The sequence below is a fragment of the Sabethes cyaneus genome, chromosome 3, assembly GCF_943734655.1.
Source record: "Sabethes cyaneus chromosome 3, idSabCyanKW18_F2, whole genome shotgun sequence".
Lineage (NCBI taxonomy): Eukaryota > Metazoa > Arthropoda > Insecta > Diptera > Culicidae > Sabethes > Sabethes cyaneus.
Window position 1 is genome coordinate 195,422,766 of NC_071355.1, and position 121,896 is coordinate 195,544,661.

The 121,896-nt window shown below is 39.4% G+C and overlaps 2 protein-coding genes across 3 annotated transcripts; one reads left to right on the forward strand and one right to left on the reverse strand.

Annotated features, from left to right (window-relative positions):
* The first annotated feature begins 28,198 nt into the window (after nucleotides 1-28,198).
* LOC128743243 (uncharacterized) lies at nucleotides 28,199-29,386 on the forward strand. Its single transcript, XM_053839787.1, has 2 exons — nucleotides 28,199-28,637; nucleotides 28,695-29,386. Exons 1-2 carry the CDS (start codon nucleotides 28,247-28,249, stop codon nucleotides 29,135-29,137), a joined length of 834 nt encoding a protein of 277 aa, XP_053695762.1. The 5' UTR covers nucleotides 28,199-28,246; the 3' UTR covers nucleotides 29,138-29,386.
* Nucleotides 29,387-29,421: 35 nt separating this feature from the next.
* Nucleotides 29,422-115,773, reverse strand: LOC128742030 (dendritic arbor reduction protein 1-like). Of its 2 annotated transcripts, XM_053838209.1 has the most exons (5): nucleotides 115,668-115,773; nucleotides 99,226-99,310; nucleotides 44,372-44,874; nucleotides 42,939-43,700; nucleotides 29,422-37,229 (listed from the first exon to the last, which is right to left on the reverse strand). In XM_053838209.1, exons 1-5 carry the CDS (start codon nucleotides 115,686-115,688, stop codon nucleotides 37,155-37,157), a joined length of 1,446 nt encoding a protein of 481 aa, XP_053694184.1. In that variant the 5' UTR covers nucleotides 115,689-115,773; the 3' UTR covers nucleotides 29,422-37,154. The 2 variants fall into 2 exon arrangements, with proteins under 2 accessions (XP_053694184.1, XP_053694185.1); XM_053838210.1 differs by lacking the exons at nucleotides 99,226-99,310; nucleotides 115,668-115,773 and adding an exon at nucleotides 44,967-45,091.
* Between the last annotated feature and the right edge of the window lie 6,123 nt (nucleotides 115,774-121,896).

Below are 121,896 nucleotides of genomic sequence, written 5' to 3' on the forward strand. Positions count from 1 at the left end.
AATCACTACCTAACGACGGTTAAAATGCGCCAAAAATTCTCCATTGTGAACAACATTCTGTATCGACAACAACCACGGTTAAATCTCGCGCGGCTGAAGCAGCCAGACGTCATTCACTCGAAGCTGTGCTACCGGAAGAGGGCGAGTTGGACGAAGCCCATCTCGAGGACTGTTGGGACATCTTAAAAACCGCCATAAGCAGTGTAGCGAAAACCTCCATCGGGTACGCGGAACGGAATCAGCGGATCGACTGGTTTGATAATGAATGAAGGAGGGTAACGGATGAAGAAAACGCTGCGCAGATGGTTAAGACACGTAATGCCACACGTCTGCATCGTTCTCAAGAAACGCGAAAGTACTACCAGAAATTGAGCAGATCTCGCAAAGGCTATGTAACGCGAGCCAAAATGTATCGGCATAAGAATAGCTCTTTGATGAACACCTGAATGACGCCCAATTGGAGGACTTGCAAGTGCCCGAAGTTTTCGAAAGATGTGTGCTAAGAATAATCTTCTGCGGCGTATAGGAGAACGGAGCATAGAGGCGGAGGATGAACCATGAGCTCGCACAGCACTGTGGTGAACCCAATATTCAAAAGGTGGCTAAAGCTGGACGTATACGATGGGCAGTGCTTGTCGCTAGCATGCCTGAGCCAGGCTACTACGCTGCAAAAATGGTATATGCTTCAAATCGGGTAGGAACAAGACGACCAAGGGTGAGCGGGCGAGCAAGATGGTTAGACCAAGTTGAGCGAGATCTGTACACGGTGTAAGGAATTGGAGACCGGTGGCCTACAACCAAGTGAATTTTGTTCATTAGTCTAAGTCATATGACGGCAAGCCATTTAAGGGAGAAGAAGACGGAATGGAAAATAAGTCAAATAAACCATTGGTTACCTAAGCATCTTAGTAGAGTACCTGAAAAGATGAGAAAAGGAAATATATATTAATGTTACCGTGTAATCCTATCACCTCAAGGGGGAGAAATAGTATTAATTTTCACTACATTCACAGAACCTACAATAGATTATTGTATATTTTTGTTTTTGATTTGTTGCATTTTATATACAAACCGAAAGAACAACCATGGGGAACCTCACTTTTACCATATGAGCTCCCCATGCCGAGAATAAAAAATAATTTTAAATAAGTTTTTTTAAGTTTACAATTTTTACTGGACTATTATGAAGGCCAGTTCAAAACATGGTGGTACTGAAAACTCTTCCAAGAGAAATAATGATTCCTAAATAATTTATAATAATTCAGATTAGTGCAGGCCGTTGGATAAACTGACGCGGCTGATCAAAGCTATTCTAGAGCGAGTGATGTGCTACGTGCGCGTTTTGAGGACACTCTCGAGTCCTGTCGAATCGCGCAGAGGGGTGCGGCAAGGAGATGGACGGTCCTGTATGTTATTCAATATCGCTATTGAAGGTGTGATACGGCGTGCGGGCATCGAAACGAGAGGAACGATCTTCAGCAAGAGTAGCCAACTCTTAGCCTTCGCAGACGACCTCAACATCATTACTAGAAACCTTGGGATGGCAGAGGCAATCTACGCAAGACTAAACACGGAAGCTTGGAGGACAGGGTTACAAATCAATGCGTCGAAAACCAAATATATGGTAGGAAGAGGCCCCAGAGAAAGCAACGATTGCCTCCCACGGCAGTGACTATTGATGATGATGAACTGGAAGTGGTTGATGAGTTCGAATATTTGGGGATCTCTGGTCACCGCCGACAATAATACGTGTAAGGAGATCCAACGATGCATTCAAACTGGAAATCGAGCCTACTTTTCCCTCCGCAAGATGATTCGATCTGGCAGCATGCGCAGCCGCACAAAGCTGACGATGTACAAAACGCTAATCAGACCGGTAGTCCTCTACGGACTTGTTGCAGTAACTTTGCTTACGGAGGACATAAACTAGCCGTTTTTGAACGAAAGGTGTTACGGACTATTTTTGGCGGACTACAAACGGAAAGCGGAGAGTCGCGGAGGCATATGAATCACGAGCAACAGGCACTGCTTGGAGAGATTCACATCGTACAGCTGGCGAAAGTTGGGAGACTACGGTTGGCCAGCCACGTCGCAAGGATGCCGGACGACTGTGCAGTGAAATCCGTTCTCTTCAAGAACCCCACCGGCACCAGAAATGGAGGGACCCAACGTGCTGGATGGCTCGACCAGGTTGAAGCCGACTTGCTTGTGTCGAGATGCGCAACGAATTGGCGATGAGTAGCCCAGGACCGAGTACAATGGGGAGGAATTCTTGATACGGCAAGAGCCACCCCGGCTCTCGGCTGCTAAACAACAAGCAAGCCGTCCCATTGCAGTATTATAGTCAAAAAATAAGTTGTCTTTCATCATGCACAATTGAAGGAAATAAAAATTATATTATCAGTATTGTATGGTACATTTTTGGTAGATAAATTTAATCAATAGCGTTGTTTGACTTTTGATCAATGCAGAGCACTACAGATGGCCAGAAACTGAACTTTGACTTTCCGTTATTTCAACAAGATCGTATCATCGCATATCATGAAGGATATGTTATAAAAAACTAACCTGCAGTAAAGTCGTTTTTGATAAATGATTTGATTTGAATGATTTTGGGATGACTTTTATATAGTGATAAAGCAAAGTTTTAGCGCCATATTCCGACGGAATTTGATCTTCTGTATTTTTGCAATCAACTGGTCAGCAAACTGTTTCGAGCATAGGACGACAGGCTCTAAAGGCCAGTGTAGTACCTTTGAGGCCAATTGGGAGTTCCTTTCTATTTAGTTACATAAACTGGAGATTACCATGAATTGATGATAATCATGAATTGCGATTGAAATATAGAAATTTGTAACATAACAAAGAGCGCTATTTTCGCTAGGTATTGATGATGATGATGATGATTATGATGATGGTCCCACCTCATACCCCTACAACGGTTTGAGCGAGACGATTTATCTATTAAGATATTTATGTAATAACAATGTAGCCAGGTGCAAAAGCAAATAACGAACTGGCTTCTAATACAGACATATCAAACTTCCAAGTGAATATCAGCATTTTCATAAAATGTCCAAGGCTCGTCCAAAACGTTTCCAACTCGAAAATTATCTGGACTTGATTAGGAAGGCTATTTTCGCTAGGTATTGTAGGTAAGCTAATGACTCGAAGAATAGCTTTTATTTGGACACCAACAATAAAATTATCTTAAAATTTTACCGCACATTCGAAAGGTGTTTGCTGAAGCGTTCAGTGCCATCATTTACTAATCGCTCTGTTATTGTTAATCGAATTTCTCCTCCAACATAATGACTTCATTCTTATACGACAATCAACATTTGGATCACTTTTTCCAAGGTGTAACAATGCAACTAATAAAACATTCCAAACGATTTCTATTCATGCCCATTTTTTCCTCCTTAAATGGCCAATCAAACGCTTCCAGCTGATTAACGACACAATTAACTGTCAACATTTGTTACACTTTTTCAGAAACTAGCTCCATCCGGCGCCGGCCGTCGCTACCCCGTTCGGGCTCCTTATTATTAACACCAACCGACCGTGTGCTGCTCGACCAATTTTTGTGATAGCCTAATGAAATAACGAAGCGAGGCGATAGTTTCCTTTTGTACAAATTGTTTAATTACTTTGGTTCTTCAGCAAAAAAGGAGGAAAATTTATAGTTTTACACACGTAGTCGCTCGTAAAAACGGAACTGGAGCAACGGCGTCTGTTGGTTGCGCGTTCGTTTACGAGTATTTAATGAGTATGCTTGACGAAAAGGGTTCCCGTTGGCAGATAGTGAGCTCAATGGCGGCACCCTTTTTCCGCGGCTCATATGCCGCTGCTGGCTGGGCGGGTTGAGATAATAATCATCGAACATTGTGTGACCAATGGTGAGAAAAATATGTTGATCGTAACTATTTTATAGTCTGGTATTTCTACCTTTGGACGGGGCAAACGCATTAAAATTGGTTAATCGGCATCCACACAAACCAGGTGATTATTTGTGTAGCCTTTGAAGATCATCCGAATGCTTTCCAGCAGGCTAAAACAACATCAAATAACAATATTCAAAGGTTGCAGCATCCTTGCCATTGTCACGAGCGAGGATACGCATTGGAAAGGCGAATGTTCGTTTTATGTTTTCTCGATTACACCTCCTGCTAAGCTGGCTAATGTGTGCCTCATCAGCACCGCATATCAGTCCACAAAGGCTGTGTCCTCTTTTTTCCTGCTAAATTTCTGATCAGTGGCCGCTTCTACGGCAGCATCGTCAGGCATCCCGTTGAGTGGCCATACATTCGATTTGCTTTTCAAAGGATATTGTCTGAATGTTGTCACACCTTCTGAAGCCAAAGCTGGTTGCACAAAACTCAGAAAATGCGCTGTGTTCAATAGTCGAATTTCTGCAGAAACAGTGTCAAGTACAAGGTGTCTGGCGACGGAGGTCACATGTCAGCAAATTTGGTTTCTATTCACCGGAAACAGAACCCGACAACGACGACGTGCCGAGGGTGCGCTTTTGTTCTATTGACATCTCATTCGAATAGGGTTTCCACTGGCCGACCGGTGCGGAATAGGAATCACGTGGTGAATTTGTTTATTTTTAATTTATTTGAAGTTAGGCTTTCTGTTTTATGTTGATCGTTTGAATGTTGTCCCGCTAAGGGTACCGGTAGGCTTCTAAATATTTGCGATAATGATTGTGTAGCGTTCGCCGAACAAAACGATAGTTTGATTTGTTATTTACCGACAATATTTGCCGCTTTTCTGCCAACCGAGCGACGGACGGCAGCTACAATGGATGGGCTGAACAAACAAATAGACACTGAGCAGAGGGCAGATGCATATTTTCGAAATTGGCTCCGTGGTGTGTTTCATACAAACACAATATCAAACTAGTTTGAGATGTATAATATAAGAATTGCTTTTTACAAGCTTGTACATACGGTTACACATTTGGAATAGAACTTCAATGCAAACCCGAGTGAAAATGTAACGAATTTCAAAATTGTACTCAATATATGTAAGACAAAAAGTTTTCTTTAAAACTCCGAAACATGATAATGGTTTTTCTTGGAAAAATCCTAAAATGTTGAACCGGGTAACGAATGAACAATGCCACTAACAGTAGGCTCCCATATAAATTTATGTCACTTGTTTGAGATCCTTATTATATGTTATAAATTTCTTTAATAGTATTCTAACATTCATCAAACTGAAAAATCAAACATGCCCCGGTTAAACTTGACCAGAATGATAATATTTTCTCACACAATAAATTCGACAGATATCGACGGCCAGCATTGACTTAGTAACGAGCTGCGTTTTATTGATTAGACAGTTATAACCAATTTATGACAGCAATTGCCTGCACAGTTAATATATACAAACTTAGTGTTTGGCCCCTGCCAGTCTACCAAAACCCATGCTTACCGGTGTACCATTGCAGTGGAAAGCACGAAATATTTTCCCACCACCACAAACTACTGCAGATGCCCAGCCGCAGGTTCCGTGCGAGTATTCGGGTGCCATAAACTAATTTTCGAAGTAACAAATTTACAAGCCACTAATTTATCTCGCTATAGGCTTCTCGTATTTCTCTTACACCGTTCTCTCTGCCAGCTGAACGGCTGTGATACATCTTATGCTCGATGAAATGGTTTTGCCTCAAACATGTGGATTTTATGTATGTTTGAGCTCACTCACTTCCAGGAATAAGCTGCGAACCAACTAAACATATCAGTGCGGTCGGCACGCGGATAGGGTAGACAAACTGGCACCATCCAGTCAACCGCCGCTGTTGATTGAGGCCATCCCCCATACTAATTGAGCCGTGCGACGACACGATCGTCAAATTATTCCGCGACGAAAATATCGAATTGCTCAGCGGAAGTTGATATTTGTCTTCATCAGGATCTCATCAAAATATTCGAATTTTGTATGTATATATTTGCTTCCGATTGGATCTGCCCAACGAAAAAGTCACAACGTATGTTCTCGTATGTTTATTTGTTTAAAATCGGGACAATCTCAAAGCTGCTGCTTTCGAATGTGATGGATTCGTCACTGCACTGAGGAGTGAGAGGATTCAGGCCCGTTGGTCGTGCAGACAGCTGTAAAAGCGTGATTCTAACGGAAACGATTTACAAACCGATACTTCATCACTTATCAATCTGTCAACACAATGTTTCTTTGATGTTTTAATGCGAGATGAACTGTCAATGTGGAAGGAAAATAGTGCACCACCTCTAATGCAATAAACTGTTACCGTGACCGCACATAATTGCGATTGCGATCACCAGATCAAAGTTGTAAACTCGCAAAATGCATGCTAACGAAGCTGCAATTTGCATTTTATGATTTTTCGCAACATGATAATATGGTAGGATTGTTGAAATCTTTCGATGCTTCCGTAGTGCCTGCATCATAATAGCCCAGCATTTTTCGATGGGCCTTAGTTCCGGTGCGTTGGGGAGATTCATGTCCTTGGGTACGAACGTGACCCCGTTGACTTCGACATGTGGACATCCTTTGAATAAAGACACAAAGCTTGATTCGGCCAGAAGATCGTAGGGCCCTCATGTTGCTTCAACAGAGGAAGCAGCCGCTTCTGTAGACACTCCTTGAGGTAGATCTGCCCGTTTACAGTCCCGGTAGTCAAGAATGGCGCATGCCGTTTGCCACATGAGCAGATAGCTTGCCAAATCATGTATTTCTTGGCAAACTTTGAAAGTTTGATGAGACAATGAGGGTTCGTCTGCATCTGGGTGTACAGTTTCCGGGCCCGTGACTTGCCGTATTTTAGCGTCGTCATGATTTGGAGCCTTCTGCACTTTGTACCTATGCAGTTCCTCCTGTTCCTTGGCTTTCTGAACGAAAGACTTGGACAGATTCAACTTTTTGGCCACATCCCTGACCGAAGCATTGGGATTCTCCTTAAACGCTTCCAAGACACGCTTGTGCTCAGAGTATCGTAGTAACGTTTAACCACACGACTCACAGTTGAATGCACGATTCCGAGTTGTTTTCCGATGTCCCGAGACTGATTGTGCTTACTACCCAAAGCCGGCGCCCATGCCGGTACATTATATCTTAGCACCGATATGGCAATGCTGGCCATCAGACGTCTCTTACTGCTGCTAGGTTCATAGCCATTCAGCACAATCTTGGACAGCGCAGTAACCGCTATTGACCCCTTACCACAAGCAAAATACAGCCTATTGTCTGCCATTACATCCAGACACTTCACATTTCGTTTAGAGACAATCATTTGTCCTCCTACAATAATGCTGACCTCTAGGGCCGCCTTGCGGTTGCTGATCATAAGCACTTCCGACTTGTTGTGTGCTTATCGTAGATTGACACCAGCCATTCATCCCTCCATTATGCTTATAGCGTCCACCTTTTCGAGAAACTCGTCTACCACTGTTAAGTTGATATCATCGGCGAAGTCTGTGATCTCGACCCCAGTGGGCAACTCGAGCCTGAGCCCATAGCGTTGGACCGAGAATCGAGCCCTGTGGGACACCCGCTGGCACTTTGTATTTCTTCGCCCCATCAACCGTATCGTACACTAACGTCCGGTGCTCGAATTAGCTTGTAAGTAACCTGCATAGGTGGTCCGGTATCCTGATCCTATGCAGAACTAGTGCAATAGCACCCTACAATCTGGAGCAACTTATGCTACCTGAAGTCGTTACTGAGTACTCGCAAAGCCAGAGTGTTAACGGAGCCATTAACAACGCAGCAGAAGATGCCATTAGGTTCGCTGAAGGGAGTCGACCTAATGATTGGTTCGCCGAGGAATGCCAGACGATGTTAGATGAGAAGAATACAGCACGGGGGCCCGTCGAAACGCAGAACGATATAGACAAAACGATGACAGGAAACCCAGTTTTCCGGGTTAAGAAGGAAGTGTCCGGAAAGTCCGGAAAGCTGATGCTGAAAGGATTTAATAATGGGCGGAATTTATTGAATGCACCCCGTATTCTGCCACTATTCCGAAAAATGGTATTCGCCACGAATCCGACTGGTACCAAACGCAGAAGTACGCAGCGAGCTATAGCTATCTATCTATAGATAGTCAGATAAACGCAGCAAGACGTAGAAAATGTGATACACTTGAGAAACTAGAGACGGGAAGCCATGGACCGAGAATGTCGGCGGAACATTGTTAGGCAAGTGAAAACTTTAGGGACATCGCATTTTCTCTAGACGAAAATTGCGGAAGGTGTGTGTGTGTGTGTGTGTGTGTGTGTGTGTGTGTGTGTGTGTGTGTGTGTGTGTGTGTGTGTGTGTGTGTGTGTGTGTGTGTGTGTGTGTGTGTGTGTGTGTGTGTGTGTGTGTGTGTGTGTGTGTGTGTGTGTGTGTGTGTGTGTGTGTGTGTGTGTGTGTGTGTGTGTGTGTGTGTGTGTGTGTGTGTGTGTGTGTGTGTGTGTGTGTGTGTGTGTGTGTGTGTGTGTGTGTGTGTGTGTGTGTGTGTGTGTGTGTGTGTGTGTGTGTGTGTGTGTGTGTGTGTGTGTGTGTGTGTGTGTGTGTGTGTGTGTGTGTGTGTGTGTGTGTGTGTGTGTGTGTGTGTGTGTGTGTGTGTGTGTGTGTGTGTGTGTGTGTGTGTGTGTGTGTATGTGTGTGTGTGACAGAGAGAGAGGGAGAGAGAGAGAGATCAAACTGCATGGGCTCCCCGGTAAGAATTAGCGGACGGACGTCGTAACACAAGCGTAACTCTTGCTTGCGTCTGTCCGACGCCGCACCACAAATTCTTACTGGGTCTTCATAGAAAAGAAGCTATTAGGCCGGGGCAAAAAATTGCAGGATATATAATTTTTTGTATAAAATAATCGTCTGAGGGCTCTATAGCCTAAAGAATTCAAAAAGTGAGTTAACGCTTCTGGCTCGAAACAGAACTGGAAATTCAAACAATGGAATTTCCAACAATCAGCAAAAAAAATTGCTTCGATTTTCTTTTTCTTTGCGTAGGTTTTTGTATGGAAAATAATAATGTATATATGAAAAGTAAGAATAGATTTGGTTTTCAAATTTAAAATGCATTTAAAAAAATCTCTTCTCCAATCACCAATGGTTTGTTCGCATCCCACCCAAACTATGTAGGGTATTGTCGTTATCGTCGGGCCACTGTTATGATCGGGCCGTCACGATTTTACAGTTTTAGTAACTCATGATATCTATGATACAACCATTGTAAAACTTCTTACTGTGATAGCTAACTTTTTACAATATTGTGAGTTTCAATCGTGTATTCAGAACACCCATACTGAATTTAGTGACTAAATCTAGACTTCTAGATTCATGAAATGCAATTATCGAGATAAATTTTGAAAATGTATGAAGTGTGTTGTGCTGCACACGAAGACTGTAGAAAAATCCCCTCCAGTAAGGTGTTTGGGAAGGCTAAGGTGAAATAATACAAAAGCGCTATTTGTAAAGGTCGGGCCACTTGAGTAGTCATGGTTGGGCCTCCATAATTTTAAGCGAAGAAGCGAAATAATCGCTAGAGAATGTCAGTCACGTAAAATGTGATGAAATAAAGCAAAATTAATACGATAAAAACCTAGATTTTTGTTGTTTTCTTCATTGTTGTTGTACACTTCGGAAAAGATCGCCAAAATTTCGCAAAAATGCAATTAAAAATAGGATATTTGCACCTGTTTGAGCTGTTTTTTACGGAATTCATTCTTTTCATGTCTCTATATAGAATTTCAATAGGTATGCCTTAGGTTTTCTGCGGTGGCCCAACCTGTACAACATGATCCGACTGTGACAACATTTTTTGTCTTCACGTAAATGCCTATAACTTTTTTATTTTTCAAGCAATCAGTTCAAAACCTTCCAAAAATATACCTTATTCTTAGGCCTTTGCAACGATGTATTTAGATTACCAAAATTCCTTTTGAAACGAAAGTTATGGGCGAATTCCAAAACGTGACGACACTCCCCTTCAAACATATTTGGAATGACTTCCTTTGCCCTAATTTGCCCCCATTTAATTAAAAAAATGCCTATCCTAGGCAAAATAAGCCGACATAACATACTTGTAATACGGCTCATGCAGGCTTGGAATACTGGGTGGAGGTAAAAATAGGAAATATTTTTATATAGATACTACCTGGCCCGACAAACTTCGTATTGCCACAAATTTAACTGTGTTGTACATAAATCGTGAATCTCGTATGACCTCGAGTTTTGTTTCTGAGGAGTTCATGGGTGGTTTAATATACATATATTTTCCCCACAGTAAAATAGAAAACAACTCCCCCCATTGCTTAGCCTGATAAAATAAAGCGGAGAGCATTTAAATATTCGTCATGATTGTATAACATTTCGCCGAATATCAATTTGCGGAACACCATTTCAGGGAAAATGTGTTCGTGAAAAGTACCATTTCGCAGGGGTTATCCTCTCCTTGCTCGCTGTTGCTCGTTCGAACCCAACTGAAAGAAAGTAATAGAGGTCAGTAGACTTAGGAAAATAAATAAACCTAGATAGAGGTGATTCTCTGCGCGGTGACTGTCCCATCGAAATGGCCAGGCCTGGTCGCGGCCTGCGGCCGTCTCGTCCTACATCATCTAGTGTTACTATAGGTAGTTTTTGGTGGTATTGTTGTTGACCAATGTTTTTTGGAAGAGTCTAAAATTTCGCGAGTTCGATTAGTTTTTGAGTAATGCAAAAAATTCTGTTTTATTTGTATGAGAGTCCTTATCCCCCTACTACAGGGGTGTGGGATGTCAAACCATCAAAAATAAATTCATGCCTCCAAAATATCTCGCATGCCAAATTTGATACCATTTACTTGATTAGTTCTCGAGTTATGAGGAAATTTATGTTTCATTTGCGTAGGAGCCTCCTCTGTTAACGGACGGAGGGGTCTCCGTACACCATAGACCACAATTGCACATTGGTTCCATTTGCTTGATTAGTTCTTGAAATATGAGGAAATATGTATTTCATTGGTATGGAAGCAAATTCTCTTAAAGTGGGGAGGGGTCATAATTCGCCATAGAAAAAATTCTTGTCTACGAAAACCCCCACATGCCAAATTTGGTTCCATTTTCTTGATTAGTTCTCGAGTTACGAGGAAATTTGTATCTGTACAGGAACCCCCCTCCTAAATAGGATAGGGTTCCTTAGTCACCGTAGAAAAAAATTCCTATCTCCAAAAATTCTCACATGCCGAATTTAGTTCAATTTGCTTGATTGGGTCTTGAGATATTAGGAAATTTGTATATCATATATAAGGGAGCCCCCTCTCTTACAGGGGGAGGGGTCATAATTAGCTATAGAAAAAATACCTACCTCCTAAAACCCCCACATGCCAAATTTGCTTCCATTTGCTTGATTACTTCTCGAGTTATGAAAAAAATTGTATTTGATTTGAATAGGAATCCCTATAGGGCGGAGGGGTCATAGTTCACCATAGAAAAAACTTCCTCATGCCAAATTTGGTTCCAGTTGCTTGATTACTTCTCGAGTTATGCTCGAGCTATGCAGAAATTTGTGTTTCATTTGTATGTGAGCCCCCCCCCTATTAGTGGGGAGTGGGGTCTCTGACCATCATTAGAACCTTCCCCGGCCCCAAAAATCCCTATATGCAAATTTCCACGCCGATTGGTTAAGTAGTTTTCAATTCTTTAAGGAACATACGGACAGACAGGCAGACGAAAAGCCTAAGCCCCCCCCCCCCCCCTCTAGGAGGCATTTACTCCCCCCTAGAAAAATTAGGCTGGATTTTTAAATTTAAGAAAAAACTATAGTTAAATGACTACATAATAAAAACTTGAGAGTAATTTTAATATGCATCACAACTTAAAGTTCCCATGCATCAATATACATTTAATTTTAATATGCCAAGGAAATAAAATGGTTGAAAAAATGCCGGGGGCTATAGCCCCCCTAGAAATGAGCGCTAGTTCCGCCAATGGGTATAACTACCAGTAGTAGACACTTTTAGTGCTCGAGTTGACTTCTTCTAAGGATTATTTTAAAGTGGCATTACAGAATATCCAACCAACAGCACTTAGAAAATCAGTAATATTCGATTAAGCTAACAAAAATATCAACTTATGTTGCAAATCACTGTATTTTCCATATTTTCCGAAAATAGATTGGAATGTCCATTTTCCTTTGATGGACTCCTTGGGGTTTACAAATGGTGTCACTCTTGTGTGTTTCTTATGGAGAGGGTCCACAAATGGTGCGATTTTTTGCGTTGGTAACCTCGTTTGTTGAAAATGTCAAAATTACGACTTTAGTAAACGAATGCAACTAAAATGTTATAAACTAAAATGTGTGTTATGTTTAGTTCTTCCTTTTCCTTGTTACTTATCTTCAGAAATAACAAGTACAAACTAGCACACGCTAAAATTGTACCCGATGGTCCACTATTGGTAGATATACCCTACTAATCAATCTCATGCAAAAACTCAACCGTATTTGAAACTCATTCGTTCCCTATACAGAACAGCTGACGTAAAATTAAAAGGCTCGTTTTTTACAATTCACCACACATTTGGTGTGCATTGAAAATGTTTTCGTTTCGAAAACAACTCCGACAAAGTACCAATAAAAACAATTAGCGCCAAACTTGTGCGCTAAACCGCCAGACTACGTGCTTTCCCTTTATCAGATTGGTTCAATGTTTGCGAAACACAATGCACAAAGGCACCAGCTTCCGAAGGCTGTTCGGAAATCGATTTTTCCCTTTTTTGCCATCGCCGTTTTGCAAAATCCATTGCCTCGAAAACCGGACCGAAATAGTCCTTTGTCAATTGTTTCTCACTAAACAAGCAAAAAAAAAATCTGCCCACAAATTAAATGTGCATTCCGATTGTTTCGCATTGTGATTTGTTCAATGGAAAAACGAACGCCCAGGAGGAATAGCGGTTCAAATAAAAAAAGAAATACGCGGGAAATTTCCGATTCGCGAGGCTGAAAATTGGGTGTATTGTGTACGTGAACTTCCAGCTGCGCGAACACTGTAACGTACAACCTACTGGCGCGTTTTCTCCCCTTGCCAGTCTAATGGACTGCAACTTCGTTAGAATGGCCTTTTTCGCTTCGGTGCCCCCAGGGCACGACGGGATAATGTGCGGTTGAAACGGATCTGGTTGGCCAGAATGTGTGCAATCCCGCCGCAGGTTGGCTCGCCACAGTGCACGAATGCGGACTCACAGCGGAGCGCCGGATTCCGGCGGTGCGGAATCGATTATTCAGTGGAACCGATTGGTGAAAATCCTCCCGGACCTAGGAACGATCCGTGCGTCCTTCGGACCGATGATCATCGTAAAACCATCGAAATCAGGGACACTTGCGGAGCACTGCGTAGACCAACCGAACGAAAATGCATCATAACGTGCAGATTTCCATTCCATTCAGGCCAAATGTTATGCTTCGAAGGAAATTGTCGTCACATTATGGGAGCTATAATGTTTTTATAAGTTTACAATGAAAACAAACCATTAACAGAGTGCCATACGATGCCCGGTGTATACTGGAAAGACCTTGGCTTCTGGAAAGACCTTGGCTTTCGACATGTTCCTTTTTGCTGCGTTGCTTTCGACTTGGATTTTTCCATGCAAAATGTACGGTCGATGACCATAAAGCCATTTTTCTACTAGCCGAAGCAAAAAGGACCAAGTTTCACGCCAAGCACACTACCGCTTTTGGTCGATTGTTTTTTTCGTTAGCAGGTCCTTTGGCACAAACTATCAAACGGCCTTCAAAGAAACTTCGGGGAATTTCGGGCTCCTACAGAGTGGAGATAAACCAAAATAAACCGTAATTTCATAAAATTGGTTTGTTCTGCAACATTTGGAACGTTGAAGTAAATGACGTTTGGCTAAACGTACTAATGTGTTAATGGTTGGGTTTATGGATTTATGTGTTTATTAATTTAAAGTGTTTTTGGATTCCAGCGAAAACAAGCAGTAAAGTTGAGAATGAGCGTTGTGTAGTTTTGAATAATCAAAAGCTTTGAGATATGATAAAAACCAATGTATTTTAAAGGACATTTTTATTTGTAGCATAAATGTACATATTTTCTTTGTTGCTCATGCGGCAAATGCAACCTAATATATCAGAGACGCATACAAGATTCCACATCCAGCAAACAAGCGTAGGTACCGGAAAATATCTGTAACAAAAAAGTTCCAATAGAGTAAGCAGCATTCCTTACATGTGTAACTTGTCAACATGAAAGCCATTAATCCAGGCTTAACGCCGCTAAATTTTCTCTCTCCTTATACGTACCGCGATCCATACAGATTTCTCCACACTGCCTGCTGCTGTTGCCTGCACAATGCTGACAGTCCTACTGGATTCAGAAGCTAAAATTTACGATGTTTGAAAACGGCTCGTTAAACTATTGAACCAACAGCTTCCCCAAATATTTCTCTGAGCCACGCACTAATCCTCCTTTCACCGGTGGTGTGGATTGTAGCGAGAAAAAATATGTCGACCCTATACAACAGCAGCTACGGTTAGTACCGGCCTCATATTTATGTTTATGTGTTCGGTTTATGTTTTCACTTGGTTGAAGAAAAAAATTCCGATTTAGTGAGTGAGCCTGCGGGAAATGAATAGTGCCGCTGCACTGCTAAGCCACAAAGCGGGATGTACTTGACTGATCCTTGTCATAATTAGTCATGTGACAAGTTGCTGACAGGGTGCGCAGTGTATAGGATCGCCGACAACGGAAGCAAACAGAACATACTTAGGTAGGTAATTGGTTGATGATTATAATGTATCGCGGTAGCATTTAAATTTTACATTTGCTTACTAGATCGCCTTCATTTGGTTGCCAAGGAAATTCGTCCTAGCTAAGCTAGCCTTGTGACAATTCTGTACCTGTGTCACATTTTCTCTATGTATTTAGGTGTAAGTATCTTCAGTTGACCGATCACTATGGACACACATTTATTTACTGTGTGGAAGCACAGCTGAAGAACACACCCCACGAGGAGATTTTCATTCTCCTCCGGAATCCTTTGCTTCACGTGGCGTTGCCAGCCAAAGAAAAGGTCAAACACCACGTTGTTCGTCACGGTTGCTAATTAATTTATAGCACCCGTATTCGAACTGCATACGGTGACAAGTTTAGTTCCAGGCTAAAAGTGACCCACTACTGTTAGGAGGTTGTAAATTATCTGAAAAGGTTCTCCGAACAAGAATGTGGAACGATGTGGCAAACAAAGCAGATTATCGCCATGAATGCTAGCTAAAAGCAGCTTAATGGTTCATGATTACGACAATAGGTAGTCCTTATGGAGGATTATCATCCAGATTGATTTTGACATATGAATCATGCCATATGATGGCATTCCCTACCGATCATAATTTGGAATGCGTTCAAATTGCTTGAAAGTGCAATTGGGTCGCGCTGAGGAAAGTTGAATATTCAGCCAAATTCTGGCAGGAAACAGGAAACAATAACAGGGTAGCAAAGTATATCACACAACTCGAGCTGGCCGAAGTATCGTAGTCGTCATTTTCCCCCCAGTTTGCTCAACACTCGACTCAACACGGTAATTGCTTCAATTGAACGGAAAACACGATCCCGCGTGGATTTATTTTTGCAATGGTACACAGTTTTGCGCTTTTTCTAGCCAAAGCTGCAAACGAAATTTCCTCCTGCTGCTGCTGCTGCTGCTGCTGGGGATTCGCCGCTGATAAAGAGGGTGATTGTGGTGGTGTTTGCCGATCCGCCCACCCAGCCTACCAGCTTTTCACTGACTTACCCTGGCGGTGATTGTTTAGAGTTGGTACTTTTGCCTGGAAAAATATTTATTATTTCAACTCGACATTGTTGCCGTACAGGACAGAACAACTTACGGGGACCATTGGGAGTGAGGGTGAAGGATGCAATCGGAAACAGCTTGTAAACGGCACCGGCAGGCGTTTGATTATCTGGGAAATGTCACGATTGTGATTACCCGTAGGTTTTCCTGAAACAGAGGAAGATTGTTTTCCGACAGGTGGAAAACGAGTTGGGGACAATTTTCTGTGAAATAATGGCAAGTTTGCTGAGAATTCTTTTTCGCTTTACATTTGTACATATCACAATTTATTAATGCTCAATGGTAATAGTTTTAATTACTGGTAATAAGACGCTTGAAGCATTTATTTTGATATGTTCATTTATTTCTTATCAAGTTATGAGTGAAACTTTGCTATCTGTTACAAGCAGGGATAGCACAATCACTTTGACCCAATTCACATTCATTTGACAGTACCATCTCAGCCAAGCAGAATTTAAAAAGGTTGTGTATGGAACGATTGAAGATCTAGTTATTGTCTACAACTTTTCTGAACAAAGTTGGGCTGTATCTTTTGTATTTACGGTGCTACAATGCTAGTAGCTCATTAGTAGCCAAGTGAACGTTCACTTAACTACTAATGAGTTACTAGCATTGTAGCACTGTAACTACCAAATATACAACAAAACTTTATTCAGCAAAATTATAGATAATAACTAGTTCTACAAATGTCTTATATATAATTTTGTCAAATTTTGCTTGGCTGAGTCAGTATTGTCAAATGAATGTGAAATAGGTCAAAGTGATCGTGCCATCCCTAGTTACAAACACCTGCCATGGCCTGATCATGAGAAAAATTTTACCAAAAGATCACAATAGATCTTAGGAGGCTATTTGAAGACTAGGATACTTGTGACACCATTCGCCAATGCAATGGACCCTTTTATGTAAGTCAAGTCGAGTAACTCGATTCAACTCGATCATTGTCGAGTGTCGAGTACGGCGAGAACGGTTTCTGTAAGTCCTGTTGAGAACGTCCTGTTAAGAACGTCCCGTTGAGAACTTGACCCTTCTTTATCGACAGACTTCGCAGCCGGCTATTAGAGTGCAGGACCATTACGGTGCCACGATTTTACTGAATCTATAGGATAGGACATCACAAACATTTTCCTTAGAAAAATTTTGTCCAAAATATTTCAATCAAAACATGTCGAACCATCTGTACAACGAGTCGCTATTGATCTTGGGAAAATAGAGAAAAAGTTGGCGAAATGTTAATCACTAATTATCATGACCGATACAAAAAATAAACAAAAATGCACTAGAATCACAAGTGAACCAAGTGATCAAATGAAAATTACAAATTTATAACTTTCAAACAAGTTATCACTTGCATATTATGTCTGTTCGTCAACGGTGACGCCCGATAATGTGCATGATACCTCGTTCAGATTAAGCGAGTTTATTTTTAATCTTCTGAATATTTGCCAACTTTATTCCTTTTCACGTACGCACAAGTTATGCACCCTAGGAATTTGTTGCTTTGATTGGAAGAAATATATATGTTTTGAAAATGTATCATATATGCCTGAATTCTCAGCGTTCAGAGTGTAGTACATAGATAGAAAATCTGCTCGATAGTTCCGTCTAAAACAGGTGGCTCTAACCTAACTATTAATGCAATCCTCATCAAAGCAAAGCAAAGGTGCTAAATTCCGTTATCGAAACTCGACCTTCTGTTTTTTTATACGACAGACTTCGCAGCCAGCTGTTAGAGTGCAGAACAATTGCAAGGCCAGTTGCTACGATGCTATTGACTCTAACTGCCTCTCCCAGTACAGGACAATTGCGAGGCTAGTGCTACGATTCTATTGGCTCTTACAACATCTCTCACTCGAGATTCGAACTTTCGAACTTTTGTTTGAAAAAAAAATTCTGTTTATAAAAATATATTCGCCTTTTTATAAACAGAATCCCGCTTTAGGGCCCAAAAACTGCTTCCGAAATTGGGCTCTCCGACGAAGAGTTAATGACTGCTAATTTCCCGTTAAGGGGAAATAAGCAGTCATTAACTTTTAGTCGAGAAGCTCAATTTCGGGAGCAGTTTTTGGGCCCAGAACAGGGGTTCTGTTTTTAAAAATGTATTCACTGCATTCTTCTTGCCAATCTGAATACAGTGAATATATTTTCATGAACAGAATTTTTGTTTCAAACGTAAAAACTGCTTTTGAAATTTACAGAATCAATGACAACTCATTTCTCCGATAGTATAAATATGCAATCTGGCCTAACTTTATTTCAAAAATGTTGTGTTTAAATTTCATACGGAATGAATATAAAATTACGCTCTATATAAAATTGTCACTAATTAAAATTATTACGAAAACTAAAATAGATCTTAATAGTCATTGGTTATAGAATGACAATTTTATAAAAATCAAAGCTTTGCTTTACTTTGCTTTTTATAAAATTTTAATTCTATAACCAATCACTATCAAGATCAATTTTAGTTTTCTTAGATAAGGCCATTACAAATATTTTATAAAGTTTTTGTCCTTCCGGTGTTGCGCCACTGAAGGGGGGGGGGGCGAAAAAAACAAAGTAAATTTTTTAATCGAGCGAAGAACAAAAGGTTTTAAGCATTTTTATTTAAAGTTTAAGCGTGAAAACCAAATCTATTCTTGCTTTTATATAGGGGAATGTCGTTGTGGTTGGGCCGCCTTTTGCCATTCGCCCATAACTTCCGTTTCAAAAAGAATTTTTAAAATCTAAGTAGATCGTTCGAAAGGTCTAAGAATAAGTTATATTTCTGGAAAATCTTGAACTGATTGCTTGAAAAATAATAAAGTTACAGGCATTTACGAGAAGACAAAAAATGTGGTCATATTCGGGCCACGTTGTACAGGTTAGGCCACCGCTATTAATCCAAGAAATACGTATTGAAATTCTATGTAGAGACATCAAAAAATGAATTTCGTGAGCAACGGCCCATATAAATATAAATATCATATTTTTAATAACATCTTTGCGAAATTTTTGGTGATCTTGTAAAATCAATATTACTACAATCGCGTTTTTCGATTGACGTTCTCTAGCGAATATTGCGCTTCTGTGCTTAAAATTATGGCGCCCTAACCATGACTACACAAGTGGCCCGACCTTTACAATAAGCGCTTTTGTAGCATTTACCCCCTTACCCTACTCAAACACCTAACTGGACGGGATTTTTCAATAGCCTTCGAATAGAGCACAACACACTTAATAAATTTTCAATATTTATTACCCTACGTTATTATTTTCCATGCAAAAATCTACAAAAATAAGACAAAAACGAAAGAAAATTTCTTGGGTGATTTTCCGAAATTCCATGGTTTGGATTTCCATTTCTGATTCGTGCTCGAAGCGTTAACTCAACTCATACACTCTTTTTTCGAGTTTTCAGGCTGTAGAGCCCACGGACCATTCGTTTTATAAAAAAAATTAACTCATAGGGTAAATGATTTTGAAATGGACCCAGTCGAATTCTGATCTTGAATGGACCTATTTTTAAATAAGAATGTTAGGATATAATTATCAAGTCTTTGTACTGTATTTAGCTTTAATGTTTATCTTTAATCATTTCTGAACGTAAATATATTAAAATTAAATTAAAATTATAGCCAAAACCACTTTATTGCCGCTTATTTAAAAGTAGCTGTTTTTCAGCGTTTTGGCAGTCACCATAGAGTATTTTCAAACTGTTACTACCCGGAACCCTTCTGGTTTGAAATAAAACAATACTCTTAAAATGATGCTAAAATATGTGTAATTTCAATTTAGGTATTTAAAAGTTCAGTAAAACCAGTAAAATCTTCAAATTCCTTAAAAATGTTAACCCCCTTTTTTGATCTTGAATGGACCTAGTATTGATTTTAGAATGGACCTAGTTTTGCGCTCCGAGACATCACTGGTGGTAGCTATCATTGCCTACCACTAACGAACTCGTCGTTGTATATTCATTGAAACTGCTTGTTGTCACTATAGTATCTCCGTTTATAATTAATCTATAAGCACGGGATATTGAAAGTAGGCTTGATTTATAGCCTAAATAAAAACTTAATTATATTGATAAAACTAACTATCACTCATCCTTTTTCGTAGTTGCTTCATAGTGTTTGTACATTGTAGCCTCTAGTTTTGAAACTGGAAAGTCTTCCTAATTAGTTAGCTAACATATGCCATTTTATGCTTAAAACAATATAAACTTAATTTATTCTCAGTATTATAAAAAAATTTTAACCATCATTGATTAAAAGATAAGATGGATCAAAAGATAAGAGGGATACTAACTGCCTTCTGTTAAGGGGGCATAGTACCTTTTCAATTTTTTAAAACATAAATTTTTTTATTGATTATTTCGAAAGATTAACATTTTGACCATATGTGTTTGAAGTCATTTGCATGAATTCCAAATATTGACAAAGTTACAGCTATTTGTACCGCGCATGTCTGGAGTGATTAAACAACGAGTAAAAACTTCAACGTCGTTTTTCTCGAAACCAGGTTTTGAAAGTCGGTACCATAAATATCTCAAGAACGGCTCAAGCAATTCTTATGATTCTTTTTTTGTTTGAAAGCCAACAAAATTATCTAGTGTTTGACCCATCCTTTTCTTGATATTGCAATTTTTGATTTTTTTAGAAATGTTTAAAGTCAATTTTTTCGCTTAAAAACCATACTTTTATGTTTCAATGTCCACCATTTTGTTATGTGTTCGAATTCTAAAAAAGGATGGTAAGGTAAAAATGGTTGGAATCAAAAATTTTTTCATGGACAAATAACGTCCTGTATTTTCCATAGAAATACAGCAAAAAGTTTTGCTGTAAGTTTAAGTTTTGACAAAACTCAGATGAGAAATAGTTTAAACACGTTAATCAAGCATATACCAAAGCTTCAAAACACCTTTAGCGCGCTGACCGAAAACCCTAAGGCCAATAAAATTCAACCGGATCTTTTAATCGAGCAAAAAACATGGGTTTGAAGCATTTTTATTTAAAGTTTAAGCGTGAAAACCAAATCTGTTCTTGCTTTTAATATATACGTTATTATTTTCCATGCAAAAATCTACGAAAAGAAGACAAAAACGAGAGAATTCGGACGATTTTCGGAAACTCCGAATTCGAATTTCCATTTCTGTTTCGTGCTAGAAGTGTTAAGTATTTTTCACTCACTCACTCACATTTTACACTCACACACTCTCACTTCACTCACATTTTACACTCATTTTTCGAGTTTTTCAGGCTGTAGAGCCCACGGACAATTGATTTTATACTCATATCCTCCAAATTGTTTTTAGCCCCCCGATTTTTCAAGCCAATTTCCAAAGGGGGGGGGGGGGTGACAAAAACTTAAAAAATATTTTGCAAAGGCCTTATATTCCGCCGATAAGTAAGCAGGTTGACTTCACATCACCTTTTGGTCGATTGACAGATAGATTAAAAATCAGTTTAGTAAAATATTCAAAATCATGAAACCGGACTAATCCGTGGTCGTATCTTATACACAACCCCTCTGATTTTATTCTTGGGGGATGTAAAGTTTTCTTTAAGCACCTCTCCCTCTGACTTGTGACAAAATTAATACCTCCTTGTCCACCGAAATTGAGTGACTCTGAGATCTAAAATATTCATTTTTGAAACTTCCTATTTTCTATCTGGTACAGTTCTTCATCGACTATCATTTAAAATTAAAACCTACTATCTAAGCTTACCTTTAAACCTAGTAGAATTACCAAGTCTAATTTTTTCAAGCACCATTTACAGTATGATTTCGAATTTGACAACAAATGCGTGTCGCATATGTTGCCAAAATCGAAACCGTGGCAAAATCTAGATCATTTTTCAACTGAAAAAATTGCATATAAATGTGTCAAAAATTGAATAATTACCACTAATTAACGAATTTTTCACGATTGCAACGGTTTTATATTCAAAATGTTCGACAGGGGCTGTCGCAAACCTTTAGATGCTTTGCAGTAAGACGTAGTCCTACGTCAGTAAAAAGTCTGACCTTTCGAAATATGTAGTCACTAAATAAAAACACGAACCCCACTGTACTTGATAAACTACGTTTAATACAAGTTATATTACATATTTTTAATGAATGGTTTAAATTTTTGAAACTAATAGGCGACATAATTTTTTTATGACGTGGAAATCGTTTCAACCATATCTGAACAACAGGTAATAATAAATTCCCAATATACAAATGTCACACACAGATACATACACAACGCATATCAAGTCACTGAAACATTGTTCAATTGTTGGGCTGACATAAAAACAAGACCCTCGGTGACTGTGACCGATTTCAAATTTTTCAACCGACTTTCATACCTTTCTAACAGAGTATAAGAAAGGTAAAAGCTGTTCAACCTTGTGTCCTATTAATAAATAACAGTAGTATAGTTGTACTATTAAAAAAAAATTCTTTGTTATTATTTTGTTCATTTACATGGAAGAAACTATGACAATCCTAATTTAGGTCCATTTCAAAATCAAAAATAGGTCCAATTCAAGATCATGTTGGGTCCATTCAAGATCAAAAAAAGGCTTTGGCAAAAAACGATATATTTAATAAAAGTTTCATCAATTATACATTTTTAAAGTACTGATAATGTAGAAAAAAGGTGGTACTTTCCAACAAATAGTAACATCACCACATATTATTTATAAATGACGAGTAAATTGAGCAGGAGTGCGAGTGGTGGTATTAAAAAGCGCTAAATAGGTCCATTCAAGATCAATTACCCTATCCTACAAATTATTTTTTTGCCCCCCGATTTTCAAACCAATTTCCAAGGTGACAAAAACTTTAAAAATAATTTGCAATGGCCTAATTGTACATCCCATAACAAACCATGAATTTATTCTTTACAATCAATCGCCAAACCGCCGCACAGTGGGACAGGTTCAAAAATAGGCGGACATCAGCTTTTGCGGAGAAACTATTAAGTTTTTCGCATTAGTGTCTTCGCAAAAGTTTCTTGGTTTTTAATTTATTTTTTTGTTAGATAAAAAAAATTCACATTAAGGGGGTGAATCAATAAATAGAAAAATTAACTTTTTTATTTTAGGTCCAAAATAAACAGTGCCTAAGGAAAAGTGGTAGAGGACATTATTTCAAGAGTATTTGGCGAAGGAAGGAAGTTTCTATCCCTTAAGGGAAAAAAGATATTGAGCTACACAATAACAAACCCCCTTAATATCAGTTTTCCTAATTTTACTTGCTTATTTCCGTTTCTACATCGTTTTGATGTTCAGTAAAATTTAAGATATAGTAAAAATACATCTTTTTGCTGAAGAGAGTGAGGCTCTAACCTTATGGGATTTTAAGCTGTTACAGTTTTTAGACAATTTTCTAGTCAATTTTAAGATGATTTATTTAAAAAAGGCGCAAGTATGCGCAGCCAATCTCAGCGACTTTATGTGTTGCAATGTAGTGGCTTTCATTTTATGTATATGTCACGGTGGATCACGGTGGAACATTCGAGCAAACTGCGACTAAAAATATCACGTTTAACGCCTGAAAAATTACATAAAATAACATAATCGATCAATACAAATGGTATAAACCCGTTTAAAATAAAAATAAATTTAATAATAAATGATTTAACAATTCAATGATCTTATATTTCTAAATAACTGTTCATTTCTTCATCGTTAGCTTCGGAGGAGTCAAGAGTACCGTTTCCCGCTGAGTCATTATACGGATGGTACAAAATGCCAGCTAGTATGCACCGAATTCTTATCCATGGTGCAGATATTATCCAAGCATCAGTGCTCCCTATCGGTACCTTGTCAGAAGAACCGCAAGAATGCCGGAATAAGGACGACAAAATGTTTCGGGAAAATCGAGCGCGAAAATGTTCAAGGTGCATATTAGTCATCATATATGTTGTGTTTTGTTCCTAATTGCATAAGCTTATGTTCACAGAGTATCTACAAATCAAGATATATTTAACCGTTTAATGCTATCATCTGATCCGATAATTTCATCAGTGGGTAAGAACACAAAACGGAAGAAAATGCCATTCAGTGAAGCAGCACTGAAGTTATTGCGTGAACCAGATTTTGCGGGAAACGGTACTCTTGACTCCTCCGAAGCTAACGATGAAGAAATGAACAGTTATTTAGAAATATAAGATCATTGAATTGTTAAATCATTTATTATTAAATTTATTTTTATTTTAAACGGGTTTATACCATTTGTATTGATCGATTATGTTATTTTATGTAATTTTTCAGGCGTTAAACGTGATATTTTTAGTCGCAGTTTGCTCGAATGTTCCACCGTGATCCACCGTGACATATACATAAAATGAAAGCCACTACATTGCAACACATAAAGTCGCTGAGATTGGCTGCGCATACTTGCGCCTTTTTTAAATAAATCATCTTAAAATTGACTAGAAAATTGTCTAAAAACTGTAACAGCTTAAAATCCCATAAGGTTAGAGCCTCACTCTCTTCAGCAAAAAGATGTATTTTTACTATATCTTAAATTTTACTGAACATCAAAACGATGTAGAAACGGAAATAAGCAAGTAAAATTAGGAAAACTGATATTAAGGGGGTTTGTTATTGTGTAGCTCAATATCTTTTTTCCCTTAAGGGATAGAAACTTCCTTCCTTCACCAAATACTCTCGAAATAATGTCCTCTACCACTTTTCCTTAGGCACTGTTTATTTTGGACCTAAAATAAAAAAGTTAATTTTTCTATTTATTGATTCACCCCCTTAATGTAAATTTTTTTTATCTAACAAAAAAATAAATTAAAAACCAAGAAACTTTTGCGAAGACACTAATGCGAAAAACTTAATAGTTTCTCCGCAAAAGCTGATGTCCGCCTATTTTTGACGCCGTCCCACTGTGCGCCGCTGCAATTCAATCACATTTTCATCCTTTCCTAGTTGCATGTAATCAACTTTCTTGCAAGATTTATCTAATCTTCAAACCAGTAAGTACATAGCGTAAGCATCGCACCCATAAAACTTCATATTTCGTTCTTCTTTGATAGCGCGATGTTTGCACGCCCTAACAGAAACAGATCGCTTGCGTGATAGAAAGGTTCGAAACCAAGATAAAATGGGAACTCGCTTCATTACTTCCCATTGTACTATTCTACGTCAACCATGCATTCGTGCCCGAGACACAGACCTTCACACCTTGCTTCACACTGTTTCATCGTGACTTCTTTGCAAGATTTGACCAACCCCCGAACACTCTACAAACATCGCAAGCATAAAACTTGGTACGTATGTCGTGATGTCGTTCCTGTTTCTCCACGATGAATTTAGTCAACAGTTCACATACGGAAAATCGAGGAAAGGCTCGTGTGAAAGGTTTAAAACCAGGCTAAAATGAAAACTCGTTTCATGGGCCATGGCTTACCGTTGTTGATGGTCATCATGGTTATTGAACAGGAAGATTTTTCAATTATTCACCTTAAGGCAGGTAGCGCCATTTATTAGAGATTAAAAATGACAAACAACCCCCGCAAATCATTAACTAATAAATATCTACACATCGATTATCGATGCCATCGGGAGAAGATTCACGGATTCAACAGTTTCAACACATTCTATGTTTGCGTTCGATGTTGTCAGCCCAACTGCTCGAAAAAAACTGTGTTCCGAGTAAAGCAAAACTTCATCGAGTAGAAACTTTGAATGGAATTGTTTAAGGTGAAACTAGCAGTCATCGATTCTGCCAATTTCAGAAGCAGTTTTTTTTTTGTTTGAAACAAAAATTCTGTTTATAAAAATATATTCGTTGTGTTCAGATTGGTAAGAAGAATGCAGTATTTACATTTTTACAAACAGAACCCCACTGGGCCCAAAAACTGCTTCCGAAATTGCGCTCTCCGACGAAAAGTCAATGATTGCTAATTTCCCGTTAAGGATAAACAAACCTACTTGCTGAACCGGCGTGAGACACGAACCACAACCCATTTCTAATGGTTCGTAAATTAGCTAAAGTGATTTTTAACATTTTAGCTTTTAAATTTTGATCAAATAAAATCACAATATTTCAATTTTTAGCCAGATACCACATGGACAGTTTAGTGGGTGGTAGGGGGTATGGAAATATCCACGCTTGTCCACGGAAAGGAAGGAGAAGAAAATATCCACATGAACAAGTTACACTGAAGTCGCATTTTACGCGGTTTTTTACGCGACTATTTTTACGCAAATTTCGGAATTTACGCGGTTTTTTACGCGAATTTCGGAATTTACGCGTTATTTTACGCGATTTTCGGAATTAACGCGTTTTTTTACGCGCATTTCGGAATTTACGCGTTTTTTCGCAATTTTCGGAATTTACGCGGGTGTGCTCAAAACGTCTATTTTTTCGCGTAGTGTTAAAATCCACAAAGTTTTTTTTACGCGAAATTTCGGGTTTTTTTTGTCTCTTTTACGCGAATTTTGGAATTTACGCGGTTTTTTTACGCGAATTTCGGAATTGACGCGGTTTTTTACACGAATTTTGGAATTTACACGGTTTTTTACGCGGTTTTGATTTACGCGGGACGTATCCTTCGCGTAAAAAGCGACTTGAGTGTATTTGTAATACAAAAAATAAAAATTTACAGCATAAAACCCTGCAAGCAAAATGTGCAGGACGATAGTTTTTAAAGGATTTTCTTCTAAGTGTCATGTCAGTTCGTCAGTGTTTTAGCTATGCCTGTTCAACTAGTGATATCAGCATGAATCATTTTTAAGCTCATAGGGTAACCAACCTATTTTGGACCCCATCAGGAGCTGTACATAATTTGGACACTTCCATTTGATTTTGCTGTAAGTGTCCAAATTATGTATAGCTGCTGATGGGGTCCAAAATACGTTGGTTACCCTATAATGTTTCATTTTCATCTCCTGAGGTACAAGTTAATTTAAACATGTACACCAAGAATTACCAGAGAATATATTTTTTGTTGGAAGGATTAGGCCTGTGTTAATAGCGCTTTCCAGTTACGTGTGTCTTGGTGCTTGAAAATGAGGCAAATTTATGCGAACAATTGACAATTTGAAGAATTAAAAAAAAATCATGTAGGGTATGTTACTGCTTCGTCGTAATTGCCCATTTCAAACTATCCAACACAAATTATTAAAACTATCAGTATTTTTATGGCACACAATGCAAAACTAGTTAGTCCCTAATATTTTAGTTTGTTGTCTATCATACGCGATCAATCAAAGTGAGCTGAGATCTATTTAAATGCTTTTTATCATTAAAGAAGTCCTACCAGCCAAATTTCCTACGTTTTTTCGTGTGACGAAGAAGAAAATATCAACTGCTCATTTTAATTTCCGTCATTCATAAATGAAAACAACTCACGCGAGGCATTGTCAGCCAGGAAAACTTGCCTGACCTGCAGAAATTTTGCAGAATAACATTTGTTATGCCGTCCTACACAAATACATGCGCGTTAGCTTAGTAAAAATTGTTGTGATTTTTAGTTCGGACGATGAAAAATTTTGATGGACGGATTTTAAAACGGTACGACGAATTTAAGAAATAAAGTCGGTTGCGTAATTTCAATAATACCTATGCATTAATAATTGCTTTTCAGTGATTTCTAAGTTCACGGATCGGAAGGTAAATGTGTTTTAGTCAAATCAGCACAAGAACTTTTGGAGTATTAATTAAATCCATCCAACAAATGATGAAAATGAGAATGGCTTTACTTACTACGACGGGAATTAGAAATAAATCCTATATAAACAAATGAAATTCTTTCCCCACATCAGTATTCCAAAATGCTGCATTTTAATCAACGATGGCCGACATCAGTTCAGAAAGCCCGATTTATTTTTATAAGAACACCATCTATATCCAATATACGGCATGTCAACGGGTAGTAGAGAAGCAAGAGCCCAGAGCTCCTGCTTATACAGACGTCTTCCAAATCGGTTTATTCACTGGTTTTCCCTCAATTCTTTATTTGTCCCTATTTTTAATCCTAATGATTTTACATTCTTGACCAACAATGTACTCGAACCCCAGAAACATTCAACTTGCAACTTGCACTTTTCCTCTTGGAGACTATTATCGATGAGATGTTTTTCGTTCGTTTGTAATACCAAAAATCAAGATAAAATTGACTGAAATTAGTCAAGCTTGTATGTCCAAAACCCACTAGGAAATTGCCAATTTAATGTTAAGTGCGCGGAATTGGGACAGCTCACGGTAATTCCTGTGCTGTGCAGCCGATGAGATGAGAACAGCGGGCCACGGGGGAGATAACCTCTATTCGTCGAACTGTGTTTATTGCTCGCAGCATCATCTTCTAGCTCTCTCCGATCGCCAGTAAGAATATAATAAGCATTAGCTATGATCTTCGATGAGTCAGTTATTATTCAACCGTCGTCGGAGCTAAGTGACTATAGATTTGCGGAACGAGAGGACTAACAATCAAAGTGATAACAATGAAACTACCAGATTCGACAGTAAATCTTTTTCTAATCAGTCTATTGTTGATTTTGTGCGTTGACTTTTCACAAGCTGGCCGGCACAGCAAACGCAAAAGCAGGCGTTATAACGACGTGCATATCGAAATCTATCATCCGAAGGGCTTGATGGTGTGGTATCCGGCAAAACCGGGAGTTGTCCTGTTTGGAATAGAAATCAACCTTAACTCAGAGTCGTTGACATCCTGCGATGTTTGCTTGAACACCACGGAGAATTCGTACGGGAAATTCATTCTACGAGACGATGATGCTATCGTTCGTGGAGGAGATCATCTGGAGTACAAAGTAATCAAACAGAAAACCAACGGAGAAGCGTATGTTTCCAAAAGGGATGAATTTTTTGTTTCCGGTAGGTTGAATGCTTATGGATTAGGTTTAAAAAATCAATACAATTATTGTTTTCCAGAGAGCCGTATCATACCTCAACCGGTTGGATGCCCTCGAAGCAGCGAACCAAACAAACCTGACAATAATATTACCATGCTACAGCAGAAAGTTACGGTTCTGGAGCGCGTAGTATCAGACGTGTTTCAACATTGCAACAACATTACGCGTTCCAGCAAGAACTTGTATCTGAATTTGCGTCCGATGGATACCCGGTTGGATACGAAAGGACTCTTTAACTACACCCTCAGCATGCTGAAGGATATGATGCCAAGTGTTGACTGGGATACCGTCCTCATCCATGCTTTCTTCTACGACAATGGCATCGCTTTTGAGGTTAAAACATTCGTCGATAAGCTGATAGTGCTGGAGATATCGAAAGATTTTACACAAATTCTAATCAGCGATCTGGATGATCTGGATGGGGCGACCACGGATAACGAAATCGAATTGTACGACTCTTGAGAGTAGGAGGCGGTCGCGTAAGGCCTCGTTTGAATGTTTGAAGTTTTATATGTTTTATGACCTAATGTTCGAAGTTTTCAATTGAAAAATATAACTATAGTAGGCAGACACGCGCTAAAAATAAAAACTGTTTTTCTAAGTTTTCAAAACAAACCTGAACCATTTCCCCATCGGATGACCAGTTTAACAGAGCTAGATATTATTCAAGCAAAGTGACTACTAAGGTGAAAAAACAGCCCAGCAGGGTTAGGGAATAAAAATCAATTCATACTTTGTGGCATCGTTTTTTTATTTTTCACTTGGATTAATCCTTTATAATTTATTTCTTGTTTTGTATCTAATTAATAATACAACATAAGTAAAGAAAAAAGGTTACTTATCATCGCTATGCTCGTTTAAATGGTTGTTTGTTTCATTTGTATTTTTTTCTTTCTTTTCCAAGATGATTTTTCCAGTTGTCGCGCGTTTGTTGCTTTTACTTTTATCGATATCTGGCTTCACTTTCACCATCCTTTTTTTAGATCCATCAATTCACCATTCAATGGTTGTTTTTTGTTTTGTTTTCAATCCTTTTGTATAATGTTTATTAAAGGTTTTTTTGTCTGCTTCGTTCTTCCAATAATGATTACCTAATTCTTACTGAGACAACATCTACAAATTTGTATGTACTTGTTTTGTTTATGTGTATTTGCGCGAGCCTAAATTTTAGTCTCGTTCGGTTCATTCATCCGCAAAGTGAATCGGAATGAGTAGTTGTATTGAAAATGTTTTTTTCTTTGTTGTGTTTTTTTATCATTTATTCGGGGTTTCTACTAATACAATATATATAGTTTGTTTCGTGTTTATTATAGCAGTCAATACTACAAGCAATCATAATTTGCTTGTTCAGTTTACGCTTCAATCCTTCCTTTCTCGTTTTTTTTTCTCTTTCGATTTGATCATCCACTGCCGATGCTTCTAATGAGTATCGAAACTGTTGTTTGTTATTTCACGATAAAAATCATGATTAGTGAAAAATATACATGCATTCGTCGTTCGACTAGTGATCGATTCTTAGGTGTTTAAAAAACATTTAGTCTTTTATTCCATCTTTCGCTTCTTGGCCTACTTAAGTCAAATGCAAAACATAATCTGGGTTTTTTTCTATTCAATTTCATATGATGGTCAGCTTGCCGGCAGGTTTCATGTAAAAGAAGCAACAAGGACCCAAGCAAACTGAAAATAATATTAGATAATCACAGGGTACCCTCAATCCGTTCTCAAATAATATCACAGCCCCTCAAAGTTTTGTCTGGGAGGGTGGACAGCGGGCGGTCCTACCCTAGCATACGACACTTTGAAATAACGGATATGGGGGGTGGGATAATTGCCTGCCATGCATGCATATGCGGGAGGTCTGAATTAAATCACAATTTTTATTTATTTGAGAAAACAAAAACACGATTATATGTGTGGAGTTTCACACGAAAATGATATTATTCATCTGCATTTGCTTGCACCTACCGTCTGATCACAGACTGCACACAGACACTACGTGATGAACGAGGAGTCTTAAATCGTCCCGCTCGATAATAAATTTTGTTGTCGATAAACGTCGTTTGTATCTTCAAATACGGCTGTGTAATATTCGTTTTTGATGTCAAATGTGAGATTTTTTAACAAACTTTTCGGCGGTATGGTATTTGTTTATGGCACGCGTTGTTTACAGCAGTTTTGGTCTAGTAAATGACTATTATATTGCCTAGGTATTGCTTGGAATGACGGCACATATCACAAACTAACATTTACCCCATCATCCGCAAAGGGTGCGCTAAACCTGTTCGTCGAGATTTGACTGAATGCCCAGTGTTGAGATCTGTATAGTGACTTCTACGGTGTTAGGATTTGAACCCTGGTCCTCGACGTGAGAGGCGTGAATGCTAACCACTACACCGGGACTTACCCCTCAGGACATCCTTTCCGTATACGCTTACTTAAGATTCCGAAATTGATTTCCGAGTTTTTCCAAAGATCAAAAGGTTTCGTTTACATTTCGCAGTTACACCTTTTTGAAAAGTATACGTTAAGTACATCTACGAAATATGGTATAGCAATAGCACATCTTTCACTTGGCAGATAGCATTGTTTTACTGTCTCTCGCATTTTTTCAGAGTTGCCAGTCATCTTGAAAGAATCTTTTTGGTTATGTAGTATATTTATCAGGCCTATGACAGGAAGCCATGTTTTAGTGACTAGAATCACAGCTCGCTCCCCACACGCTTTACACGAAGCTGAAACTAATACATATTCACTTAACCTAAGCTGGTGCGTACGCTTCATGGACACTCCCTTATCCGAGGCAAGGTTTGTTGTGGGCTCGAAACGAGGCGGGCTCAAAATTTGTGTCACAAACAAACCCTGCGCATTCATATAGGGATGCATTTTGACAATGAGTTTCGCTCAGCCCTGCTTCGCCTTGTTTTGTTTTTTTATTTATCGTTTATTTATCGATGGATCGTCGTTTTCTTACCACGTGCGCGACTGTATCCCAAGTTAGGAGCGGCGTACAACAGCGACTGATCCGAAGCGGGCGGCTGATCCATAAAACGCTGTGTCTCGCTAGCTAGGACTCTAGTTAAACCGCCACGCGCGTATGTTCTGGCAAGAGAGCTGCAGAAGACGAAGGTCGAGGTTGCAGCCAAGAAGCGCGATGACCGAAGACGGGGTTCTATTGCGGGAACGACATACAAGTATCATATCTATTACAGTGGCGGCAATAAAACAGAACATGGAGTTGGAAAACGAATAAGGCGTGTCATTAGATGGAGGCCCGTCAATGACCATCTAAGCGTGTTGAGGAAGAGTTCTATGAGCTTCTCGAAAAGACATATGGAGAGTGCCCAGGGCATGACATAAAGATAGTCATCGGGGATATAAATGCACGGGTCGGTCGCTAAGAGTTCTTTCAACTTGCTGCTGGTAGAGAAAGCCTCCGCTTTAACACAAACGACAATAGCCTGAGGCTAATCAAGTTCGCTGCAGCCAGAGGAAATGCACCTAACTGCAGTATCTATTTTGCTCGATTGGACATTCCGAAGCATCCCTGAAAACAATGAAGATGCCTGTTTTTTTTTGCACGTCGGAGACGTGCCGTCCTTCCAGGGACCGAACGTCGATTTGGATCACTATCTCGCAGTAAGCAAGCTTCGCGCCCGGTTGTCCAACGTATTCAAATCGAGACCAGCGAGGAAGATACGACAGAACATTCGGTGGTTATCAACGGAAGAAATTACTGCAAAGTACTCTCGGAAAAGTGATGAGCGGATCGGCGAACAAGCTGAAGGGAATCTTAACGGGCAGTGGAGGCACACCCACGATGCGATTAGTAGTACAGCGCGAGAAATGATGGGTACTACTGCCACTGACGAACTGACGTGACACGGGCGTTTCATTTTTGACTCACAAGATCTTGCAAGCAAACGACCACTTGCAATGAGTGGTTTGACGCAGAGTGCCAACGAGTAACTAGCGATAAGAATCGCGCCAGAGCTCATCTTGGCTGCAATTGTGCTACCCTATAGCAGAGATGCTTGAGCCGCCGAAAAGAGACCTTACCGTCGTAAGAAACACCAAAATTGGGAACGCATTCTTTCGGAGGAGAAGAAACATTCTAAAAAAGATGAATGGTATGTGCAACATCAAGAAGGGAAATCCTTAAAATCAGAGGTGGCAAGGCGTTGGAAACAACATTTCGATGCACTGTTGAATGGTGAACAAGATGGAGCTGTCAAATGCTGTAGCAGGATAATGATTACGGATAATAGTCAAGTTGTGGATCCACCAACTTTGGACGAGGTTAATAAAGCAGCTAGAGAGCTGAAAAACGGCAAAGCAGCTGTAAAGAACGGTTCCCTGCTGCGCTTAATAAAATCGGTAGCGAATTCCTGTATTGTGCAAGCCAACAGATTACAATAAAGGTACGGACTGAAAAGGAAATACCTAAGAACTGCTTGGAAGGTCTTATATGACCTAATTAGAATAAGGGCCATCAGCTCGATTGCAACAACTATTGGGGAATTACTCGCTTCACTCTGTATGCAAAATTCTCTGCTGCATCTGGTTTCATAAACTAAGACCCATGCAGGAAACCTTTGTTGGCGAATAGCAGAACCGTTTTCGAAAGGGACGCTTCAGTTTTCTAACAAAACTGATTAGGCAGACACGTGCTATCCTTGGCGGTTCAAAATCAAGCATCAGAATAGCGGGTTGGTTAACGTATTAATGCGTGACGCATGGTTTGAAACAAGGCGACAGACTGGTGAATTTGCTGTTCAAAATTGCATTGAAAAGTGTTATTCGAAGGGCAGACGTACAGAGAAGCGGTACCCTCATCACGGAATCTCACATGCTCCTAGGGTTTATGGACGACATCGATATCATCGGTGTTAACCGTAGAGCTATGAAAGAGACGTCAACGCATCTTAATGAGAAAATGGCGAGGACATTCTACCAAAACAAAGTGTATTGTGGCTGGTTGAGAGCGTGGTTGCCCTTCAGGTATTGGAATTGCGGTGGCGATAGATGCAGATACTTTTGAATTGGTCGACGAATTTGTCTAACTTGGTAGGTAGGTTAGTGACATGTGACAATGATATGAATCGTGAAGTAAAATGGCGGATAGCGGCTGCCAATAGGGTCATCTTTGGATTGCGTAGCCAGCTAAGGTCCCGTGGCCTGCATTTCCGTACGAAAATCGCGATCTATAAGATGCTACTTCGCCCAGTGGTGCTCTACGGTCATGAAGCGCAAACGTTGACAGAGAGAAACCGACGAACTCTTGGCGTTTTTTAACGTAAGATCCTGCGATCAATTCCAGGCGGCATATCAGAAAAATGAGTGTGGCGCAAGCGCAGATGTGGATATTGTGAAGCGACTAAAACACGACAGGCTGCAGTGGGCTGGCCACGTAGTAAGAATGCTGGATGAGCGACCAGCAAAAACACAAAATTCTGCAAAGAAGCCGACAGAGGTCCACGTTTTCGAAGCAGGCCACGTGCCCGTTGGCACTATTGACGAGGAAGCTAGAACGGGCGGATGTTAGGAGCGATTGAAGAATGGCAGCCAACGACCGATAAGGCTGGCAACGGATCCTAAATTCAGTATTAATTCGATAACCGGATTGTCGTCGAGAAAGTAAAGTAAAGTAAAGTAAGTAAAGTGAAAGTGAGGGCAGAAGATCTGTGATCATTTCAGTTTGATTGTTGATCATTCCTGGTAAATCAAGAAGTAACATGGCTGATAGAGTGCAATGTTTATCATTCGGTAAAAATATAGAAAAACAATCCCGGACCGTAATCAAACGTCCAGCCATCGGATTCCACATGAAACTAACTTTCTATTAACGAGAAAAGATCGATTTTATCCCAACGAAATCCGGTTATATTGATTTTTACATCGAGAAAACTAGTGTAAAACGCTTTTAATCTGGCCAAAACTGTTAGAAACATACAATTGCCATAAACAAACACCACTCGATGCGAATGTTTAACAAAATATCTTTCTTTTGACTTTAGAAAACTGAATCTAGCTAAGCGGCATTTGGATTTGAGATACTTATAGCGAATTTGTTTATTCAACCAGGGCAATTAGATTAGACTTTTTTCCCCTAAAAGATCCCCTTTATGTCATGCGTTGACAGTATTGCTATAAAGTTTTGAGTTCAAAACAGCTGGTGAGGAATATTTTACCGTGCCATTCTTGAGACACGGAAAATTGCTTTGCGCTGTGTCTGTGTGGTCTGCGGTTTGATTGTTTGAATATAACTAAGAGTGGTAGCTGTAATGGAGTCCTGTATGACTTTCAATAAGTTATGCTGCTACGGTCAGTAATCAAAATTGGATTCGTTTTTTTTTTATTCTACGTAGTTGACCGAAGTTCACTGGATTCATGCAGTTCGTTCAATCAATAATAATAATTGTTATTTTTGCTTTTTGTTTTAATATGCTACGATCCGCGTGTTTCGCCGTATTTTATGGATTCGGTAAAATATTGTAATCAATAATTATGTGTTGTTTCGCCGGTTACGCGCTATTTTCGCATTCAGATATTTAAAATTTCTGATATTCTTCGAAGTTAAATCGAGTAGATACTATTTGTTTCGTGTAATTATTTTTCTTCTATATTGTTATCTACAGACATCATCGGGTTTAAATGCTTCTGTCATTGATTAGATTTCCGAAGTGTGGACGTTTAAGTGTGAGAGAAATAAAATCTGTCGACTTACGAGTGGCAGGCGTTGAGCATTAACCAGGTGAAATATTTCCCTTTTGTAGATGTTGTATCTGACAATGCAGATTTATTTTATACGGCAGTATTCTTTGTTGTTTATTGAACGTATGCTTGTTTAACAGTGGCAGAATTTAACTTTTCTTATCGTGTCCATGTATACTGCTTAAGCTATGTCCGTCTCGATTGTGGACATTTTATATTCGGAAACTCTTGACCTGTTCTTGAAGAGTAAAGTGTGTTCTCTTGTTGCAAGTCCACGAATCAATTCAATAATCATAAAAGGTAAAATGATTCTAGAATCAAATAATATAATCAATTATTTTTAAGTGAAACTAATAACAACCAATTTGTTGAAATTTTATTTTCCTACGATACTGTGGATTAAAATCGACAGTGGACAACATTGCTTCTTTCTACTGCATTTGCAATTTCTAGGTGTATCCAAGAATTTCTCGGAACCGAACAAATGATATATTCTCTATGAAAGTCAAATCTCTTTATGGCCGCACTTGTAATGGTAATAAAGATTTAACGATACCAACTGATTCGTTATCCAGATCACACACTTTACCATTCAAATCTGCGACAAGTTAAATGAACATCAAATGGTATAACGCAACCGTGGCTTGAAACAGACGACGTATGTACCTGTCTTAAAAACAAACAAATTTTAGTTTTTAGCCAGGTTTTTCCAATCAACTTCAAACGCATATAGGCCTCCGCACGTGTCTCGTTGTTACTGCTCGAAAATGTACTCCCCCGTCCGACGACCGTCGCGTCCGGCGTCGGAACCGGAATTGAGCGTGTTGGTTGCCAGTTATTGTGTACTCGCGAAAATGGTCACAGTTTTATAAACTGCCAGTTGTGGCTTGTGGGTTGTCCTAGAATCTCACGGTTTGTTGTATAATAGTAGATAGTACGAAACAAACAAAAACACACTCACGACGACCGAGCAGGATTCTCCTATAATGCATACGTAACATCCACAATTCAAATTGCAACATTTTCTATGTATTTGCTTTGCACTTCGTCAGTTCCGAAGGCTGTTTTGACTAATTCTATTGTAAATTGCTGGTTCCTATTAAGACGCAAAGATTAAACTTAAAAAAAACGCTACTAAATATTAAAATCACAAAATCGCTTTGAAAGGTATGCATTTCAATAGGTTAATATAAAAAGATATGAATAAAACGTTTGTAAATTCTTATATACCGATAACAAAATCCAGCTTACATTCACAAAATTGCAACCTTCTTCGTATTGACTCTCTTTTCGCTAGCACAGATTTTTTTCAGTGAGATTTTCAATTTAATCATCTTTCTTCTCGTGGTATTGTTAAATAAATCAAGCTCAAAAGTGCACTGAATTTTATTCAGTGTCGCGAATAGCATTATTCTAGGCTTTGCATCTCTTTCCTCTCCTATTCAAATATCGCACTGGTGCGTGTGTGTGGTGGTTGCCCTGATGTAAAACAGTTCCCCAAAGCTAAAAGTAGGGTATAATAGTGTGCACTATTTCTTCAAATTGCAAGAGCTGTCCGAAGTAAACTGTCCGTACAGCGCAGTACAGTAACAAGCGCCGAAAAAAGTTTCCTCCTCGGAAGATACGGGCGATAGCGGTCTTCAAAACAATCCAATTCCGGTCGCAGCTGGAGCAGCAGCATGGTCACTCGTCGTGGACGGATGCCACCCCTGTTCGCGTCGCTGTTACTGCCGTTCATGGACAACCACCGTTCGCCGCTAACTCATCATCACCAGCAGAATACGGACAGTTCGCCCGAATGCTCGTTACTGTGTCTCCACGTGGTCACTGATCGTGCCTTCAGCTGTAACGAAAAAGGGGAAGAGATGTTTTAAAATGCTGGCAAAATTATCATTAGATTCTACTGTCAGTGCGCAATTTATTTGTACAATTTCTAACAAATATTACACACCAACTGGTATTGTCATTCAAAAATCCCCTTTCACTCTCAATGCCCTAGATCCTTGACGTGTAACAGTTTTGAGACCGAAAAACACTGTACAAAGTTTTAACAATGATGTTGCTGCTGGACGCAAATGATCTTGATGTTGTTCGGCATCGCTTTTTAATAATTCACCCAGGCAATAGTTCTGATGCTCGGGATGCAGATATGGTAACTTTGTGTTCCTGTTCGATAATCATGGGTAACTGAAGTAACCTTATGTGTACGTCGAAGTGGGAAGAGCGAATACCCAAACGCCACATAGTGTAACCCGCAACACTTTATCGTTCAAGGCGAAGAAATACCTGGCCAAAATGGATATTTTCGTCGTGGCCTGCTGTATCTGATCAGTAGACCTCTAAAAGATGCAGCTTAAGGTGCTCGTACGACCCTTTTTGCCTGCGAAACACGAGTCGGGGTTATACAGGATGACGAAAACGAAACCTGCTTGACGCTGGACAGTAGCCAATGGCAAGGGATCGGGTATTTTACACCCACAACCAATAAATTAGGCGATGATGTCAAATATCTCCCACACCAAGCTCCCGAAGAAGGTCTTATGACTGCCGACCAACGAGAAAGGAATGTCCAAGCAACGGAGAGATACACAGTACAAAGTGCTTGCCGAAAGTTGTCGTCATCATCAAGAAATATCACTCGAAGGAGGATGTGATCTTTCAACCGGAGCTGCCCTCGGCATATTATGCCAAGACTGGAGGAAATGGACGAAGATAAACGTTGTACCGAAGGCCGACAACCCGCCCACACTCTCCCTGCTGCGACCGAAAGTAAATTTTGGACGAAACTCAAACGGAGGTTCTACCCCAATAACATAATAGCCAAATGAAGAAGCAGTTCATCGTCAAGGCTACAGAAGGGCTAAAAAACATGCTGGCATCCATCTATTTATCTAGAAAGTTAAATGAACGTAGGGTAAAAGGAAAATTTGTTACGTTGAATTGTGTTGTGTACTTTTTTCATCGCCAAAATGCCAGCTGTTCCCCACGTGACATCAACATCATCTGCCCAAGCAGAAATTTAACATTATTTGCGTTCCCGTAGTGGTTTTCATAACCAATTTCAAAAAAACGTTAATAAAACTATGAGCTCCACTAAAACCTTCTGATGACTACTATAAAACTTCCTTTTGACCACAGGCCCACTCTTCAGAAGGTTTTTATAGCCTCTTGAAGAGTCAAGCCAGAAGCTCAAGTAGGTTTATTACGCTCTGCTAAAAGCAGCAATAAAACCGATTATGATTATCGCTGCTTGATGGCAACCGCCATAATCTAATGAAGGCTCGAGCTAAATCACCCAGACAGCTTCATTAACTCGAAAATATATAGGCGTGAGCAGAAAAGTTAAAATCAGATCGTCCTGATCGATTTGATTTGCAGCGACCATAATAAAATATCCGAAAGGATATATAATAAATTGTGTCAGCAGTTTCCCTAGTTGTGCAGCATATGCGCATTAAATTTTATCGTGCATGTTGGCATAATAAGCGGCCAAAATTTACGGACCATCAAAATTTTGCAATTTTCGAAAACCAGTTTAAAGAAAATAAATAAATTCAATTAGTCAATCTTAGTTTCTACCGAAATCATTCTAGCAGCATTCTGGCATAAAAACCGACTGATAACTTCTTTTCTGCAACTCACAGTTTGCTTGTTGTTTGGCGACCAAAATGAATGCTAGAAACGGCAGTATGGCCTCACTTAAAAAATGATTTTGGTGCTGAATTTTCATATTCTTCATAATAGCCGCAAGAAATCTGTTTAGCTAGGGTGTTCCTATAGGTATTAATAGCACCATAGAACTAACCGTTTTATTGCGATTTGACAAACAACCACAATAAGATCAACTTTGATTGGTGATCCATATTGTATTACTACACCCCACTTATACAACGTTTATAAGCCTCCAACCAGTTTTATCGTAATAATATAAGCAACTATAATAATTTTGCTTAATATACAGTTTTATTGTGATTTTATAACTAGCTATGGAAGTTATAACTATGAAAGTTTTTGACTTGTATCGGCGTGATTTTCACCAAGGGTAGCCAATTCCTAGGTTTTGCAAATAACTTTGATATCATGGCCAAGAGCTTTGTGATAGCGGGGGTAATCTACACCAGACTAAAAGTGGAATCTAGGAAGATTGGGATAAAAATAAATGCGTTGAAGACCAAATGCATGAAAGGAAGAGACTTAAAGGAAACAAACGCGCGCCTTTCTCGGATGGTAACCATTGCGGGCGACCACCTTAAAGTGGTAGATGAGTTCGTGTATTTGCTAGTGACCGCGAACAACAAGACTAGTAACGAGATACAGCGGTGCATTCAACTGGGAAATCGGGCCTGTTTTGCTCTTCGCAAAACGGTACGATCAAGAAGCATACGCTGTACGAAGCAGACAATGTACGAAACCCTTATTAGACCAGTAGTTCTTTATGGACTTGAAGATGGTACGCTGCTCCCGGAGGACATACGCACCTTTGCCGTGTTCGAGTGGAAAGTGCTGTGGACGATATTTGGCGGAATATAAACTGAAAGCGGTGACCGATGGAGGCGTATGAACGACACTGCGACGAAAATAATTCTTAACAACCCCACCAGCATCAGGAACATAGAGGTCAACGTGCAGAATGACTCGACCAGGACGAAAGCGATTTGCAACTTCTGCGATGCCTAGGAAATTGCACAAGCATTATATATTCACACTCCGGTAAATGCTTCAGAAATATTGAGAGTACAGTTGATTTCGAGGTAGCGGACGATGCAGTCGAATGCGAAGAGATGCCAGATAATGAAAGAATACGGAGCACGAAGTACGGAAGCTGCGGAGCCGATTTTTGTGAAAACATGGCTTTTGTTACCGAAAAGTTTATCCTTGTTTAATCTTGGATTTTGATAGATTGGAACAAGTGAATCAATCAAGCAGAGCTAATTTACATGATGCGGATGCTGCTATAGCTTTATAGCAATTTTTATCATGATCGTCACGATCGAATAAGTATCTACCTGTTTGGGTCTTGTAAACTGCGAAATTAACCGATTTCAGTGAAGTGATGTTAAATGGATGCCAAAATTGACACTCCAAACGATGTATTTAATGCTTGAATGAATCAAATGCTCCGCAAATGATGGATATTCAGTTCAAGCCTAGATAAAAAAAAGTCTTGATGCTGATATAAAGCGTTATTATTTGGCAGATGTCTTACATTATTGACAATTTTAATCGCAATTGTTTGATGGTAGGGTAGATGCTCCATTAGTCGCGCCACTAAGCACAATATAACTTCATTTTTCTTATTTATTGAGGTATATGCGACAATTAATGCTTATGGGATATAAATTTATCAAATACAAGGTATTTGTCACAAGGCAAGACAATTGCTTTCGTTGTACGAGAAGCTTTATAAATAAAAAATGAATTTTCCGATTCAATTATATTGTACCAACAGTTGCGCTAATATTTCCTTAACTAAGTTTGGTGTTCCTTTAATTGTGTGATTCCATATACATTGCTAGGTTACTAAGTGAAAAAACATCGTAGCAAAACTATAGAAATGAGCGCCTATAGTTGTGCGCTCCAACTGCGCGTATAGTTGCGTTAGATTTTGGAAAATTGGCATTTGAGCAAATAATGCTTCAATTTTAAATGGTGTAGTGTAACTGCCAATACTTCTAAGAACCTGTTTTATATAATGAACGTAATTGCTTTATTTAAAATGCTACGGTGACGAAAACATGCATTAATAATGAATAGTAGCGCAACTATTGATACTACCACAAATATTGGATCAACTACCCTATCACCACAATATGTAACATATAATCCCAGTAAAAAAGAAAAGAATTTCTTGAGCGTTGTTCCTATTCCTTTATGTTACTTCAAGTAATCTACATTATTTTGCAAATTAAATGAGCGCCGTTTTGTCAGCATTTAAGAAGAAAGGAATCGTCATCGATTCTGTAAATTTCAAAATTAAATTTTTTATTTGAAATATATTTTTGTTCATGAAAATATATACCCCCTGTTTAGATTAGCAAGAAGAATGTACTGAATACATTTCCTTAAACAGAACTTTTGTTTTGGGCCCAAAAACTGCATCTGAAATTCGAAAAGTTAATGACTGCTCATTTCCCTTTAAGCATGTTAAGCTGCTTATTTGTAATAAACAACAAAGCTTCCAATTGAAATTTTCTTTCCACTGTGCACTGTTGTAATGCTAAGTTCTCCGTATTGGGGAGAATTGTATTCATTGAGAGCGAATTAATATTACACAATTCCATCTTTTGGCTTCGAAAATATTTTCTGCTTTCCATTCCAGACAACCGATAAGTTGAAGGTGGCACCAATGGCAACAAGCTCAGTAAACACATCATAACAAGCGTGTTCCACGTTTTACACAAATGAACATCACACCATCTTAGTAGGTGTCTAGACTGATATGCGATTACATTATAGTTTGATAGCAAAAATAATCGCCTGTGAAGCTGTGAAGCAAAAGTTTATGCCACAAATAAAATGCAAAATTCGTTCACCTTTCACGCTATACTATTGCATGATGTTAGATGGACACAAAAATTATTGATGAAAGTTATGTTTTAGACATAAAATAGTAGGTCAACAAAACTGCACTCCGTGCGGTCATTATACTGTTATGAGATTTCGAGCAGTACGCTGCTAGGTAAATCTCGAAAATAACGAGACAAGCTATGAAAACATAATATTTTAAAAGGTGAAAGCCATTTGGTTCGCATTTGGTCATTTGGTTAGTTCGAGAAATGAAAAAACCTGTGGTGAAGCACTCCAGCGCAACAAATTTTCAACATCTTTCATTACCATTAAAATAAATAACTGTAAATGATGAAACTGATCCAAATAGTTCTCGAAAAACGTTGTAAGTACCCAATAAAAAAATATAATTTAGGTTGTGGATACTTTTTACTACAGCACTAAATAATTACTACACCAATATATACATAGAAAGTTTATTTTTACAACACGATACAACCTAAATCACTGAGGAATTTCGCAATATCGTGCAAAAAGCAAAATCATTGGCCACAATTGACAATCGCAAATTGGACTATTCCAAAGGTCATCATAAAAACAATATATAGTGTAAATCACTGATCAATTTTCTGGTCTGATAATAAATATTTGCTACTAAAGACATCATCTATCCATGCCTAACTAATCGATTTAAAGATTGCAAATGCATATCCTCTTTGGAAACAAAAATTGAAAAAACAACGAACTGCTAAATAATAAGATAATTTACTCATCAGCAAGTTAATATGGCACTGGATATAATAAAATTAAGTATCAATTAAATTGGTTCGGTATTACGTAATTCTAACAAAAAACGCTCTTCTTTTCGTATCAGAAACGGTAAAAGAATCAAATTACAAAATTAGAAAATTTATTAGAATACAATTGGAAATGCTAACATAGTGGTAAGTATCAAACTTAACAAATAAAAATAAACATATCACATGGCGGCACACTTCCGCCCAAACCGACTGTTCGGGATGGCGTCGAAGCTGTAGATACTTACTTGCTGCATTTTGTCGAAATCTAAACATGGCCTGTGTGGCCGCTGTAGCCGCTGCTGCTGATGGCGCGGCTGCCTTCGCCGCGGAGAAACCGCACAATGAAACACTTTCGCTGGAGGACTAACAGATCGGCTAATTTCCATATTGTTGCTTGCTACCGCGGCGGTGCCGGCCATCGTCCCGCCGGGCGGGTCCTGGCCCTGCCCGAAGGCCATTCCTAGTGTGCCAGCCGCGGTTACCACGGTAGAGGCACCACTGCCATTACTGCCGCTGGCCGTGGAAGCATTTGTTGTACTTAACAGTGCTAGATTATTACTATTCTGCGCTGGTTGTTGTTGTTGATGATGATGCTGTTGATGATGATTATGATGCTGCGGCTGATGGCCAGTACCGTAGTTGACGGTCGCGGGACTATCACAGGGGGGTAAGCCTCCGACGCCTCCACCGTAGATTGTTGACCCACCAGCAGCTCCTCCCCCCAGGGACGAAAGTGAAGACGTCGTCGACGAGATCGACGAGGACGATGATATTCTAATGTGCTCCAGGCCACGACCGCTGTCCGTCAGGATGAGTGGCGTGGTCGAACGCTGGATAATATGGCCACGGTGTGGTTTTAAAGCTTCTAGTGGTGGTGATGTGCGAAAGTTCACCGGAGCCGACATCAGCGGCTGCTGGTGGTGTTGGTGATGATGATGATGATGATGATGATGTTGATGATGGTGATGCTGTTGTTGGTGCTGCTGATGCTCTAACAGATGACGTACCTGGAAAATAGGAAAAAAACATTATTTAATTTTTAACTTTTCCTCCTTTATCAATTAGTAAATTAAAAGCAGGTGACAGCAAATTTTTTGATACAGTGAAGAATCTGTGCGACATTAGCTAACACTTTGTACAAAATAATTCCTGCGACAGCATATTTAGATTGTGATCTGAGAATTTAAAATACTGAAAATTAAGGGCTCTGTTTGATATTTGCTGATTTGTCGGGTTGTCTAATTTTCGAAACTAATATCTAATTAAGGTGAAATTAGTCGTCATCGATTCTGTTTTTTTGTTTGAAACAAAAATTTGGCTCATAAAAATATGTTCGCTGTGTCCAGCTCCAGATTGGCAAGAAGAATGCAGTGAATACATTTCTATAAACAGGAACCCGCTTTTGGACCCGAAAACTGCTTCCGAAATTGGGCTCTTCGACGAAAAGTTAATGATGGCTAGTTTCCCGTTAAGGCCGGTTACAAAATCAGGAAATTATTGGCAAAAAATGCATCACAATCAGATCATCAGAATATCACTCAAGCTATTCCTCCTGAGGATCTCACTATCTATAAAAGCACATTATAGTACAAAGATATTGCATCGAGTTCACAACTGAAGTTTAAAACTTCCGTATCAAACTTGCAGCATTCACCCTCCAAAGCGACAGCGCACTCACCTCATCATCCGAGCTGTGCGCCAGCGAACGTTTGCGCTTCTCGAGCAAATTGTTTGAACTACACCGTTTGGACATGACTGCCCCCAGCTGGTTCGGTGTAACCGCCAAGGGCCTCAGCAGTCCGACCGTCGGTGACGTCGGTGACGTTAAGCACAGCTCGTCGGTACAATCATCGATCCCGTCGCTGCCATCGGTTTCCACCGCAAGCGCCCGGTGCTGCCGGCTGGTGATCCTCGCAATGGTTCCGATTTGATTAACACTTTCACTGCTGCCGGCACTGATACCACTGGCACAGTCGGCGCCACCTCCACCGCCATCACCACCACCGTCGCCGTCGGTTTCGCTGCCCACCTCCAGCACGCCACCGTTGATCACTTCCAGTTCCTCCTCGGAGCTGTTCTGATCGTACAGCAGCAAATGTGAAGCGGGGCCCAAAAATGCTGGCGACTCCGACGAACACGCCGTGTCGGTCGGTGAAGCTGTGTCCTGACGGGAACTGAGACCTGAAACAAGCAAGCAAAAAAATTGATATCAATTAGTAAATCGGTTCGAACTGGTGCACTTAAAATTAAAATAAAAACCGGCAGAAACGTACGCGATTCCGGTGGGGTAGAGAGTGATAGCGTAAGAAACGACAGCGAGACGCTATTTTGCAGCAAACAGTCGCACATCTTGTGGCCGGTACACGGATTTTACGACCGCTGTTTATTATTATTATTTTAAATTTTTGGCGAATGTGTGTTTGCACAGCTGATGCAATTCACGTCGACGCAAATTGGCCCTTGCGCGGAGGAGCGTCAACTGGCCGCGAACGTTTAGACCGACTGTCGCCCCAAGGAACATATAATTCCTCTTTTATAGCTTCTAACCGTTTCGATGTGCTAGTGAACACGCCTCGGCCGCCTCTATCAGCCCACAGTCAAAAAGCCGGCTAAGCATGTGTTTTGCCTCTGATTAAAACGGTGTCGGTCGGACCGTCGCGTCGCGTCGTCCGTCGGTTGTTTGGTGTGCGCACGCTCTCGTACTATAGCGTAGCTTAGGAAATGGTTTAGTGGTGATACTTACCGGCCACCGGAGCGATTCAAGTGTTAGTTCGAACGTGACTTTGGAAAGATGTGTTTAGTTTCAGATCTCGAAGTGATAAATAGCTACATGAACCATTAACAAATAGGCTACGCAGATGTGCTTTGTTTCAGCAGAACACTGTGGAGCTGAATATTATCGGAATGATTAAATTGATTCCACTGCAAATCATTCCAAATCGAATTTTATTGAAATCAAAAATGTGAACTGTCTATATAAAATAAATGATAATTGAGCCGCGATCTCATTGTGAAACTCCATTGCATTGTCCCAGACTATTTGATTGGCAGTTTTTTCACTTCTAAAGTATAAACCCATTCTGAGGTAATAACTTGTAACGTGAAGAATGCAGAGTTTCTAAATAACACTAATTGACTAGATATGAAAATAAGCAGGCAGAATTTCAATTCTCAGTTGAATTGCTAAATACAAGTCACCACTTTACTGCCACTTTTTCAGTTATTAATCAAAGCACCTTATTGATTTTTTTACTTCACGTATCTACGTAATGGCCTATAGAGAGTACCTTTGGTTCTTTTGTTACTGAGAGGGTTTATAGCGCACCGAAAAAAATTGAAAATGTTTCTGATTGAGGGCTTTTACATGGTAAGCGGCAAGCCATTAAGATTACGTAATGTAATCACAGAGGGGGTGCTGTATGGACCACTTTTCTAGGTTTGATATATATTTTTGAAATGACCTACTTGGGAAATGGCGGACTTCGAATTTTAATATAGAACTGCGTTTTTGTTAACTATATTGGAGTAAACTTTTAAAACACGAAAAATAAAAAACAATAAAAATTTATCGAGTCACTATTGAAATAATCATGAATACCTACAAGAATAAACGAATTTGCCAGTCCCATGCAAGCACGCTTCTGTTTTCCCGGCCCGGTTCGACAATCTTATACATCAGCGATTTCGTTTATTTCGACTCCAGAAATTAAAAAAAAAAATGATAGAATCTAAACGTCTCAACCGGTTAGGAATTATTGATTTCGATAAAACCTAGACCAACTTGATGCCCTAAGAGTAAATAATTTTGCAATTTTGTGTAACATTATCTTATCTTCGATCGATTTTATTACGAAAACATTGCACCTGGACAAACTGGATGTCCTGAAAGGAAAACATTCAAAAAAGGGCGCTGATTGAAGTTTTGCTCAAATTGTTGGTTAAATCAAGGTGAGTTAAAATAGGTGATCTACCCAGGTAACCAATAAGCATTTCCAATGCAATTGAAATGCAAGCCAATAAGCATTTAAGTTGCCTTAAATGCTAATTAAATACTATTTTGGTAAAATATGCGGCTACTTTACTGCTAACCCTCTTCTAGTGCTGACAAGAAGAATTTAAATAGAATTGTGGATGCCAATTAGGGCTGTCGGTATTGGGCGCTTTTGGTGAAAACCGGTATTTCGGTATTGGCGTAGAAAATACCGGTAATACCGGTAAAATACCGGTATTGGCAGATTATTCGAAATCAATAGAAATGTCGATGTATTTCAGTAAATCGTTTTATTTTCAAACTTTAGCTTCAGTATTGTTGCTTATCAAAGTAGAATTTAAGCAGATATAATACTTTAAGCGATTTATTTCTTTTACTAGTACGAATTTTATTACCAACGCTACCAACAATTGAAAAAACTTCCACTTTCAGCGATGTCTGACGAACGGCTCTAAGCGCATCAGGAATTTTTCTTTCATTTCTTCAAATTTATAGTATGGGAAACTGCTCTTAATTATTTACAAATATCTTGTATTGTAGTTTACAGCATAATTAATGCTCCTACAGTTTCTCAACGAATTTTTCCTCCATCCCCAAACCGGACCTCTTGCATAGCGTCATCCTCTTCTTAATCCTTCACAGATATCTTCTCTTCTCTGTTATCATTCCCACTATTCGAAGATAGTGGGATGCAGATTTCATATCCTTGTTTAATCAATGTATCACTCGAAAGATTTGAAAAATATTCCAAATTCTTTCCTAGCAGATCCTTTAATGGCAAGAATGCTCAAAAAGCGCAAAGATCCCCGTATTCTGATCAGGGCCCGGTATTGTCGAAACAAATATATGAAGCTGACTTTCTCTTACCTTCGCTTCACACAAGAAGCGACTTGTTTCATTTGTTGAACAGGACGTTTCAAGCAAACTTCAGCTGAAGCTAGTGACTGTGTCTAATGACGATAATTGACAGTCAGGCGCGATTTGTCGATGTTGAGTAGGTTAATCATAATATGCGTTAAATGGTAGGAATCTTACTTAAAATCAATTCAATTGCATTCAAAGTTGCAGACCTTCTTCTAAATATTTAGTAGAGAAATACAAATGAAACTTTAAAACCGGTCGTCATGATGAAGTAAAAATCGTTTCAATGACGCTGATTGAAGCCAATTTTGAAACGAAGCGGCCGGCGCTGCTTTAGTTGAAACTGAAGTTTCATTACTTCATAGTTGAATAACAATTTACTATTGTCAGTGACGTTTCTGGGCCCTGATCTTGTTTCCTAAATTCGTTATTTGAGAGCTTCGAATAATTTTATGGCTTTTAAATATCAAGTTGTTCAAACATAAATTGAAACGCGACGTCTGGCTCATACAATGAAACATTTTTACAGCAAAGATGCTCTCCTGTGCATTAAACGGGTTCAAGAGCTATAATTATTTGACCCATCATTTCACTCTCTGCATTGTTAGTAGTCGAATAATCTCGTCTGCATTAACACCAAATTGTTTTTCTAAGAGTTTTATAATCTTCTATCAAATTTAGTTCAGATTAGAAAATACCGGAAATACCGGTTTTTTACCTTTCCAAAACCGGTATTTCGGTATCCAAAAATTGGCCGGTATTACCGGTTTCGGTACTACCGGTTAGACAGCCCTAATGCCAATTTACAACAGTTATGCAGTCAAAAGGTTAATAAACGGCAGCCTGCCGTATAAAACGCCAGGGATGCTAATAAACGATTGATTTACTGCTTATACTAATGCTTATTGGTTACCTGGGTAGTTTACACAGTTTGTAGAACAGAAGTGCGCGTAACGATTGGTTAGGAACCATCGACGTTGCTTATACATTCAACAGTTTCCACTTTGAAAATTTCGGTGATCGTCAAGGGTAACCCAGTGGGGGTGAAAAACAAATTTAAATATCAGAAAACCTCGCTTGACTAATCTCGGGTTAAATCATAGTTAATTTGAAGGAAATTAATACTTTTTTAAAGCAAATCAGTTCAAGATGCATTTCAAATTTTCCCTAAATTATTGAAGAACGCAAGCTTTCGTCATTTGCCTTTTTTCTTTCTTTTCCCGTAATTCATCCGTAATTTTTCGCGATTTGCTGTCGTCTTCTTACCGCTTTTGGTATTTTTTTTTTGTTTTTATGGGGATGGCGTCATCATTCGTAATTTTTGTTTGCCATTTTTTGTTGCTGTTTTGCTATCTTTTTATATTCATTGCCTTTTCTGCATATAATTATAGTCTTTTCGTTGTTTGGTTTTTACAGTTTGTTTTTCTTTCGTAGTCTTTTCACTGCATTCTTTCGTCGTCTATTGATCATCTTATCGTTAACTATTCGTCATATTATCGTTGCCTTCTCGCCATCTTTCTGTCATGTATCTCTTTGTAGGTTCTTCTTTGTAGTCGTCATCTATTTGTCGTGCTTTTGTTGTCTTTTTATGGTCTTTTTACTATCTGTTCACTGTATTGTCGACGTTTTTTAACGTCTGTTTTTGACATATTTTGCGGTTTTTTTTGGCGGTTTCTTGCCGTTTTTTGTTGCTGTTGTAGCGTCTTTAGATCGATCTTTATTTTACCACATTTTCTTCGTCTTCTTTGTCATCTTTTCATCATCTTTCGTCTCTTTTTTGTCAAAGACGTTTGTTGTTTTTCTTGGCCTTCGTCACTCTTCCGTCGCGCGTGTTGTTTGTCGCAGTTTTGCGTCTTTTCATCGTAGTTTCGTCATCTTTTTATTACTGTTCTAACATCTTTATCAGATTTGTGTCATTTTCGTTGTCTTTTCTATATGGCATAAATATCCAGTAGTCTTCAATTATTGTGTAAAAAAGAACATATGGGTCATTCCATATGTTCAAGTGAACAAAAGAATCGGGAAAATTAAATTCGACCATCAGCGATTTCAACCAAATTTGGCATAGTTGTTTATTCCGACCGCACAACCAATTTCCCAACGTTTCCCATTTTTCGGGTTCAAATATCTCTGAAACAGTTGGATGTGAATACATGTCAATATACTTTTTCTATGAGATTTTGGTTGCGGAATCGAATGATGTTATCAGTTTTTATCTAATTTGTCAACATCATACATTTGTTTTAGAATTTAAAACGAAAAATGCAAATTTCTCAAAACACCCTCAATTTTATTTTCAAATAAATATGCTTAAAATGTGCACCAGAAAATTCGACATAAGAATCACTTAACTAGAAAAAACAATATTGGTAGTATTGGAGATATAGCGTTTTGAATATCTGGCGCAAAAATCCGTAGAAAAAGTATATTGGCATGTCTTCTCATCAAACTATTTCAGAGATATTTGAACCCGAAAAATGACTTTTTTTGAAAATCAGTAAAAAACGAAGTAACGCCACTGCTAGGGTGATTGATTCAATCGGCATAAAACTTTGGGAAATTGGTTATGGGGTCGGAATGAACAATTATGCCAATTTTTGTTGAAATCGCTGATGGTCGAATCCAACCGGTCTGTACATTTGAGATGGAATGACCCATATAGAGCATCAATACATATAGAACAAGGATTCCAACTACTTGCTTATGAAGAACAACTTTATTCGCTTGATTATGAAGTTCTTCCGCACTACAGAAATCATATTAGAAACTGTTAAAATATGCAAAAAAATGAATAAATTTTGCCGTACTCCAACCAGGAAAATATTAGTATTACCGCCATCCGGGGTGAGATTGTGCCACGGGGGTGAGATTGGGCCAAAAACCACAAATGTTTATTTGTGAAATTTTTTTATATCTATAGAAACTGGTGACCTAAATTCAAAATGATGATGAAAATAACATATTTATTCATAACTTAGAATTGAACACAGATAATATTAGCAAACTATTTAGCCTAAACAGGGTTTCAAAGTTCGCGATCAAAAATACTCGGAAATAACGCTTGTAAAAAATGTCCCCCATAAACCAACCCAAACAAGAAATCGCATCAACTTGCTATTTTGAAGGTATATAAACTAATCATTTACAATGTATTGAAAGGTTATTATGCGTTGGATAAGTTTTGATTACGAAAATAATATTTTTCGAAACTTTGTACTTTTCGAGCTACACGGGGGTGAGATTGTGCCAAGCCATAATGATCGATCCAATTTGTGGATTTCACATACACAACAAAAATACGTCAGTATACACCAGTACACTCACATTCTTTACTATTGAGCACAATATTTTGACAGATTAGATTGCATTATCCATTTTGGAGCATAGGTCTGCTAAATAAATTAAACTAATTTTTACTTTTTCTCTGGAAATTTCAGATGCTCAGATAAACACTCTAATATAAGACGAATATATTACACCGTGTATAAACTGCCAGTTTTAAGGAGGGGGAGGGGGGGTGGAATGAGCTACATGTTCTGCGGCAGCGGGTTCTCGAACGAAGTAATGGTTACTTTTGTTAAATGATCAAATAGGTATGCCCCCTTAGGATACACCCCTTCATATATCTCCCTTTCTGGCTATATAAAGGCTGTCCATTGACTACGAACTCATTTTTAGTTATTCCAGACCGCCTTGGGGTATTTTCGTTCATACTTTTTGTATGATGCGTTGTTTTTGGTCGACCCCCAGCCCCTGATAGTCCACTCAGTTCATGGACGGCCCCATATGAAATACTTTATACTGATATTTATGTGTATTGCTTATAAAAATGCTAACGTTCACTGTTTAGGTTTTTAGCTTAACTTTAAGTTTTTGGCACAATGTCACCCCGGAGAAGGGGTAGGATTGTGCCAAAGTTCATGCACTTCCAGTAAAATTAGGTTTCATTGTAACTAAACCATCTCTACGGTAGTTGTTAATTGAACAATTTAGTACATATTGACAGGTTTGAAATCAACTTAGTTCCTAAATTGTGTGTATACTGAGCTAAAGAACAAAAACATATGCTTTTTTGGCACAATCTCACCCCGGATGACGGTACTATAAATGTGAGTATGCTACGGTCAGGAAGCGAAATACTGGAAGTGAAGAATATTGTGCCAATGATTAATATTGTGCAAGTTCGTATTGGCAGCATGACAGCATTACAGGGTAAGTAGTAATAACAGTCATTGTTTTTTGGACGAGTTTAAATAAAATTTTTATTATAAAAATGGGTTAATCTCAGATGTGTCCGCATATCTTTCTTTGCATTTCATCGCATATCTTAGAGTGCATTCAAATATCAACACAGCTTGCAAGATCGTTTTGAATTTTTATTCATTTAAGAGTCATGGTAAACATGGGCGCAAAAAGGGAACTTGTGATAAGTTTGTTTTAGAACAAATTTCGACCGTGTGATATTTTAAAGAAGCTGAAGTGACTCGAAATACGCGAAAGATTCAACTTCCGTACCATCGAGCGATACAAGGAAACTGGTTCATGGAAAATACCCCCCAAACCCGGCCACTGTAAGGACACCGCTTACTCACTTAGGTGACTTGCCGTCCTAAGACAAAGCCTGTTGAACAAAGTTTCTCCATGTAACTCGGCTAAGGGCTACCGTTCTCCAATTCCTCGGACATCGAATACTCTGGACACCGAGGACACTGGAAGCCATCAAATGAGTAAGAGAGCGAAACCACAGAACCAGAACAGTCTGGATGGAAGATGGCTAAGGAACTGGTAATTATACAGTCAACCATAAAGAATATTTTGAAAGATGAACTTCGGTTGGTACCATACAAAAAATAATGGGTACACGGTTTGACTGAAAAGCAAAAGAGTGCAAGAGTCGAAAGATGTCGGCAGCTGTTCATGTTGCATCACCGTGCCGATTGTGAAATTTTGTTTTCGGACGAAGATATGTTCCTGTTACAGGATCAACACAACCAATAAAATGATCGGATATATGCAGCACATCTTTGTGATATTCCTCGGAACAAACTGGCTGTTTAAAGGTTCCAGAATGTTTCCAGGGTGATGGTATGGTGATGTGTCTCCGAAAATTTGAAGGTTCCATTGCTGTTCATTGAACCTGGTGTTAAAATCAACACTAAATATTACATTGATAATGTTTTGAAGAACTGTTTGCTTCCCACCGCCAAAGAAACACTACAAGAATGCACCATACTGCTTCCAACACGACTCTGCACCGCCTCACCAGGCGGAAGCCACACAGGCTTGGTGTAAGGACAGTTTTCCGGATTTTATTTCATCGAAGGTGGGGCCTGCTTCTTCGTCTGATTTGATTCCTCTCGGCTACTATGCATGGGCTGACAACATGCTAGGCAAACCAAGGAGCACCAAAGGATTGCAATAGCAGGAGAGCCTGTACAAAATTGGATCCACCTTGTATTTTTGTCTTGATCTTCAGGCATTGTCTTCAGGCTGATTCGAACGACGCTGGAAGGGTTCCAAATCAAGCTTCAGAACCGCGGGTTAGAACTCAGCTGTTATAGTGACGTTGGATGGACAGCAGCAAGGCGGAGTACGCTGATAATCCACATTGCCTTGAAGGTGCATAGAGAAGGGCAAATGTGCAATGGAACGGTAATCTTTCTTATCCACGAGATTTTACATGCTTCTTGGTTTTGAAGATGATGCCAATATTATTTGTTGTTAATAGATTGGTCGCAGAGCAGTGGAAGAGGTTTTCAGGTTTTTGAAATTAGGTGCAGCGAAATTAGAAACCATCATCAACACCGGCAAAATACAGTAAGTAGAGTACGGAAAGGTATTTTAAACTTACTTCTAAATTCAGTCTAAATTGTTTTTCTTTCATTAAATAAATACTTTGTCGATATATAACTTCAATATGTTAAAACTATTTTCTAAAAAATGTAAGCAATTTGCTGTTTCTTATTGAATGAACATCAAAGTTGCTCATTCGTCCAATAGAACTGGCGTAAGGAGTAGAAGCAATTGTTTAATAAGCTGAAAACAGGTCTTCTGCCCTACATGGCAACTGATAAAGAACGTAGGTGCCCTAGAGGTGATTGTGCTGAAGTGCAGTACGATGGGAAACCATTTCAGATAATCGAAGAATTCATTTACCTCGGTGTAATTGTGCAACGTAAAAATGATGTAATTCATGGAGGCGAGTTGCATTTGTAAATAGGATTTTCTACGGTTTACATAAATACTAACTGAAGTCCCGTAGTTTTCAAACTTGCATAAAACACTGAAGGAAGTAGATCGACGAGTGTTTGGAGTGTTTGAACGTAGAATTCTGCCTTCAATATTTAACGTTGCACGTTGGGAGGTACAAGTTGGCAGTTGGTTTGGATGTACGGCACGGGTCTAACAAGTTAGTCGTTGTATGTTCGAATCTCGGCTAGGAGAGGCAGTTGCAGTCAGTTGTCCTGTATTCTAATAGTTGGTTGCGAAGTCCACCGAATGAAAACCAGAATGTGCAAGTTCCGGAAGCGAGACGCTAACCGACTAAGACTTTATCTCTTTTACTTGGCGGGAAAATAGAAAATGAAGTGACGGATAGGCATGAATCATGAGTTATACCAAGTAGGTAAACAAACATTTTGATATAGTTAATGTACTACAACGCGTCAGGCTGCATTGTACTGGACATGTGACCAGAATGTCTGACGAAAAAGCAGCCAAAGCTATCTTTTGCAGAAAACTGTCTTCAAAATGTAAGAAGTAAGCAAGTCCATGACTAGCATCACAGAATTAAAACAAAATGTTATTTCGTGGATCTCCAAGTGACATTAACGATAGATTCTCTAATTGACTTGAGAATAAATAATTGAATTGATTCAAAAGAATTCTCGACTGACTAGAAAGTGATCAGTTTTATCGTATAGTGATTAAATCATAAAGTAATCAGTTACCTTTTTACCTATATCTTGCAAATCAGTAAAAATTACAATTACTTCTCGAGAGTGGTTTTTTGCCAGAATGTGTTTGTATTTTTATTTAGAACATTCTTACAAAGCTTCTAGTAATATCTCGAATATGATGAGTAAAGTAGAATTTATTTCTCTAAGTTCTACTACAGTCGTAAACTGAACGAAATATACCAACGCTTAGGAAAATATTGTTTTCACACAAAGCTTCAGTATCACATACAATATTGACCTAAGTACAGAACATGTACAAAATTAGTATACACATATCCAATCTATTCTGTCAAAAATTCAAAAGCAAATATAGCACTCCTGTTAGCCACTTCTGAACCGCGCACACAATCATTACGGGCAATAGCGTGCCGGTGGTAAATTGAATTCCAATCTACTCATCATAGGAATACTCACACTTGACTAAAACGGGAATAGCCCCTCGCAGTTGATAATTTAACAAACACTTCAAATAGTAAACGTCTGTCTATCGAAACACGGCATAGTTAACACGGAGCGTCCCTACACCACATAGGCAGCTACGCCTATGACAACTATGTGTATATATACATACTTAGTATATACCAAGCGGCTAGCTAACGTCAGACCCCGGGATGCATTACAAAATGTTACATTGTTAGATTTCCGGTGTGCACTACTAAACCACGCTAGCACGCAACAGTCACACCGCGCGCTGGCTGGCTGGAAAGTATTTAAGTGTAGGCGCCGTGCGGTGGGTTCAATGAAGTTATTTTTCGGCACAATTTTCAAATATCAAAGTCATGTATTCTGAATAATTGAATACTGAATCTGAGGACCGTTTGATTTTATTACATCAACCACTGTTTAGCGTTGTACTTAAAATATTATGAGTATAATTTCCGTAAAAGACTGAAAAGGCCAAAAAAGTACGATAAAAATTATGAGTACAAATAAATTAAATGAATTATGGTCGGCCATTTTCGACATACAAAACAAACTGCGCTTGAACCCAGCGTGCAATCGGTAGTAAAAGAAAATCTAAACAATCCGAATGTAGACATCCTACGGGCGAAACGTGAAGAATCGGGAGCACGGAGGTTAGTGGAAGCTGACTGCATATATTAGTTGCTATTTTTATAGTCATCGAATAAATGAAACAACAGTGTATAGTTAGTGCACACCAATGCACCGCGAGGTGGATGCACTCGTTCAAGGCTATATCCCCTGCTAAGCGTTAGAAAGTTGCTGATGACACAATCATAACTGGCTGGCTGTTCTGTTTGCACACACAACTTTGACAGCCAGCCAGCCAGCCAACCAACCAGCCGGTGTATTTATTCATGGGGCGAATCGGACGGAAGCCGCCGGCAGCAGCAGCGTGAGGATTTGCCGGAATTGTGAGTCCACGCTGCAGGCACTGGTAGGCGGCGGGACATTTTGCCTTCAATACGAAGCGTCAAGCTTGGTGGCTCACTTACTTTACAACTTTACATTGTTGTTTTGTAATTTGTTGCTGGCTGCGATGTGGTCTGAGAATAATTAGATTTCAAATATGATGGGTATCAAACATTATAGTTTTCGATAGCGTGGCATTATCCTGCACATTCCTGCGGGATTTGCGTTCAAGAGTCTTGACGTCTTTTCTATTTCTGGTTTTCATTTCGTGACTACCAGACGAAATATTTTACCACTGCACTTTGACAAATAACCATGCGTCTCCCTCTACTTGAAAATCGATGAAGCCACATTGTCTTTTACAATTGAACCCCTTGATTCCGGAGAAACAAATCCCTGTCGTAGTCTTCCTCTGCCGATTCCACGATTATGCAAGATATACGGCTAATTTTTCGAGACACTGAAGCCGTAACCGATGCATAAAATACGATTAAACATCCAGCGTTTGTCGGCGGAAGCAGTTGTTGCATTCCGCTGACACAAAATGGACCTTTTGTCGCCATAAAATTATGAAGCATCAGACGGCAGGTTGATGGATTGCGGTAATAAATGGTACCTTATCCTAACTTTCGCGGTCAACCAGACGGAAAATAGCGTAAAATGATCTTCGGTTGGTTCACAGTACAAGAAACAAATGGATGCTGTGAGCATGCATGAATCTGATGAAATTCACTTAAAATAAATATGTGTCTTTTGATAAAAAAGAGAGTATCCAGCAAAGCGGAATCCAGTGAAATTTAAAACAACATGCCGTAAACATAAATCCTCCACTATATTCCTTATAAATGTGCAAAAACGAGCTCGTACTTTCAATTGATTGAAGCCGCTGGTTTGGAATCTTACCTATTTCTATGTAAAAAATGCAAGGAATCGATTGGTGATAGTCTCATCTTGTGCAAACCTTGGGAAGACGCCCATTTTGCCTTATTATCCTCAAAAATCATGGTAAAAGCTAATTAAACAGTATAAATACTTATTTGCTGCTCGTAAAATAAACACAAATAGCTTCCAAAAGTTGTCAAAACAACAGACGGTATGTTAAGTACGGACACGCAGAGAGTAAATCAACTTGGAATATCAAGCCGTCCAACTGAAGATCAGTTTGAAACGCGATACCTAGGTTATTCACACTTTCTGTTCTTCTTACTGGATAATCTTTCGTTTCATCATGATGCACGATTTTGGTGGCACAGATTCAATCGTCTATGCCGACTTGTTACGAACAACGGTTGGCTTTTGGCAGGATTGATTACGAGCCCGTTACGTCGTGACCACTGTGAAACACTTTCAAGGTCCACATTTACCATCCTGGTTATTTCTAGTGAGTCAACATTTCTAGTTGAACATCATCAGTGTACAGCTAGATGGAACAAAACTTGAGAACAGCAGAAAAGTATCGGTCCGAGAACTGAGCCTTGGGGCACAAGGGATGTTGACTCGGCACAACTTCAATGCCTTGTTTAGTTTCCGTCAAAAAACACATGAACTAGGCAAAAGCTGATTCTACATGATTCTATGTCAACTATACTTCTTGCAAACTTCAACGAAAACTCTAAACCAAAATTTTACTTCAACTAGTAGAACCTTCCAGTGGCGAGTGTAATCTTTCTATTAGATAGAAATGATCAAAAGTAACACCACTTCAATAAGACAAACAATATTTCTCTACTGCCAATTAACACGGTAGTCATAGACTTTATGTCTAGCGCGAAAATCTATTTTTTGACGAGTTCTCTTCGACGGGTTGGCAATCAAAACGATTATACACTGAGAACGTTCACTCGTAGCTTTGAAATTATTACTTTTCTACCAACCTAGAGTAGAATTGATTTTTCACTCTCTGTTCATATTCAATTAGATGAATTTCGACATTCCTAATTTATGTTGCTTGCATTTACTCGAGTCAACGATGACAAGCATTTTCTCAAACATTTCTTGTTCGGTAAATATCTTATCAAGTTTTGTTGATCGCATCCAGTATTAATTGCCTCAAATTAAGAGGCGTAGCCAAAGATGAATTTTCTGGTAATATGTGTTTCCCAATATGATTATGATTATTTCTAACCTAAAGCCGTCTCGGAACTTTGTCATTGCCGTAGGATACTATGAAACCTAAGATTCAATTTATTGATACTGAATTGTGGTCAATAACACCCAATTTAGTTCATGTTTTTATCTAATCTACATTTCTTGTGCTGTTTAAAAGAACTGGTTACGTTTTTCTTTCTGCCAATTAACTCGCTAACAGTACTGAATCGAGGCACGACTAAAATGTTTTGCATCGCAATCTGTACCGTGCTCAGCGAATCCTCTGAAAAAAACGTGAATTGTAAAGATGTGCAGTAAAGATATCCTTAACACATAAAAAAAAATCAAGTTCAATAGTTTTACAACAACAACCGGCCCCCATCGCGCTACCCTGGCTTCCTGCTACAGTAATGTGCTTTACAATCTGCAAATGTGCCCACAACAAAGATATGCAGTAACAACTCCAAGCACACTACATTGTAGCAATCCTTTCCACAGTATTATTCTGTTTCTTCCCATTCGAACTACATTGTTGGCTTGTCCAAACAACAGTAGCTTTGATTGTTGAACCATAGAGCTTGATGAAGCACTCGCTTCCATGCTCGACATCACTTCAGCACTAGCAAGTTGCGCCAGCCGGCGCTGTGGACCACGATACACTCCCCCTCCCATTCCTCTTCCTGGGCTTGGACCTGTCACTAGAAAGATGGGAATTGATTTTCATGTCGTCGGTTCCTCGATGTTCTTCGCTCTCGTGGTTTCGTTTCCGTTTCCATTGCCAGCCAGCCAGCCAACCAACCAGCCCAGACGGATGCATCCACATGTAGGCCCAGCTGCCTGCCTGCCTGGGCCTGCATATCCAAACCTCGCGCACTACATTGTAGTTATCGGAATAAACGCTTTCCCATCAGAAAGTAGCAATTGTAAACAAATTATGCTGCCGCCGATGCCAGACTGTGCCAGCAGTGAACTCAGCCCAGCAGTCAGTCAGTGGTACGATCGTGGGTGGTCGCCATTTCCGCGCTTTGATGGTTGCCAAAAAGGATGGAGGATATCCTACAGTGCCATGCAAACCGGTGCAACATTTTATTTTCCTTTTGTAGTCACAATGATTTTTTTTCTTCGAGTTCAATCGCATTTTTAACGAACTCGCAGTATGAAGAGCTGGCATAAAAAAGTTATTTTAACATGTCGGATAATAATCAAGCTTGGAATGTACTGAAATGCAAAGAGCTTCTCGACCAGCACAGCTGAGCTGGGCTGCGGCGGAGAAATTACTTTCTCGCCTGTCAGTAAACTTTAATGGTCTCGTGCTTTCCTAAACGCTGTGCATGTGCTGAATCATTGTTTATTCTAAATAGTATGTGCATAACGATTAGCACTGATTACCATCGCTCATTGCTTACTCTAAAGCATCCCATTGAAAAGGAACCAATTTGCCCGTCACCGGTTGTTTCAGCTATTAATACATATTTATTATCATTTTAATTTACAACCTTAGATAATAGCGTGTGTGAAAACACGACCCTCAGTGGGTACGTAAATGATTTTCCCTTATTCTATTACTCTTAATGAAGGCTTGCCCCGCTAACCTTGAACGGGTACGTGAACCTTTGCAATCGAGCGCTATGTACTTTGACTTGACTTGGTGTGCAACCATATTCACACATGAGCTTAGAAATCCACTTGTCGTATGGTTTAGCAGAGCAGAGTGTGGTGGTAGCGATAGTATTTCATCTGATGTAAACTTGCATCTAATTTACAGCCTATAAAAATGCATCCCTTCATGCCATCCATACAGACGGCGACTTTCCATATATGCGGTAGCCCAGCAGCTGGTCCGATCGTATTCCAAGCTGGCGCAACACTTACGCAAGCCATCTTACACTAAGCAGATGTCTACCAAAACGTACTAAGTATATAAACATACAATAAGCGATAAGTCTACATGCATGCGGATTACAGGTTGTATTAGATAATGGTGACTGCAAACTGCAACGACTTGCATTATACGAGCTTCGTGGACTCGATTCTGTGCCATTAAATTTTTATTGCTCCCATTAGGGTTTGTCCTTAACGATAAACCGTTTCTCGGTGTATTTTAGTACTATCAGAGCTCCTTTTTCCCGTTCAAACAAGGAACCGTACTGTTTAAACTCGTTTGCCCACTAGCCAACTTTCTCAGGTTTTAACTGCATGCAACCAGGCAGTGTACTTACTAGGTTGGGAAATGTTTTCGTTGAAAAAACCGAAATATACCTACTTATCAATGGCATCATCGAGAAGATATCATTTACGAGAAGGTATCAACCCAAAACAACACCGCAAGGATAAGATAGCGCATTCGTGGTGTAGCGATTACAGTTCAAATAAAAAATGGAAAAAAATAAACGGTCACTTTCTTCATCGTGAATGATGAGTTCAGTTTGTATACAAGCTCTGAAAGATAAGTATTTTTCCACTCGTCTTTTTTTTTAACTGCCTGCTCGGATGAGGCAATAATTTCATCCACGAGACTTAGCTCACGCTTACAGTTGGATCGCGAGCGTAATCAAGGGGCTCTGTTCGACACAAAGTTATAGTTAAAGTCTTGATACTTTTATGATATTTTTAGTCAATAACAATTTAAGCCCAATAATTAGGATAGAAGTGGCATGCCTTTTTGCATACTTCTTTTATACTGTGCACATAGTTTTCAAATCCGCCCAGTTAGCTTCGAGGTACGACACTGGTCTAACAAGCCAGTCGTCGTATGTTCGAATCTCGGCTAGGCGGTGCTTGCTAGTTAGAGTCAGTAGGATTGTTGCACTGGCCCCGTAATTTTCCTGTACTCTAACAGCCGGCTGCGAAGTCTGTCGATAAAGAAGGGTAATGTCTAAAGACGGTATAAACCCATGGCTTTGCTTTTTTTTTGCTTTTTTTACAATCATTTTATTTCAACTTATTCTTGAATATTTTCAGAATCTTTGCAAGAGTAGACCAATTGGACGAATTTTGCTCTTAATCAAAGACAATAATGACATCGGGGACCACAATATATATTCACAATAATATATTACAGCACATTAGCTTTAAACAATTATGGTGGTTTCAGAACGGTCCAAGACTACCTCAAAGAAGCATTTTGGGATCGTTCCTATGCCAATATCTATACCGATCAAAATGTATTTCTGCCCGTCTGTCTATCTGTATGTTCCTAATAGACTCGGAAACTAGTGAACCGATCGGCGTAAAAATTTGTATGCAGCGGTTTTTTGTGTCGGGAAAGGTTGTTATGATGGTTAGAGACCCCTCCCCCTCTAAGAGGGGGGAGCTCCCATACAAATGAAATACAAATTTCCTCGTAACTCGAGAACTAATCAAACAAATCGCACTAAAATTGGCATGTTGGAGTTTTTGGAGGCAGAAATGTTTTCTATGTACTGAGACCGTTTCCTTCTCTGGCAGGGGGGCTCTCATACAAATAAATGTTTGCGTAAGTCAAACTGATAAAAATGCACCATAGAATGAACTATAATTTAATGGTGATCTACAATAAAATGTAACGCAAATATTGCACAATTTCGACAAATTTCGGTAAACACGAAATCTCGCACAACCTCGGTAAAAAGTACATGGATCATGGAATTCTTTGCTGGTTGCTTTGTACTGCAAAAAAAAATTACAATTTAATTGATTCATAAAATTATTTCTAACCAATAAAAATAAATAGGGAAATTTTAAAAACGTGCGAAGACGGTCTTCGTCATTTATTGCAGGAACTTTTATATCTAACGGGTGGGAACTAAAATATTGGAATTTATTTCTCAAGCTGTCAAAAAAAAAGACAATGCTATTTGAACAAGATCTGATTTACTGCAATTAAGCATACCAGTTATTCCAGTTATTTTTGAACACCAAGTAGCCTAAAATCCCGAAGAAATCTGCTATTGAGCAACACAGGCAGATTTGTCGGGCTATGGTTTTTGGGTACAAATGGGCTCGAATAGGTATTCAGTAACGATTTTGTTTTTTGTCGTAATGCGATAAAGCTTTATCCGGTCAAAACACGTAGTGTCCATCTGCATGGTGTTTTTGTACAAACGGAGTCAAAATTTTCTTCAAACATTCGTTCTCGACTGTTACACATCTCGAATGATAGCCAAACCGAAGGGCTTGAACCATGGCTTGTAGCATTACCACTATTTAAAATTAATTTAAAATCAAAAGTTTACTTAATTTAGAATATTACTACTGCTATGATTATCTCATCGAGCAACCCCTCGGCTTGCTTCGAATGAAAGCTCAGATATTCAATCTCACACGCTGTACCAAGAGAGTGAGTGAGTGCCGTTGAGCACCTTGCGCATGACCGCCGGTCTAAAAGTTGAGTTACGCACCCACTAGAACTCGGTGACGGGTTGAAAGCTTGATATGGGAGTAAATGAGTTAACCCTTGTTCGGCACTGGCCCAGGAAAAGGGGAAAGCATGAGGAAGAATTTTTGTTTCGGGATTTCAAAGAGAAACGGTTCGGTCGAATCTGAACTTCGGATGTAGGAAATCAATGCTTTGGGGAGACTTTAAGGGGACGGCTCCTTCAACCAACTTGTTCGGTAGAACTTTCGTAAGACACTTCGTAAATGATTACGTAGTTCCGGAACCGAAGATTTCTATGATTATCATTTATCTGAGGGAAACTAAGCTTGACTCGATCACTTTGTCTTGGATCGTGGAAAAGATAGGATCGGTTACAATTTTCGTTGAGCGCCGCGGTGTATTTTTTGAGGTAGATTTTGAGTCGTGAAATTATTTAACACAGTGTACCTTAAAGTAGCTTTCTTTCCCAGATTAGATTCGCTAGATAGGCTCGCAGTGCGTGAAAAGTTTGAGAAGATATCGTGCTTAATCGAATTAGAACAAGAGGTAAAAATTTAATTCAGACCACGTGCAGTGCTGATTTTAATTCCGACCCGTCGGATACGTGCTTTTCTGGCTTTAGATTCTATCCGCTGCAGTTTCCCGATACACCGCACTCAACGGACCAACCGTATTCCACTCCACTTTCTATTGGCAAATTTCCCGGCACAACCTCACGTGGCCGGTAGAGGGACGTTCGTCAACTCGTCGCTAGGCAGGGAGCAGCATATCAAACAGCATCGCCAAATCTCCGCTGGAAGTTACATCGCAGCATCGCATCGGAATCCAGCAACGCATAAAATCCATGGTTACGAATTATGTGAGTACGTTCCAAACTTTTTTCTAACGACATGCGCATGATCGATTAGTGGTACCGTACCGTACCTCCCCCACTGAGTGCCGAGCTGGGCCAGTGGGCAAAGCCACCCACATGAAAATCCGTCTCAGTTAACATCGCCTGAGTTCGAACCGCATTCGTCGACGGTTCTCCTTTTGCTCACCGTTTGAGACATCGCCCGAGTTACTTTGAAAGATGATACCCAGTGCACAGAATCTTTTTTACCGTTATCGATCGATCTTTTTTCGTTGCACTGCCGAATGAACAATCAAATCCTAGGTCAGCGAAATGATCGCTGAAGTCTGCAGCAAGCACGTTTTACCGCACTCACCGCACTCAGCACGCAAGAAGATAGCATGTCGACAGAATAGCTTTATGATAGTCTCTGGGAAAGGAAAGTGATATGTACCGGCCGTAGCCTAGTCAGTAAGCGCGCAAGACTTTGTGATAACGAAGATAGTAAGAGTTTTAGATGATATTTTGATAGGGTCTGGGTTCGAACCCCGTATGAAACCAAGCAAATGTATTTTTTTTCGCTGCTAATAAATCTTATAGGTTACTAGCTGACCCGACAAACTTCGTATTGCCACAAATTAACCTGTGTTGTACATAAATCATGAATCTCGGATGATCTTTGTCACTATCTCGAGTTTTGCAAGCCCCCCAGTGGGCGGCGCCTCCGACGGCGGGTCACCGGCAACACTCGCGACCGGCTCGTCCTGAATGATCTAGTGTTACTATAGATAGTTTTTGTGGTCTTGTTATTGATTAATGTTTTATGGAAGAGTCTCGAATTTCTCCATTTGCTCGAATTTGGTTCCATTTGCTTGATTAGTTCTCGAATTATGAGGAAATTTGTATTTCATTTGGGTAGAAGCCCCCCCTCTTGAAGTGTGGAAGGATCCTAATTCACCGTAGAAAATATTTTTGCCTCCAAAAACCTCCACATGCCGAATTTGGTTCTATTTGCTTGATTAGTTCTCGAGTTATGGGGAAATTTGTAATTCATATGTATTGGAGCCCCCCCTCCTAATGTGGGAAGAGGTCCTAATTCATCAAAGAAAAAATTCTTGCCTCCAAAAACACCTACACGCCAAATTTGGTTCCATTTGCTGGATTAGTTATCGAGTTATGAGGAAATTTGTATTTCGTTTGTATAGGACCCCCCCTCCTAAAGTGGGGAGGGGTCCCAATTCATCATTGAAAAAAAATTGTCTCCAAAAACACATACATGCCAAATTTGGTTCAATTCGCTTGATTAGTTCTCGAGTTATGAGGAAATTTGTATTTCATTTGTACAGGAGCCCCTCCTCTTAAAGTGGGGAGGGGTCCTAATTCACCATAGAAAATTTTCTTGCTCTCGAAAACCTTCACATGCCAAATTTGGTTCCATTTGCTTGATTAGTTCTCGAGTTATGAGGAAATTTGTATGGAAGCCCCCCCTCTTAAAGGGGAGAGGAGTTATAATTCCTCTTATAAAGAGGGGAGGGGTCTCAATTCACCATAGAATAAATTCTTGTCACCAAAAAAAACACCCACATGCCAAATGTTGTTCTATTTGCTTGATTAGTTCTCGAGTTAGGAGGAAATTTGTATTTCATTCGTACAGGAGCCCCCCCTCTTAGAGTGGGGAGGGGTTCTAATTCACCGTAGAAAATTTTCTTGCCCTCGAAAACCTTCACATGCCAAATTTGGTTCCATTTGCTTGATTAGTTCTCGAGTTATGAGGAAATTTGTATGGAAGCCCCCCCTCTTAAAGGGGAGAGGAGTTACAATTCCCCTTATAAAGAGGGAGGGGTCTCAATTTACCATAGAATAAATTCTTGTCACCGAAAACACCCACATGCCAAATTTGGTTCTATTTGCTTGTTTATTTCTCGAGTTATGAGGAAATATGTATTTCATTTGTATAGGAGCCCCCCCTCCTAAAGTGGGGAGACGTTCTTATTCATCGTAGAAAAAATTCTTGCCTCCAAAAACACCTACATGCCAAATTTGGTTCCATTTGCTGGATTAGCTCTCGAGTTATAAGGAAATTTGTATTTCGTTTGTATAGGAGCCCCCCCCCCCCTTTTAAAGTGGGGAGGGGTCCCAATTCATCATAGAAAAAAATTTTGTCTCCAAAAACACACACATGCCAAATTTGGTTCCATTTGCTTGATTAGTTCACGAGTTATGAGGAAATTGGTATTTCATTTGTACAGGAGCCCCCCCTCTTAAAGTGAGGAGGGGTCCTAATTCAACATAGAAAATTTTCTTGCCCTCGAAAACCTTCACATGCCAAATTTGGTTCCATTTGCTTGATTAGTTCTCGAGTTATGAGGAAATTTGTATGGAAACCCCCCTCTTAAAGGGGAGAGGAGTTATAATTCCCCTTATCTCAAATCTCAAATTACCCTAGAATAAATTCTTGTCAGCGAAAACACCCACATGCCAAATTTGGTTCTATTTGCTTGATTAGTTCTCGAGTTATGCAGAAATTTGTGTTTCATTTGTATGGGAGCCCCCTCTCTTAGTGGGGGGAGGGGTCTCTAACCATCACTAAAACCTTTCCTGACCCCAAAAACCTCTACATGCAAATTTTCACGCCGATTGGTTCAGTAGTTTTTGATTCTATAAGGAACACAGGACAGACAGACAGAAATCCTTTTTTATAGGTATAGACTATCGATTGTTTTAGATCTAAAGAAATAGCTTTTTGGTATTTTCTGGAGAGAAGAATTTCACGATTCCCGTTCTACTTTCTCGTCGTGTTTTATGCTTTACGTTGAAAGCGGGCAGGGTTGGCCTAATCTTTCAGCCCCCGTCTCTACTTTGAAGCGCTTTCGGATGAAGTGCAGGCGAGACTTGTCCCTGTGATGAGAAATTATATACATTTTGTGTAGAGTCGAAGGAACCAAACCGATATATTTTGTGTTGCGGTTTGTCATCCCTGGCAGGTTTTCCTTAAGGTTTTGGGTTTACTATTGACGTTGTCCCGGTACGGTGGAACCGTTTCAGAGCCGGAATCCTGAAACAAAATATTACCCGCCCGTAAGGAGAGGGTCTCATAGCTGGGCAAAGCGAACAAGGTGGGTGGTCTCTCATTGAGAGTGGCGCTTAAGCCACCCGCTGATTCCAGTATCAGGCTCTGGTCTCAACCGTCCCGTGTTACAGGCTTAGAAATACCTCTCTCGGAAAAGGCAATGTACAGCATTACTTTCTGTTCAAACTTATGTTTAAACTTGTATTTCATGTTTGGAGATGCAGTAGAACTATCCATGGAATAGTATCGATCATTTCCGGAAACATGCATCTTCGAAAGAGAGAAGTAACTTTCGTCGTTCAAAACAAAGCATTTTCCGGAATATTTTTTATCAACCAGCGGCATTGGGATTTCAGCGTCGAAATCTGTCCCTCGGTGCTCTTGCATTCTTTCGGCATTTTATTCCGACTCTTTTCAATGTCACGGACTCCTTATGAGAAGGTGAATCAAACTCGGAAGGGCTACACACCGAAACCTGACACGTGTAGAGACGAGGGAGGGAATCTAATCACAAACGAACGCGAGGTGGTCGACAAATGGATGCAGTTCTTCCATGAACACCTCAATGGCGAAGTCGCAGAAGGAGGCCGAACGGAAACTAACCTAGGAGCGCCCATGTAAGATAGTAATGTCCTAGCACCTGATCTCCAAGAAGTCAAACGAGAAATCGGGCTGCTGAAGACCAATAAAGCCGCTGGGAAGGACCACCTACCGGCAGAGCTTTATAAACATGTCGGAGAAACGCTAGCAAAGGCTCTGCACTGGGTTATTTCGAGGATTTGGGAGAAGGAAAAGCTACCGGAGGAATGGATGGAAGTAGTGGTTTGTCCCATCTACAAAAAGGTTGATCGGATAGACTTCTGCAACTATCGCGGTATTACGCTGGTAAACGCCGCCTACAAGGTACTCTCGCAGATCCTGTTACGCCGGTTGTCACCGATAGCACAAGGTTTCGTAGGGAATTATCAGGCTGGTTTCATGGGCGCTCGCGCAACTACGGACCAAATTTTTACTATACGCCAGATCTTGCTGAAATGTCGGGAGTACAACGTGCCCACGAATCACATCTTTATTGATTTCAAAGCAGCATACGATACAGTCGATCGAGACAAGCTATAACAGATAATGCACGAACAAGGTTTTCCAGACAAACTAACGTGACTGATCAGAGCTACATTGGATCGAGTGATGTGTTTCGTACGCATTTCTGGGACACTCTCGAGTCCCTTCGAGACGCGGCGAGGTTTGAGACAAGGTGACGGTTTATCCTGCCTGCTGTTCAACATCGCTCTTAAGGGGGTGATCCGACGAGCGGACATCGAAACGATAGGCACGATTTTTACCTAGGGTAGCCAACTTCTAGGCTTTGCAGATGACTTCGATATCATAGCCAGGCAGTTTGCGATGGCGGAGGCAATCTACGCCAGACTGAAAGCGGAGTCTAGGAGAATTGGGCTAAAAATAAATGCGTCGAAGACCAAATACATGAAAGGAAGAGGCTCAAAGGAAACAAACGCGCGTCTCCCATGGACGGTAACTGTTGACTGCGACGAACTAGAAGTGGTAGAGGAGTTCGTGTATGTGGGATCGCTGGTGACCGCGGACAACAACACTAGTAAGGTGATCCAGCGGCGCATCCAAGCGGGAAATCGGACCTACTTTGCCCTTGCCGTGTTCGAGCGGAAAATGCTGCGAACGATATTTGGCGAAGTACAAACTGAAAGCGGAGTGTGGCGGAGGCGTATGAATCACGAGCTACAGGCACTGCCTGGGGAGACTCCCATCGTACATCTAACGAAAGTTAGCAGGCTACAGTGGGCCGGACACGTCGTAAGGATGCCGGGCGACAGTGCGACGAAAATAGTCCTCTTCAACAACCCCACCGGCACCAGGAACAGGGGACTCAACGTGTACAATAGCTCGACCAGGTCGAAAGTGATTTGCGACTTCTGAGACGACTAGGAAATTGGCGACGATTGGCCCAAGACCGAGTTGAATGGAGACGAGTGCTTGAAACAGCACGAGCCATCCCGGCTCTATGCTGAAGAAGAAGAGGGAATCCTTGTCATTGTAATTTTGGCTGGTCTTCCACTATCTTGATGGCGAGTAGCTGTTATTAGGATTATATTATATTAGGATATGGTAAATTGTCGAAACCGCAACATTTTCGCCTTTAACATGTTGTACCGTATACTTTTTGCCGAGATCTTTGTGCAATTCGTAGAAGCGTACAACGCGCTCAAGAAATGCTTCTTATTTTGAGCTAAACTAGGCAATTATAAACCAAACAAAAAATGCTTGCAGAAAGTGGAGAGAAAAAGTTAATACATACATACTCTTATTTTTCTCTGAGCTCGTTTGTTGTCGAACATGGGGGCCTCGAAAAAATTCCAAAACTTTAGTTGTCATCACCCGTTAAAAGGTGTTCTCTGTGATTTTTCGATTGAAAAACGTCGCTTTAACTCTTTAATGTCAAAGTTTAGCAGTCGTGATAAGGATGTCTATGTCTAAGCATGTATACTTTCTGATTTGAAAAATTTCGTTAGCTCTTCAATGGTAATTTTGTCAAATTCTGCCATTGATTGTTACTCTTGATAACAAAAGAGGTAAGTCGTAAACGACATTAGTTTCACGCTATTTTACAAGGAAAAATCAGAGGGGTTGTGTACAAGACACGACCGCATATATAGGTGACGCAGGACTACGTAAGTCTCTTTGTAGTGATAGTAGCATGTATTCATGCTTGTAATCATTCGATTCTTCATGTATACATGCTATATGCAACATATATACATGCTATATGCAACATATATACATGCTACATGCGTTATATGTAACATTTATCAGAGTAGTAACATTGCATACGTTCAATTCTCAAAAGATTGTGCATTTGAAAACAATTTAACAAAATCAAGAACACAAACCATTACTTTCCTGCTACCTTACTGAAATTAAAAATTGTTTTTATAATCCATGGTTTCCCACGTTGAAGGGATTTTACCAATTCAATCCTATTTTATCAATAGCACATTTTTTCACTACACTTCTAATGAAACGGCAAGCATTCGTATTCATACAGAGTCGTATTATAGCCGAACACTACAGCTGTAGCACATTTTTCCAACACAGATATCAAATTCGCCGAGGTTTAATCGTCACGCAGTAAAGAATTTGCGATCTGTTGGGACAACGAACTTGTGTAATTTTTTCTGGCACACTTCCCTAACACAGACATCAGATTGGACTAGGTTTAATCGCGTTCGTAAGAAATCTGTTGGCTGTGGGCTCGCATTTTTCGATTTTTTGGAGTGACACCCTATCTCAAAACTTGCCGTAAGACGTAATCCTACGTCAAAAAAGAACACTAAGAATAAAGCATGTTTTATAATACGAAAACGAACGTTTATTTTACGAATACTTTTGTGTTTTCTACTACGAGCAAGATTCGTAAAATCAGTCCTGAAAGTTTCGTACATAAAAAAAGCAAAGCCTTGGGCTTAAATGTCTTTTTAAGACTTGCCCCCGTATATACGTAGGAATATATGTATTTTGATAAATGCTTCGTACATTGTAAGAATGTATGAAAAAGGTCACGATAAAAATAGCATAATACCGACATCTATCGGCAAATAACAAAATCTCATTTTTCTCTCAACAAAGCTGACATGATTGGGAATCGAAGTTGAGCTCGTTTGTCATATTTCCGCGACGACACCGTAAACTGCAGAACCCCAACTGCACATTGCATAATTGCCCAAGTACGTTTTCTCTTATCTACAAACCTCGCAACTCGATCTCGTTTATAACGAAACCAGACAAGAACTATGCATTAAATGCATTCTGATGCTAAATGTGCTACAAATGTGTTCTTGTACAAAATAGGAAACATTCGTGATAATAACATGTGCGGTAGAAAATAATCCTACGAGTGTTTTCAAATGGCAAAACACTTTTTTATTAGCTGCGAATATAGTTTTACGAATTACCAATTACCAAAAACCGTTCTTTTAAGTGGTTTTGCCCTTGGCGGTACGTCACACAAATGAAATCAACAACAAGAAAGAGTAAAATTTTATTTAATTGTACTGTAGTATTAAACGAAACTTTACTTCAATTTTCGTTGATTCGTGAATTGAAATTGCGCCGTTTGAAAATAATAGGTATAAAATTAGTCATGTTTAGTCCAATCAACCAAGCAGCAATTATTTCTAGTTAGACATTTCCCAATTAATTTAAATTATTTTAAATTGTACAGCAAATTTACACTGTTTTACTTATTTCTGATACTGTCGCGGATCAAAGTAAACTTTTTAGTTGAGTGGAGGAGTCTTTGGTACGACGAAGAATGATAAACTGGATGCAACTGGGAATTTTCGATATGAAGCCAAAAATATATTTGCTCGTTCAATGCCAGGTGGGAGGTCCTCTCCGTTGGTATCCAAGTGTTTTTGCAATTAAACTAGCGCCGATAGTCTCATATCTAAAATTGTCTCTCCAGCCTTAATCATTGCATACACGCTATGCAATGAGAGCAAGAGTCCTTGACCATTCCAAACATAAATCTGGTAGTCTTGCGGTTACAGAGCCCCTTATTATGAAATAATAAACCCAAGTAATATTTATATCAAACTTTAAGAGAATTTCATAATAATAAAATTGTTTTTTGCAAACCATAGTTAGAATTACCGTTTGCTGTTCTATTCAAATCATGGTCATTCGTCGCAAAAAGTTTAGCGAAACAGCATTTGCATGCATGAATTGCATGCTTTTAGGTACGAACCATTGACAAAATAAAACTACTCGTATGTAGAAATTAAATTTCAATTTATGAGGGTGACCTCCCCCCGACTGGCTGTGAATTATTTTCCCGAACAATTTATGCAGCCTCGCTTACTTTCAACACTAGGTGCTGCTCCATTTTCAATTCATTTTAACATCGTAAAACAACGATCCATTAGGAAGAACAACATTGTAACGGTTTAAATTGTGCCATATTGTTGCATAACAACACCCTCCGCCGGAGAGTTTGCAACTGTATAATGCACATAAATTTTTCAACCAATTCTACATCCGCCTCCTATTACTATGTAAAGGGACTAGACCCTTTCAGCGACAAAAACACCAGTTTTAACCCCGAAAAGTTTTCTGATAATTATCTCTCATATCTGGCTGATTCCTTGTCGTATGCTCCTGATTTGGTCGAGCTTTCCGACTATCGTTTCCGAGCGAAAAATTGATTACTCCGTCTCGCAAAGGGATAAACAGCATCACTTAGTAGAGGTAGCATCTACAACTTTGCATAATCCTTCTCCGGATGTTTCCGGCCAGCTGTGAGTACTGGGAACCGAACACTGTAAATATCATTTCGCCTACAATGGCGCTTCTGTGCCGTTCCTCTGCATGCTATAGTAATTTCTTCGGAAAATATAGCAACGCATCTAGCGTGCACTAACTACTTGAAAGGATTGCCAATTGCCAGGGTATAGGATGGATAGCACAAAACTACTTGGGCGGCAAGAACCATCCAGCTATAGTTACAGTATTATTCAATTTTACCTGTCTGTGCTGTAAAGTGCTTCAAAGTGGGAGATGCGCTCCTTACCGGGAAAGAAACCCGACGGAGTTGTCCTGTGCACTAGCACCGGGATCCTGTGCCACACCTCGAACTAAGTTTGCCACGTAATCCTACCCGGCCTCGGTATGTTGATGGAACCATTGTTAAGGGTGTGAACACTGTAAGAAAACTGCTCCTACTTGTAAGCCCATTGTGCATGAGTTAGATGCGAAAGAATGAGAAAGAACGATGTCTATCTGTGCCCACATCACACCTCACTCCCAACGGAGCTTGGAGGGGTAGGAAAATGTGTTACATTGAATTACAACAACAGAATGAACAGACAGAGTGAGAACGAGAGAGGCTTGAAGGAAACTTATTTCCAATGAAAATTGCAGCACAAGTTTCTTCCTTTCGTATCGGTGAATGCCGGCTGCTGTAGCGAAGCTCTTAACGTGTCGGTATGCATGGAAAGCATCCATGCATTTTGGGGATTTCGGGGAACCGGACCAATTTCCAGGCCCGGGCTACAGGATAGGTAGCTGTCGAGTCGTCGAAATGATGGTGGAAATCGGAAATACATAAGTACCTGGGTGCTTATTGCCTGGCTGAGTAATCATTTAGCTGTGAGCGATATTCAAATCGTAATTTCCAACCAAGCCAAGCCCGGCCCCATCCAGCTGGATGCGATGGGGGATGGGTAGCACAACAAGGCACGTTGCCGTGATGAAGATGGGCTTTGTAGTTTACAACAAACTGTGTGTATGTGTTGGAGGAAGGAAAGTTGGTGCAGTAAAATTAAACGTCTCGTTGTACACGCAAGTACAAGGAGAACTATCCTGGTCATGCACGGTGGTCTAAATGTCGAAAATTTGGGCTGTAAAAGTCCATGTTAGTTGAATAAAATTTAAATTTAGTATTCTGTAGTACTTCAGAACAATTCAAACTGTTATCTTAGGTTTTATTTTCTATTATAATAATACTCTAATTTACGAATTGCCCACGAATTTCCAGACAGTGAACCCTGGTGATCAGATATTGCTGGATTGCACAATGTAGGTAATAAAATGTGCAAATTACATTTCACTATACCCCAGCGAATTAATTCTCACAACCGACGTAACTTTCCCAAGGCTTACCTATAAGTTACAAGTTTACTGCTGGCCATGAGCCATCGGGTGACCTGTAGTTTGATTGGAATGAAAGTTCTAGTCGATCGATCGAAAGCGACGCATGATGATGAAATCGTACCGGCTGTTTTCTTCATTACACTACTGATCCCGGTTAAACAACAATTCGCTGTCTCCGACAGACATCTCACCGGTCGCGGTCAACCGGCGGCACGGCGGCGGTGCCTCCCCGGTCCGATGTTATAAATCAGCACCTCGCCAGGCAGTGTTTTCCTTATCGCAATCAAGCGAAAACAGCTGATGATGCTTTGTTGGCTCGTTATCACTGTTTGGTAAATTTGAATAATCTTTTATTTTGTGCTTTCCGGTTACTTTACAGTACCGTAGCGTTGTTGATTAGATAGACAATCACCGGTTTCGAACGAGTGGGAGAGAGCACTGTTTTTGCAATGTTTTCTTGCGACCTTCGTTGAAAGTAGTCACTATTCGACGGAAGTTATTTATTCTAGCTATGGCCAGGTATAACCACTTCATAATTTCAGAGATTACATTATGAATATCAAGATCTTTTCTTTCACAAATGTAGCATTTTCTTCATACTTTTAAGAAAAAATAAAAACTACGGATAAAATTATTCGTCACGGTTTCAAAGGAATTCTCGAACTTTTCCTGTAATATGGCTCATTAGGCGACGCACACTTTCTTCGTCCATCGTTTTAACTATCTTATTCCACCAGGCGGAACTGGGGGCAATTGGGTGGGTTAAGGTATTTCGGAACAAACTGGACCCCTTTCTTTGCGTATCATTCTTGAACCAGCCTTGAATCAGCCTTGACATAGGTTTCATCGTCCATCAAAAGACACCCGTCGAACTTCGTTAGCACCCGGCCGTGTAGCTTTCGAGCATGGATTTTGGCCACACTATTCTGTTTTATGGTTCGGTTTGGCTGTTTGCTAGCTCGATTCGACTTGACTCCTTCCGGGAGTCGAATTTCCCTCACGGCACTATTGGCAGCACCGAATTTTCTGGCCAAATCACGGCCCGACAGATTGGGATTCCTCTTGATGGTCTTCAAAATCTTTCCACGCAGTTTCCGGTCGACAGTTCCACTCCGATGATTAGATGGAGGCTTCCGAATCGTCGTCAATGGTTGCTTATACCGCTTGATAACGCGCCATACGATATTTCTGGGCAATTTCAGCTGTTTAGCTAGCCTAGATGCAGACCACAATGGATTTCCCAAAATACTGTGTGCAATTTTTTCCCTTCTTTCGGCTTCCCTGTTGTTTGTTTACAAAATACAGTTGTTTTGCAGAATGTCAAAAATACATAGGTGAAGCTACCCCGTAACAAAGTGACAGTTATTAACAGTTTCCCGTAACACCCGCCAGTGTCAAAAATGTCGCGACGATCGTTTTTACGTGGCGGTCAAAATTGATGCACCTTCGATTTCCAAAGGAAATGTTTATTTTTGTTACGTTAAATGTGAACGCAAGAAGCTGTCTGGACAACGATTCGAAAAGTGCATATTGATTAATTCAGCATTGTTTCATGTTTTCGGTAAAACTGTTTGAATTCTTGGTGGGTTGCTTGATTGATTTGTTTACAAGATAAAAAGTGGTATTTATTACAAGATTGTCACTCTTGTGTATGAGTTGTCTGCTCTAAACGGTTTAAATATTGCGTGTTTCATTGAAAGTTATCCGCTGCGCAATTCAAAATGAAATGCTCTTTCATGATTGGTGGATCGATTTTGTCGTTAACAGAACAAGTTAAACAAAATTCAAAAGAAAATCCAAGCAATAGAGATCGTTGCAGTTGTACAAAAAACACTCTGTTACATGACAGAACCAAATAGAGCTTTTTATTATGACAGAAGAACCAGTTATGCTGCTATTGTCATTACCACGGAAACATTTTGATACTTGACATAATGTTGTCAGTTCGCAAAATGCTCTATTGAAATAATAAACCGATTCAGATCTTATATGCACAAGGGATTTTTTGCCAAAAAAAAATGATAATAAACTCTTTCTTTGATATTTACGCCGCTTTCAAACATCTGTCGTGAACCATGAACCAGCAGTTTTAGGTACGCTTGATTTGTATGGGAGCTGTCACATTGCTACCGGGTTGAGGTGAAGCTAACAAAATTTCTGACACGTGGGCGCCAAGAACTTCCAAATCCGTCCACCAAGAGCGCCACAATATGAGCAAAAGTTTGTTCCAATTCTAAAGGAAGCAAGCTTTAACTGTAAATCAAAATTCCTTAAAATGTAATCGATAAATTCGAAATTTTCAATTCATTAGTCCGTTGTTTTTGCAATAATTTAATTAATTGTGTAAAAATAGACCCAGTCTCAACTGCAATTCTACAGTGTGACACATATATTCGAACAAAAATCATTTTATGCTTGCAACGGCAAATATAATTAATGCAATCAAACTAAGATCATGTGAGTGTGTTATCACGATTTACGTCTTACTTGACGAAGTTTCATTTTCGTATTGTGTCTCGTTCGGTGTGCACGTACCAAAGTTTGAGTTACGGTCGTTGATAATAAATAAATTCCGAAACGGCGCTGCGTGCAGCACTATTTTTCGTGACCACAAACATCACGGCATAAAAAGAGTATTTGTATACTATACAGTAAAAAGATTTATCGAGACAGGATCTGTAGAAAAGCGGAAGAAAACGAAGCATTAGAACTGCAGAGGTCAAAAAGGTTGTTCGAGAGCGAATTCGTTGCAGTTGCGACCAGTCCGTACGTAAAAAGGGCAGTTCAGCTGAATATCAAATGGAAATATCTTCGTCGAATTTTGAAAATGGATCTGGACTGGATAAGAAAGCATTCAAAAAACGTAAAATCCGTGGATAACCAGAAGCAACAAAACAAAAACGACTGGAAAGATGCAAACTGCTGCTCCGTCGGCACGGTGATTCCGAAGTGATCCTTTCTGATGAGAAGTTGTTTCTTCTTGGTACCCCGCATCATGCTCAAAATGATTGGTCGTAGTCGGTTTCGCTCATGGACGTTCCAAAGCACAAACTGAATGTACCACAATACCAAAATTCATCAGCGGTCATGGTATGGGGAGGCACTTCAAAGAAAGGGAAACTTCCTCCTGTATTGACAAGGATGTGAAAGTTAATGCAAAATATTATCTAGAAATGGTCTTAGTATAAAATTTGATGCCTTACGTTCGAGGAATGCATGGTGAAGAATATTACTGCTTTCAACAGGATGGAGCTCGTGCCCACACTTCAAATCTTGTGCAGTAGTGGTGCAAAGCCAATCTGACAAATTTCATACCGAAAAAGGAATGGCCCCCAATTTCTCCTGATTTGAGCCCACTGAATTTTTGTATAAGGGGGTACATGCAGCAGAAGCTCAAGAATTATAAATATCATAATTTGGATGAATTCAACTTTGTTATCAACAAGATATGGGATACTATTCCGATGGAAGTAGTGCGTGTCGCATGTAACGATTTCAAAAAGCGTTTGAATCGTGTTATCCAAAGGCAAAAGGCGATTCAATAGAGTAATGAATGTTTGTTGGGTTATGTATCAATGGGTAAACAAATTCTAAAACTAAAGTTCGAAAACTAAAGCCTTTATTATTTACAAAAATTTATGGCTTTGTTTTTGTTCGAATACATATGTGTCACACTGTAACTTTCATTTCAAGCCCAATATAAGTCTATTTTCAAGTTCGATTTCAAGGCCAAATTTAAGTCCACTTTTGTGTACAATTTTATTTCCAATTTCAAGTCCCATGTAATGTTCCATTTTAAGTCCGAATTCAAATCTAATTTAATTTCAATTTGATCCAGTTTCAGATTCGATTTGAAATCCAATTTCAAGTATGATTTCAATTGCAATTTCAAACCCAATTTCAAGAGCAATTTAATGTCCCATCTTAAGGCGAATTCCAAGTTTAATTAATTTCGATCTCATCTCCGATCTCATGTCCAATTTGAAGTCCAATTTGATATCTTACATTAAGTAAAATTTCAAATTCTATTTTAAAACCAAAATTTTATTTCTGATTTCAAGTTCAATTTTGAGTAAAATTTCATTTTCATTTTCAAGGTTAATTTCAAGTCCTATTTTATGTACGATATCAGTCCAATTTTAAGTATGATTTGAATTCAAATTTTAAGCCCAATATAAACTATTGTGAAATCTAGAAAGCGAATAATTACTTATTATTTTGCGATAAAAAAAAACTAGCTATATGGCCTTTTTAATACAACGCTACACTCCCGCACTGCGTACCTGTGAAATAGACCCCACAATGATTCTTAGCTCCCTAAAGCCTAAACGACAAGACAAGCCGATGACAAGGGCTCACCACTCGGGACACCACCGTTACTCGCAGCTCCAAAGGCTCAAGATGGTTGTTATCGCTGTTATTCATGGCTATTGCGTAAAGACTTTAATAGATAGACCCCTAAGCCAAGTGTTGCCATCGCAGTGTTGCAAAGAGCGTTATTAAAAAAGAAAATAAGCCATCAAATCACGTTGGTCATATCTGGGCATGTACTGAGGACACCCGGGAAGACCCAGGTAAGTGGCTAGTTACGAGCATGAACAAAAACTCATCGTGCGAAACCTTAAACTACACTAAAATTCAAAACTAAATCAATGAAAGCCATACCAGCTATCCTAGCATCACGTTCATCATATCTGAACATGTCAGGGAACTCCGGGAATCCCCAGGGAACTGACCAGTTTGAAACATGAACAAAAACTCGTCATACTACACCTCAAATCAAAAATCAAGTACCTAGGGCAACAATGGCCAACTTCGGACAGGGTTTTATTACAAAAAAAAATATGCCATACTGTATTATTGTACATCCCTGGGATTCCCAAAGTACCTCAAATGTCCAGATTCGACCAGCGTGGCCCTAGATAACACATTTAGCTTACTTTGATGTAGTTTTTGATTTCTAGTGTGACTTAAGGTGTTGCCCAATGAGTTTTGTTTCATGTTTGAAACTGGCCAGGCAATTGAGGGACCCCGGAATATGTCCAGATATGATCAGCGTCGCCCGAGGTAGTTGTTTTGGCTTCCATTGATCTAGTCTTTGAATTATAGTGTGATGTGAGGTATCTCATGATGTGTTTTGGTTAAGGTCGCAAAGTATCCATTTCGCCCTTCTTCTTCTACCAGCCGAGAGCCGGGTGGCTCTTGCTGTATTAAGAATTTCACTGGTGCCGCTGTACTCGGTCCTGGGCTACCTGGTCGAACCATCTAGCACGATGAGCCGCTCTTTTTCTGGTGCCGATGAGGTTCTTGAAGAGAAAGGATTTTACTGCACAGTCGTCCGGCATCCTTGCGACGTGACCGGCCCACCGTAGTCTCCCAACTTTCACCAGGTGTACGATGGTAATCTCTCCAAGCAGTGCCTGCAACTCGTGGTTCATACGCCCACCACTCTCCGCTTTCCAATTATTCTCCGTCAAAAATAGTCCGCAACACCTTTCATTCAAATACGGCAAGTGCACGTATGTCTTCTGTAAGCAAAGTTACTGTCCGTAGGTCTTGAGGTCTGATTAGCGTTTTGTACATCGTCAGGTTTGGGCGACGACGTATGCTCCTTGATCGAAGCGTTTTGCGGAGGAAAAAGTAGGTTCGACTTCTAGTTTGAATGTGTCGTTGACATATACGAATACCAATACCAATGCCAAATATACGAATTCAGCGACCACTTCCAGTCGATCATCATCGATAGTCACTGTCCGTGGGAGGCAAAGGTTGCTTTTTCTGGAGCCTCTTCCTATCGTATATTTTGTTTTCGACACATTGATTTGTAATCCAATACTCCTAGCTTCCGCTTTTATTTTGGCGTAGATTGCCTCCCAAACTATCTACAAATTATGTCGAGGTCGTCTGCAAAGGCTGGGAGTTGGCTACTCTTGCTGAAGATCTCTTCTCTCTTTTCGATGCCCGCTTGCCGGACCACGCCTTCAATAGCGATATTTAATAACGTACAGGACAGTCCATCCCCTTGTCGCAACTCTCTGCGCGATACGAAGGGACTTGAGTGCTCTCGAATCACGCACGTGACACATCACTTGCACTAGGGATGCTTTAATCAGCCGCGTCAGTCCAGAAACCCGTTCTCGTGCATTATTTTCCTTAGCTGTTCGCGCTCGACAGTATCGTATGCTGCCTTAAAATTCACGAAAATATGATGCGTGGGCACTGAAGGACTTGTCAAAGAGTAAAAATTTGATCCGTAATAGTATGGGTCCCCATGAAGTGCCTTGTTGTGCTCTACGAATTTTCCTGCTATTGGACATAGATGGCGTAACAAAAACTGAAAGAGCACATTTTAGGCGGAGTTGACCAGATTGGTTCATCTTCTCATAGAACTTGAGCGTCTCATTAACCCGGAATAGCTGTTCTAGCTCTTCACGATCTCTGTCCTCTTTCTGGCGCTTTTCCCACCTCAGGATCGTGCTCAACTCATTCCGCGCTCGCCGATACTCGGCCAACTTCTCCCACCTGGTAATGTTTAGATAGTTCTTCCAAACTCTTTTTTTCCTCTCCATATCTTGTTGACATTCTCCGTTAAACTATTTCGAGCGCTCGAGGTTACTTCCCCTAGTACCACGGTTGCAGCCGAGCGCATCCTGCTCCATCCGTCTTCACCTAGCCCCACAGAGAAAGGTAGAGCTTCATTCAGTACGCACGCGTAGTCCACGCAGGTTACCTGTTTGTCGAATGTTTAAACGAAGAGGGCGGCTTTGTCGTGCGGTTTATACCAGCGATAGTGTTGAGCGCACATGTACTGCTCCTAGCTAATGATCCGAGTTGGTATCCGCACCCCGTTGGAAGCGTACGTTGGAGCTGTTCGAGAAAAACCGGCCATCTATGAGAATATGGTCGTTTTTGATCAATGTTCGTTGGACAGGTGGTCTCCAGGTGGCTTTGGGAGGAGAGAAATTAATGCATCGCTGGCGTTAATGCATCGTTCATGTCGGAGTGCAGACTATGGGCCCGATCACCGGTTTGTGCATTGCTACCCTGCCGATCTGAGCGCGCATATCTCCGAAGACGATCTTGATGTCCCGAAGCGAACAGCTGTCGTACGTTGCCTTTAGCTGCGCATAGAACGCTTCCTTATCGTCGCCCGGTCTACCTTTCTGTGGACGTTGGTGACGTGATGGTGTTGTTGAAAAAACGGCCTTTTATCCTGAACATATATATACATCCTCCCGTTGAGCGTCTTCCAAGCCATCACGTGATTTTGCATTGTGTCCATCGCTAGTACACCCGTCCCAAGCTCGTTAACTCGTCCCCACTCACCTTCACAATCCACCGCTTTGGTAAAGTTAGGCCTTGCCGCCACGGATCCTTCTCGTCGGGCTTTCTCGCCTTTGCAACAGATCTTCTGCAATGCCACGATGCCGAACTTGTAGGATTCAAATTAATTGAGGTACACCCTGTCGCCACCCACGAAATTCAGCGATCTGCAGTTTCAGCTACCAAGTATCCATTCGACGTCCATATTTCGTCGCCTCTGTCCATGCCGAGTGTTCCAAGTAGAATTTTCTTGAGTATTGATGGTAAATGGGCTAGGTTTACTTACTATGGCGACCGACGCTGCCTAGTCTCGTGGGCTGCTATCTTAGGAGTACTGCCGAGACAATATATTTCTTTATATAGTCACCCGCTCTGGATCAAACGCTGTCGTGAGCCGCTCCTAACCTGGAGTACGATCGAGCACTTCCCAACAAACATTTTTATTATTCAGCTTATTTAACTTTTCTATAAGGCTCTACACTGGGTTATTTCGAGGATTTGGGAGGAGGAAAAGCTACCGGAGGAATGGATGGAAGGAGTGGTTTGTCCCATCTACAAAAAGGGTGATCGGCTAGACTGCTGCAACTATCGCGGTATTACGCTGATAAATGCCGCCTACAAGGTACTCTCCCAGATCCTGTTACGCCGGCTGTCACCGATAGCACAAGGTTTCGTAGGGAATTATCAGGCGGGTTTCATGGGGGCTCGCGCAACTACGGACCAAATTTTTACTATCCGACAGATCTTGCAGAAATGTCGGGAGTACAACGTGCCCACGCATCACATCTTTATTGATTTCAAAGCAGCATACGATACAGTCGATCGAGACAAGCTATGGCAGATAATGCACGAATACGGTTTTCCGGACAAACTGACGCGACTGATCAGAGCTACATTGGATCGAGTGATGTGTTTTGTACGCATCTCTGGGACACTCTCGAGTCCCTTCGAGACGCGACGAGGGTTGAGACAAGGTGACGGTCTATCCTGCATGCTGTTCAACATCGCTCTTGAGGGGGTGATCCGACGAGCGGGCATCGAAACGAGAGGCACGATTTTTACCAAGAGTAGCCAACTTCTAGGCTTTGCAGATGACTTCGATATCATTGCCAGGAACTTTGCGACGGCGGAAGTAATCTACGCCAGACTGAAAGCGGAGTCTAGGAGAATTGGGCTAAAAATAAATGCGTCGAAGACCAAATACATGAAAGGAAGAGGCTCAAAGGAAACAAATGTGTGCCTCCCACGGACGGTAACCATTGACGGCGACGAACTAGAAGTGGTAGAAGAGTTCGTGTATTTGGGATCGCTGGTGACCGCGGACAACAACACTAGTAAGGAGATCCAGCGGCGCATCCAAGCGGGAAATCGGGCCTACTTTGCCCTTCGTAAAACGCTACGATCAGGAAGCATACGCCGCCGCACGAAGCTAACAATGTACAAAACCATTATTAGACCGGTAGTTCTTTATGGACTTGAAGCCGTGACGCTGCTTACGGAGGACATACGCGCCCTTGCCGTGTTCGAGCGGAAAGTGCTGCGGACGATATTTGGCGGAGTACAAACTGAAAGCGGAGAGTGGCGGAGGCGTATGAATCACGAGCTACAGGCACTGCTTGGGGAGACTCCCATCGTACATCTAGCGAAAGTTAGCAGGCTACGGTGGGCCGGACACGTCGTAAGGATGCCGGACGACTGTGCGACGAAAATAGTCCTCTTCAACAACCCCACCGGCACCAGGAACAGGGGGGCCCAACGTGCACGATGGCTCGACCAGGTCGAGAGCGATTTGCGACTTCTGAGACGACTAGGAAATTGGCGACGAGTGGCCCAAGACCGAGTTGAATGGAGACGAGTGCTTGAAACAGCACGAGCCACCCCGGCTCTATGCTGCTGAAGAAGAAGAAGAACTTTTCTATAACAAATTACCGGATAACAAGCGCTTGATAAGATGTTATACAACAAAAATGTTTGCTGGGATGGTTGAGGAATCGTGAAGCCACCAAAAGCCGCCCAAGACCGACGCTGAAGGCCCTCTCGTTGCTACACGCAGCGTTCGCATGAGTGCCTGCTTTGCTGTCGGTATGCGACCTTAGTTTCCAGGGTTGGGGGGTTGATTACTCAACGCTAAGGTTGCTTCTATTCCGGCAGGTACCACGAAAAGGTACGAATGAGATGAATAAGACTGATTTATCATGCAGGAGGAGAAAATGATTAGGATGAGGAGAATGATTAGAATGAATTGCTTATGCACAGTCACCTTCAAAATCCATCCACGTGTACTCGGGATCTGAGAAAATTGCTGCATTATGCTAAAAGTACTGCAGGGACTAAAAAGTATAACGAATCTCTCGTGACTGCCCGCAAGGTGCAAAGCAAGCGTGCGTCGCGGTGGAACATTTGAACGTTGAATGTTATTCGGAAAGTAAAGGCTGATCCCAACATGGGATTATCATTTGACGACAAAACTGAATATTTATTGACCGTTGTACTACTGCGCGGCAAAGTCGTCTCTGGAGAAGCTATAAGAATTACCGAGCAAGTAGATAATCCAACCGAAGCTTGGGTCATTCGTGACTTCTGCGGATTTGGGATTTGAATCCAGACCATTGGCGTGAGAGGCGTGAATGCTAATCACTATACCGGGATTGACCCCCTATAAATCAGAATCGGTTACTCTGACAGGATTAATGTCTGACAATAACTTACATGCAATTCCATGCTAAATGAAAAAATATACATAATGTAGCGGAGAGCTTCGAAATAATGAACAAATTTTTTTTTCAGAAAATTAGCTCGGGAAGAATGTATTCTTAGAATATTTATTTTGAAAAGTTTTAAGAAAACCTAATTATTATGTCGATCGATTGTTCAGATAAAAGTTTCCGACGAACCGTGAAGAAATTGAGAATGATCGAAGAATTACTTGATAACACTGATCGCACGTATTCGGTTCGTCAGTTTTTTATTGAATAGATGTTGCTTTTTGTCTGTAAAACCAGTATGAGGACATTTTGTACAATAAAAACTGTATATTTACAACAACTAAGAAAATATTATCGAAAATTATGTTCTGATAAATGTTATTGCATGACCTTCAAGGTAAAAATATTGAAGGTTATCTCCCATAATCGCGTCCTTGTGCTAACACAAAAGCCAAAATTAGACGTACAGAGACGGTGAGTAGATATTATGCATCAATTTCGCACACCCTCCCGGAATAGGAACTATCATCGAAATCATCACTCATGCTCTGAAGAGACAAACTCTTCGAAGCGTAAAGTTGATAAAAAGAAAAACTAACTATTACTACTACCACTAATACTACATACTACTACCACTACCACCATCAATCGCAAACTACGAGCAAACGAAAATGATTACAATCCTATACGATGCTGTTGTAAAAATGTTCCCCGAGTAAAACTTTATGTGCAGTGGCAGTGCGCATGCGTTACAACTAGTTCATTCACATTTTCACCACAGCAGCATAGTTGTACGGGATGAAGTACGTCGTCGTTGTCTACCTACCCGTACACGGTGTGTTGTACTCTAAAGCTCACTCCAAATAAAAGCTTTTAGCGTTTATTGAAAGAAGGAAAGAAGAAAAAACACACAACAAGCAGCATAGCATTTTCCTGCGCGATGGTAGCTAGTTGGCGAGAACTTTGTTCGTCCATAATTTGACTCTCTCTATCTCTCTTTCATTCATTGCGATTGTAAACACTGCGAAATTGCTTCAATTCCGTAGATATAGTGGACTTTCTTCAATCGAAACCGCAGGTACAAATTTTATATTTATGAAAAAAGGAAGTAGCAATTTTCTTACTTGAAATCAAATTAAAGAGTCGCAAACCAATATTATTTTTTCCTGCCATTTGCCTTTGTTAATGACTCCCCAACGACTATGCTCCATTGATGATTGCACCCATCAATTCAGTTGCATATTTCACTTAATAGGAACGATAACCATAAACATAATGCTGAGTTGGCACTTCAACTCGTTTCTCTGTCTGGCTGGGTTCGTCCGGGAATTTTCCCGTTCACGAGAAGGCTAGCCAATAATTATGGTAAGAAAGCTACGGGAAGAGAAGGAGCAGCTAACCGGAGGGAAAATGCCTTTACGTCGGAAATGGTTTGCTAAAAATAGCACTCTAGCGAACCCAACTACTTAGCGGACGTTGACGGTACCATCCAGCCGAAGTGAGAACTCAATGCAGGAGAGACAAAACGTGCACCCGACGTCGATGGTGCTTCCATGTGGGACCGTGTGGCAGTAAATAGCACACTTTGAGAGCCCGGCCCGGAGTACGGTAATAGCCGCATGGAAGCGACCGGAGCCCTTGACTTAGTAATAGAAGGGCACGCTGCCTGCTTGCTGGCTGGCTGGCTGCCGTGAGCATCCACACGTAGTTAGAGTAGCGGGTTCTGCGCACACACACGCAATGATGACGTGCGAAGGGAATGGATGTGACGGTCGTTTACGTAGGTACAAGGACTTATTGGCAGATTATATCATAGAATGTGTTTTCGTTTGCAGAAATTGCCAGCCGAATGGCTTTGTCTAGTGCTGCATGCAAAAAGATACGGAACCGAGCTTGAACACTGTTTTGAAACACTTACCAATGCATACAGAATAATCCTAGCTCTTGACAACTTTTTGCACGTAAACAGGTTCCACTAGAAAAACAAAAGTTTTCTAGGACCATTAACAATATGAGTTTGCAGTTGATTTTCTCCAGGGTTCCTCAAAATTGTGTTTGTTGAGGTTGCACTACATAACGCTAAATCAATTTAAAATGTTTGAAACATTGATGCACGTTTTAATGATAACTGGTGGTTAAAACGCAGTTTTTAACCAAAACTTTGTTTGAAAAATTGACATAGAATTACGAAATAGTTCAATAAAAGGTTACATACAAGTAGACACTTTTTATACTGACTTGAAAGCTGCGTTTGATTTTGTCGATTACTCAATCGTAATAACTAAAAATTAACTGGACTGGAACTTACTGGACTGGATTTATTGGAAAGCTGAGTTCTCTGTTTAGTCCGCTCACTCTGTATCAAATGCAATGTCGAATTAAGTCAAATAGTTTTATCAACTTCGTAGTCATTCAATAAAAGACGTCCTCGTTTTAGGAATGAGAAGGGGGAATTAATTTTGTGACAAATTGTAATAGAAGAGTGGTTGGGGATGTCAAACATCTCTCGAGAAATGAAAATTTTGTAGAAAAATTACACAAATCTCTGACACGAACGCATTGAAACGCTCGGTGGTCTCTAATCAACGAACATATCAAATCTGTATCGTGAGTATCTGCTTGCTATTTGAAACGCATTATCAAATAACAATTCTAAAACCGCTTCATTGCATTTGGATTTTATAAAGGTTTTATTGTGGTATTAATCTAAACCTCTGGTAGTTTTACGCAATACATACCAAGACGATACGTGTCAAAAAAGCAATCCTAAGTTTTATTACGTTCCTCTAGTGGTTTTCACGACCAATTTCATAAAACCGCCAATGAAACTATGAGCTCCATCAGAACTTCTTGATGACAGCTATAAAACTGCCTTCCGACCAAGGGGCCCACTCTTCAAAAGATTTCGATGATCATTTTAAAAATCAGGTTATAAGCTGAAGTAGTTTTATCATGCTCTACAGAAAACAGCAAAAAAAACGATCATGCTTTTCGTTGCGTTACTTTTCGCTGCAAAGTTATAAACGGGCCATCCAGATACCACGTGAACAGAAAAATACCAATTTTCAACCCCCCCGTCCCCCTCCGGGGACAAGCGTGGACATTTGCTCAACCCCCACCCTCCTCCCCTGTTTGACCACGTGGACATTTTTACATTTTGATAATTTTGTTTTCATCTTTATTTATTCAATATTTATTGAAAAAGCTTACGTGAAAGGAAGCTCCAGTCTAAAGGCACCGACACAATACATACGAATTTTTAGTCGTTACGGAAATTTCAGTTTTTCCATGGTTTTTCCGTCAATTTTCCATCTTTGTCTAACCAAAGCACCTCTGGCTTGGCCGTCTACTTCAACACAACACAAGATCTTTCCGACACGATGTGATTCGTAAAATTTTCTAATGGCGAATCCTTTTAGAAATACGTTGCCCATGGATGCCTTTTTGTGGTGAGCTGCATTTGATTTTGAGACCAAATGCAATCCACATTTGGTGCAAGCGGTGCAATATTCGTGGATTTATCCAGGCTAGGCAGTCAACATCTACGTGTACTAAGGCAGGCTTAATCTTTTCAACAAGATTTATGCCAGATATGTGCTCTCGTAATGCTCGGTTCATGTGTTTAGGTCAACATATGCCTCAGAAGATGAAATTTTATTTAAGCTTAAAAACAATCACTAATCAATGGTCATTGTTTTTTTTATATTTTTTGTACGAAAACAAACTTGTCCACGTGGACATTTTCCATACCCCCTCATCCCCTTCCGTGGACAAGCGTGGACATTTTTATTCCCCCACCTTTCTCTAAGCTGTCCACGTGGTATATGGATGGCCCCTAAAGTATACAGCTCGCTCTGGTAAAAAGCTAAATCAGTTAGTCAGCTTTGTTAACTTGAAAGTACATCCGTGAGCAGAAAATTGAAAGTTTAACTATCAGGTCCATAATAAAATATACCATAGAATAAATAATAAATTTTAAGCAGTCTCCGTAGTTGTGCAGCATATGCGCATTAAATTTTATCGTGCATATTGGTATAATAGGTGGATAAAATTGACGCACCATCAAAATTTTGCATTTTTTAATAACTAATTGTTTCAAGAAAATACTTATATTCAGTAAATCGATCTCAATTTCTAGCCAACTCATTTTAGTTGCTTCCTATAATGTGAAACCCCATTGATAATAACTTTCTGCTATAAAACCCCATTGATAATAACTTTCTGCTATAAAATATAATGGCAATGGCAATAAAAAGGTGATTTAGCAAATAGAAATGAAGTGTTGAACTCTAATATACTTCATCATGGCAGAAATAAATCTGATTGATCAGGGTGTTACCGTTTTATCTGTATAAAACTAACAGATTTATTGCCGTTTGATAAGCAACCATAACAAGCTATATTAGTGAGCCACATTGTATTGATACGTTCCACGTATGGTAAGTTTATAGCAGATGTGGCGCAGCCAACTAGTTTTGTCGTGGTAATATTAACAAATACAATAAATTTGCTTTATTAACAGTTTAATTGCCGCCGAAAATTAAATACTATAATTCGATGGACATCTTATTCAAATCGTCCCTTGTATGACGGTCCTTAGAGAAGTAACCTAGGACCGCTGTTGTTTTCCCCATTATTTATTTACGCCTGCTTCATTATCTCGCATGATTTTAAGCTGATCTAAAACTATTGCTTGTCGTACGAACTATGACCGATTGCTAGTATTACTAGCGGAGTATTACTAGAACCAAAACTCGCCTTTCATCGTCATTATTCTAAGAGCACGTTAACAAAAACCATCAAATCGAAAACGACTTATTAGCACGCATATCTGTATGTAATGCCGATTTTCTATACATATAAAAATGCTAGAATGTACTCCATGCTAGGTACCTACGTTAGGGTCTCGGGTACTGGAAATCGTCACAGCAAACAGGCGAAATATTTTTATGGCCGTTTTTTGTACGAAATGCTTTAAAAACTCTTCACCTCTACTAAAATACTCCAAACATACTTTCATAAATGACATCGATCTTTGTTACTTTTAAATCGATCTTTGTTTCTTTAAAACGAAACTATTTTCATATGAAAACTGGTGACAACGTATTTGTTTACGGCATTATTATTCCTTGATGTTTCAGTCAATTGAACGACATTTTTCCCTAATATTCTCAATACAAAAGTAAATGTCTCTGGATTCCGCTGACGTATTATAATAATGCTCGAATCAGCAACATTCTTTGCGGTTAGTAAAAAAAATATAATTATACATTATCAAATTGAAATCATAATTGGAGTAGATCATAAAATTATTAAATTTTTCAATAAGCAAAACCTTAGTCATCATCATCATAACATTCAATTATTAATTTATGAACCAGCCGTCAAATTGTTTAATAATTACATTGTTAAACGTTCCAACTATTTCCTGTAACTTGAGAGTCAATTATGTTTTAACTGTTTCCAAGTATAATTCAATTTTAACCACTATGATTCAATGCTACCTCCCCGGAGAATAATTATAATTGAAACATTAAAACGTAATCATTTTCCGCCCGTAACACCTGGCGGATGTATTCTAGTGTCTCCGTTACTTAATAATATTTCCCAACTCCGGTGGCATTTATTAAGGGCACGTATAGAGCTCGCTGCGGTTCTCTTAAGTAAACGTTGGTTGGACTTATATTACTTTTCCATTTCCCGCAGCTGCAAGGCTATGTTAACCATGTTTGGATGGGGGCATTTGACTTATTTTTGTGATCTTCATTAAAAAAAACATGTAACTAAGGTTAGTGCTGTTAGTAACAAACAACACTTATTTGTTCTCTCATGAAAAGCATTGTTGGCAATCGCAAATTTGCAACCATTTATACTATTTAACTATTTATGAATGTTGACGTTTAGAAATTGAATTGAAAACTTGAACAACGTATTGGTTAATGAAGTAGGTATTATTTAATATCCTGAATAAATTTATCCAATTCCGATTCTAAAGGATAGTTATGAATTAATTTCGAAAAGGATTTTTGTACTATGGACGAATAGAATCATTAAAGGGAATGGAGGGAATCGATGAGTAGGTATTATTCAAATACAATTTACTTTCAGAACATCGAATTGGTCTAGCATCAGGAGAAATATATAATTTGTGACCTGTTGGAACGGGAAAACTCTGTTACCTTTTTTAAATAGAAGTGATTCAAATTACAGTAAACGGGATTTGAGTCCAATTGGCATGCATATCTGAAGAGCAAGATTGTTACATCGAAAATGCATGGAAAATGAATTCCATGGGAGCCTAGCGGAAAAGTGCCTTCGAATCCGATTATAAATGAGTCTTATTATAACCGTTTTCAACACACGGATCTTCTTGTTAGATTTATATGCATCCTACGCGTGGTCTCACTAAATTCGTTCGTTAATATCGACACGTTTTCGTATAGTTTAAGATGATTAGACATGCAAATTTTCGCAGGAAAAAAAAGAACGAGTGCTTGGTATATCCATAGTCTGTTTTGACACAAATCAATCAAAATGGACAGATAAACAATACATGATGACGTAGACAGAACACGTGTGTGATTCTTTGATTTTGAAACATCTTCTTGTGAACGATGAGTGGCCAAAGTTTAAAAATAGCTCTCATGACCTTGACGAGACGAGATAATCACACAGTTTAACAAAACAGTAGCTTGAAATAAGTCAATCAACATAAGCACTGAAACATGAAAAAAATCGAACCACTCAAAAATAGCGCTCGATGCTTGGTCTTTTTCACTCACCGACAGAAGAATTTTACGAAGTGTCAACGAACGATCAGCTGTTGATTGTGATTTGACACCCAGCTGTAAAGACAATGGCGATATTTTGTTTTCAAGATTTTTGAAAAAAAAGAAGTTGAGAAAGTGTGGTGTAATACACTTTCGCTGACATAACCTACCTCATATTTATTTTTGTCAACAAAGAAAAGTTGTTCGTTTAAATAATATGCAAAGAAACAGTGCGGTGTGTTCGGAACTCGGTTAAATATTGATCAATTTTGAAATAATTTTGCGCTAACAAAGAGCTATAAGCACATACATAATATAAAGGAAAGCTTCATAAAATTACAAAACCGGAATTTTTAATGCATGAAATCAAACGAACCACAAAATATCTCTCGCAGTGCAATACATTACTGCATGCCAACGTTCGGCAATCTATTGTAAACGATGCTGTAATAAACGGCATTAACTGCCATTGTAAAAGCACGGTTTGTTGCCAAAAACAACCTTTGCTGGGTAATGGGTCTCTGGAAAAAGTTGTAAAAACCGGCAATACTTACTCGCACGTTCTGCATATTCCCACAGTAGTCACTATGGGGGGAAGGAAATTAAATTTTCAGCAAACAGTTCCAGACACATGGATTAATATCAAGTTGCCGCCTTGAACGGCATGTGTAATATCCACACAGCGTGGTTTTCATTTGTGCGAATCCAACCGTAGAGAGCACAGGCATCTTCATAATCATAAAGACCCGAATATGTCATATCCCTCCGTGGGCCACGGTGACGGCGGCGGTGGCAACGACGACGACGACTACGACGATGACGGCATTGCGAAGGATTAGAAAAGATGCCACCCTGGCTGCTATGCTGAATGTCGAGAACCATGCGGTGCTCTTTTCACGAACACAAATCTTAATTACGAAGAGTTATGAGACTGCTTTGAAAGATATATGTATATCATAAGCAAGCAAATGATGATCCAGCTCTCTTGGTGCGGAGCGAAACCGAGCAGCAATGTTACGGGCGGAAGAAAACGGATCGGATTCCCAAGCCCAGGACTGGGTCGGCTGACGGCTGCCGGTTGGCCAAAGAAATCCCCATGAGAAGCAGGCTACTGCTGCCGCTCGACGGAACACGCTGGACATCAAATTATGCGGCAGTCAGAGCCAGCCGACGACAAAGACAGCGGCGATGACGATGGTTGTTAGTCTGAAATGTCCATTTTAATTGCTGCAATGAGCTGAAAGCTCTGCACCGGACAGCTTCCATGCCCAACCTTCGTGTGAGTGAGATGGGTAAGGCAGACCATCTGAATCGTTTGGGAGTAGCAACTGTGTGCATGTACAGACGCATTATGGTGCGGCAAACTGACAAATAAACAAGTTGACGGTTGTAGGATTCAAAAATAAAATATCTTCTTTTTATTGAGAATAAATAATTTTTAATAAAAACTGTTTACTAGTTAAGATTTGCTGACTATGATGTCTAAATAAACATTATCTGCTAACGGAGCAGGTTTTAGCGGCACTGTGTCAACATTAGCAACCTCGTGAAAATTAAATTTGTCGTGGATAACATAGGACCATTTGTGTACCGAAACAATTAGATACAGCGGAAAAGTGGGCGGGTTAGTTTATACAACTGATTGTTTCAATTCACATCTGGGACAAAATAATCGTATATGACGAATATCTTTTACTATACCATCAATTGACTGAAGTTATCTTCTCAACCAAAATAGAACTTCAGCAAATACCGATTCCGATAAACAACAACTCTTGATAGGGTTGCGGTATCGACGCAAATTGAAAAGTTTGCTCAAACGAATTGAACTAGATTGAGATTGACCAATACGGTTCGCATGTAGCCTAGCTGCCAGTGACAAGAAATCAAACAAAATCCTTAAGCAGTGTTGTTTCGATTACTTATTTTTTATCAGTTCCCAATTTTAAACGTACGAATATAGTTTAATTGGGGATAATATTTTTGTAGTTTTTAACACATTTAACGGTACATGAACATTTACCGAGGAAAATAGTTGTTATCTACTAATCCAAAATCTATATATGTATTTCTAGGTTATTTGTAATTTCATATCATTTCATCATTTCATACTCATCACATATTCTTAAGTGATTTTCAATTCAGTTTTCTAAATAAACCGTCGTGATATCGCAATATTTTTTCTTTCTCAAACTATTTGTCTGAACATTAATGCTTTTCTTAATTTAGTGTAAGTTTTCTATATTAAAATGCTGCTTCAAGTCAAGGTAAAGTGACTTTTCATATTTTTCTCAAAAATTTTAATGCCTTTTCATCTAAATTTTGTCTTGATTTGATTTTTCACATTCTTTTCAAGTAGTGTTGGTTTTATTTTAGTTTCAAAATTAAAGTGTTAAATTAGATATATTGCTTTCAAGGTAATTTCAATACAGTAATGTTCCGATTTTGTCTACCCTCGATTTTATCAGCTTTTAATCCCGATTTTGTCAGCCTATAAATTTTGTTTAACTTTTGTGCTTTTAAACATGATTTATAAAACTTTTCTGCCTGCTTTAAACTATTCAGATTCTCTGGGGAGAGTTTTTGAATAAATTGATGTCTTCTTGCGAGTAATTCGGGGTCAAAATTAGGATATTTTTATAGTAAAAGTTCTTTAGTTCCTAAAAGAGCCAAGATAGAGGTAGACTATGTTCAGCAATGTTGTGTATTTTTACTATTTGTACAACTTCGTAAAACTGGAAAAAGTCATACAACAACTAAAAAAATAGCTAATATAGAAAAACTGATTTTAACGATTTTTATAGGATTTTTCTATCTTTGCTGAAGACTCCAGAAAGACTCCAGAAAGTCCAGAAGACTCATAATCTCATAAAATTATTGTAACATATTATTCATAATATTTCTACATATTAATTAACACATTAACCACGTTGAATGCAGTATAACTGTTTTTTCATGACATAAGTACCAGCAATCAGCTTCTATACAAACGTTTACAAGATAAAAGCGATTTCTTCAGCTAAATGCGCAAAATACATTCTCGGCTTGATGACAGCGATAAACAATGAGTGTGAGACATGAGATACCGAATGAGCATTTCGAAAACAAAATCTATTCATATTTTTCTCACTAGCTTTTGCGTCGGTGATCCTTCACGAGCAATCAGGACAAAAAAAGAGTTACCAATTGTCAAAATTTAAATAGCTCTTCAGGTAATAAATAAATTTAGTAACAAAGATAATCAAATTTGTTGAAAGAGTACTTAAAATTTTAGACATGCTAAAATATGATAATCTTAAAATTATTTTTTTTCGAAAAACGTCAAATTATAGCAAATTTTTAATTCATGTTTTGATACAACATACTTCGAACTTTCAGACGCACTGTAAGAAACTGCGGCGACAAGAGTTGTTTTTTGATTAAAATTTATGAGAATTTCATTTTTATTATAAGTAGCCTATGGCGCACCTCATTGAGTTTAAATTTATTTTCATTTCATTTTTTAATAGGCTAAGATATCAGTTTTAAATTGATATATAACAATAATATTTACATCCGCGATAACTATTTAATTTTTTGACTTTTTTAAAATAACTTACTTTTCAAACTTTCGAAATGTGCAACTTTGACGGCTTGTTTCTACATGATATTTTTTTTCTATCAAAATTTCATTCGCGAATCATGAAAATATAGACAATTTACTACAAAACCGCGTTTAAGCATGTGCTAAAATGTGAAATTTTACTACAAAAACTATTTTTATGCCAACGTAAGAACCGATAACTCAATATTTAGTGAACGGGACATAACACTAATAGTTCTTACAAACGGATAGTTTACCTTTTAAACCGACCGGTTTCGGGAAATATGTTTCCCATCAACGGGGTGATGTCCAACTGATTATCTTGAAGAGATGGAGCATTTACATCCTTAACTTAGTCAAACTGAAGAGCGGCGATATTATTGGAGCATCGTCCTCGTTCATTAGCGGTTGCTCAGCTGTAGATATTTGCATAGACTCCCAGGCATTTAAGTGGGAAACATATTTCCCGAAACCGGTCGGTTTAAAAGGTAAACTATCCGTTTGTAAGAACTATTAGTGTTATGTCCCGTTCACTAAATATTGAGTTATCGGTTCTTACGTTGACATAAAAATAGTTTTTGTAGTGAAATTATGTTTACAATAATGAATAATAATGAATAATAATGCTTATTGGATTTCCACTGTAATGTTTCTCTTTACAAATCCTTGACCCTGAACAAAGTTCTAAACTAAGTGGTTAACGTATCTCTAATAAATTACAATTACAATTACAATCTACAATTGTTGAAGCTAGTCGAATACCATGGTGCTAGTGAGTGTGTAGTACGTAGATGTATAGAAGAGAAGAAAGTGTGTTGGCAAGAAGAGCTGTGTAAGGTTCATTTAAACCTATCAAAACGCGTACGCAAAATTAAAGAAAGTCACCACAAGAAGCTGCTTTCTCTATCACGCACACAAAACCATACGAAACATACAAATTCCCCTCAAGCCATCGAGAACTTTGTAGTAAATCTCTCATCCACGCACTTCTCACAAGCAGAACTAGATCTACTAAACAAAGGTTTGAATTTTGCCATTCCACCTTCGTGCGCACCGCTAGCAGACATAGTAAACAACATTGAAAGCGCTATCCAGTATAAAGATCATTCGCTTAAAGCAGCAGTGCGGCATGATTTGAAACGTTGTCTCTTACACACTACGAGTAAGTACAAAACCAAAAAACAGGTCGCCTTCGATGATTGGTGTGCTATTCGCCAATTAAAAACACGTGATGTAATTTATACTCGGGCGGACAAGGGTAATGCTGTTGTAATAATGGATAAAGGAGACTATGACTCTCGGGTTTTTGATATGATTAGTTCAGGTCCGTACGTAGAATGTACCTACAAAAACGGCAAACCAAAAAATCCTCTCAATGGAATGATTGAGGGGGCAAATAACACCCGCCAGAAAGTTGCTCACTTCATGGGGGAAATAAAGCTAGAAAAACGGCTCCTGATTTCGAACCCAAAAGTTGCCTCCCTTTACTGCCTCCCCAAGATACATAAAAACCCAATGGCTATGAGACCCATCTCGTCTAATGTCTGCACACCTACTGAAAAAATAGCCGCTTGGTTAGTAGACGAGATGAGAAAATATCCCATTAGGCACGGATCAAGTGTGAAGAATTCGCGAGAATTAGTAGCACAAATCCAAGATACAGTTGTACGACGGGGAGAAATTCTGGTTTCGTTCGATGTTAGTGCTCTATTTCCGAGTGTGCCAGTCCCCGCTGCTATAAAAAGCTTACGGGAACATTTAGAGAGAAATCGGGCTCCCCCCATTCACATCGAAGCTTACATAACGGTGGTGAAAGAATGTATGAGCCAGAACTTCTTCACATTTAGGGAAAAAATCTTCAAACAAGAATTTGGCCTTAGTATGGGGAGTAAACTCTCACCCCTCCTGGCTGAAGCGTTCATGAGTGACTTTGAAGTCGAATTGAAAAACGAAAAGCTTTTCCCCAGAGTTTGGAAACGGTATGTCGATGATGTTTTCGCGATCGTAAAAGAAAGGCACCTGCCGCAAACTCTAGATTTACTAAATTCTCGATACCCCACCATAAAATTTACAGTGGAAAAAGAAGCGGATGGAAAATTACCTTTCTTGGACTTGTTAATAACCAAGAAACAGGACAACACTCTGAAATTCGGAATCTATAGAAAACCAACGTCCACAGATCGATACATCACATCTGATTCCAATCATTTTGGCGCCCAAAAACAAGCGGCCTTCCATTCCATGGCACACCGTCTTGTCCATATCCCTATGGAAGAAGAAGACTTCATAGCAGAAAAAGAAAATATATATAAAGCTGCCAAAATTAATGGATACGACAAACAGTTTGTCGACAGAATCATCCGGGTACATGAACGCAAGAAACATAAACAAAATGTAACCACTCTACAGCCAGAGAGGGAGAACATCGAAAGAATCAGCATACCGTTTTATCCCAAAATCACAAACCCGATAAAAAATATTTTAAAACGACATGGCTATCACGCGGTTTACAAAAGTAATACTACCATACGTGATTCACTGTGCAACGCGAAGGATAAGGTTCCTACCAAAGATAGGTCAGGAATCTACCAAATCAACTGTAAAGACTGCCCGTCAATATACATCGGCCAAACTCGTCGTAAAATCCAAGCCAGGATAAAGGAGCATAGGAATGCAACAGAGAACAAACGCATAAACGACTCCAGTGTGGCGATGCATGCCATTAGTCTTCAACATCAAATAGACTGGGACAGTGCAAAAATGTTAAAAAATGTGAGAAAATCGTCACACTTAAATGCCTGGGAGTCTATGCAAATATCTACAGCTGAGCAACCGCTAATGAACGAGGACGATGCTCCAATAATATCGCCGCTCTTCAGTTTGACTAAGTTAAGGATGTAAATGCTCCATCTCTTCAAGATAATCAGTTGGACATCACCCCGTTGATGGGAAACATATTTCCCGAAACCGGTCGGTTTAAAAGGTAAACTATCCGTTTGTAAGAACTATTAGTGTTATGTCCCGTTCACTAAATATTGAGTGAAATTTTACATTAGGCAATTTTGGCCGCTACTTTATATGGAGCCCTTCTTATGTGCATTGGTTAGAATAACTATTCCGGGCTAATGAGACGCGCAAGTTTTTTGAGAAGGAGAACCAATCTCGTAAAGGATACACACTGAAACCTGATATATATGTGGGAACGAGTGGGGAAACCTGGATAGAAATGAGCGCGGTTTGGTCGACAGATCAAATAATAGAACCGCCAGATAGGACCGACTCCTAGCAGAGCTCTACAAAAATGGCTAAGAACCACTAGCAACGGCACTCAACTGAATAATTTCAAGGATTTGGAAGGAGGAGAAATTACCGTAAAAGTGGATGGAAGGTGTGGTTTGTCCCATCCACAGAAAAGGCGATCGGCTAGTTTGCTGTAATTCGCGTGGCGTTACGCTAGTCAACACCGCCTACAAGTGCTCAGCTTTTGTTGTGTCGTCTATCACCAACAGGGAAAGAATTCATAGGGCAGACAAGGTGACAAGAAATGACGGAAGTGCAACGTGCCCATGCATCATATTTTCTTAGATTTCAGGGCAGCATACGATACAATCGAACGCGAACAGCTATGGCAAACAATGCACGAGAGCGGTTTCCCCGACAAACTGACGCGGCTGATCAAAGCTACCCTGAAGCGAGTGATATGCCACGTGCGTGTTTCGGGGACACTCTCGAGTCCCTTCGAATTGCGCAGAGGGTTGCAACAAGGTGGATTGTCCTGTATATCATCCAACATCCGAACGGGCATCGAAACGAGAGGAACAATTTTCAGCAAAAGTAGTCAACTTCTAGCCTCCGACCTCGACGTCTCCTACGGGTAGTGACTATTGACGACGATCAACTGGAAGTGGTTGATGTGTTCGTATATTTGGGTCACCGCCGACAATAATACGAGTAAAGAGCCTACTTCGAGGAGTCGAGCTCCCTCCGCAAGACGCTTCGATCAATGAGCATACGTTGCTGCATAAAGCTCACGATGTATAAAATGCTAATCAGACCGGTAGTCCTCTACGGCCTGGAGACAGTAACTTTACTTACGGAAGACATACATGCACCTACCGTATTAAAATACGGAAGGTGTTGGCGGAATACAAACGGATAGTGAAGAGTAGCGAGTAGCATTTGAACCATGCGTTGCAGCCACTATTAGAGGAAATTGCGATCGTACACCTGGGAAAAAGTTGTCAGACTATGGTGGGCCGGCCACCATACGTATCGTCGCGAGGATGCCGGACGACTGTGAGACTGTGCCGGAAAATCCTTTCTCTTCAAGAACTCCACCGGCATCAGGAATTGAGAGACCAAACTTGCTAGAAAGTTCGACCAGACTGAAACCGATTTACGTGCGTCGAGACGTGCTACGAATTGGCGACGAATAGCCTTAGCCGAGTACAGTGGAGAGGAATTCATGATATGGCAAAAGCCACCCCGGCTCTCGGCTGGTAAAGTGTGTGTGTGTGTGTGCCTTACTAATAGAACCAGGATTTTTGTGTGAGAATCCAGCATTGGAATCCCCCAGATACCTATAACATTGAACCCTACCTAGAAACATTGCTGACTAAATCAGAATGTATCAACACTAAAGAGAAGACAAGCACATTGATTTTCACCGAAGTCTAGGTTTTGAGGACGACCGTTCCGGAGGGAATAGAAATCTGCATGAAAACAAAAATATTGCGTCCTTGGTTCGTACCGGCTTCGTAGGAGTGGCAATGCAACACGAAATATCTGAGTCAATTGATTTTTCGATGAACCTGAAGTTGTAATGGGAGCTGAGGTTGACACTACAATATGTTGATTGTGCAGAGTCGAGTAATTTTACATCCATCAAGGTTTTAAATGAAATAAAATTCATTTATTTCAAGTTCACTTTCTTTTTAACAATTTGTTCTTTGTTTTGCATTAAAATGTAAGCAAATTTAAATAATTTCATTTCGTTTTCAAACAATTAATTTCTTGCTCGTCAATTTATAATTTCTTAGTGATACAAATTCACAATGTTATTTCCTTTGAAGTTTTCCGCCACAGTGGAAGCTGTGAAATATATGTTTATGTTTCCTTGTTTTAAGAAAGACATTTTTCAGTCCGATTGTTACTGAGTCACATGTCCGATGTTAAAATTTAAATAAACCATTGCGATTTCTTGTATTCTCATTCGATTTTTTTTTCTTTTTCCCCATATTATTATGCCAAAATTTACAGAGTACAAATTCAAAACAGGCGTATTTACCGGAACCAAACTCCCCTAGTTCCAAACAGTGACGAATAAAAGAGGACTCTCGGTTAACATAAAAAATAGTTTCAATAGTTTCAGGATGCCAGTAGCAATGAAACGAAATGGCCAACGAAAAAAAACTAAACTGTTGAAATTCTCAACGAACCGTCTGCATGACGGTTGCAAATTGGTAGTTTAAATTAATCAATTGAACACACCAAATGTCTCCCTCGACGGAACAAAGCGCAGTGTCCGTGTTCAGCTAAAACGCTTTCCTGCCTTGTCCGGCGCCCAGCACCCACCCGGCGGAGCGCAACCAACGACGAACGGTGCGGTGCCTGCTGAACTGGTTAGCGTCCCATGCTTTCGCTCTTCCTCTCACTCATGGTGCTTTGAGGCAAAAAAAGGCTTGTACCAAACTCAGCATTGAACGAAGGCAAGTCAATAACGAGTTTCTAGAGGACTCGTAAAGGTCACCATCATCCTGCCCACCCTCACAGGCCCAACCGAGAATCGGACACTACTTGGCATGTGCCGCTGCGTTCAAGTATCCAAGTCGAATTTCGGAACAACTGGGAACAGCCCGAAACGTAAGCGAATAGCGTATTTAATGGGCTGTGAAGAGTGACGCATATAAATGAAAAAGGTGAAGAAGAAACTTACTCAGCTCCATGTCGTGTTCCTGAATCAAATCATCCTCCTGATCCAAGTCTCCGTCGGACTCCGTACCCGAATCGTGACCGTCAATCTGTAAATTGGCAACAAAAAGAGAGAGAGAAGAAACAACACGAGTGAATAGATTGAATCCAGATTACATTATACGGTTGGCATGGTATGGTATGGAATGGCATGGTTGACGAGAGGATACTATGCGAAGTGAAAGATGCAAACCTTTTCGGCTTTCCAGAGTCGGATTTTTACTACTGGAATAACTATTACACACCCTCAGGACTAAGGTGAATATCGAATCGTTTACATTTTTGTTTTCCTCCATTGAGGAAAGGTATTCCACTCTATAAGTGAGCATGTTGGGAGTCTGTGTATCTATAAGTTTGTGTATCGCCAACATTTTAATGAATTTAAAAACACTAAACAGACTTTTATTCATACTACGATGAGATTTACAGAAAGACATACGTTCGTTCCAAGGAATGTGGAGAACTGAAACTCGAGCTAAATAATCCGATAAATAGTATGCAGTCTGCTTCTTCAAGAATTTACTACGTAGTAATCGTTAGCGAATAAGGAGAATAATAGTGGCCTGAGATTGTTTCCTTGTAGAACGCCAGATTGATTACGAAACTTGGTAAAAGAGGTGGCGCCCAACCAAATATGACTAGAAACATGTTTATATAAACGATTTTATTTGATCATTTATTTTATATCATTCAATATTTATAAATCATTTCAGGCTGATTTAGCAAGCTTTACGATCGGTTCAACTTGTTATCAGCTTTTCGAGTACAGGTAACTTTATCCACCCGATGATGCGAATGATATTCGCTACCAAGACCTAAAACGACATTAGTTTGTTGGCCAAAATATGCCAGCCGTATCATAATATCAAATCACACGTTTTTGACTAACAGTCAAAAAGTCCTTTTCATAAGATTATGTCATCATAATCCCTGGCCACTAAAGGGAACAATTCATATCTATCTAGGTTTATTCGGTTTGCTAGGACTACCGACTATAGTTACCCAAGCAACAATGTAAGTTTTATTGTACTCTTATGGTGGTATTCATGACTAATTTTGGCCTTAAATGCCTCCATAAGAGTGTAATAAAACCCTACATGTTACTTGGGTAGTTTTCCCTAGTCCTCGCATCAGCCCCCTCCCCCCTTTGCAACAGAAAGTGGCAGAACCGCGTGGCGATTGTTAAATTGAGTCTTGGGCTTCTTGAAAGCTAACGGCGAATATTCCTACCATACATTATGCCTTCCGCGTATTATGCCAACCGTCTATTATGCCCATAATTTATTATGGTAAATGTATTTATGCATAACGTACATTATGTCTAACGTCCGTATGCCTAACGTATAGGGTAGAAGATCCATATATCACCAGGAGCCATATTTTGCCAATTTGATGAATCCAAAGCATTTTTACATATTTTTGGAAGACTTAAAAGAAATTATCTGTCGAATTGGTAACAATAAGGTCATGTACTACCAAAAATAATTAATACCTTTGACTTGTTATTAATTTATCAGGTATTACTTACAATTTGAAAATACCACTGGCGAAATATGGATCCCCTACCCTATATGTCTATCGTCCGAATGAACAATGGGGTACACCCGATTGCCTTTCCCGATCTTCCTAATTTTTACGCATTTTTTCGGCCTTTTCCAGCCTATAGAAATATTTTTCAGCGATTCTAAGCTTGTTTTGGAACCATTTTATGACCATTTCCAGCATTTGGAAACTTTATTTTAGTAAAATTTATAGTATAATTTTATTGGTGGTTTTAAGCTTAAATCGGGATGATTTTCTTTTTCGCCTTTTTTTGTTTCTGGAAGCATTTACAGCGATTCCAGTATTTTATAATGGTAGTCTTTTCAACAAACGCAGAAAATGATAAGAAATTAATAAAATCAAAGGTGTTTCTCAAACCAAAGTGTTCCTAGACTGGACCGAGGCTCCCTCAAGCCTCGGGGCCAAAAATTAAATAAGGGAGGGTCATTAAAGTTACACTTACTAGGTTCATAATTCGGTTCCCTTTTACCAGACTAAGGGATCCGCGGGTTGAGAAGTCAATTATATAACCGCGTTCGAATCCAACGTTTCTTTTATGCCCGTAACTATTGAACCACAGAGGACTGCGATTCTGAGCTTTCGATACAATTTTGTTTTTTAAGCCTAATTTTAGACCTTTTGAGCCTCTTCAGATTTTTAAACCATTTTTCAGCGAATCTTGGTTTACCTTTCGGCTATTTCTGTTCTGATCGGTGGTAAATCTGACCGGACCAAGTCGCAAAATTTTAAAAAATTAATTAATGACAGTAAACAATCAATAATTTTCTAAGCTACATTTTACTTTAAACAGACTACACAAATGTTGCAAACAGCCAGAGTTATGAGATGATTTCGGACGATTAATAGCTATAAACCATGCAGAGCAGCAAACTTTGAACGCATTTTCCTCGAAAGCAGAATTTTGTCACTAGGCTCGGTTCGACTTAACACCGACCAACGTTATGTTAGTTACTTTATGTTAGTGATTAAATTTGATTCACTTTCTTTTTCAGCCTCAAGAAGTTTATTTGTTCGGCGATTATGAGCTTAACTTGGGTTCGTTTTGTCAGCCTATTGTAGCTTTAGAAACGTTTTCCAACAGTTTCGAGCTTCAGCTTTCGACCTTTTTTTAGCTTCTTCAGTGAATCTCTTTCGACCACTTCTAGTTTTTAGAAGCATAAGAATCTTATTCCTTTTCATCCTTAAGCAACATATTTTAGTTCGGTGATTTTAAGTATAGTTTAAGATGGTGTTACTGCTTTCAAAAAGCTTACTTTTTTTGAAAAACGCATAATGTTAATATGCGTAAACATCAAATATTTTCATCTTTTTCTGCATTTTTTGTCATATTGTTGGGATTTGGGTTAACTTACAGGCCACTCTTTCGAAGAAATAAAATCCGAAAAATTGTCTTCACACCAAACCTATGCCGCTTTTGCATGGTGAGACGGTGCAGAATCTTGTTGGAAACAGATTGACGATAGAAAACAAATAGTACTTCAAAACATTATCGATTTAACACCAGGTTCAATGATCAGCAATGGAACCTTCTGGAACCGGTTTGTCCCGAGCAATATCAGAAAGATGTGCTGCTTATAGGCGATCATTTTGTTGGTTGTAGTGATCCTGTAGCAGTAACATTTTTCCGTCTGAAAACAGAAAACCGTTCACCCGTTATTTTTTGTATGGAATCAATGGAAAACCATCTGTCGAAATATTTTTCTGTTCCAAGTTTCTCGGCCATTTTACATCAAGATTAATATGGTTTCCGTCAAATTCGCTCTCTTGCTCGTTTGATGGCTTTCAGTGACCTTACAGTGCGTTTACGGCCAGGTTTGGGGAGTATTTTCCCAAAACCGTTTTCCTTGTATCGCTTGATGGTACGAAAGATGAATTTTATGAATTCCGAGTGGCTTCAGCTTCTTCAAAATACCATACGGTCGAAAAAAATTCAAAAACAGACTTATCACAAGTTCGCTTTTTGATCAGTATCGCCTGCTTTCCTGCTTCGTTCGTTGGAAAATTTTGACAATGACCTTTTTCTAAAGCGGTGACAATTACGCAGTTTCAAATTCGAGCCCGCACATTTGACCAGTAGAGTGTGTTATTGAGCTAATACAATATAGCGCTTATTTACACAACAGGGTGACCGTGAATCCACCAATAATTACTTCCAAAAAATATAGTGTCTTTATAAAAGTTGTAGAATACTTTAAAATTAGCAACTTTACTGCATATAGTAACTATCTTACTCGCACTAGTTCCGATTTCCTTAAAAATCACATTCGATTCTGCTCAATAACTTTGCACACGATTTTTTCATTGCTTTTAAATATTCTACAAAGTTGTTCAGTATGTTGAAATACACATTTTCTCTAAAGACTGTTTATCGCTTGGATGCTTACGGATGATAACTAACACGGCGCTACGGAGGTTTTCACAAAAAATCGACTCTATTATTATCTGCAGTGAAGAAATTTATTAGAAAGGAATTTTCTGACTTTAGGGAGGTACATCAGTAATTGTAAAATATAACACACACAAAAATCTCGATTATTATTCCGAGGATTCGTACAGCCGGAGGGAACAAAATAAAAATGAACACCGGATAATCGAGGTCAACCTGTAACGATCATTAGTTGATCGAGTCCCTAATACGCCCCGGTGTTAAACTCTTACTAACACATTTTTTCTTGTCAATGATGGTCTATTTTTTCTCTAAGTAAGTTTGCCGTTGGAAGCGAAAGGGTCAACCCGACCACAGTAAACTATTCGCAAGCCCGACTCCTCTTGCTCTGCCGGCCGCAACAATGCATATCAGTCAGTACGGAAACAGCAAACAAAAAAAGTAGCAGTACACAAAACTGAGAACTGAGACCGAGACTTTCCGGTTCAGTTACACTACGACGATCTGGCCGGGGCCCCGCCGTAGTAGTAAACCCACGCTCTGAACCTGATTGCAAAACCTGCTGCTACAATGTTTCAATCCAATCCAATCCCCCATACAGTGTCGTAGATGGGTGTGCTGGTTCGAATATGGAAAGAACAAGGCCTTTAGTAAATACATTTTTATCGGTGCACCAGCGCACAACGTTTTCTTCGGATGGAATTCGTGAATAGCAGAAACACCTTTTTGCTACACATGCTGGTAGATAGATAGATGGATAGATAGATAGATAGATAGAGTCCACAATCCAAATATGTAGACACAGCTTTTGCATTGGAGAGGAGAAGCGTGGATAATCCCCGCGGCTCCCAAGCCCTTCCGATCGCAGCAAAGTGCAAAGAGAGAAAGAGCGACCGGCTAGCACCCGGCAGGGAGTCCGGACGTAAAACCAGTTTCATTTTTCGGACAATAGAGCACACAGTATTCCGCACAAACCAGTCCACATTGGTGGATTGGCCAACGAGCTGTTGAATGATTTATAACAATAATACTAACAATATGTTAGATCTCGACCGGTAGATCCTCGTCGCGCGGTCGTACCATATCGCATCGTAGCAAATCTAAACCTGAAGCTGTGGGTTGCTTTTGCCGACCGTTTTTCAGCAAATAGAACCGCTCCAAAAAAATAAAAAGAAACCCACTTTCGGAACATACAATTTGGACCAGTCAGGGGTGGCAACTTCGCAATTAATTCATTTATTTTAAATATATGTTTTATTATTCGAGAATGCAGTGGTATATTTCTATGAATATATTTCCTTCTTCATTTTGATTTCAGTTAAAATTTTCGATGCAGTGCCAACCAAGGATACTTTTTTACAAATCAAAATCGATCAAACGATTACTATTCCATTCACATTGTTCGGATTTCAGTCATTTTACGGAAAGCTTTCCGTTTTAGCATATCATATTATCAGCATCTCTGAAAGGAAAAAATCTCCTGCAGTGCCCTACAGTATCCGGCACGCAAACGCTGTGGCTGAGCATCTGTTTTAGCTATCAGCGAAGAAAGAAGCTGACATATCGTCAATCCCCGTCATCTTGAGCCCAGTGCCAGTGCCGTGCGTGTCAAGTCAAGATAGAGGAGGTGATACAGAAACCGAGTTGTTTGCAATACCGACGTCAATTGCTCAGCAAAAGTAGGAAAAAAAACTTGTTTTAATGCTATCTTCGTCAGCTCGCAGCGTCAACCAACCGAGCGGTTGTAAATGTTTTTCGTTTTCGATTCTTCTTGATTCTCGTACACTCTAAACAGAGAAAATAAAAAAAACCGGTCGACAATAAACCGGGGAATGTTTATTCGATATGAGAACGTAAAGTAGCGAAAAATAGCACACAACCAAGCCCATGTGTGTACGATTGGCGAAACGATCGCGATCACGCATTCCGTGCTGTGTGCACCGGCCTGCCTGATAAAGTCTGCCAAATTCGACGTCGAGCTTCATAGCAGGGTTACTCTAACTACTCTGCCTATGGTGATTGTGCCCAATTGTGAAAATAACTGTTTGGTACTTTTAGGATACATCAGAGTTTTTTTATGACGTGAGGCTACACCCAATGCCTTGAACAGTATACTTTAAAAGTAAGAATATATAAGTATCTCTTGAAGTAATATTTTGTTACTTACAACTTTTAAGTTAAAATGTAACATTTGGAAATTCTATCATACTCTATCAAAAAATAAGCGTGCCATTCTTTTTTTCTGGGGTAGTTTTCTGGGAAGTTTTTTATCGTAGATATAATAAATTGGTTTGCTTGAAGTGGCCCGAAGTGGTTTGAAGAGACAGGAAATTGATTTTTTTCTTTGAACAATTTTTTTAATATTTTATAAGGCCATTGCAAATTATTTTTTAAGTTTTTGTCCCCCCGCCCTTCAAAATTGACTCTAAAAATCGGGGAGCAAAAAAAATTTGTTAAACTTGAGTAAAATTTTTTTGTAGAAAATCAATTATCTGTGGGGTTTACAGCCTAAAGAACTCGAAAAAAGAGTGTACAGAGTGTTACCGCTTCTAGCACGAAACAAAAATGGAAGTACAAATAATCCCAAGCAACAATGTGAGTTTTATTGTACTCTTATGGCGGTTCTCATGACCAATTTTGGTCTTAAATGCAATCATAAGAGTGTGAGAGAGACCCATATTGTTACTTGGGAATATAGTTTCCGAAAACCGGCAAAAATTTTTTATTCGATTTGGATTTTATTTTGGAAGGTTTTTGCATAGAAAATAACAACGTATATATCAAAAGCAAGAATAAATTCGGGTTTCACGATTAAACTTTAAGCAAAAGTTCCTAAAAATCTTAATTTTTTTTGCGTGATTAAAAAAATCTTATTGTTTTTTTTTTCGTTTATACAAGCATGAAATTATAGAAAGGGAAAACACTTTTAGCTCCTATGTCTCTAATATTCGACTTATGAATGACTGAAGTTTTTGGAGCGTCTTAGTAGAATACGAAACCTAAAAATAAAAAATAAGAAAACTTATCCAATTTAATTCTACTATGTGTATTTTATTCACGATAGATACGTACACTGAGGAAGCCTGCAAGTCGTAGGCGAAATACGTATATGTCGTGAATAAAATACACATAGTAGAATTAAATTGGATAAGTTTTCTTATTTTTTTTATTTTTTACGACTTATGAATGTCAAAAGAGTTTATATATCGAATATTACGAATCTGCGGAAAAACACCTCCTTCCTTCGTTGAGGGATGAAGGTTCTACTCAAATCGGAGATAGTCTAATTGGACAGTTTACTCATTTCACCTGGACCACCATTGCCATTAATTACATCAGTGAAACGTTTAAGAAATCTAAATCTAAGAAGTCTAGGTAACGTCTCTCTCTAGATTTACGAGGCGTCGTCATATGAAACCGTGCCGTGCCTACAAATACCGTAGTGAACAGGGCACCTCCATCAATTCCAATAGAAAAGTGGCCGCGAGGCAACTTATAAGTGCCAAACTCTTAAGGTGAAATAAGTGGTAATGAAAGTATCATTACTTCAGATTTGTATTCGTTTCCGAATAGAGTGGGAAGTGTAAACTTCAAACAACTAGATGCTTTGTCTGCGTACATGTGTCATACATGCGAATTGACGAGCTATGTAATTAAAAAACGGAAGTATCGTAGCGTGAAATTCCGCTAATATAAATGACACCCCGCTCAGATTTGGCGAGTTAAGTTCTAATCTGAATATTTGGTAACTCTGTTCTTTTTCACCATTTTTATGGCCAATTTCATAAAACCGCTAATAAAACTTTGTGGTCAACTAAAACTTTCTGAAGACCGCTATAAAACTGCCTTCCGAGTAAGTGACCCACTCTTCAGAAGGTTTTTATAACCTTCTGAAGAATCATGTTATAAGCTGAAATAGTCGTATCACGCTCTGCTGAAAGCATCAATAAAACCGAGTAAGCTTTCGCTACTTGACAGCCACCGCCATAATTCTAAAAAGCTTTTAGCTTTTCGCTCTGGTAAAAAGCTAAATCAGTTCGCTAACTTTATCAACTTCAAAATACATTCGTAAGCAGAAAAGTTAAAGTTTTGCTGTTAGATCATCGTGATTGATTTGGTTTCCTAATTTCCAATCGTTAGTTCGTTTTCGTCGCCAGGGTCTTTGCCGATTGTTCCGATTAGAGTTATTCTTATTAGTTACGGAGTCCATTGCTTTGGTTTTTTTAGTGGTTCGGGCTTGCAAAGTCCGCAACCGGCCCTCGCCGGAGGGCCAACGTAGCTCGAAGGAGCCTTCCTCCCCTGTTAGCATACGACCTTGGTTTCCACCGGGGTTGGCTACCCGATCTCCACCGAGGTTACTCGTATCCCGGTTGGTACCACGAGGAGGTACGGGTAGGAGTTGCTAGGTAAGAGGCTATGAACCACTGTGGGGTCTATTTTATGCCCAGTGCACAAGGCACCGATGGTACGCATTACCAAGCCGTTTACCAGCCAGTTTGGCGACCGTAATAAAATATCGAAAATTTATCAAATCTTGGATAATTTCGGTTGGTTTGCAGTATCTTTAAATTTTATCGAGCATCTTGATACGGCAGGTAGATAAAATCAACGCGCCATTGAAATTTTGCAATTTTTGAAAACTGATTGCTTTAACAAAATACATATATTCAGTTAGTTAATCTCAATTTCCAGCACAATAATTTTAGTTGCTTCCTGTGATAGGTAAATCGATTTATAATATCTTTCTTTCTGCAAAACACTTAGCTTTGATGAATTTTTGTTTATGAGCTAAAACAGAACACTAAAATATGGCAATATGGCCTCGCATAAAAAATTATTTTGGTGTTGAACTCTAGTATTCTTCATTATAGCTGCAATAAATCTGTTCGGTCTGGGTGCTACCGTTTTAAAAACTCTATAAAACTAACAGATTTATAACGGTTTGACAAGCAACCTAGCGCCTCCACGTGGCCTTACCCGGTAATGCTCTATTGAGTAGCCAAGCTAGGAGGTGCGATGATGGGTGGTTCCCGGCTGCCTGATCTCAAAACTGCAGGTTTGGACGACCTTGTTAGTAGGTATGCTTAACATAAGTAAGCATAAGTAAGCAAGCACCTCCTACTGTACAGTGAAAACTCGGGCCGAAGAAAGTTTAAATAATGCTCATGGATACCAGAAGAAAAAATTAAATTAATAATGGAAGCACTCGTGTAAACTCAAATGATGCAACTCTATTCCATTCGAAGGACTACTGGTGAAATTGTTCTGTTTTTGTCTATATATCTTCATTTAATGTATATTCATATAACACATATTTTTTACATTGCCATATACCATCATTATCGTAAGGGGAAGGAGCATCAGAATATCGAATGAATCGAAGACTGGATGAGGGATGTGGTAACCAGCCCAAGTCATATAGGTCGGAGAGGGTTTTGACGCGCCCTGCTAGCACCCAAATCATCACGCAAGATAAGTTTGTGTGGCGAAGTTATGTATCTAGAAACCGGAAGTCTATGCTGGAAGGAGTGTCTCATATGCCCGTGGAATCATATAAGCGACATTGCTTATAGATCCACCCAACCGCTTTTGGTCCTTCACGAACAGCATTGACATAAAAGTTGCTAGGTAGATAAATTCGATTCTGCAGTAATTCTACTTGCATACAATGGGAAACCCTTGATGGTGATGGTGGCTACCCCCAAACATACATACATACATACATAGCTATAAGTGTGTTTTGACTCGTATCCTCTTAGTATTGCGCAATACCGTTACACAACCAGAGGTAATGATCATTACCGCAATAAAACCTTTACAAAATTCAAATAAAACCGAGTGGCTTGAGAATTGTTACTTGGATGTCGGCCCATTGGAGACATATAGTGACGAAAATTCAGACAGATATTGTTGTGCTATAATGAAATATTTTCAATATAATTGTTGTGCTTGTGTTTCATGCTTCCTGTTTTATGCTGAGGTGATTTTAAAGTGCATATTACCATAAGCATTTTTCTCATCAGAAGTACTTTTTTTCGACGAAACCGAGTTTAATGTGAAGGATTATCAATAAGGTAGGATAAAGAATCATTTATTTTCTACTGTACTACATTTCAACAATTGCAACTTAAGAGCAGATCATAATACTGTTTGGCATAATCCGTTTGGTATAATCACTAGAGATCATTTGTTATATGGACCATTTGGCATAATTCCTCAAACCTCATTTGTTTGCCGGGGACCCATGGTCGAAAGCACCTCATGCGAAATAAATTTTATGCCAAAGGACAGTTAAACCAAATGAAATTGTGTCAAATTGCATTATACCAAAGGGCGTTATGCCAAATGACTTTATGCCATATAGGGTAGCCGCCTCAAAGCAATCATCAATAAAGTAATCTTAATATTAATCAAGCGTTTATTTCTCGTTAAATGATTCCTATTATTCAATCTGTCGTTGAGAAAATTGAAATACAGGGATACCTCGATATAAGACAATTTATAATTAATTTGCTCTGTGTTGTGTGTTTACGTTTTTTGAACTATTTATTATTGTTTGAGCTATTAGTTATTTACAATTTGTAGGGTTATTTTGAAATAATGAATATCTTCATGGCGCCGATTTTGGAATGTAAAATTAGCTCTAGTATCGTTACCAGCTATTTCAAAGGGATTTGTCTTATACCGAGGTAAAAATTGCCTTATATCGAATTGTCTTATATCGAGGTTGTTTTATAACGAGGTTGTCTTATATCGAGGTATCCCTGTATATCGACAGAAATTGTTTACAATAAATAACAAGTCAAGCTATAAGTTTGAAAATAATACAATAATAATATCTACTTGACCATTCAACGCATCCATTTCATCGACTAATACATGCATACAACGACTATCAAACACTTTACGTACGCTTGACGATGCCTGGCCTGACACACATAGCCACAGTAGTGCTTCAACAATAGAGTAGAGTGGGGCATAAGTGCGATGTTTAAAGTTGTCATCAATTTTCGTGAGATATAAAGAAAGACAACAACAAAATGTATTTTATAGTGATATGCACTTTTACCCCACAAGCGGGGCAAAAGTGCAAAGCTCGAATCCCTGAAATTAGTACAGCAATAGCTAACAAAACCATATTATCTTCAATCTGCGGTATGTTTCGGTAAGGAATATTCTCAATTTGCACCTTTCCCATTTTGCGCTGGTATATTGCAGCCTCCGTCAGATCGAAACTTTTCCAAACGTTTGTTTTTTGTATCATCAGCGGAAAAACATTGTTTTCCTTCGGCTAACATCTGTAGAGCACACAGTTTGCTGCAGATCTTCCATTTCTTGTATCTGTAATATAGTGTCTAAAGCTGTATATAATTAGCTATATATTTTTGCCTCGTCCGTGAATCGCACTTTTGCCCCGACCGTGAATCGCACTTTTACCCCGCTAGGCGCTTGACGGGGTTTGATTAAATTATGGAAAAGCGAATTTTGAAAATTCTTTTCACCGTATTTTCAAAACAGATATGTTAGTGATGTAAAACTCTGCAACACATTTTCAACAAGTAATATTCTCCTGTTGATATCGTATTTGCCATATAACGAAAAATTACATCAAAACCGCCCTAAAATAACATTTGCACATAACTTAGCAATTATGTTTCGTAAGCAACCAAAGTTTACGTTAGATTCAAGCTACTTTAACAGTCACTCATCCATGCCAATGTAGTCAATATACTCGGAATCTGCACCGATAAATCATTGAATCGCACTTTTACCCCTCTTTACTCTATGTACAAAAACCCAATAATTTTCTGTCTTTTTCTCTCTTGCTCGGTTTACTGCTAACTTCAAGTAACAGCGACGCAATCCGGGCAGGTTAAGAAAACAAAGAGCTAATGTTGGTCCACCGCCGGCACCGGCAACGGTGCGCTGCAATCGGTCAGTTAGGTGAAGCTGGATTTGAGTTTTCAATTTCCTGACTCATCGTCAAATAACATAACCATTATCATTTGTCAATGCACTGCTCAGCCAGCGCAAAATGGGTCCACTGCATTAACGTATCGTATGCGCTGAGGTTAAGTACTGACTACTATTTAGTCGGTCTTTTTTTAAATTATCTTATGGTTTGGGGCTTTACGGGATTTTGTACACGGACATATGTAAAACTATATGTAAAAAGCAAAAAATTCGCAAAGCAAAAAAGCAAAACAAGCGGAAAAATTCAATTTTCCGATTTTTGTGGACATTACTATTTTAGAAATTCAGAGCTCTTGAGACAATCATCGTAGAACAAAAATTTCGTAATGAAAATGCAAACAAATTTCCTCAGCAAGAGAAAAAATATAGACAGGAAATAGTTTTCCACAAAATTGCCCTCGACGACTGTACGGTTTGCATTGTGTCTTCTTCCGGCGGCTCAGTGACGAATGGTAAAAATAAGAGCTACTAATTGCAATAGGACTCCGCTTTTAGCTTCTGATAATAAATAACAGAAGTTGGCGCAAGTGTTTCATCATGCGCCATGCGTGAGTGTATGCTTGAAACTATCAATGTTTCCCTGTTGAATACAACAGATGTCGTACTTCGTAATGCATATTGTACATTTCGGAAACAGCTGAATTTTGCACGACAATAAATTTACTCAACACAGCAGTTTCCTTTGTGTTTATTGCTAATCGCAATATAACGTTTGGCACCTAAACCAATAAATAGTTGGAAAACATTGTTTTTATTTATTGCGTTCATGTTGCGAAATTTAATTTTTTCGAATTGAAATGTCGCAAACATATTCAGCTCCTGGCTCTCGTACGGTATCAAACAACTTTTCAGGGCTCTCGGATGACTGGTAGTAAGATGCTATGGTGAGGTATAGGAAATGTTTGTTTTTTATCAAAATTAGGCAGAAGTGCCTTTTGTATTTATGGCGCTATAAGGCTGCTACCCTCTTGGTAGCAAAAAGAGCGCTCTTTTTGCCACCAACGGCATTGCAGGCCTACAGCGTCGTAAATACTAAATATAAAACTTTACTTTCTTCAGCAGTATTATAGATACTTACTGGCTCTACAAATGCCCCAAACACCACTTTTTCAAATTTTGCTTGGTTGAAGTGCACTAATCAAAAGAGCAAAATCGAAGCGAAAAGTGTATGCCAAGCCTGGCGCCATCTCTTGAAAAGCAACGGTTCGTATGGGGTCCTATTGTCGAATCGACTACTAATGTTCAACAAAGAGAGTAGGGTGAGTAGGGACTCCACATATACAGATTTATCTATATTTTAGATTCTATATTATGGATCACGAATCAGTCGATGTGTGATTAAATCTTGACTGGAAACAGCTGTTAGTGTCAATAAATACAACCTTATTGACTCACTCTGGTAGTGTAGTACATATATCACTATCAGTATAACGATATATGCGACAGTAGAATAGATTGACAGACTAGTGTTAATGAGAGAGCTAAAACGTGCGTACAAGCGGGAGTCAGCAGGCAAGCTCAGGGTCTCTTTATTTTGAGACATGCATAGAATTCTGTGCATCGGCTTTCTACTGAAGTACCAAACGACCAGCGAATCGTCGACTAAGACATTATGAGATCCCGTGGTTTGACTCCGAAGGTGATGTTACAGTTGTAATTTAAGCCTACTATGAAGCCAAAAGTCAAGTCGTTCCATAAGTAAGGTATTGAAAGTAATGAAAAATGTTGGAATGATTGTATTACCATGAAAGGTGTTGATGAATGAAGTCGAGTTCAGCAAAAAATGCGTGCATTTAGTGTACTTAATGACCCATGTGATAATTGTGACTCAACTTTTCCATGTAAGGTTTTTTATAGCAAACAAATTCAGCACAGAGGAAAAGTATGTAGTTTGATAAGTACACAGCAAGTAATCCAGTTCGTCGTTAAATGTAAAACCATAAGGAAAGTTCCATAAAATCGCACGGTGTACTTAACAATCTATTTCAAGTTTAACTGCCCCAGAGCCGACCCAACTCCTGCAACATCTCCGGTCATCAGATTAGCTGTAATGTGCACAGACAGACCATAAAACCATTTGATCGGCACGATAATCTTGTTCTGTACACACTATCTCTTGTAGCTAGCCATTTTCAAATTATGCAAGTAAACCGACCGAAGGAAGGAAGGTAGGTACATACTCTAAAACTTGCAAGAGTGTATTTACAGAAGAAGTTTTTTTTCCTGATGGTTGTATTCTCGCGTCCGCACGTCGTCGGCATTGACGCGAGGCAATGCGAATAGGAAAGAATAACGAGGGAGAACTGGTTTCCTCGATGCTGTGTATCTTGGATGAAAAGATAAACTGGATATTAAATGAAAAATAAATATGACTAGAAATATACAATTCTCTTCACGAGCAAAGATAAATGTTCCGATGGATTTTTTTCCTATGACCAAACCAATCGATCATGACTTGCAGTACTGACTGGAGAGGAAGTAGTTCTTGTTCGCAACATGTAAAAAAATATAGTTTACATGGTGGTTTGTGACATAAAATTGTAGATTTTTTTCTGAACATAGTGATAGTCCTTGCTATGGGCATGACCGCTCTAGGTTTTTTTCGGGTGAAAGTTCTCCGCAGTCTGCTAGCTGAACTACTCGTTATTTTGTTTATCATGTGATTCTTTGTTACGGAACCTGTCAGCACGTCAGCCCGACGTACCGTGGTAGTATTTACGGTGAGAACGGCTCCAAATGCGCATGTCACAAAGCCATTAATTTCGTTAACCATCGGGTAGGTATAGGAAAAATATTCAACCCTCCTGCCTTCTTGTTATTTTCCTTCTTGTTCTTTTTCTACAATACGCGATGCGTAATTGCAACATGGAGAGTGATAATAACTGGCAGCCGGGTATAACTGTGTTCCACGGATGGGTGGAATATATTCACTTCATAAGTAGCAGCAGGATCTGTCTCATTTTATAAGCTTTTTTTCCTATGCTTCGCTTGAAAGTTTAATTTTTGATGTGAATAAATGATTAATAAGATTTTTAAGCGCCTTCCATTAAACAGCATTATCTGTAGACAGTATCAAATGACGATCAAATGATCTGATGATCACGTGCCTAGACAAAAACGACAAAGAATAACTTTAAACATTCTTACTTACAATATTTTAGGCATATTTTTAGACTATTTCGCATTTTCTGATATTTAATTTGGAGTTGCTTCTTTAGAATTTGTCTCATGTAAGAAACTAACAGTTCAGTTCTCATATCTATTAGCCACAATTATACGTAAAAGTTGTATTTTATTTTATAACTTTGGTGTCATCAATGTTGCCTACATAACTTTAGTCAAATTTAGCTACGTATAGGATTTGAAAGTAAACTGAATCATTATTTTCGAAACAAAGTTTAGTCATAGCTTGAATTTTGTACTTTTCGTGTTGCACAACACAGTTGTGCAGCAATCGTCGTCAAGCTAACCATATAGCCGGAACCTTTTCCCGGTGAAAGTAAAAATGATAACGTTTTCGATTGATTGAATAAAATTCAAATCAAGATTTTTTTCTGCCGACAACGACTCTGCACAAATTGAATCAGTAAAATCGACCGTTTTCGGGTGAGCGTTTCCTCGGCATTTTTCTCATTTCCACACAAATTAGGTTTTCCCGAGCTGGCAACGTTTGGCTGAGCGCTGAACCGGGTGCTTACGACGGTGACGGCGACGGGTAAGTGAGAAGGACGATCCAAGAAGGAATGGTGCAGCCTTAGAAATTTTTGACATTTTCACACTTCGCCCTCGTCGTATCCTTGACAGAGAAAAGCTCGGTTGGAACGAACGAAAGGCACAAGCATGTGATGTGCTACGACCAAACGAAGGATCGCACGTTCGACTGCAAAATAATACTCCAAATAGGCGAGGATCTTCAAAGGACCAACTCCAAGAAAAAGTGTGAAATCGAAACAGCATCGCCGTCGCCGTTGTTCAGAGCTATATCAGCAGTCGGTAGCTAATGGAATTCCTTTCAGTACGACTAAACGCATGTTCTAGATCTATATAGTAGGTAAGCCGACTACAAACGGCCGGCCGAGGATGTGAACGGCTCTCTTTCGGCATCGTAGTACTATTATCGGCTGCAAGGTTCTTTCATAAAAAGGATCTTCCGAGAGGAGAAAATTTCGCTTACTGATGTGCGCTCTCTTGCACGAAATTTTCCTTGCGGCTTTTTGCGTCTTTGATTTTTGAGGGGTTTTCTTATACGCGCGTGTGCTTCCCTCTTGGTTCGCTGCCGTAATTGTCTTCATGCTCATCGGCAAACAGCCAACCTCGGCAGCGGGGTTTTGCTCTCCAGCTCTGCTGCCACCTTGGGTGGATTAATATTTTCAAGGGCACCGTGAAGCACTATCGTACGGATATAATATCATTTTCCGAGTCGATGGTTTTACCTTCACTCAAGCAGGAATTATGAATATAGAAGCAAATATATTTGAACTTACGGTTGGAAAAAGTCCTGGCATAGCTGCGGGAGTGATGGCTTTCGAACAGATTACACTTAAACAGAAAGACCACGGGTTCGATGGAAAATTTCAACTAGATGTAGATGTCACCTTCCAACGTACACGGCTAGGAACGATTTGATCCTGAATTATTTCACACGGTGTCCACCTAACCGTAATTGCACTGGTACAAGAGGTTAATTGTGTAAAAAAAGACACTTGTCCGGATTGACAGTTCCTAGGAACGGCTCAAAAATGCTTTCGAAACATCCTAGACTATGTCTGCCTAATAGGAACTATAGTTTTTTTTTTCTGCTGCTCGATTACCACTTTACACTATGGCATTTCTGATCGATAGGGACCCAGTAAGGCCAACAGAAATCGGCTACAGCCTCTGTTCGCTGTGCTGTTCTTTTCTGAAGTAGTACTACACACCGTCTGACACTGCTAGCGTAAGCTTTTTTGGCCTTATGGAGAGCTCTTCGTTCTTCCTTTAATATACCCCACTATTGCTGCTTCCTCTGATGTCTGCGCTGTTACTTACAGGAAGGAAGAAAATTGCAATCTCACTCGCTATATGTATGCTCCTTTCGTGCTCCAACAACAAACAAACGCTCTCGGCGCTCGCTAACCGATAATATACTTCAACGAAAGTGCGAGATACTTCACAGCTGCTGCCGAGTTTGCCGAAATTTCTCCAGAAAATCTGAACACGACTGTCAAAGCAACGAAAACTCGTACTTTTATCTATATAGAATCGTACACACGGCGCACACCAGCAGACACATTCATATATTTCTACGAGTAGCGTACAACGGCCATACAATGAACCCTCACCTCGGAAAGAGCAACTTTTTTTCCTTTTACTACAGCCACTACTGATAGCGATGCTGTTACACTCACTCGCCTTCCAACAACATTAGCAACAGCAACAACAACGACGAGCTTTTTATCCAACAACATGATATGAAACGAAGAGGCAAAAGCGCTTCGCTGAGTGTACATATCGGAGACCGTGCTCTTAATTTGAAGTTATTCTTCGCTACATACTCTCCGGAGTGAGTACACTCCGGGCACGACACGGACGGTGAGCTGAAATGATGATATTGGCAATGCCCCGTACCCATTGCGCCCCGTCCACGACCACGTTCCCGTCACCGTGCGTCTTCCATTATTCTGGAGATTTCCGAGGAATGCTAGAGGTTACACAAATGCTGCCGAAAATTGGCTGTACACCGGAAAACGTCCCTTCACTTATTGATTCTTATAGATAGATGCTCAATCAAATAACGTCAAGTCGAGCAATTAAATGAGCTTTGGGTATTTATTTCCATATTCAAAATTAATTCAAAACCCACGTGAACGAAGTAAAAAATGGTCTGTCAATCCACCTTTTGTAAATAATAATTGGAGCATGCATTACATGTACTGAGTAATATGCAAAACTTGCTCCTCCTATCCCAGAAGCTGTAATTCAGATAAAAAAGACTATCGAATTGTTTAAAAAAGTTACGAAACTATAGAAAAATGGATGATGGCGTCTGATACAAGATAGCCTGATTGAAAACTTTTTGAAAATTGTTAAACGAGTTGCAATTCATTCATACAAACAACACGTATTGTAATTTCAAACCTCTTTCTTTGCTCATGTGCATTATGTTACTTAATAACCAAACTGATTTACACATGTGAGGTTATTTCAGAATGATTCCACGAATCTGGCGTGTCCAGCCATACACAGAATCAAACAAACACCGAAGCTGAATTAAAATGCTACTGATTTGGTTACAGGTGATTTAACTCTGAATGCATGTGGTATACGCTGACTAAATTTAGGCAAAAGCCTCTATAATTAAACACTTCTAGCTGTCAACGAATGTAAATTAGCTGCGTCATATAACAGTGTCACAAGCAGATTAGGCGCATCTTCAACCTCTCCACAACCCGTCAATATTCTCAATAATTGTGCTATATTAGCAGAATAAACGATTGGTCATCTTAATAAAAAGCACTTAAACGCCTACTGCATATCAAACGTATCCCAACCCAAGTAACAACCTTAGTTGAATTACAAGAGCAATTGCTGTTTACGAGTGGGTTTAACGGGTAGCTAGCAGTTATTAACTTTTCGTCAAAAAGCCCAATTTTGGAAGCAGTTATTGGCCCCAAAACAAGGGCTATGTTTTTAAAAAATGTATTCACTGCATTCTTCTTGCCAATCTGAATACAGAGAATGTATTTTCATGAACAGAATATTTATTTCAAACAAAAAAACTGTTTTTGAAATTCACAAAATCAATGACGGCTAATTTCACCTTAAGGCGATCAAAGCTGCATAAAGTAAGCACTTAAATGGCGTTTGAACAAGCGATGTTTAAGCTACTTTAAGTTTTTGAAACCAGCTTTCCTCCAAAGCTGATAAGCAAGCTTAATAGAGAATTTTTCTGCTAAACAATCTGTTTCTAAACAGCCATAAACATCAACCCGTTTTACGGCTGCTTAGAGGTGTTAAATTGACTTTATAAACCAGTAGAGGCTTTCATTAGGCTCACAGCTTTCAAACTACTTTAAAGCTGCTTAATGGTGTTAAAGTGGCTTAACAAACTAATACCAAGCTTTCATTCGGCTCACAGCACACAAACTGTCAGGTCATACAATTTCGCTATTCGACTGGCAGCAAAAATATATGTTAGTTATCGACATTATTGACTACTTCAAGTGTAAAGATATATTCACTGTCTATTCTGCAGGAAAAGCCTCTATTAAGTTCCATTGCAGCTTGAAAAGCAGCTTCCCGAGTAACAATTTCAGGCTGATCAAACGCTTTTATAGCTGGATTTATTCAACCTGTGGCTGAACTATGGTTTAGTTTTAGAAATAAAAATCTTTTTTCAGCTCTTAAACATCTAAATTTGGTGATTTTATCAAGCTTTGGGCTTGCTAATAGCTGCTTTCGAAGCTTCAATCGATCTTAATAAAGACTTTTGCGCATTTTTAAATAACCAATTTGCTCAACGCTGGAAACAAGGCATACAGAGATTATATAAAGAGCGATATAATTGCTTAACAAGTGTTGATTTCTGCCTCAAACGAAATATATTGTATAAGTTGTCCAATTTCGGCTGAATAAGTATTGTAAAATTGTTTTCATAAATTTTATTCGATGCATATTCAGCTATGGCTGAATAATAATGGCTGCTAAAATGTTTAATCAGCGCATAAATGTTTCTTGGGAATATGAAGCACCGACCTTTAGAAGATGTTTTGGCCTGAAATATTAGATAATTAATTTACTTATCGCTAAAATACCATACAATCAGATTAAAAGAATCCAGACTTTCGGGTTACACCATAATACGTTTTTCATAAAATTTCATAGAGAAGACGGAACACGTACCCCTGCCTGGGCCGCTCAAGTGGACTTGAAATTGGACATAAAATTGGACTTAAAGATTAGATTAGAATTTGGATTTAAATTTGAATGTTGGATTCGGACAGGAGCTTCGGACTTGAAAATGGACATTAAATTACACAAAAGTGTGCAGAATATTTCAATAATTCCCGATTAAAGGACAATAAAAAAGAGAATTGAGTCTCTAGTGCATGACAAATTTATTTAGAGAAAATAATATTCAAAATTACCGTTAATTTTAAACAGTACATACTTGATTAACAATTCGTCGCTGGTAGAGTTCATCCTAAAACCCTTGCGATTTTCAAGAAAAAATCATCTTTGACATTTCAAAATCATCAAAATCCGGGACGTCTGGTCAGTTTAATTTGATTTGAATTGGGGCCAACTGCGACTTGCAGCTTGACCTCAAATTAAACTGGGAATTGGACATTGAATTGAACTGAAAGTCACACTTGAATTTTGATTTCAAATTCGAATTGAAATCTGACATGAAATAGAACTTGAAATGGGACATGACATTGGTCTTCAAATAGGACTTAAAATTGAGCTTGAAATTAGGCCATTGCAAATCATTTTAAAAGTTTATGTCACCCCCTCCTTAGAAATTGGCTTGAAAAATTGGGTGGCAAAAAAATAATTTGTAGGATATGAGTTAAATTTTTTTCATAAAATCAATTGTCTGTGGGCTCTACAGCCTGAAAAACTTGAAAAATGAGTATGAGTATGAGTTGAGTTAACGCTTCTAGCATGAAATAGAAATGGAAATTCAAACAGAGGAATTTCCGAGAATCCGCCAAAAAATTATCTTTCGTTTTTGTCTTTTTTCGTAGATTTTTGCATGGAAATTAAATAAAATATTGGAAATATGGAAACATTAAAAGCAAAAATAGATTTGGTTTTCACGTTTGAACTTAAAATAAAAATGACTAAAATCCAATTTTTTTTTGCTCGATTAAAAAATTCTCCATGTTTGTTTTTCGCCCCGCCCCCCTTCAGTGGCCCAACACCGGAGGGACAAAAACTTTTTAAAATATTTGTAATGGCCTCATTAGGAGTTTTTTCGACTGTGATAGTAACAGGTTAGAGGATTGGTTGTTCAGTTTTTAAATGCAGTGGACGATTTGTTTTATTTTACGCCAGCGTTTCGATCTTTGGTTTAGATATTCTTATCCAGTCCCCTGTGGTTCAAAGGTTCACCGATCCACAAGGCCTGGAGGCCAAGAAGAACTGGGTTTGAATCCGATTATAATTGCCTCCGATTATTGTCCCGTTCTGCTTGGATACTATCGATTTTATTTCTTTCTTATGGATTTCATTTCTTTCTTCTACCTTCCCCTCTGTCAATTGTAAAAAGCTAACGTTATAAACAATTGATTATATACGCGACCTCATTATAAGGTCAAGATAAAAACTGGTGGTTACTCTATGTAGGGTACAGGAGGGTTTTTTCAGCCCATTAAACGGTAGCCTAAACAATATTCAGGAATTACGTTGAAACTATATTTATTCGAGACAAGATTTTTATAACAGTTGATAGAATAATATTTACTGAATATCGGCGTGTATTTTGGTCTTAATGAAACACTACTGAATTTGAGTTATGTCGCGAGAAACGATGAAGTCGCTGCGGCTAAATTGGGCACATTTTCTATCTATCTGTGGTTTTTAAATCCGACCGGCCGAAATAGCCTGCACAGGGATTAGATGCTTTTCAAAAACAGATCAAAAGAGAGACCGATGGATAACGTGTCGGTATTGCCTAGATACCGGCTCATTGAAGATAACTAGTTTTGCATCATCAGTGTATCAATGAATCGTACATATTCATTAGCACCAGAAGTAAGTGGTTGTCACACAAATACTAGCTATGTCAACACGATAGAAGAGTTTCAGGCGCAACTGCATCACATCTTGGTAGTAGTGTAAATAAAGCACCATATACTGAAATTAAAAACAAAATGCTGCAGATTACTAGTGAATGAAAATTGATTTATATTTTCATATCAGAGGGGAATTCTCGTGTTCTTTCGTGATGAAAAGAAGTAGAATCATATTCACAGCTGTTTAGTTTCTAGAATAAGTAAACGTGATCATAATTGTGTGTTTTCCAAACCATCATCAAGAGCGGATACGCGTAAGCGATTGCTGCTGGTTTTTCAGCCTGATTACGTGCCAGTAACAGTGGTTTTGATGTTTATTGAATAAAATTTAGCAAATTACTTACATTTTTATGAAAATAGTAACAGATTAAAGCTTATGAGCAGGGCTTGAAAAGGGATCGTAAGTTGAATGTGACTGCCGTGAATGCGAACTTTCCGCATTCAAACTCCGCTTTTTGAATGATCATTTGACTGTTTTTTCAATTCAGTCAAGCTGCCGCTTGCGCTGCTGCCGTCTTACAATTCATGCGGCATCTCTGCAAAAGCAAACAGTCGATCTCCCGTTTTGCTTTGCGCTTTGAGAATATAAACTGCAAACTGACTGGAAGCATACGGTGACGTATTTTTTCGTTTCTCTTTTTGTCTCCAAATCGGCTGCTCACAGTAATAGTTTCCCAGACCGAGAACCGTCCGACGTTCTCTCTCAAATTTTGAATGTCGTGTTCGAATTCTTGAAAATTCATCTGGTTTGAGCACGAAACGCAACTCGAACGAATGTTTACACGTACTAACACATGACGGCGCACGAGCTACCGCGCGTGTGTGCGATACGAAGTAAAGAGAAATGAAAACTCGAAGCAAAATGATCACTCTAGCACTGCAGAGTTGCCAAGTCTTGCGATGCTTCATATGCAGTTTATATGTTTTGGAAAGT

Coding starts and splice junctions, on each gene's coding strand:
- LOC128743243 (XM_053839787.1), top strand. CDS start 28,247: ATGAAACTACCAGATTCGACAGTAAATCTTTTTCTAATCAGTCTATTG. Junction 28,638..28,694: donor GGATGAATTTTTTGTTTCCG/GTAGGTTGAATG, acceptor ATTGTTTTCCAG/AGAGCCGTATCATACCTCAA.
- LOC128742030 (XM_053838209.1), bottom strand. CDS start 115,688: ATGCCAGGACTTTTTCCAACC. Junction 44,875..99,225: donor GGAACACGACATGGAGCTGA/GTAAGTTTCTTC, acceptor TGCTTGTTTCAG/GTCTCAGTTCCCGTCAGGAC. Junction 37,230..42,938: donor ATTTCGACAAAATGCAGCAA/GTAAGTATCTAC, acceptor TTTTCGTTACAG/CTGAAGGCACGATCAGTGAC.